This window comes from Peromyscus maniculatus, chromosome 16 (assembly GCF_049852395.1).
Source record: "Peromyscus maniculatus bairdii isolate BWxNUB_F1_BW_parent chromosome 16, HU_Pman_BW_mat_3.1, whole genome shotgun sequence".
In the NCBI taxonomy this organism is placed as follows: domain Eukaryota; kingdom Metazoa; phylum Chordata; class Mammalia; order Rodentia; family Cricetidae; genus Peromyscus; species Peromyscus maniculatus.
The window spans coordinates 58,728,929-58,873,107 of record NC_134867.1 but is presented as its reverse complement, the minus strand read 5'-3'; the positions used below and the strand labels follow the sequence as shown (position 1 = coordinate 58,873,107).

At 45.3% G+C, this 144,179-nt stretch overlaps 2 protein-coding genes, 4 long non-coding RNA genes and 1 other non-coding gene across 8 annotated transcripts; 5 read left to right on the top strand and 2 right to left on the bottom strand.

The window, feature by feature from the left end:
- Positions 1 to 10,999: 10,999 nt before the first annotated feature.
- Positions 11,000 to 19,796, top strand: Tagap (T cell activation RhoGTPase activating protein). The gene is made up of 10 exons (XM_015996751.3): positions 11,000 to 11,144; positions 11,855 to 11,936; positions 12,022 to 12,075; positions 12,349 to 12,415; positions 13,652 to 13,818; positions 14,287 to 14,448; positions 14,880 to 14,989; positions 16,335 to 16,530; positions 17,105 to 17,219; positions 17,876 to 19,796. The coding sequence occupies exons 2-10, from the start codon at positions 11,913 to 11,915 to the stop codon at positions 19,093 to 19,095; spliced, it is 2,115 nt and encodes a 704-aa protein (XP_015852237.2). The 5' UTR covers positions 11,000 to 11,144; positions 11,855 to 11,912; the 3' UTR covers positions 19,096 to 19,796.
- Positions 19,797 to 33,249: 13,453 nt separating this feature from the next.
- Positions 33,250 to 83,438, top strand: Rsph3 (radial spoke head 3). Of its 2 annotated transcripts, XM_076552869.1 has the most exons (9): positions 33,250 to 34,011; positions 46,415 to 46,502; positions 54,301 to 54,442; positions 56,917 to 57,062; positions 58,028 to 58,231; positions 59,938 to 60,100; positions 63,154 to 63,240; positions 63,578 to 63,910; positions 83,260 to 83,438. In XM_076552869.1, the coding sequence occupies exons 1-9, from the start codon at positions 33,482 to 33,484 to the stop codon at positions 83,409 to 83,411; spliced, it is 1,845 nt and encodes a 614-aa protein (XP_076408984.1). In that variant the 5' UTR covers positions 33,250 to 33,481; the 3' UTR covers positions 83,412 to 83,438. The 2 variants fall into 2 exon arrangements, with proteins under 2 accessions (XP_076408984.1, XP_006978163.2); XM_006978101.4 differs by lacking the exon at positions 83,260 to 83,438 and having other exon boundaries at positions 33,252 to 34,011; positions 63,578 to 64,017.
- On the bottom strand, positions 60,095 to 127,793 carry LOC121823259 (uncharacterized). Its single transcript, XR_013045136.1, has 6 exons — positions 127,665 to 127,793; positions 96,190 to 96,309; positions 95,070 to 95,197; positions 73,306 to 74,981; positions 62,547 to 64,722; positions 60,095 to 62,212 (listed from the first exon to the last, which is right to left on the bottom strand). It is a non-coding gene; the product is annotated as an uncharacterized LOC121823259 (long non-coding RNA).
- Positions 98,537 to 105,395, top strand: LOC143268921 (uncharacterized). The gene is made up of 2 exons (XR_013045137.1): positions 98,537 to 98,900; positions 102,083 to 105,395. It is a non-coding gene; the product is annotated as an uncharacterized LOC143268921 (long non-coding RNA).
- A 134-nt stretch (positions 127,794 to 127,927) lies between the features above and the next one.
- On the top strand, positions 127,928 to 131,321 carry LOC121823258 (uncharacterized). The gene is made up of 2 exons (XR_006064674.2): positions 127,928 to 128,774; positions 130,920 to 131,321. It is a non-coding gene; the product is annotated as an uncharacterized LOC121823258 (long non-coding RNA).
- A 4,799-nt stretch (positions 131,322 to 136,120) lies between these two features.
- On the bottom strand, positions 136,121 to 141,076 carry LOC143268920 (uncharacterized). Its single transcript, XR_013045135.1, has 2 exons — positions 140,641 to 141,076; positions 136,121 to 139,809 (listed from the first exon to the last, which is right to left on the bottom strand). It is a non-coding gene; the product is annotated as an uncharacterized LOC143268920 (long non-coding RNA).
- LOC121823314 (U6 spliceosomal RNA) lies at positions 138,785 to 138,888 on the top strand. Its single transcript, XR_006064724.2, has one exon. It is a non-coding gene; the product is annotated as a U6 spliceosomal RNA (small nuclear RNA).
- Positions 141,077 to 144,179: the final 3,103 nt, after the last annotated feature.

Genomic DNA, 144,179 nt, shown 5'->3' with positions numbered 1-144,179 from the left:
TACCCCGAATACGCTCTTCTGTGTTGCTTGTACCCGTCAACCCCTTTCCCACCCATCGACGGTTGAGTTTTATTTAACATCTCTACCATCTACTTTAAAGTTTGCTACCCTCCCCTTAATGCGCGGGAGTGGGGGCCAGCATGCCCAGAGTTCATCATCTCGAAAACCCGGAAAAATGCATAAGGGAGGGAGGTTGGAAAGATGACTGGGTAGGGAAAGGTGTCTGCGACCAAGCCTGACAACCTGAGTTGGATCCCGGGAAGCCATATGGCGGAAGGAGGGGATCACTTCCTGCAAGTTGTCCCCTGACATCTACATGTGTTCTTAGCACGTGCATGCACGTGTTAATAATAAATAAATCCACCATGTACACACGATGAGAAAGACCATCGGTGACTCAATAAGCTGTTTCAAAATAAAGCTGTGCGGCCGAGGTGAGGGAGAAATCGGTGTTTCCGACTTGTTTGCGGTGTTTTTCCGTGCTAGTTTGTTGGCCCGTGTGCAAACGGGACAATGATTTAGAGTCCGTTTTCATTGCAGGCCTCTGTAGCAGCCACCTGGAGACTCGGTCTGTGAAGACAGCGCCAAGTGTCTGTTTTGTCTGGACTCCGGAGTCATCACAGCCGGGGCTCTGCGGGTTTCACGTGGCCTTTACTCAGAGGAGTCTTTGAGAGGAAACTCCAGGATGGCCTGACAGGCATCTAAGAGCTGCTGTCGGTTCATGCAGGGGTCCCTGACTTCTCAACCCTCAGAAGGGGGGCTGGGGTCCTCACGTGTCGTCTCAGGGCTGCCTCGACGATAACAAAGTAGAAGCTGTGGGTTCCCCTGGAAGCCTGGGCTGCGGGCCTGCACGACATTGGTTCTGCTACGATCTACGAGTCATGAGACCAAGCGGCCGCAAGGGTTAGGGAAGTAGACCCTGTCTTTGATAGAAGCAGCTGCAAAGAGGGATGGCCACATCCAATCAACCACAGGATTGCAGCAGGCGGTGGCTCTAGGTTCTCATTTTATGAGCAAAAAAAAAAAAAAAAAAGGCGGGGAGGAGCAAGTTGGGGAAGTGGTGCCTCCTTGGCGGAGAGAAACTGAGACCTTAATCTCTTCCAGTAAGAAATGACCTCCTCTTCATCATTAGGTTGCCCAGTGCCCATGGTTGCAGCTGGAAAGAATCCAGGCACAAAACTGCCAAGTCAGTTTACCCAGAAATTTCCTGACTGTCAAGCCTGGCTGCCTAGTGGAGTTCTTTGTAGAGTTCGGGCGGCGGCGGCGGCGGCGGCGGCGGCGGCGGCGGCGGCGGCGGCGGCGGCGGCGGCGGAGCCCAGTGGCAGATCAATTAATTGCCTAACCTAATTAAGACCATGTTCCATCCCTGACACCACAAGAAGTACTGATGCCTGGAGCCATCTTTATAAAATCTGACCTTGTTCCTGTAAGACGTAGCAAGGGCAATGGTTTTTGTTTTGTTTTGTTTTTCCCAAAGCCTCTAAAACCCAGTAAGGAAGCCTGAGAATGAACGATGTCTAAGTTGCCTTTGCTCATTCGGCAAGAGGGAGCCGGCTAACGACTAATGTCTTATCTGCCACGCCATCGGTCATTTGTGTGTGCTCAATACCTGTGGTGAAAACCTAATGTGACATGCACAGTGTCCTTGTGGGTGATATTAAGGAAGCTTGCCTTCTGGTGTCCAGAGAATGCTGAGTGGCACTTGTGTAGAGCTGAGTGCTGAATGAGGGCTGGGTAACCACCTTGAACACAGGTGACTCAGGCTCAGAACACACGGGCACAACTTGAAGTTCATTTGGTTTCCTTAACCCAGGGCAACTGGGAGTGAGTCACCAGTAGGGGAATGCCGTATTTATTTAAGGAAGAAAAGGTGAAGTGAACAAAATCTGTTTAGGTAGATCTTGGACTCCAAGTGAGCCAAGCGGAGGATATCTCTGTTCGGTTACCTAGCAAATGTCCTGGTGATTGTTCCTAACAGAAGCTTGAAGGGTCCCCGTGGAACAAGCCCCATGTGTTTACCTGGGAAACGAGAGCTGAGCGTGACCCTGAGGAGCAGAAATAAAGTCCAAATGAACAATAAAAGCAGAAGTCTGTCTTCTGCCGGGGGAACCTGTCTCTTCGCTCATTCTCAAAACTGAGCATTTGTGAGCCGTGGACAGGACTCCTGAGACTCGAGTCCCAGGGTCAGAACGAGTTCCTCCATCTTGAGGGCCTGTGGTCTAATTTGGGAAACAAGACGTAAGTGTGAAACCAGCCATGAAAGGGGGAATAACCAAGCAAACGGACTGCTTAACTCCCCCAAACACTAGCAAAACACACCAGAGTCATCCTTCAAGGCTGGCTCTGAAGAGCTAGCTGCTCCTGCAGCCTCCCCGGACATGCACATCCCCGGGCCCACCCCAAGTCTGCCGAAACAGAAGCTGTGGAGTAAGGCCTCTGCTGGTGTTTTGTGGAGCTCCTCACCCAGGAGGTTGCCATACATACACACACACACACACACACCTCACCCACCCCCACACCCCATGAACAGCACTGCACAACAGATTTTAAAAATGGCTGCCGCCTGAGATTTTCTAAAGCCCTCACGCAGGACACAGCTTAGGGAAACGGTGTCTCCAGGGCTGGAGAGATGGCTCAGTCGGTAAAGAGTGAGGACTTGAATTTGGACCCCCTAGCATTCACATAAAAAGCTATGCAAATGGGGGGGAGAGAAAAAAGAAAACCAAAGGGAAAAAAAGGAAAAAAAATTCTTAACCTTAAAAAAAAATTCTTGACCATAAATAAATAAATAAATAAGAAACGAATGAATGGATGAATAAATAAATAAATCAAAAGCTAAGCCAAGTCGCATGCACATATACTCCAGCACTGAGGACCCCAGGGGCTTGTTGACCAGTCATTCTAGACAAATTCATACATACCAGATTCAGAGAGAGAGAGAGCATGTCTCAAAAAATAAGGTGGGGAACAACTGAAGACAGACAATGTCAATCTCTGGCCTCCATGTGCCTGCAGGAATGCGAGAGCACACACACATGTACACACGCACGCACGTATGCACACAAGCAAGCAAACACGCACAATTTTTTAAAAAGAAAAGGCATTTGCTTGCTGTAGGATATTTGTACACTGTATGAAGATGTATTGCTCTGATTGGTGTAACAGAAAGCTGAACAGCCAATAGCTAGGCAGGAGAGAACAGGCGGGACTTCCAGGCAGAGAGAGAGAAACTGGATGGAGGAGTCTAGTCCTCATGGATTTTTGCTAGCAAGTTGGATGTGCTGTACTAAAATAGGTAACTGAGCCATGTGATAGAACATAGATTAAGGAAAATCTGGGTTAATTAAGTTATAAGAGCTAGTTGGGAAAAAGCCTAAGCTAAGGCCACACTTCCGTAATTAACAATAAGTCTCCAGGTCATTATCAGTGGGCTGGTGATCCAACAAGCAAGCTTTCTACATTGCAGAATATTTGTGTACACTGTGAAGATGTGTCTTTGCCAAGGCACCTTCTGATTGGCTTAATAGGGAGCTGAATGGCCAATAGTTAGGCAGGAAGAAGTTAGGCGGGACTTCTGGGGACAGAGAGGACCCTGGGAAGAAGAAAGGCAGGGTTGCCAATCATACACAGAGAACACAAGACTAGCAGTACAAGGATGCCAGGGAGAGCCTGAAGAGGTAGGACACACAGTACAGAGTAGAGGTTACCGAGCCACAGGACAGAACATAGAGTGATAGAAACAGGTTAATTTAAATTATAAGAGCTAGGTGGGGAAAAGCCTAAGCTAAGGCCAAGCTTTCATAATTAATAAGTCTCCGGGGCTGGCAGCAGGAAAGGAAGTCCGGCTACATTTGCTCACGGTTTTCCAGTCACCATCTGAAAACCAAGGAGAGATACAAGTTTACACAGCCATGCCTAGCAGTTTCAAGAGCTTCCTGTGCCGTTTTATGGCCCAAAGGCCGGAGTCGTCATCCTCGGATTCTTGTTTCTGTGGGAAGAGGCCAGGAGTAGCGGGCCCCTGTCTGCCATTCCAGGAGGACCCTGGCAGGAGAGAGCTGAGCACTTAAGTGTGTGGGTGACTCCCACAGACAGTCTCCATGTGCCCTCACTCTGGGATTATCACGTCAGGCTTCTTGCCAGGCTGTCTGCTTGTGGGAGACACTCACCAGCCCCGACTCCCTGCACAGTAACCAGCATGGTTACACCTCTGCCACCCAGACCCAGAGTCCATCGCTCTGGGCTTCCCAAGGAAGGCCCAGATCTTAAGAAAGGAACCACACATTCAAAATAAAACACTTAAGTAGGGGGCAGGGCATGGTGGTGCCCTCTTTAATCCCAGCACTCCCGGAGGCAGAAGCAGCTGGGGCTCAGTGAATTCCTGGTCAGCCTGAACTACATAATGAGTTGCAGGACAGTTAGGACTATGTATTGAGACTCTGTCTCAAATAAATAAATAAATAAATAAATAAATAAATAAAATCAATAAATAAGCAAACCTTTAAATAGTGAGATAAAACCTCTAGGTGAGCCTTTCCCTCCCCCATCCCCGGTCTGCCCTCCCTCCCCATCCCTGCCCCAGAACAAAATAATTAAGTACTAAGAATAAAAAAACTAAAACAAAAACCTGTCAAACTAGACTACAGTAAACATCTTCAAAAGATAGGGACTAACCAAACTTGTTTCCACATTTTTCATGCAGATCTTTACAAATGCCACCTGTGAAGTTTGTAAGCAACTAACAAAAAAGTCCAGTTGTCAATTTCGCAGGTGTTTTTTTGTTTTGTTTTTCTTCAAAAAGTTACCCGATGACACTGTAAGGCTGGGTATTCAGGGTTGCTGTGGCGACCTTTCTGCCACTGTGGTTTCTTTGCTCAATTTTTCAGGTCAAAATGGGCTCAGAATTTTTTTTTAAGGGGGATTCTTTGGCTCTTCAAGGGACACGCTGTGAACCAAAGCTCTGGCAGGGGCGTGGTGGAAGTTGAGGCATCAGCCACTCAGATCCTAATCACCCCCTTGCAGGGTGTTTTATTTCTAATTCTTCATTTGGATCCCAGTAACCAAGAAAGGCAATTTGAAAGGATCATTTTGTCCTGGCCCTTCTTGGATTTCAAGCCAGCTTTCGGAATACACAGAGTTCTTCAAATATTATTTTATAGTGAGGCCATTTTATATTCTGGCATAAAGATAAATTAATTATCGCACAATCTGAGGTGAAAGTTTAAACCATGGGCGCTGGCACTTCAGAAGCGCGGGCGTCTGTGGGCGCGGGGACGATTCCGCAAGGCGCAGCGATGATGTGCTCTGCACTGTTGAAGGGACTCTGGGGTCCTGCAAACCTCGGAGAAGCTTAAGTAACCCTTGGTTGACCACAAGGGTTAAAATCTGGCTGGAGGACAGCCTTTTTCCTACCCGGGATGGGAGAGAGAGAGAGGTGAACTTCGTTTATTACGGCCCAAATCGGACTATTGAAAACCTTCATGTTGTATGCTGCCTGCTCATCAATTGTTCTAGAAGGTTCTTAGGGGACATGCAGATAAGAATTCTCCATATAAGGAAACTCTGAGAGGCCAGATAGTACAGCCTCCTGAATCTCAAGGTCTCACTTAAAGCTGAGAACCAAGACCCAGCCTGGCTACAGGACCCGTAAGAATGACCAGGCTGTGTTGCTTCCCAACGACCCAAGACCTTATTCTCGGTCCTGATTCCAAGGGCCTCCTCTGTCTCATCTATGAGGATGCCTCTGGGACAGTGGAGAGTCTGATACTAAGGAGTCCAGATAAACCCCGTAAGAGTTTCTTCCCCTGTGACAAAATATTACGGAGACCAACATCTATAATTCCTGCCACTGACACTGGTGTCTGAAACTCACATGTGACAAGCCCGCCTTGCTCACTACTTAACGGTCAAGGATCAGATCTATAACATGGCTATTCACAGACGTTAACTGTTAATGGCAAGGACAAGGCACAAAGGCTGGCCTTCATCTTGACCAGATGCCACTCCATCAGCCTTTGCTATAACATGCAGATAGCTTTCACCATGAAACAAAAGCAGTGAGGGAAGGCTACATTGGAATTGTCTTTGTGTGTGTACATGTGTGTATATGTGTGCATGTTCATTGGTGTGGACATAATGACACATGCAATGTGGAGGCCAGGGGTCAACCTGGAGGTCATTCCTCAGGTTACACCCCACCTTGCTTTTAAGACAAGTTCTGTCACTGACTTGGAACGTGACGATACGGCTAAGCCGGCTGATGCTGGACCCCAAGAATCGGGCTGCCTCCACCTTCCTGGCTCTGGGGTTATAAGCACATGCCGTCTCACCTGATTTTTCATATGGGTTTTGGGGTGTTCATGCTCACACCACAAGCACTTTAGCAACTGAGCCATCATTCCCGCCCCCCCCCCCCAGGAATTTGTAATCTTGGGAAATTCACAGCGAGCTCACAATGCTCTCATTTCTTCAAAGTCTTAGTAGGAAAACAGTGAAGTGCACTGTGGCTCCTGGATGTGAAACACTATTCTGGACGAGTGCAAGGATAAGGTGACCACCATCCCCTGCTTTCCAGAGACTGTCCAAGGGGGAAGGAAGAGCTGGGAAGAGTCCCTTTGCAGAGGGGATGGAACGTCAGGTTCTGGGCCAAGGTGGGGGTTTCCGCCAGGCAGATGCTGGGGTGAACCTCATATCAGTGTATCTGATGCAGGGGACTGGAAGACAAGTTTAGTAAACAGCAGTAGGCTGCAAGAGGAGGCGGGAGGGTTTATAGGGGAAGCCGGCTTCCCCAGTAAAATCATCCATAACCTGAACTTTCTGGAAGATGAGCCTAGCTGTCAGATTGGTGACAGATAGGCGGGGGGTGGGGGGGGGTGCTGATGTCTTGAAGGAGACTGTGAACTCTTTGGGAAAGCAGGGGATGCGTGCAGAGAGCTGTTGATGAGAGTGTGGAAAAGGAATGCAGGGACCTGAGCCCCTAGGTAAGTGGATCTCAACCTTCTTCCTAATGCCGAGTCCCTAGTGTTGAGGTGACCCCCAACCATAAAATTCTTTCCGTTGCCACTTCATAACTATAATTTTGCTACTATTATGAATCGTAATGTAAATATCTGATATTCAAGATATTTTATATGAGACCCCTGTGAAAGGGTTGTTCTAGTCCCACCCACCCACCCCAAAGGGGTCACACCCCACAGGTTGAGAAGCACAACCCGAGGTGGTCCTAAGAGGAGAAAAGGGTCTCTGCTCAGAGCAAGAAGACGAGGCAGTAAGCTGGTGCTTCCCAGGAAGGAGGGCAAACGGTTCGTGATAAATGATTCACAAGGTCTCGTGCACCACAGAGGATAGAAGTGGTCACTGAGACTGGAAGTTGGAAAGGGAACGAAAGTACTTCCCCACAACACCACACACACACACACACACACACACACACACACACACACACACACACACACCACAGCAGAACCTCCAGTCAGTCCTCACAGACTGGCCACAGTGAGGGCAGAGCCGGGTCTCGGAAGGAGAGAGAGCTGCTTGGAACCCGGAAGCAGTTGAGGAGAGTCCTGGAATCAGAAGCGTGATTACAAGCGAGGTTCTCATTGAGGTTTTCTTCTCCCACCTGACCCTGCAGAAACCATCTGGGTTCCTTCCCATCAACTGAAGACAAGATTCCGTCATACAGGAGGGCACAAGTGTGTTCTTCAAAGAAATGGGCTGGAGAAAGATGTATTAAATAACAGTAATAATTTTAAAAAACAGATGATTTCATCTTTGAAAAACGTGATAGGAGCTGGAGAGGTGGGTCAGTGGTTAAGAACCTTGGCTGCTCTTGTAGAGAACCTGGGTTCAATTTCCCCACATCTACATGGAGGGTTACAATAATCTGTGACTCAGGTTCAAGGGACCCTGGCACCCTGTCTGCAGGCACCAGGCACACACATACATGGTGTACATGCACACACGAAAGCAAAACACCCACATACATAAAACAAACAAAAAAAAAACACCTTTTTTATCTTAAAAAAATTTAAGACAGGGGTACTTCCAAATTTCACACTCTCTTTACAAATATTCCTACTGCTAAGGAAACTGCCATCCATGTTCTTGGGAGCTTTGCAGAATCAGGGGACAGGCCTGTCTCCCACAGACAGCTCTATTTCCAGCTCTACTCCCACTGCATGGCATTTGGATAGTGTCCCGTCAACGACAGAATGGTTCTCCAGTGCCACAGCAGGACCATCTGCCAGTGGTGGCTCTCTCACAGCCACACGAATGTATCTATTAATTAGAGATTGACTGTTGAGTGTCCAGGGGCACCAATGTTGATGAATGCCTTACCTCTGGGTTCCATTATCAACAACTGGGTCCTACAAAGCCAACATGTTTCTGCTTGAGAAATATGAGGCCCCATCTTAATCTTTTCTATTGCCATGGTGACTGCTATATTTTGACCCTGGTAACTCAGCACCTCCCTTAGTTACTAAAAGTTGGACACTGTTGGTCCATGGAAAGTTATAGATATACGCACACGTTTGCCAGTGGAGAGGTCTGGAGAACGGTTCAGTGGGTACTGGCCTACACAGGCGTGAATAGCTAAGTCAAGATCCCCAACACCCACGAGAAAGGCAGAATGGCAGCATGCTCCTGTAACCCTAGTGATGTGAGGGCAGAGGATGCACAGGGGTTCACTGGCTAACCAATTGGCCAACACTCTAAGAGACTCTGTCCCCCAAGTAAGATAAAATAGGGGAAGAAACCTAACTGTGGCCTCCATAATCCCACCTGAGCACACATACGTATCACACACACAAAACACATACGTGCCCACCCAAATCGATAGCTGTAGCTGTTTCTGCAGTTCAACAACCCCCTGGTGGTGTGGATTGTATTTCATCTACTTATTACTAGTGAAAGTGACAAATGGGAGTGCTGAAATTTCGGAATGGTGTCCTAAATCTGACTCTCTGCTAGATGAGTGTTCTTCATGAAGACCCCTGACTTGTCTGTAGGAATTGACAAGCTGGGTACAGACAACTTGCCTTCTTCGCTCACAAATGAACTGCTTGAAGAGTTACCCCAAGAGGAAGCATGGGCACAGTTGGAGCTCAGGGTCAGAAGGCACATATCAGCACAGTGTGCTGATAACTCTGTGCAATGAGGTGCTTGAAAGCACCCCACAGAGTATGTGGCACACACAAAGGTGTTAAGTATGACTTAGCAAAGTCACATTTTAACCTCAGAACCATGCGCAAAGTTCATGACAATGCCAAGAACAAGAGCTGGTGTCCCTGAGGACAGTGCTTACACAAACGGAACACGAATCTAAAAGGTCTTATTAATAAAAACAAACCCGGAGCCACATATTGGGGTGAACGCTGAAAGATCAGAGAAACCAAACAAGGCACATTCAACCTCACCTCACCAATTCCTCAGCTGATCTTGTTTCCTCAGACTGGAAGCCTCTGAGTCCTCATCCAAATGGATCTCAGCTGAACTGCTGCTAAAAGCTAAAAGCTTAACAAGCCTCTAGTTCCTGGTCCTCGAGCCTGATATACCTTTCTGCTTCCTACCATCACTTCCTGGGACGTGTGTCTTTCCCAAACAAGACTAGAGATCTCAAGTGCTGGGATTAAAGGTGTGTATCACCTGGCCTTGCTGTTTCCAGTGTGGCCTTGAACTCACAGAGATCGGGATGGATCTCTACCTCCCAAGTGATAGGATTAAAGGTGTGTGCTACCACTGCCCAAACCTATGTTTAATATAGTAGCTGTTCTGTTCTCTGACCCCCAGATAAGTTTATTGGGGTGAACAATATACCAACCACACACAAAGGCACTGAAGTCTTCCATCTCAAGAAGAGCTGAGCTGTGTCTCTTTGGGTGATAACGCAGATGATGGAATTAAGGTGAAAACCCTTGGAAAGTGGATTCCATTTTCACATCACCAAGAGCCTTCTACCTGGTGAGGGGAGAAGGCTTTCTCCAGAGCAGCAGTGCCCTTGACACTAGGGAACCCCAAGAGTAATCCTGGCTAGGGGTGCAGCTTGGAAACAGAGTGTGTTCTGAGGGGCAGGTGTCAATCTCCAGCACCAAAAACCTGACAACCAACTTAGACAATCGGGGAAACGCTGCAGAGCCGAACATCAAATTATCAATAAAACATTCAAAGCCAGAGTCCTGAGGTGTAATGCCACTTGACGTCCACATGGGACGTGATTTAGTCTCAAAGAAAGAAGAGGAGGCAGGTGATGTAACAGAGGATGACAGAGTGCAGGGCACTTTTACGTGCAATATAATTTACAGCATTTGCATTTCAACCATTTCTTTCTGTTAAACTTCCCAAAGACGCCACGATATTATCAGACATGTAACCCTTTACTCCGCTTTTCAAAGTCATTGATCCTAAAATGAATGCAGCTGTGTGAGTATGACTGCCTCTTACTGTACTTCCCAATGAACTTAGTGAAAGAAATCTAATTCTCGGTGGGCAGTTCCCCTAATTCTGAAGAAACTGATGTAGCTTTTGAGAGCGATCATTTTTCAAAGAGGGGAAGCCATTCCTTGGCCTCTGCTCTGGTTTTATAGCAACATCCAGCACTTAGATGTACCATCCATATCTAGTCCTGGGGGATAGGGAGGATGGTGGGTGAAAGGGATCCATCACCCAAACAGGCTAGACAAGCCAGAGAGGGGGCGAGATGACCACTTTCCAAAATAAAATGATGTTTACGCAGAGAATAACAAACTTTCTCATTCGCACATACCACCTTGACAATCATTAAAGCCTTCTCTTATGTTCACTGTGTCACGTTTTCCACCCCTAGTAGTTTGTAGAAATTTTTACTTTGAAATGGGGTGGGAACGGGGAGGTGGAAAGAACCATCGCCACCCTAAAAGGAATGAGGAAGTGAGAGCTGTGTAGAGTCTGGCTGGTTCTCTGTGTGACAGCCCATGATGTTCCTTCCGGCCCCAGCAATATTCTCAGTTTCCACCTGCCCGCCCCCGCCACTTATAACGCACAGCACATGAGGCTGAGGGCTCCAGTGTCTCGTCTGTGGGTGGACTCCTAGGGTCAGGGTATCATGCTGGGTCTCCTGTTTTCCACAGTTCATTGGAGGTAAAAGAACTCTGGCTGAAGACCCTCCCGGGGTAAGTACTGTAGATTAACAGGACAGAACATAAACTGCCTTGGAGGTTGTGGGTCTTGGATCCCTGAGATTATAAGTCACTGAAGAAAAGCTCTGCCGAGAAACGTGTGTCTGTCTTAGAAAGACTCTGAACGCAGAATGCTCGCCTGCCATGTGACAGCTGCAATTTGGGGGCCCAGGAATTCTGTAAATGTTGGATTTGGTTTCTGTATTCCTTAACTAGTATCCTAGAAATAAATTTCTTTCTAACTTGGGTTTAGATGAGAGTGCAGAGCATTTAATATACGACGTATGAGCTCTCAAAAAAAAAAAGTGCTAGTTGCTATGCTATAATCGTACTCAGATTCTCCTGATGAGAATGTAATTACGGACAACAAAGTTAGTTTCTGAGCAGCAAAGACATCTGGCTTAAGGAATTTAGGAATAACTTTCTCAGATGCTGTTCTTGATAATTTAGTAAGAAAGAGTGATTTTTATCTTATTTCACGGAAACCTAGGAATATTTATTTCATTTGGATAAAATAAATGCAAATGAAAAGTTGGATGAGATTCTCCTGCTGCTCTCAGTGGGAGGCTGGCTTTAAATTAAAACTTTTCTATCCAGTAGCTTTCAGCTCAGGGCGTTGTTATTGTTGTTGTTTTGGCAATCTGACTCTGACATTTGACTGGTTATTCTATTTTATAACTCTTTTCCTTTATGATGTATTGTAGACAGAATCAAAGCCGCACGCTAGTGAAACGCCCCCTTGGATTGTCAGCCCCAACTCCAATGAAGTTGACAAGCAGTCTGGATGTACGTGAGCCCTTCACACTTATTGTCTTGTCCACAGAACGAGAGCCGAAGAGACCTTCACTGATGTTATTTTTCTCTCTTTTAGTCAAAAACACTTAATGCCAATAACATGGAGACGTTGATTGAATGTCAGTCAGAGGTAAGAAAGTAATGTTTTTAACTTGATTTACACTGTAAGAAGAGGGAAAATGTTCTTTTTGTTGAATGTTTGGGTTGCTTATCAGTGTAAAGTGAACATCAGATTATAAATTAGACACACTGATTGAGCTCTTCTACAATAATGTTGACCTGTGAAGAATGCAGAGTCAATGCAATTGACTTAATTTTTAAGATGAATAAAAGGCTATCTGTGCATTTTGTGGAGGGAGACTGCATGTCATAGGTCACTATTTTAACTTAAATGTGTTTCCAGGGTGATATCAAGGCCCTTCCGCTGTTGACATCATGTGAGAGTGAAGACAGCATCTGCCAGCTAATTGGTGAGTTTTGAAAACATACTGCCCTCTTCCGTGAGCCTAACTAGCGATCTCGGTTTGCAAAACCACACGGCTTTTACTTTACTAGGAATTTGTTTTCTAAGTATTCTGAGAGACCGCAGAACATTAACCCTTGACTGGAACAGCAGGGGAAGACTTCTGTAGGAGGGAAGACTGTCTGCAGCCTATGGCCCCAGCTCCACAGGGGGTTTCCAACCAGGCTGGCAAATTTCGGGACTTGTAAACCCTGAGGATGGAAGCATGCACACGTTGGAGAAACACACACTGCTCTTCCCACCACTTGCTTCCTTCTTTAGTGGAGACTGCAACCACTAAGAGTTCATGGGCAATTGTTGCTGATCTCAGTAAGATCAGCGTCCACTCTTATTCTCTTTCATAACATGTTTCGTTACAGTGGGCATCAGATCTGATCACCCCTCCCAAAGTATCAGGACGAGCCCTCACTGTTCTGTCTGCCTTCCACTTTTCAGTGCAAACTATGGAAAAACATAAACCAGTTGTTTAGGAAGCACAGCCTTTAAAATTAGAAGGGGAAAAAAGAAAGATAAAGGGGGAACTTTTGAGCTCTGATACCATTGCACACAAGTTTTATGGTTATCAGAAGGGTCGGATACTTGGCAAAGCACCAAGCCCGGGAGAACCATGTAATAGCTTCTGAAACTCACAGACTGCAAAATTCCCTGGGTGATGTAGCCCCCTCTAGTGGTGGTTAAGTGCTAAAACGGAGGTGACCAGTCAGCCCTGCTCAGAACCTTTGAAAGATCTTGAGCAGGACACTTCCTGTCTTTGTAACTTTCACATTCAAAGAAATAAGTTAAAATAGTATCCATTGAGCAGAAACATTCTCTGTAGTTATTAGGAAGAATGCGTTAAAACATTAAAATGGGTGGCTTTGACCCACACAATTAAATTCTGCTTGTTTTCTGTAGCTAATAGCTGTGAGGGTAAAAACAGGAAAGGTGGAGCCTCTGAGGAACCCTGGTGTTGGTGTTTAGGGACTGGCTGCCCTGGAAACAGTGTGGTTGTTTGGGGGTTGACTTTTCTAGATCAAGGGTTATGCCCTTGACCTTCTCGAATTTTCAACAGAGTTTTGTTTTTGTTTTTTTCAACATGCTATAGATAGGATGGCGTGGCCAAGACCATCCATGTTCTAGTCTGGATCTTGCCTTATTATTAAGGTTGTTTTTTCTCTTTATCTCCTTGTTTCCTTGGCTATAGAAGTCAAGAAGAGAAAGAAAGTGCTGTCCTGGCCCTCTCTCATGAGAAAGCTCTCTCCTTCATCTGACTTCCCTGGTTCGTTGGAACCAGAGCTGAAGGTGCCACTGTTTGATCAACCCTTGTCAGTCATCTGTGGGGAAAATGACACACTCCCTAGACCCATCCAGGTAGGTGTGTGTTGACTCATAAACCTTCTTCCCTTTCTATGGGACCTGAAAGCCTTTGGGAAATCTGAACACGATGGAACTCATCATTTGAAGCCTCCCCCCTGACTTTCCGGTGCAGGGCGGGGGAAGTCATCTGCTATCCACCGACGTGCTCAGAGTGACGGTCCCTCCATCAGCCCTCTGACTTGTGGATCGAAGATGGTGGAATGTTTTTAACTTCTAAAGCTCTGCCAAGAGGGAGCAGAGGGTGTTTGTGGGAAATGTAGTGTTCCTATGAGAACATGGAGGGGGGGGGGATTTTCAGACGTGCAAAATTAGTGCTTTCACAATTTACCTCCTCTGAGAAAAAATGAGGGGCGTCTTCGGTAGCACCGGCCTCAGTAGCTTGTGAGGGAAGGCTCCCCTGTGACAAGAGCCTAGAGATAGGCTTCCATGCTTTAACCGCAGCAACGTTTTCTGCTCCCGCAGGACATCCTCACCATCCTCTGCCTTAAAGGCCCTTCGACCGAAGGGATATTCAGGAAAGCTGCCAGCGAGAAGGCCCGCAAGGAGCTGAAGGAAGAACTGAACTGTGGGTGCCCGGTGAACCTGAACCAGCTGCCGGTGCACCTGCTGGCCGTGGTCTTCAAGGTGAGTCGGCTGCATGTGTGCCGATGGCCTGTTGGGGGCGCTGACGGACTCACCAGGAAACCAGCCCCTGGCACTGCTCCCTGCCGGGCAAGGCCTGCTGATCTGGGAGTTTAGTCTTTTCTTAGTTACATTTTTTAATTACTCCTATAAGCACCTCTGTTTCAGTGGCCCCGGGGTTCAACAGAGAGGGTGGCAGGAAATTCTTTCAAAATATTACTTGATCGCCCCCAAGGCCAAGTCCGTTCATAAATCTGGTCTCCCCAGAGTCCACCTAGCTATGGACAGTGGGTCTTACTGTGCTGGTTACTGGGAGGTTCCAGAGCACAGTGTGAGTTTGGAAGAGGCTCCCTAAAGGACGTAAACACGGGGGTGGGACTGGGTGAACCGGGGTGCCCCGCACCAACAGCAAACGCACCCCTTTCTCCCTCCAGGACTTCCTCCGAGGAATCCCCCTGAAGCTCCTCTCCTGTGACCTCTTCGAGGAGTGGATGGGCGCCCTGGAGAAGCCCAGCGAGGAGGACAGAATCGAGGCCCTAAAGCAGTAAGTCCTTAGTCACTGCAGGACGCGAGACCGCCATCCTTCCTGCTTCACAAGCCTGTGCATAGCCTTGGGGATCCCTGTCTCACAGAAAGTGGGGGGTCCAGGGAGTCTTAGTGGAATTGTTCATCTGCTCCTGTCACAGAAGCCAGAAGGAGCCCTGGGTATTAAAAAAAAAAAAAAAAAAGTACTTCTACCCAAACAAGAGAAAGGACTTCTTAAAAAGCAGAAAGTAAACTTCAGTTCTCATAAATCCAAGATAGGAGAGAACCTAAATACAGTAGTTTTAAAAGGCACAGAATAAACTCAGACTGTGAACGCTTTACCACAGGCTAGACAACAGGGTTGGAGTTATCCTTGACTTCATCAACTGGTGTCCCTGGTGCCGGCCGCTCTTCTCTCATAAGCACTTTCTGCACAGCAGAGCAACTTGGAAGGGATTGTTTCGTTTCTAAAACTCCATAGTCAACTCTAAATTCTATGGTTAACAAAAACAAATTCCAATAGTTAGCAGAAACCATATTAAAAAATGAAAGTGTGACCTCTGTGTAACCAGAGTCGCAAACGTCTTCCGTTAAGCTGTCTGAACCTTTGCCACATCTTCAGAAAGTCCACCGACATGCAATAGTTGTCCCCGCAGCCAAATAGTTCCATGAAATATTTTGCAAAAGGTGGATAGCTTTGTCCACCCTCACTCCCAGAATTCTAAGATTATCACAATGAGTTTGTACTTGGGCATACAACTTTTTTATGAAAACAACACTAAGAAATTGAAAGGATCCATGTGTTGGGTTCATTCCATTTTTTGAAATACCAAAATGTAAAGACACAATCTAATCTGTTACCATGAGGACAATGTTTGCATTAAGTCCTGCCTGCCTCGAGTTATAAACATGCTTTTATAGACTGATAGATTCTACCTAAAGATTTCTTAGAATGATATGAAAATGGGTGGTCTTGCTCTAAAATTTACAGTCCAAAGAGGTGTGAGATAATCAGTCTCACAGGGCTCAAAACAGCATTCTGATGCAGTCATTTGATGGTGTGACAAAACTGTTTTCAAAATGTGAGGCGGATCGTGGCGGTTACACAGGCGTTGCTTCACAGTCAGCGGCGTGTGTATGATAAAGAGAGGCACTGTTGGAGTCCCAGTTCCTACCTACAACTTGTGGTTTCCTGGCCCCGACCCAGGTCGGCTGCTGCTGCAAGGGTCTGAATGAACGTTTCACAACATTTCTTTTGGAAACGCACCTTCCTCGTTTTAAAGGAAGTCCGGTTTGGGGAGAACCTCTTGTGAGGCCAGGTTAAGGCTGCAGGAAAGCTCTCATCTGTCAACGTCTTCTTCCAGGGTTGCAGATCGCCTCCCCAGGCCCAACCTTCTGCTGCTCAGGCACTTGGTCTCTGTGCTGCACCTGATCAGCAAGAACGCCGAGGTCAACAAGATGGACTCCAGCAACCTAGCCATCTGCATCGGGCCCAACATGCTCGCTCTGAAGAATGACCAGAGCCTGTCCTTCCAGGCCCAGAAAGACCTGAACAACAAGGTACGTCCTGCCTCTGTCGGAGAAGCTTTCTGGTCTTGAGCCCACCCTCTGTAAAAGCCAAGCATCTAAAATGCTTCTGATTTGAGTTTCTTCAAGTGACTCCGGGCCCATGGAGGAAGTCTCAACTGCAGGCTGTGTTTCTCATGGTCCCACTCCCTTACATACACATATTTGCTGCAGGGTGAAATATCTGCATCCTCTGTTGTCCTGGGAGACGGGCCAGGGGAGCAGACGTTTACAGCACTAACTCCCTGGCTGGAGAAACCACTTTGCTCTTTTCCTTCTGTGTATCACATTCTGCCTGTTCACCTAGAAATCTGGACAGCTACTTCCTTAAATAAACATTTCAGTTACTTCAAAGTAATTTTTTTTAATCCTGAAATTTTAAAAAATGCATGCCTCATAAAATAATAAAGTGTATTATTGCCACTAATTCCAATGTGCTTTTTAGGCACATAAAAGTATCTATTTCTGCCGCTTCCCCAGTAGTTGACCCCGATATGTTCTCATTCTTTTTTACTTTCTTTTTTATGAATGTACTTAAGCTGATAAACTGCTTACGTTTTCCTCACAGGTTAAGACATTGGTGGAATTCCTCATTGACAACTGCTTTGAAATATTTGGGGAGAACATGCCGACACATTCCCGCATCACTTCTGACGACTCCCTGGAACACACTGACAGTTCAGGTACGGAACGTTCTGTCACTTGCTTGTGGTTCTGGGGAGAAGCCCATGCCAGTCCTCGATGCTCCAGGAAGTGATGTAAGGCATCCCGGGTACTGGAAGCAGGATTCGCCTTCACAAGTCAGAAGTCTGTAAGGAAGTCGTTAACCATGAGGCCTTGCGATTAGATTTACCCTCAACACCTCCTCCTGCGATGTTCTTTCTCATCAGTCTGGAATTTTCTCCTTCCTATTCTAAGGCACAGTGACTCTTAATTCTACTTAGTAAACTTTAGTTATGGGGTTGGAGTAAGGAAGTTCCAGCACTACAGTGGAATGTGAGTCCATTAAAATGGAAATTGGTCCAATACAAGAGCTACCCAAAGGATCAATCCTATGAATTCAGATCAATAACCCTTAAAGAATATTGCCATTGCCATCTTCCTTTCCTCATATGTGTCTCTTTCCCTTCCTCCTCCCTCCATTTCATTTTCCCATTTTCTCGACATTTAAAGATCATATTAGACAGAAGCAAAGTTTAAATGTAATCAATTTATTATCAGATCAAGCCCCAATGCACTTCCACAAAATCACCATAGGTCTAAACAGGGCAGCCTGTAGTAAATACTGTTGCCGAAAGAGCCTAGATAAAATGTTCACATCTGCCTTAACTCTTCCCAGATGTGTCAACTCTGCAGAATGACTCAGCTTACGACAGCAATGACCCAGATGTGGAGCCCACGAGTGCCGCCACTTCTCCCAGCAGGCAGCTGGAGGGGCACGCTGGCCTGGATAACCGGGGCCCACAGGACACCTGTGAGTCAAGCTCAGAACCCATTGTTGGCATGGCAGCCAGGTTGAAAAGCTCCATTGGCCAGCAAGACAGGCGGTTCTCTGAACCCAACATGCCACCCTCACAAGAGTGCCTCATGGGCCAAATGAGAAAACAAAAGCTAACCAAGAGTGAGGATAACTTCACCGTGCCCCAGGAAGCCTCTTGTTTGGAGGGTGATGAGGCTGAAGATCCGTTTACAGAGGAGGTCTTCCCAGCAGCTGAAGGCAAGCCCAAGAGACCAGTGGATTTAAAGATAAAGAACTTGACCCAAGGTTTAGCATCATCACAGGGACTGGTACCCAAAGCATTTTCCAGAGCCTCCCCAGGTAAATCTTTGGACAGCTCACCTCTGCCTTCTCCGTCCTGTCCCAAAAGAAACTTCTTCACCAGACACCAGAGCTTCACCACAAAGACCGACAAGATCAAACCCCAGAGAGAAATTAGAAAGCATTCCATGTCGTTTTCCTTTACGTCTCACAAAAAAGTGCTGCCCGGGACCTCCAGCATGGGGTCTGAGAAATCCAAAGACTTTTCCAGAGACCAAATCAGGAAGGGTTTCAGAAAAGAAAGCCAGCTTGCTGGCAGAATCATCCAGGAAAATGAGTCAGAAATCCAAAGCCAAACAACTCTGGGCTTCAGCTTGTCTAGAACCTGGGCCCTCTCGGTTGATAACGTGTTCCAGATAGTGGATGTGAGGAATCCAGGGAGTCCACCATCGTACGAAGAGGCCATTCATTTCCAGGCACCTGGACTCACAGCCTACGGTGGCCAGACGGTTGCCAGTATGAGAGCGAGAATGCTCAAATGGAACACAGCTCTGCCTTCTCGCCTTGGAGGTGACCACAGTGAAGGGACACCTGGTGGACACAGAGTGTCACCCATGACTGAGCACTGGAAACAGAGTCAGACTGTCTGTGTCTCTGTGGAAACTCGGGGGAGCTCTGAGCTGCACCGACTGAGGACCGTGTCTGAATCCATGCAGGAGGCCAAGTTGGACTGTCTCAGGCAACAACACATGGTCTTTGAGGTTGACCAACTCCAGTGTGCTAAAGAATCCTACATTTAGGAAAGGAGACTTTGGTGTATGTGAATATATTTCTGCACAGAGAACTGTCAATTCTACAAGAAGTCATGAATAAGCTCATTCAGAATGCTGTGCAGAGCTCTCCTCTGTGAGGATGGCTTGTACAGCGACACATCAGACTGTGTGTATAGCTGGGTTTGTGCAATATGGGGGAAATGTCTAAAATGTACTATAGACAAGGTGTTAGATGAAAGCAGTGTCGTGTACATAAACCCCCGCATGCATGCATTTATGTACTCTCTATATATATATTGCTGGTTTTCGTCCCCAGGTGCATGTTTCTACTATCTTTACTTTTCTTAGTTACCTCAGATGTCTTGCCGGTGTTCACATTTTCCAAGAGCTGCGTGTAGGTAGAAATGTCGGGACCTCTCATCTAAGTCGGTTTTCCTAAGCAGGCTTCTGACAACTAACCAGCATAGTGGAAGGAGAACACTGAGAGACACCATGCACCATGTGGGAGCTGTCAGAGGCTGAGAGGAGGTCTTTCAATATCTAATGGAATGTGGGCGGAGCGGTGGAAACGCGTTGTGTCAGTATTAACTCATGCAGAGCACTTTGAGCCTCGGCAGTTCAGTGGTGTCTCGTGCAACAGGGTGGAGTAGCGTGGTGTTGCATGCATTGAGGGGTCATGTATAAAACTGCAGTGCAGTTTCACTACAATAAACTGCCCTCCTCCTTTAGAGTGTCCACTCTTGGCTGGTGTTACCCCTTTTCCTCGATCAATAAGAATCCATCAAGAACATTATCCACATCTGGTTCATTCAGCCAGCATCTGTTCACTATATTCTCATTGTTTCAGACTGTCACACACCTTAGGGAGCTTGTGTCCAGGAGATGTAGTCTCTGTTCTCTGGGGATCTGAGACACTTTTTTCTGCAAGCATTCATTCAGGGGGACAGAAAAAACTATAAGACACAAGATAATCTGAGAGGTGTAATGCTTCCTTCCCATTTGTTATGTCCAGTGCCTTTACGTCTCTCACTTTTGTGATGTTCAATTTCCTTTGTCATTAGCAATCATAAGGATAAAGAGTTATGATCTTAGAATTTTACTACTCAGTGACCAAGTTATTTATCCAAATTTTTTTTATAGTACTGGGCTCCAATCTTCCTAATTATGTTCATTTTTATGACACTGTACGCACTCCTGATTTTGGTCTAGCTAATGAGTAAAAAAGATCTGATTCTTCCTCAGAGGTGATTTACTGAGAATTTGGTTAGCCATGTTGTAAACTGGGTTGTTCAAGCAACAGGATCAAAATTAACATTTAAAATGCTGGGCGGTGGTGACACACACCTTTAATCCCAGAACTTGAGAGGCAGAGGCAGGTAGATCTCTGAGTTGGAGACCAAACTGGTCCACAAAAAAAAAAAAAAAAAAAAAGCTCTATTAAGGACTTGGAAAGATGGGTCAGCAGCCAAGAGCACTTATTGCTCTTGCAGAGGACTGGGTTCAGTTTCCAGCATCCATATAACTCCTCACAACAACCTATAATTCCAATTCCAGGAGATCTGATGCCCTCTTCTGGCCTCCAGGCATGCACATGGTGAACATGTAGACAAACATAATACATAAAATAAAATCTTTTTTAATGCTCTGTAAGCACCAATAATAAATGAATATCAAAGGGCAAGTCATCCACCTCTGACTGGTAAGAAAACAAAGGTAACCCCTTGTCAGAGTTGAAAGCTAAGGGAGGTATGACTTTAGTACCTACCACATGCCCGGCGCTAGCCTGAGTCTCAGTGTTAGGATAAAATGATCTTCCACCAGGCTCTCAGTGAGATAGATACATGGGTAGATAGATAGATAGATAGATAGATAGATAGATAGATAGATAGATAGATAGATAGATATAGATAGATAGATAGACAGATAAATGATAGAGTTTATATATATATATGTGTGTGTATATATGTTGTGTAATTTATTTGAGACAGGATTTCCCTGTGACCCAGGCAGTACCAGAAAGTGAAACCTTACTGCCTTAGCCTGCTAGGCACTGACTGGGAGTACAGGCAATGCGTTGCTGCATGGCTCTTAGTGACTTGCTCATGAGAATCAGATCCTCGCCTCCCGTGGCTAACCAGGATGACAAATCAGGAAGTTTTAAATGTAGTCCCGCTGTACTAATGACTCGACCTCCACGTGACCCTTCCTCGGGTCCTAAAAACCCTCCTCAAATATCCGTCTACATATTTACTTAAGACACAGTTTCTCTGTATAGCCTGGAACCCACTGCGTACACCAAGCTGACCTCATTGAGAGCCCTGCTTCTGCTTCCCAAGTGCTGGGATTAAAGCCACGCACCATCACGCCGGGCTAGCTGCCCATATTTTAAAAAGCAACAGTGAGACTGGAAGCCCTGCAGTTCACTCTTGGGTACCTATGGCTCCTGGAGGGAAAGCACCTGTCATTCTTGTTGATGTCTGACTAAGGAGAAGGCACAGTGACTGTTTCAGATGTCACAGCTCAGGGGACCCACTTGTTTCCATAGGGTCCGCTGGTGCTCTCCAACTGGATTTCCTAATTCCATTTCCAAGGCTGTTCATTTGTGGAGGAAGGTGGTGCTTAAACAACAGAAATGCATTGTCTGTGGTCCTGGAGACCGGAATGTGGAGACCACGGTGTTAGCAAGGTCCACTCCATGCTCCTCTTTGATGCAGATGGCCAGCCTTGTGTTTCCCCTGAGAAATTTTCTTTCCTCCTATAAAGAGGGAAGGTGACACATGATATACTGTAATTATTTCCAAAAACACAATCTGTCCCCGATCCTAGGACTTAAATAAATTGAATCTTTCCCTAGCTATGTTGGATCAGGGAAATTTATTAAATTTGGACACTTTTACTAGAGACAAACACAATTGCTTAAACTTAAACCCAATAACCACACAGCACAATGGCAGGTCGCACAGCAGTTGAATCAGCAGCTAGGTTTTACAACACTAATATACCAAGCAATGGCTAATGGCCACAGTGCTTCCCAGTGCTGGGGACGGGAATGTCCAATACTGTCTATATCAATGCACACTTAAAAAGAATAATTAGATAAATACCTGATTGTGATCTCACTGGGAGAGCTGCCAATGTATGCTTTCTTCCTGAATGGTCAACCACGCAGGAAGCCACATCAGACAGGATCTCAAATAGTTGAAGATTCTTCACTAATTGAATTATACGGTTTTAAACTCTTCATTTGCAAGAGGAGAAATATCGAGGAGGCCAAAGTGTACACGGTTTGCTGGAGATGAAAATGAGTCACTTTCTGCAATATCTTGATTGGAAACCGAGACACTGTATGTTGTCCGCTACAGAATACAGTTTAATATGGGGACCAGAGAGATGGCCCCATGGGCAAAAGCGATTGTTACACAAATGTGAGAACCTGAGTTCAGATCTACACTCACATGAAAATCTGGGTGTGGCTACCTGTGACCCTAGATCTGCAGGGAGCAGAGCCAGGGAGCAGAGCCAGGACACGGGTTGTTTCGGGTTTGTTTTCTGGGGTTTTGTTGCTCACTAGAACACAGTAAACAGATCTAAATATCATCTTTTAAATCTCAATCAGCACCAATCAAGAGAACTGAAGAAAAGGCAGATGAGAGGAAAGTGACCCTGACTTATTTTAGGCCGTGTCCGAGGAAACAGGAGGGATGACAGCTCAAACAGACCCCAACCAACAGACTGGAGCAGAGGCAAGGCGGGCGGGCGGGCAGCACATGGTGCTGACAGTCCAAACAGCGGGAAACACACAGGCATTTCATAAACGGCTGGGGAGGAAAACCATCAGAACTCTGGAACAGTATCTCAGGTGCCTGCCAGGTTGAATTCTAGAAGGGCAGAAGACCTAAGCGTGGGAAGTGAGAAAGTCAGAGTTCTAGAATAAACAAGGAAAAACTTCTTAGCCTCAGAATAGAACAGGCCTTTACAACATGATTTAAAATCTAAAGACACAAGTTAAAACTGAAAAATCAAAAATATCAGTAAAATACCATAAACCAAATAAAAACTGATGAAGGGTCTGTATCTTGTCTTAACAGAAAAAGGAAATGTCTATAATATACAGTTCCTATTAAATGATAAGGGAAATGATAGGCTAGTATCTGCTCTAGCACTGAGCCACACCTCCATCCCTTTAACTCATTCTTACCTTAAAAGTAGAATTAGGGGAAGATGATCATTCTTCCATTAATTAATAAGTACAAATCTAAAAATTTCAGTGTTCTGTGCTGCTGATGATGTGGGGAAATTTGGTCTCATTCACTTCTGTTGGAAACTGATGCCGGGATAGGACTGAGCACAAGCATGGTGTGTGTGCGTAAAACAGTAAAGACCCAGAGCCCAGGGACAGGGGCAGGCCGGGACAGGCTGCCTGAGATCACATCTGAAATCTCCCACTTGCTGTATGACCTTGGCAACACTAAGTACTCGGTGCCTGCATCCTATCTGCAGGGCCACTCTGATGCTGAATGAGATGATGCACACCCAGTACCCCACAGATCTTCAACACATGTCAGCTTTCTGTGTGAACAGAAAATTAGGAATATTTACCATAAACTTGCTATACTATTCTCATAAAGTCAACTATACAAATTCAGATTCATAGAGGAAAGTGATTTTAATTCCTCAAACAATGTAGCTTTTTGCTATTTCAAGCTGAGGAGTTCCAGAAATGTACCCTATACAACTCAGGCTCTTCATACACAACTCAGCACCGCGAAGTGTGAAAGGTGGAATTATTTAGCTCTGTTTCGACAGCAAAGAGTGCCGAGCCACACAATTACCAACTCTTCCCTTGAGTTCGCTTTCACTCTTTTCTTACAGGGTAATCTCAATACAGATGTCACATCACAGATAGCCTAGTGTGGTGGTGCACACTCTCATTCCAGCTCTGAAAAGTAGATGCAGGCAGGTCTCTGTGAGTTCAAGGCCATCTTGATCTACACAGTGTATTCCAGGCCAGCAAGGCTTGCATAGAAATACGCTGTCTCGGGGCTGGAGAGATGGCTCAGAGGTTAAGAGCACCGACTGCTCTTCCAAAGGTCCTGAGTTCAATTCCCAGCAACCACATGGTGGCTCACAACCATCTGTAATGAGATCTGGCGCCCTCTTCTGTATACATAATAAATAAATTAAAAAAAAAAAAAAAAAGAAAAGAAATACGCTGTCTCAAAAGGAAACAAAACCAAAACAAATATCAGATATAATATTGTAACAATTTAGTGTGTAAATAATTTCAAAATGATAAAATTATCCTTCGGAGAAAAACATCAAAATTCCTTTTGTAAGACTTTTTAAAATTAAATAATAATTATTAAAAGATCTGCTGTTAATGCTCTTTATGTATATGTGTGTTTGTGAATGTGTGTGTGTTTGTGTGTGTGTGTGAATGTATGCCTCCCATGGAGGTCAGACAAGCACGTCTGATCCCTTGTGAGCCTCCCAACATGGAAGTACTGGGAACTGAACTCAGCTCTTCTGGAAAAGCAGCAAGTGCTCTTAACTGCTGAACCCTCTCCAACCCCCAAAATATCAAATTTCAATTAATCTAGTTTTTAAACACCCAAAGAACTAGGCAAACTCAATGCAAAATATATAGGAAACAAAAATATTAAAAGTAATTAGTTAAGAGCCAGACGGTGGTGGTGCATGCCTGTAATCCCAACACTGGTGAGGCAGAGGCAATTGGATCACTGTGAGATCAAAGTCAGCATGGTCTACAGAGTGAGTTCCAGGACAACCAAAGCTGTTACACAGAGAAACCTTGCCTCAAGGAAAAAAAAGTAATTAATTAAAAGAAATGTTGACAGATCCATATGCTAATTCTAAAAAAAAACCAAACAAACACCATGCATTCTGTGCATTGTGGGATTCACCTAATTCTTTTTTTTTTTTTTTTTTGATTTTTTTTTTTTTTTGAGACAGGGTTTCTCTGTGTAGCTTTGTGCCTTTCCTGGAGCTCACTTGGTAGCCCAGGCTGGCCTCGAACTCACAGAGATCCGCCTGGCTCTGCCTCCCGAGTGCTGGGATTAAAGGCGTGTACCACCAATGCCCGGCTCACCTAATTCTTAATTTTAGTCTAGTTATATAATTTTAAAAACAAAATTAAACAAAAATGTTGCTGTTTTTGCAAAAGGTGTTAGGAAGTGATACATTCAAAGAGCTTGGTTCCCATTCCAAATTGATATATACCATTCAACCTTTCTCTTTTAACACATAACTCCTGTATATAACTCAAATTGATGGTCTTCTATTAGGGAAGGAGAAGGGAAATGAGGAAGCTATTTTAAAATGTTGAAATCGTTCATAAAGACCTGTCTTAAGCATTCTGAGGTGGTATTTTGACGTCAGTGTTCGAGGCGAGCCGGGACACTTGGAGAGCAAAAGATCGGTTCTCAGGACATTTACTTTTCTCCTCCTCTTCCTCCTCCTTCTCCTCCTCAATACTTGCCCTCCTTTGTTTCACCCTTCTGTGCACAGCACCGTGGTCTGATTTGAAGGAAAACAACCTGGGGTGAGACATAAGTCTACTCCTAGCTGTTGACTATGAAGACAGCATTTTAATAACTGCTTAGGCACCTGTACCTCCTTGGTCAAGACAGTAAATGATTTTATTCTTCCACTGGCTTATTATTTTTGGTCAACTTTATTGAAGTATAACCATACGACAAACCTCATCTATTCAGAATGCATGGCGTGGTTAATTTATGTCCAATAGATACTTATGAGAACGCTGCCACAATCAAATCATGGAGCACAGTGTTATCAATAAATTATTGGCGCTGCCTGCTTGGCTTAGTTTGGTTTGGTTGGACAGTTTAGCTAGCCACTGTAGAGGGTGTACTAGCATCTCATTGTGGTTCATTTGAATTTTCCATTGACTAGACAATGATGAGCACCACCTCGTGTGTTTATTGTCTATTTAGGAATTATCCAAACCTTTGCCCATTTTCCTTAAAATCTATTTTTATTACTTAAATCTATGAGTAATAAACTGCAGTAGGTACTTTAGGTATTCTGGAACTTTATGTATTCTACAAATACTTTGGTTCGTAAGGTTTTGTCCCAATACGTAGTTGATTTATTTATCATGTCACTGTGTGGGGCGGGGCTTTGGGGTTTCAAAAGCCCACACCATTCCCAGTTAGTGGACCAGATTTAAGCTCTCAGCTGCTGCTCCAGCGCCATGCCTGCTGCCCGCTGCCTGCCTGCCTGCTGCCCACTGCCCGCTGCCTGCTGTCTACTGCCCGCTGCCTGCTGCCCACTGCCCGCTACCCACTGCCTGCTGCCCACTGCCTGCTGCCCACTGCCTGCTGCCCGCTGCCAGCTGCCTGCTGCCCACTGCCCGCTACCCACTGCCTGCTGCCCACTGCCTGCTGCCTGCTGCCCACTGCCCGCTGCCTGCTGCCCACTGCCCGCTACCCACTGCCTGCTGCCCGCTGCCTGCTGCCCACTGCCTGCTGCCCGCTGCTGTGCTTCCTGCCATGCTGAGCATGGACTCTAATCCTCCAGAACTGTGAGCCCCAGATTAAGTATTTCTAAGTTGCCTCGGCCATGGTGTCTTATCACAGCAATAAAAAAGGAAACAAGGTATTCCCTGTATCTTGCTTCAGTGCCTTTGCCAGAAACTGAGGGCTGAGGATGTATTCAGTGACGAACATTTGCCTACCATGAGCAAGGCCCTAGGGTTCAATCCCCAGCATCCCATACACCAAAAGTAAACAATTGACTTTATAGATACAGCTCTCCTTAGGGACTGTATTCTCTTCCTTTGATCTCTGTAACTATCCTGCTTGTATTACTCTGTGTTAACACTGGAACTTTATAGGAATTCCTGAAACCGTCACAGCCTTTTCTTCCCCTTGACTATTCTAAGTCCTTTTATCCTTATGCATTTTCAGTTGTTTGTCAATATCTAGGAAGGTTCTCTTGTTTTGTTTGAGACAAGGCACCCTTGTAGCCCAGGCTTGTTCGAAAGTCACGATATAGCCAAGGATGATTTTGAACATCTGGTCCTCCTGTCTTTATCCCCAAAGTTCAGGGATCACAGCCCTGTGCCACCACAGTGTTATGCTGTACTGGGATCAACCCCAGGGCTGTGTGTACACTAGGAAGCACTCTGACAACTGAGCTACATTCTCAGTATACTGTCTAGAAACTCTGATTGGAGTTTCATTGAATTTATATATCAATTGGGAGAGCTGGTGCCCTAAATTGGCTGAGTCTTCCATTCCATGAAAACAATGTATCTTTCCACTCATTTAGGTCCTTTAAAAACATGGTTTTGGGAACTGAACCTAAGGCCTCATGCATGTGAGGCAGTTGATCTAATGATGGACTATACCGAATTCCTCATTTAGCCATTTCAGGACTTCTTCCAGCAGTTTTCCACGTCCAGCAAACATTGACTCACAATCTCTCTAATCTCCAAGACCGACAAGACATTTGGACAGTGTTCTCTCTTTTGTGGGTATGAACAGTCAGACATCAGTCCCCACAAACCAGACCTGAAACCATTCTAGAAATGACCTGTCTAAAAATCCAAGTAACAGAAGGAATCCCGTCAATGCAAATCAACACCTGTGACAATGCTTCGGAAGGACAGCCGGATTTAGAAACAGCAACCCAGAAGCTTGAGGGGGGTCTCTCTAGGACAAGATGCATAATTTTACAACTTACAATTCTTTTTGCTACTGGGATCTACTACAAGTTTTGTTGACCAAACAAATGATCCCTATATTTAAAGGAGTTCTTGGACCATCTTCCTCAGTACGAGTCCCTGAAGGAACAGATTTCAGCTGTATACAACATCTTGGTGTGCTGAGGCCTGTGGATGTTAACTGTTTGTCAAAGATGTAGACACCTGAGTTATAATATGAAGTTATTCTTAGGAACAATATAATTCAAGTGCCATACCATACTATGTATCGTTTCCAACCACGATGAAAATCCTATAACGTTTTGCTACGAATACTCTGATAAAAACAACTGGGATCATTGGTGAAACACCTCACAGCACAGCCCTCATTGCGCGTGCTCCTGAAGAGAAGGGGGCAATATTCTAGGCTGGATTCTGATTCTATATGCCTTCTGTAATAAGCCTGTTCTATTTTACAAGCCTGAAATGTTTTTAAAAATCACAGAACAATCCCATCAATGAAGCTTACATCTGATCAGGTATTAAGACAAAGAAACCCAAGGCCTTAAATTAAAATTTCACATTCCTCGTGCCCACACTTCCTGTGTTTTTTAAACTGTGGCACACAGTTTGGGGCTGTATCGAGGTGGCATATAGGGGAAGGAGAGTACCAGTGAATGAAATCACAGAATTACAGGCACTATCATAACCTATAAAATTTTTTTAAATGCATTCAGGTCTCAGATCCTTTGACAAAAATAACTCTCATTTTCAAGAATAGAAAGTGTCAGGGGGTTTTATGTCTTCTTATAAGAAATTTCCATCCACTGGATATAAATTTTACTTTTCATTTAAAAACACAACATGTTTTGATACTGAAAACTTCCCAAGAAGGGAGCTATTCTATACACTCTGAGTCACGGTTTTGCTCTGACTGGTGAATCTGCTCCCTCTGGCTCTTACTAGAGAGAATTTCTGAAATGGTTAGATCAAAAGGAAATGATCGGAACATCATCTCTGCTTCTCGGGTCTGGAGGAAACTGAAAAGCAGCATGTCTACAGTTCTGGGTATTACCACCAGATTCAAGGAACCACCACCATGCAGAACACAACCCGAAAGCCGGGCTCCTTCAGGCCAGGATGAGGCTCTGAGGCCCGAATGTTTACATGATTCTGGAGTTTCTCTATAGGAAAAAGAAACGCTTGCAAATACAAATTAAATCACACACATAGATGCTTATCTAGGATGAAAGCCCAAGTTATGAATTATAAACTTCAGAAAACTGACAAATGCCCAAAAATTTCCCCCTGCATAGAACACATTTTTATCCACGGCCAGATACAGTTCTCTAATGTTCCTTTTTCTGTATGGCTTAACTAAAGACTGTTTTAAGTCACTTCTTCCTAAAACAGTTTTGTTTTGTTTTTAATGTCTCCTATATAAAAGACGGTAGTTTTCTTTCAGCTTGGGACTAACTCAGGGTTCCTTCAAGCCAAAAATGTAGTGACCATCCTAAATCCATCTACCCCCCATTCCCACATCTAATCCTTTACTAAGTGTTGCTCTAATGTCATGCTGGTGCAGTGACAGGTACAATGACCAAGAGCGACTTAGGGAGCACAGGGCTTATGTCATCTTACAGGTTAGCCCATCATTGAGGGAAGTTGGGGCAGGAAACCAACCAGGAACTTGAAGCAGAAACCACGGGGGAATGCTGTTGGCTGGCTTGGTTACAGACTCACGCTTAGACAGCTTACCTTTCTCCTCTGGCTATGGAAGAGCTATCCACCCTGCTTGTGCTAAAGGGCCCATCTCTTACCGCCATCTTCCCACCAATTCCTCCCTTCCTGTCCACATCCTCCACACCCCCATTGAGTCATCCCTAGACGCATATACAAAACCAATTTTCCCATTAAGAATAGAAACTCTTCTCTTGGTCCAGTTCATCTCCGTCTCCGGGGCCATCTCTCTTCCTTCGCAGCGAGCCTGCCTAGTTACAGCTTCCTCGCCTCCCACTCCTTTCTGAACCCACTGGAACTGAGCTTCCTCGTCCATAACTGCACAGATGGACTCTTTCCCTCTCGCTGGTGTCCTCACTTGGCTTGACCAGTGGATGTTAGAAACTGTGGTCCTTCTCCCTCTCCCTCACTTTCCTCCCGACTCCCGGGTAACCAGACTTTGCATCCTTCCATCTCTTTGGCCACTCCTTCTCAGTCTGCTTTGCTAGTTTTTCCTCAGCCTCCTAACTTGTATTGGAAGAGCTCAGGGGCCTGTTCTTTCTCTACACTCCTTTGGTAATCTTACCAAGGTTTACAACTCTAAATACCATCTCTATGCCATTGTGTCAAACATCTTTCTCTCTGCCCTAGCCCAACCCCTACCCACCATCTGCTTAGTCATCCCCACCTGGATGAAGATGCACAACTCTATCTTGATGACCCGACTGAGTTTCCAGTGACCACCCCTAAACCTGCTCTGCTCCAGAGTTTCCTGTAAATGACAACTCACTCTTCCAGCCTCTCTGGTCCATAACCTGAGTGGTCTCTACCTATGACTCCCAATCAGAATAATCATTCTTTAGGAATAACTGTAAAGGTTCAAAAGAAAACAGAGTATTTTTTGTTTTAATCCAACCTCACAAAAACCATACAAGTTTTTTTAAAGGTTCTGGAGAGTTGGTGGTGGTCAGGATGCAAAGGACTGGATGGAGTCCCAGGTAGGATGGAAATACAGAAAGTAGTACACAATTTTCTGTTCTTTTCCCTCCTCTGCATTTTCTTAGTTTCTGTGCAGAGCACCTAAGTCAAGCACAAAGGCTTCAGGAGTCTTTCCAAACAGGTAGAGAAAAACTGCCGGTGAGAACAACAGACAAGACTTGAAGGGACGAGGCCCAGAGATGCGGAGAGCATAGTGAGGAGAGCCTGACGATTTGCTTGGCTTTTAATGGAGTTACCTGGTGAATTCCATGCTAGAGAGGCACCAGCAAACAAGAAACAAAAAAGCCACTCAAAGGCTAGAGAGCTCCACAGACCTTCCAAAAATCTCCCAAAACTGGAAAAAATACATATAGTTCAAGCTCATCCAAAGACAGGGACCTGCTGAACATCCTTGGCTTTCTTGAGGAAGGACAGAAAGACCTATGCTTTAGAGTAACAGCAACTAGGAAAAACACAACAAAATTCAGACGCACAATGTCTGAATCCTTCCTTTAAGGCGGTCTTCTCCTCCTCTGTCAGCTACAGTAAAATCAAAGGCTTAAGCTGGGAAAGTACTTCAGTTGCTAGAGCTCTTGCCTAGCTAGCATACTTGAGGACCTGAGTTTGATCCTCAGCATCAAAATAAGTAATTAATTTACTGCTCTGTAGAAAGATCATGTCAGCCAAGGCTTTTGGGCAAGTTTTCCTGCATATTGTGCAATTTACCCACACCCCTTAAGAGTCATCTTTGGGGTGTGGGTAAATCTCTGGATGTGTGGGGATCTCTCATCAGGTCTTCCTGCCAATGCTTTACAGCAGTCTATTCCCAATGAATAAACTGGGGTGGTGTGGTTCTTTTTAATCAAATTGTCAAATTTCTACTCAAAACTCTGCAGGGCTTTTCAGCCTGGAATAAATGTCCAAGCTTTCACACTGACTTTCGTAGGATACACAAGCTGGTTACCGACGTCATCTCTCTTCTCCTCTCCTGCTCCACCCACTCATACTCCTCAGCCTTGTCTTCGAACACGCCTGATGTGAGAACCCTGGTCTTGCTTCTTCCTTGATCTGGAATGTTCTGCTAGCCTTAAGCTTCACTGCTTCACCCCCTTTACATCTTTGCTGGAATCCCACTTTCAGGGCCTTCTCTAACCAGCCTAAAGTCCCTGTCTCCTTAGACCTAGCCTTCCACGATTCTTTTTCTGCTTAGTTCTTAAACAAATTTTACTCCCTTGCCTCATTTTTATGATTCATCTCCTAAAATATAGATTCCACAAATGCAAGAATGGTACATTTTTTGTTGCTGTTGTTGTTTTTCACTTCTGTATCTCTAGTTTCCAATGACCAGTGCTTGGCATATAGTAGTTACTCAAAACCAAACCTTCAACCAAACCATTGCATTTCAGACCATCCAAGACAATCACATAGAACACAGATATCTGGGCTTGTCAACTGAGAGAGACTCTACACAAAAGATTTTATTATCACAAATATGTAAATGCTACTTTCACCAAAAACGTAAATGAGACTGCCCTGGGAGTCATATAAAGAGAACCAGACTGAGGATACAAACTTAGAGAACTTCCAGTAGCTATCACATTATTGATAAATCCCAGCAATGCCTGGGATGGCACTATTGATTACCCACTTAGTACCCAGTCTTCCCTATGTAAGCAACCAGTCTGTTCCTCCTTCCTCCTGGAAGACCGAGTGCTGAAACCCCAGGTTATCACTCTACCTCTGAACTTAAGTGAAACGATTCCTTATTGTTTCAGCTGTTTGCTGTTTGGTTTCCTGCTCCAAAGGGGTGAAAACATTCTGATATGCTGGTCCACCATTTGTATGAAACAATGCCAACTATTCTTTAGTGTTTCTACAACTCATCTGTACAAACCCTTCTGGATTTCTACAGCTCGGACTTTTGAACCTTTGATCACAGCCACTTTTTAATTGATTAGTGTGTGAGTATATAAGGTGTATGTGTAGAGCTCAGACAACTTTCAGGAATTGGGTCGATCCTACTGTGGGTCCTGGTGCTCCAACCCGGGTCAACAAGCTTGCTTTTAGCCTCTAAGCTATGACCCATCAGAGCCATCCTAAGGGTACCTTTTTACCAGACGCTAACCGCAGCATTATATCCACTTACTTCAAATGTCACTTTCTCAAAAGTTTCCTCAAAGTTAGTCAGATCGAAAGTCTTAAGCAGTCTCTGTCTATAGCATTTACTATAACCTTTTTTAACCGTACTACTTAGACAACGGTGACCATCTACTTTAAACTGTAAATTACATTTACCAGGTACAGTTCTAAGTATTGAAGCTTCGTTAACACTTTTGATCCCTACAAATCCAAAGGGATCAATTCTATTACACCCATTTTGTGGATTAGGGGGGAAAAAAAAAAAAACAGCATGCATGGACAAAAACTACAACTTGCCCACGTGCTGCCGGGCTGGTAGCCTGCAGAAGCTCGATTAACGCCTAGACAGCGATTAGCTGCATTGAAGGTGTAACTGCAAACCCAAGCACACTTCACAAACAAGATTTTGAACATCTCTAGTTCTAAAACTAAGTCTAAAAGGCTCCGCTCGTGGGCATCCGGAGCCCGAAGGATGAAAAGCATAAGGGAACCCTGTTTCATCAACAACCTGCCCAGCCCTTGTGGCCCAAGTCGCCCTGTGGTGGGGGCCCGAAGGTCCTCTACCACGCTGGCACCGAGCGGTAAGCGCAGAAGGCAGGGACGAATCCACACCGGGGAGCGGAGGAGGAGCTGGGAAACAGGAGACGGGAGCCCGCCCCTGCCCCAGCGCGTAACAGAGCTGGGAGCCCGACCGCCTGGAGCGCGTCACGGCCGGGACAGCGGGAAGCGCTGCGGCGGCGTGGCCAGAGAAGAAACAACCGAGGGCGCCCCTGAAAGAGCAAGAGCACGTGGGCCTGCGAGAATGGCGCTGACAGCAGCCCCGCCGGGCGGCGCCCCGCAGCCGGGCCAGACGGCTCTGCCGCCGCCCCAGTGGCCGCCGCCGACACCACCATGGCGGCCCGGCCGGCCAAGAAGCGGCCAGCGCGCAGGCGCGCCCGAGGACCCGCAGGTGGGCGTGGCCAAGAGCCGGAAGTGCCCTTTCCTACGGGCCCTCCCGGAAACGCGGCGGGCCGGAACTGCCTGGAGCTCCTGCCTCCAGACGGAACCTCGCGTTGCTCGGCAACCGGTGCGTGCCCGGCGGACTCGCTCCACGCTCCCCGGAGCAAGGCTGGAGTAGCGGCTCCCTGCTGCGCAGGCCCCCTCGCGTCGCGCCCGCTTCCCCGAGAGCCGCGTCCTCGCGCGTCGCGGCATCCCTGCCCTTGGCACTATTTACACGTCTCCGGCTCCCTCGACTCCTTAAACCCCACCTGCCTCAGAGCCCGCCTCCACCGAAGGGGCGGCGGTTCGACCCCCGACATGGCGTCGGCGATGACAGACCGCAATCCTCGGGCGACCGAGGCCTCCGGCACTTACACCTACACCAGCAGGCCCCGGGCCGTGCCTTGCCAGCGCCGCCGCTACCGGGACAGCCTGTTGCAGTCGTGAGTGACCAAAGTTAATTCCTGTCCGGTCTCCGCTTTGCATCCCCATCTGCTTTCCCTTGTCTACTACGCGCAGTCAAAACCCCTGCCCCCCCAAAACAACACAACTATGTGGTTACACACAAGCACAGCTGGCCTGAGCCGTGACGTGTACACAAATGGTTATACACAGCCACCCCCAAACGCCACGGGGCGAGGGGGCATTCTCATACACGTTAATCCACAGTTCTGCCAAGTCGGTTTCATCGTGCAGACAAGGTGAAGTACAGAGCAGTGGTACACCGATCGCATGTGCCGAGTGAAAGAGCCATCCCACATGAAGCCCTTTCCACACCAGTCTGGGTGGAATTAGGTTAGCTTTCCATGCAGGACCACAAAACATATTGTTACTATAGTGAATATTTGCAGTATTCAGCCCTGTGTATGTATGCAAAAGACCACAGAGTTTATAGTGCTCTTAAGAGTTCTTCCTGTAAGCTTCAAGTTTGGGAATAGCAGGGCATAAGAGTGAGAGCTTCATGGAAGCAGGAATCTCTGCACCTTTTGTTCACTTTGGACCTTGCCCGCCACACAGGAAGCTCTCAATGTAAATTGAAGTGGTGACTGAACACTTGTAACTCTTGGCCAGGCCTGGCACAAACCTGTTATCCTAGCTCACTCAGAGGTAGAAACAGTAGGATAGCTGAATTTTTCTTATAGTTAGTTCATTTTTATGTTGAAATAATGTGTTGACTAATAGTAATGCAGAAACCGTAGTAAAACATTTTATGAATGTAGTTACTTACAACCCAGAATACATGAGACCCTTACCATAAGTATGGTTACCTTCCATGATACCTTTATAAATGAGCGTATCTTGGGGAATGCCAGTAGCCAAACTTGCTGGTAAGTGACTATGTAACTGTGTCCAAAGAGTGAATGTCTTCAGGTCAGTCTGCCTCTGTACTACAAAGTCCTTAGTCCAATCTCATTCAGAAGTTTCTGTATTGACCATAATAAATAACTTCTCCAGATAACACTTGGCTAGACTGGATAGCAATGTGTCTAAAGCAAGTCAAGATTACAAATTATCTTATTGAGGTGTATGACTGGGCTGAATCCCAGTTTTATGTTTAGGTATGAGAAGCCAATTTCATCCACACAAAAATAGGACTATCTCATTTTTTTTCTCTCAGAGTAACTTAAAATTTTAAGATTAATACAAGCCTGATAGAGTTCAAAGGCATCTCCCTTTTTGTAGCACAATAAATTGTAACACTGAAAGAAACCATTAGAATACAAGTTTTCTCATTCACAAACAAGAAGTTTTAACAGTTTGCGCATCCCTAATCTAGAAACCTGAAGCTTTTTTAAAATGTATATGTGAGTGTCTTCTGTGTGTATGTGCACAGGAGCGCAGGTGTTAGTGGAGCCCAGAAGAGGGCATCAGATCCCCTGGAGCTGGAGTTGCAGAGGGTTGTAAGCTGCCTAACATGGGTGCTGGGAACCAGACTCTGGTCCTCTGCAAGAGCAGAATGAACATTTAACCCTTGAGCCATCTCTCTTGTCCCCAAACCTAAAGCCTTTTGAGTGCCATGATGCCACAATAAAAAATTCCACATAGGACATTATGTGACTGGCCATAGTCAGAATACAGGTACACTAAAAAATACTGTATATAATTACCTCTAGGCTGTGTATGTAAGGCATATATGGAACATGTTTACATTTGAATCATATATGAGCAAATAGTCCAAACTGTGAGAGAAAAATCTAAAATACTTGTAGCCCCAAGTATTTCAAATAAGAGTATCAGTGTGTACATATTTTATATATTTGATAGTTAAGCAATCACAAATACATAAACACAGTAACATTTACCTATAGGCTTGTTCCCAAACCAAAATATGACATCCTCCTCTTACAAATCTGTTAGTAAAGAGCATAGAAACCTTCTAGTAAGTATTTTTTGTTTTGTTTTGTTTTTTTTGTTTTGTTTTGTTTTGTTTTTCGAGACAGGGTTTCTCTACGTAGCTTTGCGCCTTTCCTGGGACTCACTTGGTAGCCCAGGCTGGCCTTAAACTCACAGAGATCCGCCTGGCTCTGCCTCCCAAGTGCTGGGATTAAAGGCCACCACCGCCCGGCTAAGTATTTTTAATACAAAGAAATGAAATAATTGACTGATCAAATGAAGCTTAACATCATCATGGTAGGCAGAATGTTGTTGGTTCCCAGAACCTGTGACTGCATTGCCTTGTGTGGTCAGATGCACTTATTAGTAAATTAAACTGCAGATGTTCAAGTGGGGAGGTTATCCTGAATGTCTGGGTGGGCCGGTGTCATCTCAGTGACCATACAAGTGAAAGGAGCAGGCAGACGCCGAGGCCAGAGGAGGGCTGCTAGGCGCTCCGCTCTGGTGGCTGTGCTCAAATGCCTGACAGAAGCAGCCTAGCATAGCAAAGGTTCATTTTGGCTTCCATTTCCAGGGGATGCAGATCACAGCAGGGAAAGTGGCGTGGGGTGGCATGGCGCTTGCAGTCACGAGGCAGAGAAAGAGTGAGGGCTGGTGTCTAGCTTGCTTTCTCCTTTTTATTCAGTGTGGGGCCCTAAACAGTGGAACAGTGCCATCCACGGGGTCTTCTCACCTCAGTAAATCCATGAGTTTGTATAACCTTTTAATTCAGATTTAAAGAGACCCCTGCAATGGGAATTGTTCCCGTTATTAAACACTGCTGTGGTCCAGGTACTGCAGCCCTCACAATAGCTCCAAGAAGTAGGTGGCATTACGTTCATTTCCCAAGGTCAGGCAACTAATATGGTACAGCCCCAGTCTACACACAGATTGATTTGACAGTCTGTCCCATGATTCTTCTTCCTTCTAGACTACTGTGGGCCAGTTAGCTGTACATGGAAGCAGTTCACTTCTTAAGTCCATCTCTGTGCAGTGCTCACCATGTGTGTCAGCATGCTAGAATCCAGAGAGACATTAATGAAAACAGACTGTGGTGTTTCCCTTGAAATCTACCAAATACTGAGAAAGGCAGACACTAACCATGTCACTGTGACACCAAGAGAGAAGCAAGGCATGCTGGTGGCACAGAAGAAGGCCACCAGCCCTGTGGGGACATAGGAGGTGTAGTAGGACCTGAGGAAATAGCCAGGTGAGTTTGGAGATTAGGCCAAGGCATAGGGGAGGGAAATGTTTCAAAAAAAAGAAATCACATGTTCCAAAGGCCCATAAAAAAAAAAAATCAAGTCTCCTTGAAGAAAACAGGAAGACCCAGGAGGCGACCGACCCAAGTAGGCATGGAAAGCGGCGGGAACAGGCTGTGAAGCCAGAGGGGCTACATTCAGCTTTCCTTTTTATGCTAGTGGTGATGGAAGAGGAAGGGCAGAGGAAGAGAAGGGTGATAGCAAAGAGGGGAGCTTTAAAATTATCCTTATTGTTGGTTTTCAGCTTATAAAATAGAATACCCTTATAGAAACAACAGAAAAAAATAGGTGAATAAAGACAGTTAATCATCTCCTGCCCACTCTGCTTCTTCACTGTTAAAATCAGATTTAACCATTTTCTATTATTCTTCTTTGTATTCATATAAATGACCATATATATAGGAGAGATTTCTTTCCGAAATAAAATACACTAGTAAATACTTTGTACAGTTAGCTTTCTCCCCCTACTAAATAAACTTTAAATCTGTTTTCCTCCTATTTTCTTATTTGTACATGCACATAAATATTCATAAAAAGCATTCAAAAGAACCCATTCATGCCTAGGGCATTTGTAGGACTTATAGCTCAACCTCCCCGCCTTTCTTGCCTGTTGGCCCACTTCTGTCCTTAAGGCAAACCATGTTACAGTTCTGTATGCATTTTTCTGTATTTTTTTCAGGCTCACATATTTAAATTCGAATTCATGGCTTCTTATTTATGAATACACAACAGCTCTCTTGCTCTCTCATCTCTCTCTCATCTGTGTGTGTGTGTGTGTGTGTGTGTGTGTGTGTGTGTGTGTGTGTGTGTTAATGAACTTTACATCACTGAACAGGGACCAAGAAAACTAGCAGAGGAGGGAGAGGACTTATTTTAGCTCACACTTTCGGAGGTTTCAGCACATGGTCATTTGACCCCATGTTTCTGGAGGTGAGGCAGAGAATCATAGTGGAAAGGGTGTGGGGGAACAGATGCTCACTTCATGGCAGCCAGAAAGCAGAGGAGAAAGTAAGAGGAAAGATCCAGAGCCAAGATACACCCTTTAGTGTCATACTCCTAGTGACTTCACTTCATCCAGTGAAACCCAACTTTGTATAATTCTGCTTCTCCATAATCTGTACAAATTTTAAATCCACTAATGGTCTAAATTATTGATTAAGTCAGACAGCTCCTGACCTAATCATCTCTGAGACATTCTCACAGACGCTTAGAAGTTTGCTTTACTTCTAAGATGAACCATTACAGTTTATTTCATAGCAACAGTAACACACACAGCTCTGAACCTCTTCTGCCCTCTTAATAATTGGAGTGCTCAGCTGTCTTCTGTGGCATTATGATAATGGGTGCAACCATCACTGTTAAACTTTGCACTTTTGATAGTCAGTTTGCTTCCAGCTTTGGCTACAAAGAATGAGGTTTGACAAACAACTGTGTGTGCTAGGCCTTTACTTCTATGAGGTAGGTTCTTAGGAATGTGATTGTTAAGCTATGCATATATTTAATATAAACAAATACAATATACCTGTCCTCCAAGAATATGTAAACACATGCATTACATCCTTATCAACAGTAGGTGTCATGGAATTCATTGTTTTGATATTTCAACCTAATATTTTCTCTTATTATTTTAATTAACAGTAGGAGGCATTAACCACGTCAGTACTACTACTCTTCTAAAATGTCACTGGCCTCAGTGGATGTAGAATACACTGAGGAAGAAATGTTCTGGTCAGTCTTTAAGAGAAGTTTTTTTGGCAGTCCAGGTAAAAGATAGTGATGGCAAGTGAGCACTGGATGGGTGTAAAGAAGGCCAGGGTGTGGAGTCAGAAATTCTTGCCAGCTGTAGGGATAGGGAAGAGAGTGTGGTCATACATGACTCCCAGCATTCTCAAATAAGTCACAACTGTGGTCATTGACACCATTTAGTAAAATAGAAAACACTTGAAGTAATAAGTTGGAATGAGAGAAAGATAGTTCAGTGTTGAAACGGCCTTATAGATATCTTAGAAAGGTGTCTCTGGGCAGCCGGATATACCTGGAGTTGAGAGTATTGAACTGAAAATAAAATAAAATTGGCATGTGGGTTATAAGTGAGGCTCTGCTCATAGATTAGAAAACTGAGCCCTTAGGAAGTACTGATAAGTGTAGCATAAATTCTAATTGGTTTTAATAATAAAAACCTGGAGTCAGATATAGGGGTAAATACTGAAAGATCAGCGAGGTAAAAGAGCAACCAAAGTCACCTCTTGCCTCCATGACTCCTCCGACTGAAAAGGGGGCAAGCTCCTGTCTCTGCTCACCTAACATTCCTCTCTCTGCCCAGCAATATCGCTTTCTGTCTGTACAGACCTCCAGACCTCTGTGATCAAGTAATGGCTAGCTCCACCCTCTGATCTTCAGGCAAGTTTTATTTGTTAGAACACAGACAAAATATCATCACATTTCCCCCTTTTTGTCTAAAATAAAAAAGATTATAACTTATATAAGAAAAACTATGTACAATAAGTAAAATAACTATGTATAATATATACAGGCAATAAATATATCAAAAATGTCTAGTCCATAAACATTTGACAAATTCAGAGAAAATACTCCATTATCTATCCTAGCTTGGTGAGTCCAAAAGGTTGTATCTGATTGACTTTCTATTCTAACTTGCATCACCAAAACTATCTTTTAATGTCTCTCAACCCTATACACTTTACACCTCTTTAGTGAATTTCTTTTCTGAACCTGGTAACTAGGAAAACTATAACTATAAAGTCTTCAACTCCATCAGAGACCTGAGAAGGAAATATTACCTGGGTAAGCAGGAAGTGCAAGTGACTTCCAAAAACATGTGAGAAATGACAGAAACAGCTGGTAGTGTGGACAGTTATCCAGGGTTCCTCTGCAACATTGGGGTATCCATATCCATCTTTGGCCTATAGGCCTAGAATATCTGATAGACTTTTCTGTGAATTGATTTTTGAAGGACTGCTCCATCTTGTCTTGGCAAAGTTCAGCAGTCACTTTCTTTTCTGTCCTGCTTGTCCAATTTGGACAGCATACTGTCAGTAGTTGAGGCAAGGGCACTTTCTTGCCCAGTGGCTAACTTTTGCCACAAAGAAAGTAAACTCCATATGGAGTTTCTTTGATGCCCATCATCTTCTCTAAAGTAGATTGGTGCTGTGACATGTCTCATTGTCATAAAAAAAAAAAAAAGAAGAACCCATGTTATTAAAACATCTTAAATGCCATATTCTACAGATCTCCGAAATGTTTGAAGACTACCTGTCTACCTAAAATATATCTGTTTGACCTTGAAAACATACCTAATATGACTACAAGTTTGATTGTAATAGGCGACTAAATACTAGTTTGTAATAATAACTTTCAAGGACTAAAAATTTGCATTACATTTTAAATGAGCTATACAGGTACAATAACTTGAACAAGAATATAAATGTATGTACAGTATATTCTAACAAAAATAACCTCAAATTTATATCAATATATAAAGATCCATATCAACGTAAGAGATTTTAAAAAAAGTAGTTACTTTTTAAAAAATATATTCAATAATCTACCTTTTTATCCTATGTCTATATCCTCCTTTTTTCTTTTCAGAGTAGATTTAATAATCTACCCTTTTATCATTTCTATACCCCCCCCCTTTTTCTCCAAAAAACGAGAACCCTGAATCTAATCTCCTTTGTTCAGCTTTTTAAAACTATTACCAGTAACAACTTATAACCAACCATCCTAAACAATGACAAATGTTCATAGCCCACTGAAGGCCAAAAACCACCCTCCTCACCTCTGTGGGATGTGGGTACCGTGTCCTTAAAATTACTTCCTGCTGCCTAGGGGCGATGCCATCTTTAGGGGATCTTGAAAAGAAAAATTTGGGTTAATTGTCAAGTCCTGGGAAAGGTAGCTGTATCATTTACTGTCCAGTCGCTACATAATGGGAAGAGCAGGGCTTATTTCAAGTCCTGGCTAAAGTAGTCTATGAGGCTGGATCATCTCAGCTAGCCATCTGGAAATTGTCCTGAGCAGTTTGTAGTCCAAAGCAGATCTTTAGGTGGATGTTTGTCAGATTAGTGGCATTATAGTCCTGGTGGGAATCATCATTGTGGGGCCCCATCCTCTTTTGGTCACTGTTAGGCATGGTCATGGTTCACTGCAGAAAACGTAAACATTTTAAATGTCATATGCAGCAGATCTCAAAGAAGTTAAAGGATCAATATTTGTTATGTATATCCAGAGTACAAAAACTTAATTGCTAGTTACCTGATAAAGACTCAAACCTGAAACATCTACAGGAAGCTAAATGAAGCCTTTTTCTAGAATTAGTTAGTACTCTTATATAACCATTAATGTCATGAAAAAAAGTTTAAAATGTATGTTAATCTTATAAATTTTGAGGTAATATTTATACCTTAAGAAAGGATTTAAAGAGGCTGGAGAGATGGCACTGGCTGCTCTTCCATAGGTCCTGAGTTCAATTCCCAGCAACCACATGGTGGCTCACAACCATCTGTAATGAGATCTGGTGCCCTCTTCTGGCCTGCAGGCATACATGAAGGGAGAATGCTGTTAACATAATAAATGAACAAACAAATAAATAAATCTTTTTTAAAAAAGAAAAGAAAACCTTTAAAGAGTTAAAACCAAAGAATTATGAGAATAGTGGCAATAGAATAGTCCCTAATTTTGGTTTTTCTTCTGTCCCATATCAGGTGGCTCTTCTGACATGAGACAGAGATTTTGGGTTTTCCTTTAACAAGCATCAACTCCAAAGCCAGCTTTAATTTTCAATTGAACTGGGACTACAAAAAGACCATTTGCTTCATGTGTCTGTAGAGAACAGCAGAAACAAACATTTGGGAAGATTTGTGGAATTTTGTCCTGTTGGAGATGTGATCTACCAGTAGGCCAATTTACTCCTTTTTTTGGAACATCTTTTTTTGGATGATTTGTCCTTTTTCTACGTGTCTCATTTGTCCAGTGGTCTTCGGATTCCTTTACTGGATGCCTTCATTCTCCTGAAAGACAAAAATAAAACCCTGCCCCAACCCTAACTTCAGGGAGTTTCCCTTTTGGCAAGTTATATCTGATCAAATAAAAAGCATTTCTTAGTTTTATAGGTTAGCTTAAATTGAGTGATCACACTGTTTAATGAATTATCTCTTCTAATCAAGAGGTATCTCTTGTTCAAGTCTAATCTTTATCAATTTTGACTTATGTTTTCTCCTGAATTTTTTGTTTTATTTTCTAAAGCTGTTCTATCATCTAGAGCAGTATGGTATTTTACAATAGGCATTAGGTTCTTTAATTGCTCTGGGAAGGAGTTTTCTCCACAATGTCAGGAAATAACTGAATTTGACATGGGGGCCTGCGAGAGGCCCCTCAAGGCATTTCCCAATGGCAAAGGGTTGCCTTGTCTGTCCCTTGTTGATCTACATTCGCTAGTTCAGTGTCTGCCTTTGCCACACCTCTGCATACTCCAGAAGGGAGGAGCATTCTGTTGGAATTATTCTTAGGAAAAACATTGTTTCTAGGAATGCCCTGTTTCAGTCCCTTTTTAGGTTGACCTTGTTTACCACAGTTGAAACACTTGACATGTTGATTTTTCTTCAAACCTCTGGAAATCACCTCTCCTATCCAAGCATCATCATGGTTATGAGATTCAATATTGGCTGTATCTCGGATTCATTCTCCAAGGGTGCTGATCTTGCCTTTAATGGCCTCATTACCCTTTTGGTTGTGCATTACCATTTTCAAAAGCCAGAGATTCAATTATTATTTGTCTAGCTTCTGAATTTGGTATCATTCTATTTACTACTATAATCAATCTTTGTAAGATTTAGTGAAGGTTTCTTTTGGACCTTGTATAACTTTAGTACATGACTCAGTTTTCTTTCCTACTTCTTCAATTCTGTCCCAAGGAATTAAGGCTGCTTTGTGGCATAAAGCCAGGATGTAGTCATCATATAGAGATTGCCTTTGTACATTAGCATAATCTCCCTCTCCAAGAACTTGGACTTGGGATATTTTCATACCTCTGGCCCTTCTTAGCCTCATCTTCCCACCAGGTCCTCCACTGTAATTAGGACCGGCCTCCAAAACTGCTGTAATCAAATCTCTCCAGTCTTGAGGGATAATTCTATTACAAGTTGATCATGAGTTTAATGTCTGCTTCACAAAAAGTGAGACTATTGCTTTCTTTTTTTTTTTTTTTTTTGGTTTTTCAAGACAGGGTTTCTCTGTGTAGCTTTGCGCCTTTCCTGGAACTCGCTTTAGAGACCAGGCTGGCCTTGAACTCACAGAGATCTGCCTGGCTCTGCCTCCCAAGTGCTGGTATTAAAGGAGTGCGCCACCACCGCCCGGCTGACTATTGCTTTCTTGAATCTCCTTAAATCTAACATTTCCACAGGAGTCCATTCAGCTTTTACACAGTCTTGGGGATATCTATCATTTGGCAATTCCTGTAAGGTGACTGGTTAAGTTCAAATTGGCTGTTTGAAAACCTTCGGCTGCTCCTTTCTAACCTTATAACGGAAACACTGAGATTTGTTTATCCTTTAAATTCCTCTGTCTGGGTCTGAATATCTCTATGATCTAGTTTAATAAGTTTTTCTAAAACTTGTAACTTAGCACTCAAATTAACCAACTTTTTTAGTGATAAAACAAAAATAAAACCAATAATGTTTATAATTGACATTACATAAATCCCATTAATTATCCTCTCATTTAGTTGTTCAAGTTTCAAACCATCCAGCATGTTATCATACAGAGACCTAACTTCCTCCATTGTAATAGTGTTTCCCTTTTTTTTTTTTTTTTTTTTTTGGTTTTTCGAGACAGGGTTTCTCTGTGTAGCTTTGCGCCTTTCCTGGAGCTCACTTGGTAGCACAGGCTGGCCTCGAACTCATAGAGATCCGCCTGGCTCTGCCTCCCGAGTGCTGGGATTAAAGGCATGCGCCACCACCGCCCGGCCTTGTTTCCCATTTTTTAATGTGGGAAAAAACTCCTTTAACTAATTTCAACCTTTAAGAATTCCCAATTGTCTTACCAAATCTGCCCACGATGACGATTCAGATGATGGTGAAATGTGAGGCTGACTGCTGCTGCTTAGAACAGTAGAAGCCAGAGAGGGTGTCCAGGCAGCTACCTAACGTGACAACAGCCCGAGGAGGGGGTCCAGTGAAAACCCACAATCCACTGGGAGAGGGACCCCACTGTCTGAAAAACGCACACGGGGGGTTATGGGTAAGAAACACGTGTGGCAGGAAATGCCTAAAAGCAGAGCTGGCTGGTGGTGAGGGGCTAACTGCAGCCGTATATTGAGTCCTCGTGCCTGTGGAGTTTGTTGCAGAGAGGTTGCAACAACAACAAAAAAATCCCAAACTTGCTCACAGCTTAGCAAAAAGAGAAGAAACCTAGCTGGCAAGGGTATGACTCGGGAGGGAGCCCCTGCGTGTGCTGGTGGCTGTAAAGACACAGGCAAGCAACTTTTTCATGAATTCATGCACCAATTAATATTCTAATTGATATTAATAATAAAAACCCAGAGTCAGATATCAGGGTAAATGCTGAAAGATCACAGAAGTAAAGGAGCAACCAATCTCACCTCTTACCTCCACGACTCTTCAGACCCAAAAGAGAGTGAGCTTCTGTCTCCACCCACCTTATATTCCTCTCTCCACCCAGCCATGTCACTTCCTGTCTGTACAAACCTCCAGACCTCTATGGTTAACTAATGGCTAGCTCCACCTCTGATCTCGAGGCAAGCTTTATTTGTTAGAGCACAAACAAAATACCACCACAGATAAGTAGCCGGGAAACAACTCTGAAAGTAGCACACAAGGCTAGAAAAGAGAGCGCTCCCACACAGGAGTTGGTTGTAGTGATATATTGTGTACCCCAGTAAAGCTTGCCTGGGGATCAGAGGACAGAGTCAGCCACTAGATTAAAAACAGAGATCAGGCACATGCCTTTAATCCTAGCATTCCGGAGGCAGCGATCCATCCGGATCTCTGTGAATTCAAGGCCACACTGGAAACAGAGCCAGGAGTGGTGGCACACACCTTTAATCCCAGCACTAGGAAGGAGGGAAGATGGCAGGTCACAGAAAGGTATATAAGGTGTGAGTAAACAGGAAGTCTCTCTCTCTTGAGGCTGAGGATTTCGTAGAGGTAAGAACGTGGCTGGCTTGTACTGTTTCTCTGATCTTCCAGCTTTCACCCCAATATCTGGCTCTGGTTTTTTAAATTAATAAGATCATTTAGCAATTGGTGTTAGAGCTGGCACAACCTGAGACCAAGTAACATGGACAGAAACCATGCCTGTGTGTTCAGGAGAGGCTTCAGTCTGTGTCAGCGGCTCCGCCCACTCGCCCACTTCTGAGAGCCTGTCATGGATGTAGGCTGAGGGTGGGCCTCACTGCTATAAACAGAAATGCACTGAAGGACCCCACAAGGGTCACCTTTATGTTTGAACTCTTCACTGTCATTATAATTCCTGACATTCAAAATTTGTTAACATTTTGACAGTTCCTTTAGGTTTAAAGAACAATGTGAAGTTTGACTTTCCTTTAAAACTTGATTCTTTTATTAAATGTACGTTTTCAATCCCTGAATAGGGCTTTTTTTAGTCTCTTAGGACAGACTCTGATTCATGGGCCCTGTTCATATTTGCTGAACAATCTTAAGTGTTTATGCCTGAGCCCAGAGCTGTGTTTTACTAAGAGGGGAATCTGGGCAGATTCCTTTCCATTTTTCTTCTGTTCAGTAGGATTAATAGTTCCCAACATGAAATTATAATAAATAAAAATTTTTAGTAATAAATAAAATTTTTAAGGTCCAGCCATATAGTAACTATTAAATGATAGCTATCTGTCTCCTTATTTTATGGACTATACTGCACTTTCTTTTATACAATTTCAGATAATTTTATTTTATATGTATGAGTGTTTATGTGTATGTGTGTATATGTGTGTATTACCAGAGACAAAGGGTCCCATGAAACTGGAATTATAGATGATTGTCAGATACCATATGGGTGCTGGGAACCAAACCCAGGTTCTCTGGAAAAGCCAGTGCTCTTAACTGCCAAGCTATCTCTCCAGCCCTTGTAAAACATTTTTAATATAAATTCTATTGAAATAGGTTCACTTAATGGATTCAAATACTATACTATTCACTTAGGATTTTCTGTTTTTCAGACCTGACGAACCTTTGAATTATGGGAACATAATGTATGACAGAAGGGTCATCCGAGGCAACACCTATGCCCTGCCCACAGGCCAGGTGGTAAGCAGTCTGCGTAGTTGTCCTGGTTTAATTCTGTTGCTGGCGCAAACACCACAACCAAAAGTGTTGGAGAAGGAAAGGTTTACATGGCTTACACTTCCAGGTCACAACCCATCATTGGGGGAAGTCAGGCAGGAGCTCAGGCTTCCACAGCCTAGGGATGGTGCCTCCCACAGTGGGCTGGGCCCTTCACATCAATGTGTAGTCAAAAAACGTTCTTGCGAAGACAAGACTGCAGGCCAGTTGAGTCTGGGTAGATCCTCAGTTTAGCTTTTCTCTTCCCAGGTGACTCTGGGTTTGTGTCAAGTTGACAATAAGAACTAACCAGGATAGTTGTCTGACACAGCTTTCACGTTATCTGTGGTGAAGAATCAGTTGTCTGGCACCTAAAACACTTAGAAAATGAAATAAAAAATGACTTGAAGAGTGAATTTTTTAAATACATAGACGCTGGAGGTGTGGGCCATGATAGAGTAGTTTTCTAGCATGTGCGAGGCCCTCAGTTCAGTCCCCAACATTGCCCCCAAAGTATGTATGTATTATGTGCATATATAAGTGTGTATATATGTATGTATATGTATGTGTGTATGTATGTGTATATGTGTGTATGTATGTATATAAGTGTGCATGTGTGTATATGCATATGTGTGTGTATGTGTGTATGTATACATGTATATATATATTCATATGTATATGTATGTATGTATGTATAAGTGTATGTATGTGTGTGTGTGTATTTGCATATGTATGTGGGTCCAGTGGAACTTACAGGAGCTAGAAGAGAAAGGAGTTATTGTTTGGTAGGCCCAGAGTTTGAATTACAGAAGAGTAAGCAGTTCCGAGGGTGAGTAGTGGTGATGTAGTTTGAGTTACAGAAGAGTGAGTAGTGGTGACGGTCACAGCGGTGTGGCTGTGCTCAGTACCATAGAGTTGTATACTTCAGGACAGTGGATGTGGTGGGCAGCCCATTGTTTCTGCCCCGTCCGCTGCTCTCTTTGCAGTACGAAATAAACCTGTTTCCTTTGGTCTGCTCTAAACAGTGAAGCCTTTCACCCACCAATATATTCCCCACCATAAAAAAAAGTCGTAACTTTTACATTTTATGTATTTTCTACAATTATAAATAATTACTAAAGTAAGTCCTAATTTTTAATTCAACAGGATCCTAGTGGACCCTCTGAAAGTTTCTAAACGTTGACTGGATTTTTGTACTCAATTGTTGCAGATCAGTTTAAGCAGTTCACAGACACCACTGGTGTGGAGCCGTGCTCTGGCTGACATCTGGCACATCTAGTTTTGTTTAGATTGTCTTATCCTCTACTGCTGATATTATTTCACTGAAAAGTCTGAATTGTGTATCTTTTCTTTACCTAATCAAAAATAGTTACTGAATAGCTAGGATACAGAGATGGGCGAGACATGCCATAGTAGTTAGTGGTGACTTCTTGGCATAGACGTCACATACAGTAACTCTGTAAGCCCTGCAAATGAGCATCTGTGGAGTGTTACAGTCTAAGCAATAGATCCCACGCCTGGGTCTGCATCAGTATCACCTGGAAAACTGATTAAAAAGATGGGTCTGAGCCTTGCCCCTTGCCCCAGTCTCCTGCATCAGGACCTCTAGGGCTTGGACACCAGACTATGCTGTTTCCCCAGAGACAGAGACTTACTATCAGGACTGCATTTTTCAAGAAGCTTCTCTAGACACTTTTGGTATAGCCAGTGCCAGAAGATCCACACATGGGATCCACACATAGTGCATCACTTCTTTAGCAGTACAACAAGCACAATATACCTGAACGAAAGTAGAAAAGAAAATGATCCTCTTTTTAAAACTTCTGTAGTCAAATAATCAGCACCTTACTATAAAAACCTGCCTAACCCTTCCTGTTCCTCCTTGTTAGGACTAAAATCCCCTAAGACACATTCTCAGAAACCTAAAAGACTGGAGGATGGAAGGCAACAGCCTGGTCAGAGACTCTGAGACTCAGTTGAGAAGCAGCACAGCCATGTATTCCCAGGTTTCCTTTCCTCCTCTCCTACATCATCCTTGGGATGCTGGAGAAGCCCATACCTCCTGCAGGCACAACCCCAAGGGGAAAGGACAGCCTTACAGACCCATACCTCAGCCAGACACTAAAGGAAAAGCTGCCGGTCCTCCTCACATCGCCAGTGAGGCTGGGCTGAGTAGGGAGCACTCTCACCCCACATACAGAGCAAGAGAGCAAATCTGTATGCTGTTCCCCATGTTGAGGCACTGTCCACAAAAGTGGAGCAGGAAACGGACTTTCCACCCTCACACAGCCACAAGGAGGTAGGTAAGTAGGAGACGACACAGGTTGGTGCCCTACTTTTTCTGAATGCTGGTAACAAAACCAATGTGGAGCTAAGTTAACTCTATCTAATAGTAACAAGGAGAAACAATATGGTAACAGTCGGTGCTGCAGCCCCCCTCCAGCCCCCCCAAGCACCAGAGTCAGCAAACCTACACCCCGGTACTGTTAAGGCAGGCGGTGTCCGTAGAGCCTAGCAGGGAGTTAACAACTCAACCATGCACCTACTGCAAAGAGAATGGCCTCCTCCTGAGAAGATGAAGTCGACCTAAAGTCGCACAGCGTAGGGCTCCACGTCTCTAACAGTCGAAAGTTACTCATCATAAAAACAGGACAGTCTCTTATGAGACAAAGCAAGATGACAATACATGATGACTCAGGTGTAGGAATTATAAAGGAGTCAAATTTATTTTAACCAGAAGTAAAAAGTTATGAATTCTTTATGCAAACAAATAAGCAACTCAGCAGAGAAATAGAGACTATAAAAATGAACCAAATGGAAACATAGAACTGAAAACTAAAATAACCAGAATAAAAACTCACTGATAGTCGGTAGTGCATTGGAGACAACACCAGAAGGAATCAGTGAACTCAGAAGAAAATAAAGCACACAGAGAAGAAACTGAACAAATAGCGCTTGGAAATTCTACAGACTTAGTGATCAGGACACTGTGAGGAAACCCCAAGGGGAAGTCAGATCCACGCCAAGCCACGTCAGATCTAACTTGCGAAAACTAAAGTCTTGAAAGGAGCTGGAGAGAAAGGGCATGTTAAGTGAAAAAGTCTGGTGTTATGCTAGCAGGTTTCCCATGGGGAGCTTTGATTGGCTGAGGTCAAGCCCAGGAGCTTGTGCTGTGATCAGAGGTATCACTCTGCATTCAGAGTGAACATCTGAATCCCACATAAAGGAAGCAGCAGGAAGGCAGGGTGCTTGGCCACCTAGGTGGAGTTGTGTCTTAGTTGACCAGTGGTCACTGGAAGGAGCCATTTAGGTGGGGTATAGTTGAAAACATCTAAGAATAACTGACCCTGAAAGTTAGACATATTTTAAAACTGGATGCCAGAGGGGGAGTGCATCTCACCAATAGAGTACTTGGCTAACATGCATGAGGCCCTGGGTTTGATTCCTAGCTCTGAAAAACAAAAATAGATACCAAGTCAATATGATATTATAAGTACTTACTATGCACATAGAAATTCAAGAAGAAGAAAAAAAGCTTAGCCAGGCAGCGGTGGCGCACACCTTTGATCCCAGCACTCGGGAGGCAGAGCCAGGTGGATCTCTGTGAGTTCAAGGCCAGCCTGGTCTACAGAGTGAGATCCAGGGCAGGAACCAAAACTACACAGAGAAACCCTGTCTCTGAAAACCAAAATATATATTTCTTTATATATATGTATATATGGAAAACAACTCACCTACAGAGGCAGATACATCAGAAAAACATCAAAACTTCTCATCAGCAACCCTAAAGGCCTAAAAGCATGGAGGATATAGTTTAAGCCCTGAATGAAAAGAAAATAAGATCGCTGTCTCCAGGAAATCTATCACTTGAGTGATGATGAAATGAGGCCATCTGAGGACAAGCCAGCACTTAAGAAGATATGTAGAATACTGTACTCAGTGGAAGAAGGAAGTCTCAATCACCAGCGCACAGGAAAAAGTAAATCTCATATCAGATAGATTAACAAAGGAGAGCTAGGAAGGAATCCATCTTGTCCAACACAGTAAACAAGAAAACTCCTAATAGTAATTGATAAAAACCTAAAACCAACTAACAAAACAGCCAATAAAGTCACAAGAATTAGTAAATATCCCTCATTAATCTTATATGTAAATGGACTGAACTAAAGCACTGGCGGATTAGATTGGGAAGAAAAATAGTAAGTTCCAACTATCTGTTACTTCCAAGAGACAGCTCACTGGTCCTAGACCATGAACCAAAGGCTGGAAGTCAATGTAGATGGAAGCCAAACAGAAGTTGGCAGAGGTAGCTTTTCTGGCATGTGATAAAGTCCTTCACAGTCAGTCAGAAGAGATGAAGAAGGCCACTGCACGTTAGTAAAGGGAACAATCCACCAAGATATAACAGTTGTAAATAATGTACACCAAATGTTTCATAAAACGAACACTAGGGAGCATAGAAGGCCTGCTGCAGTGATGGTGGGTGACCTCAATGCCCCACCCTCTCCTTTAGACAGATCATCCAAACTAGAAGTCAGCAGACTTCAGGGTTAACCTGTACCATGAATCAAATGGACTGAATGTCTACAGAATATCCCATCCAACAAAGGAATGCACACACCCTCAGCAGCCCCTAGAACTCTCTCTAAAATAAACCACATTCTAGGTCACAAAGAAAGCCTTAAGAGCCGGGTGGTGGTGGTGCACACCTATAATCCCAGCACTCGGGAGGCAGAGGCAGGCAAATCTCTGTGAGTTTGAGGCCAGCCTGGACTACAGAGCGAGATCCAGGACAGCCAGGGCCACACAAACCCTGTCTTGGAAAAAAAAAAAAGGTAAGGACCAAATGGAGTTACTGCCAATTATATCAAGCATTGAAGAAAGAACTAACAGATTAGGTTTTTAACAGAAATAGAAAAACAAATCTCACATTCCTGTGGAATTACCACAAACCCCAAATGCCAAAGCAAGCCTACATACCAAGAGCAGGGCACTGGGGAAGGCTGAGCAGAAGGATCATGAGGTTGAGGCTAGCCTGAGCTACGTAGGGAGGCCTTGTCAGTGGATCATGGATTTCAATGTGAAAAACGAAGCTTATAGGAGATGACCTCTATAACCTTGGGAAGAGTGAAGAGCTTGTAAGACCCCGAGGGTAGCAGGCACAGAAACCAAGGTGGACTGATGAAAAGCCGTAGAAGGCAGTGGAAGGGCAAGCTGCGGAACAGCACAGATCAGACTTCAGCAGGCAGGCCACACTCTGCTCGGCCTCACGTCTGACCACGATCTTTTACTGAAAAGATACAGTCCTCAAAGCTTGAAAGCTAAACAAAGTGCACACCAACCACAGGTCAAAAGCTAAGAGCGGATCTTTGAGCAGCAAGAAGATACCGAGGGCGAGCCCATCCCACGATGTTCAGCTCTAGCTTTGGGGAGAGAAGTTTCAGCTGTGCTGATATACCTACCACTGCACTCCCATTTAGAAACTGGCAATAGGGCGTCAAGGGCACATAGCAAAGGGAAAGGTAGACTCAGAGCTACAATTGCATCTATGTGTGTCCGATAGAAGTGTTAGCTTACCTTTACATGTAAGCCTGCATTGAGCACTCATAGGAACACTTGTAGTGTACAGGAACGGAAAGCATAGTCTAAATGGTTTTTCCCCGTGAGGTAAATGCGGAAAACAAACTGGCTTGTCCACCAGCCAACTTGTGAAGGCAGTGAAGGCAGAATTGGGGGTGGGGATACTGGAGAGCTTGGCTCCCAGTGCCAATGTTGGGTGGCTCATAATACTTGTAACTCCAGCCCCAGGGGATCCAGTACCCTCATCTCAGCACTTAGACTCACACATGCACATTCCCACACACATATGCACATAATTAAAAGTAAATAACTTTAATAAGGGGCAAGCAGGTGGGTTATTGGGACATGGTACAACCTAGATGTCTCTCAGGGAAGTGCTTAGTAAAAGCAAGTCTCTTTCAAGGAGTTATATGCTGTAGAATTCCTTATGTGTAACATCTTTTAAAACATTTTTCATAGCTAATAGGATTTCAAGTGTTCCCAACTCAAAGAAATGGCACAGATGCCTGATGTTATAATCTGATCACTATGCATTGTATGTATGTGTTGTAATATCATGTAAATGTCACAATGTGACCCGTAAATAAACACAGTTGCTTTATGTTGATTAAAAATAAAACCATGGGGGCCAGGAGATGTTTGGTCATGTGTGTGCCTTACAAGCATGAGAACCTGAGTTTGAACTCCAGGCCCCCCCCTGAAAATGCTGGGCATAGTGGTGCACACTTGAATCCCAGCACTGGGGAGGGGAGACAGGAGGGCCCCTGAGGCCTGCTGGCCATCAGTCTAGCCTAACTGGTGACTCCAGGCCAGGGAGAAACCTGGTCACAAGGTGGTAGATGGTGTTTCTGAAGATGACACCGGGTTGTACTCCTGCCTCCATACATGTGCTGGGGCACACACACTGCATCCCACACTCACTCACATGTGCTGGGGCACACACACTACATCCCACACTCACAGACATGTGCTGTGTACACACACTACATCCCACACTCACAGACATGTGCTGTGGTGCACACACTGCATCCCACACTCACTGACATGTGCTGAGGCACACACACTACATCCCACACTCACAGACATGTGCTGTGTACACATACTACATCCCACACTCACAGACATGTGCTGTGGCACACACACTACATCCCACACTCACAGACATGTGCTGTGGTGCACACACTGCATCCCACACTCACAGACATGTGCTGTGGCACACACTACATTCCACACTCACAGACATGTGCTGTGGCACACACACTGCATCCCACACTCACAGACATGTGTTGGGGCACACACACTACATCCCACACTCACATGTGCTGTGCACACACACTACATCCCACACTCACTCACATGTGCTGTGACACACACACTGCATCCCACACTCACTCACATGTGCTGTGGTATACACACTACATCCCACACTCACAGACATGTGCTGTGCACACACACTACATCCCACACTCACAGACATGTGCTGTGGCACACACTACATTCCACACTCACAGACATGTGCTGTGGCACACACACTGCATCCCACACTCACATGTGCTGTGCACACACACTACATCCCACACTCACTGTCATGTGCTGTGGCACACACTACATCCCACACTCACAGACATGAACATGGTCATATACTAGACACTAGATTTTAAATTTATTTAAATTTCAAATTTTAAATATTGAAATATTTCATACAAAATACTTTCCAATTTTTCTTTTCATAATTGTTTTGACTTAAAACAGGCAGTGTTTTCAGCCTTCTGATCAACTTATTTTGTGTACTAGAAGAAGCTTTCTTTGGACTCAGGCTGTTTTCTCTTTGAACTGATAAAAACTTTAAGGGAAATATATGCAATTGAATTCAGATTTTTTAAAAAATCCTAGTGGTTTTCAGTTAACTAGACACTAAAGTTTACTGTGACAAACTGAGTCCATTCTACCAGGCACCCGAGGAACTGGCGTAAACATGCTGATTGAGGGAAAATGGGTCATTAGCTAGGACGCTACACCCACGTGTCCCATGTGGATTTGTTGTTAGCTTGGCGTGGCCTGACCACACTCCAGCACCATGGCCGCGCCCCACCATTGGTCTTAGGAGGTGCTGGTGCTAGCCAGGAAGGCGTGGTCACTGCCAGCGGCTGCCTGCTGTGAGAGCTGATGCCTGATGTTTCTGAGCCTTGTCTGTCCCTCCCAGCCCGGTCAGCCTGATCCTCTAGAGCTTCAGCGACAGCAGCAGGCCAGGAGGAGGGCTCTTGCCAGAAAACGAGCCCAAGAGCAGCTCCGACCACGAACGCCTGAGCCCGTGGAGGGCAGAAAGCACGTGGACGTGCAGACGGGTACGTGGCCATGCCGAGGCATCATGTCCGCCCGCTGGGACTTAGGTTTTCTGTCCTTCATGTTACTTAGGGATCGTCTGTGCCTGTCGGTCCCTCCCTAGCTACATGGTAGGAAGTCTGTTCAGTAAACAGACACACGGAGAGCATGCTATTATAATGTTGGGAGTGCTGGAAGTAGGGATTTGCTGTGATAAAAGAGTTTCCTGACTCCATTCTCTCCTCGCCTTTTCCCCGTATTATATGACTGTCTTAGTGAAGGTTGCTACTGCTACCGTGAAACACCATGATCAAAAGCAAGTCAGGAGGAAAGGGTTTATTTGACCTACACTTCCACCGTAAGCAGTCTGTCACTGAAGGAACTCAGGACAGGAACTCAAACAGGGCAGGGGCCTGGAGGCAGGAGCTGATGCATTGGCCACAGGGGGGTGCTGCTCACTGGCTTACGCCTCATGGCTTGCTCAGCCTGTTTTTGTATAGAACCCAGGACTACCATCCCAGGGACGGCACCACCCACAATGGGCTGGGCCCGCCCCTATCAATCACTAATTAAGAAAATGTCCTACAGGCTTGCCCACAGCAGATCTTAAGGAGGCATTTTGTCAGTTAAGGGTCCCTCCTCTCAGATGCCTGTGTCGAGTTGACACAATTAACCAGCACAATTTCAAACTAGGATTATTACTCACAACCCAACACAAGTCACTTAATTTCATCAAGACTGCCAGGAGAGCATTGCAGCTCTGGACATTTGACTTGTCTGTCAGAAAGAGTGAACCACTAGCATTTAGTCACCAGCCTTTCACACTGGCCTCTCTCGCCTTTGCACTCCATGACTTGGCACACAGATGCCCCTAAAGCAGCTTCCAAGGTTTGCTGCTTCTCTCTCTAGTCAGCTGTGCAGGCTTTCATTATGGGGAGCTAGGAGGCCCTGACTGAATGTGTAAACAGCAGAGGAAGTCCTGAGTGAATGTGTAAATAGAGGAAGCCCTCAGGGAATGTGTAAACAGCAGAGGAAGCCTTGAGTGAATGTGTAAACAGCAGATGAAGTTGAGTCAATGTGTATTGTTGACATGGGCACAACCGTGTCAAGGACTAATGCTTCAGACCCACAGGAAATTGGCAAAGCCTTCTACTGGTCTGAGTGTGAATGTTGACAGTGTGCAAGGATGAGTGTTTACAGGTGACTGACCAGTGTGTGCAAAAACTAGCAGCTGCAGCTTTCTCCTCCCAACCTGTGACTTACAACCTGTGACTGCTTGCCTACAGACGCCTTCTACAGAGACGAGCGACCCACTTCCCACCCCCACCCATAAATGTTGGGAGGTTCTGGGCTGCTGTGATAGCAGCTGCCACTCTATCAGGGTGGGCACGGCCCACCGGACCCCAGCTTTTCTGTACATGTGTCTGTGTGTCTGTCCTTTCTTCGTTCCCTCGATGCCCCTAGTCAAGTTTCCAGGACCAAGCCATGCTGGGCAAGGCATTTCTTGTTGACAGTCTTGGTAAGCTGACAGTACTTGGTGTTTTCTATAGACTGATGTGACTTGAGACCTCCTATCCAGTGAAGACCATGAGCAGATTCATCACGAAATATCTGAAGAAAAAGCAAAAAGAATAAAGTACACTATTTCCCCCTGCCCTTGAACCAAGCCTGGAATGAGTCAATGTCAAAGTGATTCAGACAACTAAGGCTTAGTCTTGGTCCTAGGTGTGTCAAAAAGCTATAAACGTGGGCAACACAAAACTGTAAACTCAAAACAGGAGAGGTTTTACTAATTTTTTTTTGTACCTTGATTGTGCAGATCTCAAGCATTAACTTTGTAGATGCCACATGATATCATAACCACAGAAGACTGACCACAGAGCTTTATACCAAATGAAATATTAAATGATACAGCCCCTACTTTTTATTTACTGTGGCCTCTGGCCCTTTACCTGTGACTCTCATGTTAAAAAGAGTCTGTGTGACAAGTAACTTTGATCCTTTTTGCACATGAGACACTGAGGGCGGAGAGCTGTGTCTTGGCTGGATCCTGTGTTCAGCATCCGACACTAGTGTTCAAGTTCTTCATGTGCTGCCACATTGCCCCGCCTCATCACGTTATTCATGTGACATCTATTTGTGTCTGTTTCTAAACTATGCATAGAGGGAGCACCAAAGAGCAAGTTGGTTTGGTGCATGATCCTTAAAATTCCCAGGCCTTTAGCCCACTTATTATAGCAAATCCTGTATTTGCTAGAGATGCAACCTCTGACTGTGGGCCTCTGACTCACTGTGGGCCTCTGACTCACTGTGGGCCCTAGGTAGGCCTTAAATCGAGCTCCCCACCTCAGCCTCCTAAGTGCTGGGGTTGCAGGTGTGTGTCACCATGCCTGGTAACTTAATTCTATTTGTGGTGAGCTGACATTTCAAATATGTGTGTATGCCTAAAATAAACCATCATTAATTGTAAGCCCACTGTACATAATGCTCTTCCTAGAATTATACCTTGAAGAAATTGCTGACCGTATAGTGGAAGTCGACATGGAATGCCAGACAGATGCATTTCTGGACAGACCACCGACTCCACTCTTCATTCCTGCCAAAACTGGCAAAGATGTGGCCACTCAAATACTAGAAGGAGAGGTACGGTACATCCCTCTGGCTTCTTCTTCCTTCAAAGATGGCATACAGTTAGGCTCAGATCAAGCTTCACAGATGCAAGAGCCATTTCTCAATCAAATTCACTTTTTGGATTTCTTTTGAGAAAAAGAAATTACCTATAATCACTATTACCTATAGTGGTTTTATCCTGTAGTGCCAAGAAATGGTTTTAAGTACACAATTTTTATTGTTCCTACTTGCAGATTAAAAAAAATAAAATCATTACAAACATTTTTACACATTCCATTTTGCTTACATACTTACTTATGTATGTACCTAAGATTTGTACCAAATAAGGAAGACTACTACCCTTTACATAAGAGAGTCCACTCTTGTTGACTCCACAAATCACTGTGGAGTATCTACCTTTTATGAAGATGCTATATGTTTAAAAATTCTGGATGACCTTCTCATCTACATGTGGAGTGTGTGAGTAGGTCAGTTTATGGACTAAGAGGTAGTGACGACATGAACAATGATGTAGAGAAGTGAGAATAAAGGAACTTGAAAACTGTCATTAAGACTGGGAGACAAAGTTCTCGTGTTCAGGCACTGCATAGACAGTTTTGACTGTTAGACAAGAGTCACTGCAGAGGGGGACTATTCTTCTTGGTCCTTAGTCAATAAATGTTTAGAAAAAAAAAACTATGAAAGTCAAGGACATTTCCTTTTAGTTTCAGAATTCTACCTTAAACTCAGTGAGAATTGGAGTTCATGTTGATGAACATAGACTTCTTTCATTATTTTGACTTAGTAGATGTTTGCCTGTAATCAGGATGCTCTTCTGTGTGCCTGTGGGGTTGTTCTGAGAGTGAACACACACACAGGGTGGTAGTGCAGAGCCTGGCACAGACGACAAAAGGCCACCTCCTCTTGTCACTCACCTTCACTCTCTCGGTACACATTGGGCCCAAGGTTCAAATCCTGTTTGCTCCCTTGTGTTTCAGCTCTTTGACTTTGACCTCGAAGTCAAGCCAATGTTACAAGTTCTGGTGGGGAAGACGATTGAGCAGGCCCTTCTGGAAGTGATGGAAGAGGAGGAGCTGGCCAACCTGCGGGCCAGTCAGTATGCATATGAGGAGATCCGGAACATTGAGCTGGCTGAAGTGCAGCGGCTGGAAGAGCAGGAGAGACGACACCGAGAAGAAAAGGTGGAGCTGTCTGTCTGTCTGTCCGTCTGTCTGTCTTGCTCTTTTCCTTCCTCTCTTATTTCTTCAGGAATGAACCCAGGGCCTTCCACCCTTTATGTGTGATATCCAAAGCTGTTCTTGAGTCTTTTGGCTGCTTAATACATCACATTCAAGCTTACATATATCATGTATATTGTGATATCATGAAGCTAGTGACCCTTTGAAATACATGTCAAAAAGACCTACAGTGTTTATTGCTCTGGTGTCTCCTGTAGATAAATCATAAATCTCTCGTAGTTGACTTACATTTTGTAAATTCCACCTTCTGTTAATGTATCTAAGTCAACTTCCAAAAGCTCCCGATGAGATTTAGGTTCCTATATTACATGTGTCCAAACTGGATGGTGCTCTTAAATACCAAGAGTTTGGAAGGAGCACTAGAGGAAGAAATGCCTTGATTTGCCATCATCCGGCAGCAGAAAGATGAAAGGAAAGAAAGAGGGAGAGGTGCTGGGGAGTAGTGGGCGTAGTCAGCCGGGAATGCCAAGTCTCTTTCTTGGTGCTCAGGCTCTGGTTTCCAAAGTATGTTTTGTGACTCTTCAATAAGAAAGGCTTTATAACTCATTGTAATAAAGTGTATCAACCTACATCTAGACACAGCTCTATTTAGTCATACTTAAGGGTCTTTGTGGTATTGGCAATGGCTGTCACTCTTTCTTATCCACTGAATAAACAAGAAGTAGTGCCAGAATACTTCAATCAATGAGAATGGGCTCCCAAAGGGTCCAGATCACTGTGAAGAAAAGTACATTTTTGGAAAATTCTACTCAATACTTAATCAACTATATTTTATATTTTCTTCCAAAATTACTAATCTTTTACGTGAACATAGGACTCATAGTGAGAAAGCTTCCTGTGCAGACCTTGGCTTGCATATATAAAATAGACACTGACTGTAGAAACTATATTAAAATAATAAAAAATTTACCAGAAAATATATGTCATGGGAAAAACTCTAGAATATAAGTAGTCATCTATATTTGTATGTGTTTTTACACCTTGAAAATAGATGATTTGAAAAATATATTAATGCCCCCACTTCTGTATAAGCACATAGAAAATCATTCATTAGCTTTATAGATGTTATGTGACCTACCACATACCTATGAGACAACCACACAAAACAAGCTTTCATGATCTTCAAAGCCATTTCAGCTTTGTCAATTCAAAGAGATACTAAACACAAGTCAGACCACTGGCCTGTGTTGTCTGATGGAAGATACCTAAGGATAAAATTTCATGTTAGTACTACTTCATGATGTTACTAATAAAAATGCATGTCATTTTCTATCATAGTTGTTTTAGACAAAGTCTTCCTGTGTAACCCAGGATAGCATTTAACTCGCCATTCTCCTGCCTCCGTCTCCCAAGTACAGGGATTAAAGGTGTATGCCACTGCATCCAGCTGCCATTTTCTTTTTAATGGCATGCATACAGTTAAGCATAGAAATTTTGAAACTGGGTCAGGAGATGAGTTTTACCTTAGGTCTCTTGGTAAACTCAATGCCCACTAATTGCTCATCACGGTGAGTCCTTGACAGACACCTTGCTGACCACTTTTTTTCTGCAGCTGTAGACTCCTCCACATACTTAGCCTCACTGGCTCCAGCGCTTGAGAGGACAGACTATTCAGATGTCCTCCTGCAATGACATCTTTCTCTTGGCAGGAACGCCGTAAGAAGCAGCAGTGGGAAATTGTACATAAGCACAATGAGACGGCACAGAAGATCTCGGCTCGTGCGTTTGCACAGCGGTACCTGGCTGACCTTCTCCCGTCTGTCTTTGACAGTCTCAGGAACAGTGGCTACTTTTATGATCCAGTTGAAAGAGGTTTGTGGAGACTTTTGTTAGGTTCATTATTACACTGAGAATATTCTCACTGTTTCAAATGTATTTCATGTGTACAAGCACTGCCCAAACTTTTTTTTTTTTTTTTTTTTTTTTTGTAGTCCAGGCCAGCCTCAAACTCATGATCCTCCTACCTCCTCCTTTTCCTCCTCCTCCTCAGGGGTGCTGGAAATACAGGTATGTGCCACCATGCATTGCCTCACGACCATTTTTATTTTAAATTACAATGTTTATATTTCTGAAACAAGTCAGTTATAGTTGTTTACATATTGTTCATTTATTATGATGAAAATTTACTGTTATGAAACTTATTGTATCACACCCTCTAAGTATGTACCATCATTAGGTAGATATCAAAAGAAAATTTTAAATATTTAAAGTAGTGTATTATAAAGGTGTTGATTTAGGATAGCAGCATCTCTTTATTGAGAAGCAGGATTATATATTAGAAAGAACAATGGACTTGATGTCAGAAACATGAGTTTAGGTCCCAGTTTCATTAGCTTTATGACCTCCAGTTTCCTGTTTGAAATGATGCATTTTTTTAGGAATTAAATCATAAAGTACATGAAATTTTATATACACAGATTCGTTCTATAAGTTCTGTTTCTCTAGAGAACCTTGACTACCACATATTTTGGCACTACATGTGGTTGTAGCACAACAAAAGTATAAGGATGCATTTTTCTAAAAGTATCTGGAACATTCCTGGCAGCTGTGGCACACGCCTTTAATCCCAGCACTCAGGAGGCAGAGGCAGGTGGATCTCTGAGTTCAAGGCCAACCTGGGCTACAGAGCAAGTTCCAGGACAGCTAGAGCTACACAGGGAAACCCTGTCTTGAAAAAAGAAGAAAGAGGAGGAGGAGGGAGAGGGAGAGAAGGAAGAGAAGGGAGTAGGAAGGAGGAAGAAAAAAGTATCTGGAACAGATGTTTCTGGTTGCCAACACATACAGTTACTAAAGCCTCTCTTAGAAGTGTGGAGAGCAGCAGAAACCTGTGGTGTGAACTATTTAAGAAACTTATCGAGACAAATTATTTGACTGACCTATTGTGAGAAGCAAGGAATTTAGTGACACTGTATGTGAAACTTTGATAATTTGTGGGGAAATAAGAAAAATGATTGCTAGTTGCTTGCTCCTAGCATCTCTGGGTAAACTGGCAAAACAATGAGTTCCATGATAAAATTAACCAGCTGCTAGCATCTCAGGTGGTGAGGGACAACAGTGAACTCAGTGATATAATTGGCTGGCTGAAGATGCGTATAGAAGTCTAGAGGTTTCCAAGTATGTGCAGAAGAGAATCTTTCTCCAGCAGCCATGGAGCTCAAGTTGCAGAAAATCAAATTGAAGCCCTCATTAGAACACTGGCCAGATTCAACAAAAATTCGAGTGCCAGCTTCAGGGTGACAGTGGCTGAAACCCGGGCATTAATTGGTAAAGAACGACATCCTGTACCTTGGGATGGAGATGTGTGGGAGAACCCCACTGAGGCTGAGAACTGAATCTCCCCCAAGGAAGTCTCTGCACCCTTACCAGAAGATGTAGCCTCACTCCTGGTACCAAAATCTGTATTAGTCAGGGTTCTCTAGAGAAACAGAACTGATAGATAGACTGAATATATGTATATAAAAATGGAATTTGTCAGAGTGGCTTATCCAATAAGTAATTTGGTCCCATGAGGCTGGATGTCTCAGCTAGTCTTCAGTATACAGTGGAATCCTGAAGAAGGCTCTAATACCAGGGATGAAATGAACTTGCCAGTGAGCGTGAGGGCAAGCAGACAAAAAGCCAAAGCTTCCTCCTTCCATGCCCTTTGTATAGGTTGCCACCAGGAAGTGTGACTCAGGTTTTAGGTGGGTCTTTCACCTCAAATAATTCAATCAAGGAAAGAGCCCTCACAGATGTTCCCAGCTGCTTCTGCTTTAGTTAACTCCAGATGTGATCCAGTTGACAACTGAGACTAGCCGGCTCCGGTATATTTAGGTCTCAGGTTGACGTGGAACTACAGCTCCATTGTTCTGCTCCCATCCTGCCTTTCGTTCTAGGTAGTGTGTCATTCATCCGTCACGGTGACAAGACACCCGGGGTGATCACCTTAAAGGGGTGAAAGATTGATTTCATCCAGGGTTCAGGAATTTCAATACAGATCCATACATAGACATTTGACTCCATTGTTTCTGGGCCTTTGTGGGAATCAAAGCTGTTACAGTAAAGAAAAGGGACATGGTCCTAACATGCCCTTCAAGAGCACACACTTCCCGAAGATGTACTTCCTCAACCAGGCCCCACCTCCCAACATACCATCACCTGGGAACCATGAACTTTGGGGAAATAGTTAAGATTCAAACCGTAAGAGTTGACCTCACAGAGAAAAGTAATAGTTGTTTTGTCTGTTATATAGTTTAAACCTTGAAAATAAAAATCTTACCTGAGATATGTTATGTATAATAGCAAGTACTGTATTCTCTCACTCTCTATTATCATCCTATTAAATAGATGCCCTAAAAACCACCTTGAAACTTTGAGTGTAGATTTAATGGGCAGTCTTGTTGAAGTCTCACATAGTGGATGACCCACTGAAGTTGGAGCGGGTGTCTGCTAACAGACGCGCCTAGTCTTCACCTCATCCACAGCGCTTTCTAGATGCCCTTTCTCAGATACCCTCTCAGCTGGTCCATTTCCATTGGCTCTGGCCTCAAGGGAATTCTCTTTCCCAACAATGCTCATGCCCAGGCTTGCGTCCCACTTGAGTAGGGTTTTCCCAGATCAGCATCTTCTCTGCCCATCTCAGATTGTGCCTATGGGTACAGCTGTATTTTGACTCTGTAGAAACCTCATGATTTGCTAACACCACTTCTGCAGTAGAGGGAAGCTGAGCAGAGCATGTATAGAGAATACAGCCAAAGTTACGCTGTGTGAGGAGTCTGTTTAATGTTTTACGTTGAGAAGACAGTGCTGCTGAGCAGCATTACATTGGGGAAGCACATACTGTCTAGTGATCTGCAGAAATGGCTTAATGAAATTCTTTATTGCAGATATTGAGGTAGGATTCCTTCCATGGCTGATGAATGAAGTTGAAAAAACCATGGAACACAGCATGGTGGGAAGAACCATGCTTGACAGTAAGTTATTTGATATAAAAGCTGTTTCTAAACTTGTTGGTGAGGAAGGAACATTTGTGGTGGTGCTGGTTCTTACACTTGGCTTATCAGTTGTCTTAACAAGGGTACAGGCTCCACCTCTGTTGTCCTGGGTTTCCAATCACTTCCTCATGTAAACCTTCTGTTGTCGCTTTGTACTTGCTATCCAAAGAAGCAAAGGACGTAACCTGTCCAATGCATTGAGGAGAGTTGTTGTGATAAATTTATAAAGGTTAATGGGAAGTGGCAAAGGCCTAAGCGAGGCTTTCTAGTCGTTTCTAAGGAAAGTATGGAAACTCATGACCTCTGAACTTTTCAGTGTTGATCCGTGAAGTGGTGGAAAGAAGGCTAAACAATTACGAGCGTAAGGAAGGCATGCAGCCCCCTGCGAGGTCGGATGATGTGTTCGGTGGTGCCGACTCGGCGACAGATCCCTCGGTGAGTTTAGAGTTACAGGAGCCAACCATGTCCCAGGTCCAGAAGCCATTTTCAGAGAGAGGCTCCACACAGAGAACACCATCCCAAGAGAAGAAGCCCGTGGAAGAGGTGGAGCCTTCTTGGCAGACTGACCAAGAGGAATTGAAGGAGTCTGTAGGAGAGGAGCGGTCACAATCAGAAGAGTTCTGGGAGGCAAGAAGCAGCTCGGCAGCTGGTCAGTAATTTATAGTCAGGTACTGGTGCGTGACCCCAGACGTTAGAAATTATGTGATATTTATCCATCAAATCAATTATGATACAAAATAAAACTGATAAAAAAGACACTTCATCATTTATTTAACAGACTATTCAAAGACCATATGTCATACTAATAAGAGTCTTGTCTAATTACTAGTTCCCCGTCACTGTCATTTGTAACTAGGAAGTGTATCTTTTCTCAGTCGTTCTGATTTCGTGATTAACTCCTTTTTGGCAAGTCTCTTATCTTCTGGCAGATAATAGTGCTTTAAGTGTGTCTTCTCTCTCGGAGACTACCCCACTCACTTTGTAAAGAATACCTGTGTGCTCCTGAAGGCTGACAAAGACTGAGCTCTTGTTTGTGTAAAACTACGCACCAGCTCTCCACCTGGAGTATTTAAGGAAGGCTTACTGGCTGCTCTCGACTGGTTACATTCCTGCTTCTGTCTTTTTCCGCATTTCATCCATCGGAAATGTTTAGGCAACACCAGTAAAAGCCAACGCCATCTCTCTCCCTCCACGCACACGCCTCCATTGTCAGCCGGCTCAAAGTGCCCAGGCCTTTCATGGTTATTTAGGTCTATTCATGGTCCAACATTTAGAAAGTATAGGCTTTGACTTTGTAGCTAATAAATGCTGTTTACATAGTTTGTCCTCTACCAAACAGTATGTCTTCTTTCCATACTAGTTTACATAAATTGCTTGTCTCTTTAAAATGTGGCAGGGTGTTGGGTCCTGTAGACTGCTGCGGTGTACACCGGTGTACACTCAGCTCGTTCTCACCATTTCCTGCAGTAGTGAAAAGCACAGATGACTTCATCAGTCTTAACTACTACTGGCAGTGACTGAAGTCTTGTGAGTCATCAGGCAGGCAGGCGTTTGGTCTAGCCTTAGAATGCTGGAGGAGATAGGCTCTGCAGTCATTTGCAATGGTCTGACTTACATAGCCACTGTAATTTCTGAAGACCAGGACAAGAATGTGTATGTGATTATAAATATAAATGAGTGTACCCAGTTCCCTGTGTATTAGATCACAACACTGTCTAAACCTCACGGAAACTTCCTGAGTCATGTGATCCTGTTTCTCTTCCATCTTCCTGTAGTTTACTCAGCCACAGACACAATGGAGTGCCTGCTGTGTTAGGTCTCAAGCAGGAGTACAGACCACAGAGGCCAACAGTCCTGAGTAAGATGCGCTCCCTTTCTCACAGTCTGTAATGGAGCCGACTCGAGTACAAGATAAAAGATCCCCGACAGTTAGGAAGGTAGAGTGATTGGCCACAGGCGACAGTGTAGTGAGTTACAGGACTGCCGCCAGACCCCTGGCCAGGACTCTAGCCTGATGTGCTTCCTCCTCTGCCCTGGGGAGGCACTGACTACAAATTTGAGGTACTGTGCTGCAGAACTCTAAACATTCACGTCACCCGTTATCCACTGCTGGGCTACTTCAGCCACATTAAACAGTCATTGTCATCCTAAAATTTGTGACATGCTGATATTAACAAAAAGACCAAAAAACCTGATTAGGGTTGCTGCTAGTTATTAAATTATTTTAATTAAATTTAATAAATTTAATTGTAAAAAATAAAATTTTATTTTAAATGAAATAATTTAAAATTATTACTGAATTTGAAGCTGACTACTTTCTGCAACTGTTACTATCCTTTATAAAATCTAGTCCATTCAACATTTTACAACAATTTGTTCTTTGACAATTTCCTACTTGTATGCAGTTCATTAGAATTACTTATACCCCCCACTCTCTTTTATCTCACCCCCCTCCCCCGCAGGCCCTCTCCTCCTCCCTACAAAACCCTTTCCCAAATCTGTGTCTGTTTTGTGACCCACTGAGTTTAACTAGGGTCATCTGTGTGTCCGTGGGTTTAGAAGTGTCCACTGGAGCCTGCTGGGCTCACCAGTGAGTACAGCGGAACCAAAGACTCCCCTCTCCCAGATCTCTCAGTAGCCAGTGGTCGGGGACCCATGACTCCCTCCCTCTTCACGACTGCTGACAGGGCCTGTCTCGTGCAGCCTCAGGACAGATCAGCGTATCTGCTATGAGTTCAGGAGTGCGACAACTGTGTTGTAGTCAGAAGATGGCGTTTCACAGCCCTTGTCTGTCTTCCGGCTCCCACAGTCTGTGTGCTCCCCTTCTAGAGGGGCTCTTCAGGGGGGTATGAAATATCTTGTTTAGGGCTGACCTCTCAACCATCAGTTATTCTCAGCACCTTGGACAGCCATGGATTCTTTATTCCCTGCAAAGACAGACTTCTCTGGCAAGGCTTAGAATACCCTTTGTCTTGTCTGTGGATATGAACAAAGGTATTGAGAAGGCAGCTTGAGCTGTTCAACAGTTGCTGCTAGGGTCTATGACCACCCCAGCCATGTGCTCTGACCACTTTACAGATGTTTTGCTAGACATACAATGTATGCTGTGTAATTCCATGATTTATTGAAATACATGTGAATCCAAAGACCCTGCATTGAGACAGGCTTAGCCTTGTCCCCAGCCTACTCCATCTTAGAGAGAGAAATAAGTGAGAGTTCAAGGTATTGCACCTGAGAGAAAAAGAAACCAGTTATATCATCTGGAGACAAGACTTAAGTGAAAAGTTTGCGTTTTCATCAAGTTTATGAAGAGTTACTTCAGGCACGTTCAGGGTCCTGTAAAAATGTGTGTCTGGAAGACATGCCACAACCATAAGCAGCTGCACAAATGGGGAGTGTAGACACCTTCATCTCCATTATCTACCAGCATTTGCTGTGCTCCCACCATGAATCTGTCCTCCTCCTCTTCAGCTAGCACTGGGATGACAGAGTGTAAGTGACGCGTGTGTGCTCAGCATACAGAGATCGCAATCTCGGCAGTAATCCCCACAGCACTAAACAGAGCAAAGCTAGAATGCCATTTTCTTACTTAATCACTAGGTTTGAGTCATGTGAGGGGGACTAACATGGCCTGGGAGTCCCTCCATGAACATGCAGGGTGCAAACTGACTCAAGCCAGACCCTCTGGGCTGGACTCTGCACCTGCAAGGAGCTAAGCCTCACCTCTGAGGAAGGACTTTTCCTTCCTCAAAGCTTTCCTTTGTAAAATTGGGAAAAGAACTTGTTTACTGGTCTTTCAGTAAAAATTTTAAATTATATAGAAGGAAAAACATTTGAAGCATATGATTCCTTTTAAAGTCACAATGAGGGGTCACAATTGGGAAAGGGCTACCTTTTGCACTCTATCAAAATGTTAATGGCACCTATTTCTTCTACCCCAGCCAAGTTTCATTTTCTTAGGTTGGCAGGACCATCAAACACATCAGCCAATCGTATCTAATCCTGATGCCAAATGTTCTGCCTACCGTAGAAAGCTGACATGGTCTCCCTCTCTCTTTTGTTCAGATTAGTTTATAGCTAGGTAGCCTAAGTAGCCATTTTCCTCACTGGCTCTGTCATGAAGGCACTCTGCAGAGGCCTAAGCTTGGGCTTCATTTCCCCACTGATGGAACCAACAACTGACACTGTTCTTCCTCAACGGGACTGTCCAGATCTAACCAGAGTCTGGCAATTTTAACTCATTTTTGAAAGGAGAGTTCAAGTTTTTGTCAGTATATTGATCGTGGTTTTTAGAAAACAAACTTTGGAGTATATTCATATTTACCAGTAGGGGTCAGTAAAGCTCCATGTCAAAGTTAACTTGAGCTCCACTTCATATGTAATTTAACGGCCATAAGGAAGCTTGATACACAGATAAAGTTTCATCATGTACCTGTGCCACATTATTCAGCCGTAGAGAGAAATGGAATCATCGCAGAGGTAGGAAAGGGCTGCAGCTGGCTGTTACCATGTTAAGCAAAATCAGACAGACTCAGACAGGTGCCAGATGTTTTCTCTTACATGTGGACTTCAGCCTTCAATCTGTGTGTGTTCATCTGTGTACGTCTGTGTTTGTGTGGCTGTGTGTGTGGAGTAGAAAAGGAATTGAGAGGCAGGGAAGTGATTCTAGGGGAGGTGAGGGAGTGAGGAAAGAGTTGTGAGGGGTGAAAGCAGAAGAGGCGAACAGTGTTGGGGGAGAAGGGGACAGGAAGAAGGGACGAGGGAGGAGAGTGTGGCCGAGGATGGGTAAGAACAGTGTATAATGGCATACATGTGGAAATGCCATAATGAGCCTCATCGTTCTGTACGCTGGGGAAAGTCTTTCAAAAGGCACTGCAGTCCTTGGAGACCCAGCCCCGCATCGAGTAGTTACCTTGTTCTAATGCTGTCTGCCAGCTTTGTTGGGGTGCCAGACCCTTAAAATGATCATTTTAGGTTAGGCTTCTGCTGTACTCATGAACTTCAGTCTTTATCCCAATTCTGGATCCTTAAGAGATGGCCATTCTAATCAGTTACCCTTTTTATTACCACATCTGTGGAGACATGCCATGGGCACCCTGTGAGGTCAGGACAGCTTGCCAGAGTCAGTTCTCTCCTTTCCTCATGACTTGGTGGCCAGCACCTTCACATACTAAGTGACCTCAGAGCCCTGGGCTTTCTTTATTTGCTCTAACAATGAGGGAGTTTTTGCTTCGTGGGCTAGGAAACCACTCTCATATTCAGTTGTCTCCCTGCCCAGGCAGTGGTAAATGCTTCGTCAATTACTTGCTCTTGACATTGATCATTAGGAGTCTTTGTACACCAAGTGAAAAGCTATCCAGAGCCCAGGTAAAGGGAACTATTGTCCAGCCCGACACTCTTGAGTTCAAACTCTGGGACCCACACAGTAGGAGAGAGGGGACTCCTGCAAGTTGTCATCTGGCCTCCACGTAGGTTCTGTGACATGAACTTGTACACACATACATGCGCATGTACGCTAAATATAAAAATGTTTAAAGCCTCCCATTTCTAACGTTGGTTGTGATCATATCAGCACAGTTACACACCCCAGTACGTTTCTCTTTCTTCCTAAGTGTTCTCTCGGTGAACTACCACCGTCCTGGTTTTTCCTCATATGGCATAGATTTCCAACCTCCCGCCCTCTACTCTAACTACTGCCATGGAGCTTCTGTTTTCTCAGGTTCCTCTCGTGGGTCTTTGTCCATATGCTGTTGTAGCTGTAACCTAACTCACTAAGGAGTGCTATAAGACTCTTCTCCCCCAGGATTTAGATAGACATCTAAATGAACACCCTCTATTTCCAATATAGGCAAACACAGCTTCTACAACAGTGGTTCTCAACCTGTGGGTCAAGACCCCCTTTGAGAGATTGAACCAACCTTTCAGAGAGCTCTCCTAAGACCATTGGAAAGCACAGATGTTTATATTACAATTCATAACAGAAGCAAAATTACAATTATGAGGTGGCAAAGAAAATGATCTTATGGTTGGGATCATTACAACATGTATTAGGAAGGTTGACAACCACTGTTCTAGAACACAGGGAGAAGGTCAAAGTAATTCTGAGTAAGTACAGCACCACAGATTCCACACACACACACACACACAGAGTGCCTTGAACCCCCATGGCCTACTCTACATATTACTAACCGTTTGACTCTTGGTAAATAACTCCACAGCAAGTTAAAGGTGACATATAAGGTCACCTTCTCGCTATGAGCATAATGGAGCTAATAAGTCACAAGAGAAAAGGCACAGAAAGATGTCTCCTAATGTATAACAGTCTAAGCTAAAGCAAAACATTCTGCAGTTCATCCTAAACATCCATTATATTAAGGGACAGAAGAGGATGAGCATGTATAGAAGGGAACACACTGGCACCAGCACCTCAGTGGTAGAACAAGGACTTCTCACAGTCTGCTCCTCCACAAAAGCGATGGAGGCAGGCAGGCAGGCAGGCAGGCAGGCAGCAATTACCCAAATCAGCACGTTTCAGAGTCTGGACTTCAGTCAAAGACTCGCAGCAGTGAGTGCCACCTGCTTGTTGTTGGAGACAGCGTCTCCCAGAACAGCAAACTTGTGGCATTTGCCCTGTCTCAGGCTTGTTTCGGCCCCGCGGCCATGGAGACCAGCAGACTCGGGCCATACCAGCTGACATAACAAGTACCCTAGCAGCCACTGAAGGGAGCAGAAAGAGGCTTAGTGTCCCTCCAAGCCACATTCCAAACACACTTGTCACTGTTTGACTTCACGTCAGCTCCCTGGAAAGGCCCAGTTTTAGGGCCTGACTCTATTTGATTTGACTCCGAGTTTGCTCATTAACAAAGTCCTAACCCCAGGGCATTGTGAGTAACTAGTTTATACCAGCAGGGAGCGTAATGTGACATTTACCTAGGATGGAGCCCGTGGCAGGAGCGGTGAGAGCAGGATCAGGAGCAGGTGGATGGGATGGCCATGGGGAGCTTTGAACAGTTGACATATTCCCGGGAACTGTATGTAGTTGACCATGTGCAGCCCAGGGAAGACTTGAGATGGCACGGATCACTCACCTCTGACTGACCTTGAGGGTCACACAGGTAGGAAATGGAGGCATACCCCTCCCCATCTAGAGCCTCTCAGCAAAGGATGGCAGACTTAATGATCCACTTCAGTCTGTAGGGGTCAGCCAGATAGCTTGGTGGGGAAAGCCACTTGCAAGGAGCATAATGACCTGAGTTCAATTCCCCAAGGCCCATGTAGGAGAGGGAGAGTATTGACTCCTGAACGTTGTCTTCTGACCTTTAGGCACAGTGGCATACACACACACACACACACACACACACACACACACACACACACACACACCACAGAAGATTGTTTTCTTTTTTTTTCTTTTTTTTTTTTTTTTTGGTTTTTTTCGAGACAGGGTTTCTCTGTGTAGCTTTGCGCCTTTCCTGGAACTCACTTGGTAGCCCAGGCTGGCCTCGAACTCACAGAGATCCGCCTGGCTCTGCCTCCCGAGTGCTGGGATTAAAGGCGTGCGCCACCACCGCCCGGCTAAAGATTGTTTTCTTAAAGAAGCATTTTTAATATGTATTCTACTTGCTGACCCACTAACTTTACTAAACAGAGACCAGGGGTCCCAGACATCAGAGAGGAGACTTTGATAGCACTTGTACAGGAGGGTTATTATAAAGAGTAATATAAAAACTGCAACAAAACTCAAAAGTAGCAGTGCGACAAGAGTCTGTCTTCCAAAATACTACGTTAGACTTACTCAAAATGCCCCATACTTACCAAAAAAAATTACAAAACAATCAAAACCAGAACATATATCCATGCGAAAGAACAAAGGGCGGTCTGCAGCAGCTGTGTGAGGAAGTCCAGATTTTCAGCTTACCAGAAAAAAATATTTGAATCATCTACATGTTCAAAGAGTTGAAAGAAACAAACATGTCCAGAGGACTAAAGTGTGAGATGCGGTCTCATCAAATAGCAAAATCAGTGAAAAGTCAGAACCAGTGGGGCTGGCGAGACGGCTCCGAGGTTAAGAGTACTCGCTGCTCTTCAGAGGACTCCAGTTCCACATCGTGGCTCACAATAGTCTGCAACACCAGTCCCAGGGGATCTGACGCCGCCTTCTGGCCTCTTCAGACACCAGGCACACACGTGGCACACAGACACACATACAAGCAAAACACCCATGCACACGAAGTAAAAATGGAATCTTAAAAACAATAAATAGGAGTCGGAACCAAGAAGAATCAAGTGGGAATTCTGATGCTCAAAAGTCCAGTTACTGAAATGAAAACTTCTTTCCAGGACTTCCATAGCAGGTTTGATCTATGGAAGAAGGAATCCCTGAAACTGAAGTTAAGCCAAATAAAATAAATCCACTCTGAGGAACAGGAAGAAAGATGAGTGAAGGAAAATGAAAAGAGCTTCAGAGACCTGTGCTGAGCCGTCAGGAATACCAGGATGTGCACAGAGCCCCGGAGACCTGTGCAAAGCCATCAGGCATACCAGGATGTGCACAGAGCCCCGGAGACCTGTGCAGAGCCGTCAGGAATACCAGGATGTGCACAGAGCCCCGGAGACCTGTGCAGAGCCGTCAGGAATACCAGGATGTGCACAGAGCCCCGGAGACCTGTGCAGAGCCGTCAGGAATACCAGGATGTGCACAGAGCCCCGGAGACCTGTGCAGAGTCGTCAGGAATACCAGGATGTGCACAGAGAATACCAGATGGAAAGACAAGAGTCCAGAAGAGGATCTGAAGACACATGGCTAAAAACTTACACATGGTGGAAAATACTGGGTTTCCATATCCCAGAGGCTCTGTGAGCTCTCCATAGATAAAGACATCTACTTGGGGATGTGCCATAGACTTCCAAGAGACCAAGGAAATCTGGAGGGTAACAAGACAAGCATGACTCATGTGCATGGGCTCCTCCAATTATCAACTGACTTTACAGCGTACAGACATCATGGGGGTCACAGACATCATGGGGGTCAGAAGGTGGTGGAGATGTAGGTGTATTCAGAGAGAGAAAGAGTGCTAGTCAAGAGTTCTGTCTAAAGGACAGTGGAACTGCACTTCAAAATGAACGAATAATAAGGCATTGCCAGACAGTAAAAAACTAATCAGTCCCAACAGACCTCATGGACACACTGTACACATGTACCCAAAAGAACTGTGACTAGTAGGTCTATCCTACGAGAAATATTAAATACTGAACAAAAATATATTAACTCAGATGCACACAAATAAAAGGTATCAATAAAAGCCATATGTATGCATATAAAAGACTAACTTTTCTTTGTAACTTTTTTCTCTTGCCACTTAGAGAACTGCATCATAAAGCAGTCATTATAAAATTACCAGCTGGCTCCTAATGTATCAAGATGTAATTTTCAGATTAGCAGTAAAGGTAAGGAAACAGGATGGTACTAGAGGGAAATGTCCATGTGCTATTAAAATTAAGCCTGTATTAATCGGAAGTAGATTACATCCAACTAAAAAGGGAACTGGAACCCCCAGAGCGGCCACTAAGAAAATAACCTTGAAAGAGAATAGTAAAAAGGAACAAAAGTCTTATATTGTGTAGCTGAAGACATGTATTTAGTGCAAAGGGGGCAATCATGGAGGGAAGGAGCACAAGATCCAGAAGACCTGTGAGAAAGGCAGCAGAATGGCCGAGGAAGTTTCATAAGCAATTGCATGAAATGGTTTAAAGACCCAGCTCTCAGAAGGCAACAGCTAGCAGAGTATAAAATAAAATGGTCCAACCATACTGTCTGCAAGAGACACAATTTGACACACACACAGGGAATCTCTGTTTAAGGTGCATGCCTAGGGAAGACCTGTGATTCAAGGCCACAGAGAAGTTGAAAGGAAAAGTATGGAAGACAACAACACACACTGAAGCTGAGCCGGAGCTGGAGGGTCTCTACTGACAGACCATCAGCAGTTAGCCTCCATCGCTGTGACAGACACCTGCAGCGCTTTCCACAGAGCATGTGCTTACTTGGGGTCACAGTTGGAGAGGTCTTCATCTGCAGTCATTTGACTCCATTGTTTGGACCTGAAGTGAGACATGGTGACCAGTAGGTACCACAGGCTGCTCACCTCATGGCAGCCAGAACAGCCTTAGAGAAGAAGAGGAGGGATCTTAGAATACACCCCTCCAAAGCATGCTCTTCCATGATGTACTTCTTCCAATGAGGGGCCCCTCCAAAAGTTCCCAGCACCTCCATAAAGGGCTCTCCCAGCTGGAGAGCAGGTCTTCCACATGGGCCTGTGGAGAACCTATATAGGCAGCCGCAGCACCAACTTTAAAAGAATAACCAGAAATAAACCATCTTAGAATGCTAATTTTTCCATGAGGAAAGCACAACGCTTAAAATGTATTTGCACCTACAAGTGTGTGAGAATTAATCTCTCAAATACAAGAACGAGAACTGTCAAACACCTTTCTTTTTGTCATTGAGGTTTTTTTAATCTTTTGCTATCTTCAGATGTTTATTTTTAAATCAAACTCCTACTTTGGACAATGGATAGTATGACTTAGCAGAAGATCAAGAAGTGAACTCCTTTATAGACTAGTAACCTTAGGTATCATAGATCGCTCCCTCAACCACAGAACACGGGCAGCATTCTCCAGGGTCATGTTTGGCCAACATGTTTATTTTTTTTTAAATGCTCAGCATCACTAGTCAGCAGGGAAATGCAGTTCCAAACCACAGTAGGATAGCACTTTGCTCCAGTAAGGTGGCCATTACCAAAAGACAAAGATGAGGGCTGGCAAAGGAGAGGAAGGGAAGCCCGTGCACGCTGTGGCTGAGCAGATCAACTATGACAGACATTATAGGAAGAGTATGGTGGATCCTTAGAGCAAACACAACTACCCATTGACTGGCCAGCCATCTGATCCGCTGTTCGCTCCGAGGAAGCGAGGGGAGTCGGAGAATGCCATCTGCACTCCCACTACAGCACGGCACACAGTAGACAAGATGCCAGACCAGCCTCAGGCCGCCGAGGGAGGGAGGGAGGGGTCTTTTTAATGGATGTGTGTATAATGCCATGGTGGTTGGCCACATAAAGAATGAAACCCTGTCATTGGTAGCAACATGGACAGTACTGGAGACACCATGTTACATGAAAGCAGGCACAGAAAAAAACCTACACGTCCTCAGGATCTGGAAGCTGAGGTTTTGATCTTGTAAATGTAGAGACCCCTGCAGTGGGTACTGAAGGGTGGGAAGGATAAAGCGGCAGAAAAGAGAAAATGTGGCGCTGGGTACCAAACTACAGTTGGAGGAATATTAGTGCTCCAAGCATAGCACAGTTGGGAGATTATAGATTATAGCAGCTTATTAGACATTTGTAAATAAAAGGAGTGTGTGTACAAAGAATAAAATATTTTAAAAAATAAGTGAAAAGAAGTTAAAGGCTTTCAACACAAATATGATGTTTGAGGATATAGAAATACTAATTATTAATTTGATCATTACAGATCATGTGCATATATCAAGTTATCACACCACTTCTCATAAATATGTAATTTAATATGTCAATAAAAATAAACTTACCTGTCATAGGTAGAAAAAGAACATGTTCTAAAGAAAAAAACTACATCCTATGCCAAGATGTGCCAGCTCCTGGGACGGGCAATGGCGGCTTTTAAACAGCTCTTAGGAATGTCTTGGATGAAGGAAAACAAAAATGAAAAAGAATAAGAAATCTCAGCATTAAATAAACAAACAATTGGTATTCTAGAACTGAAAAGCCATTCCAGCCTCCCATTTGTCCACTAAACAAACTCGGCCCAAGGGCCGCCCCTCTGTGAGGCCTTCCTGGGGCTCCAGCATCCGGCAGCCCACGCATTGCTCATGGAAGGAGGGGAACTCAGGAAGAGAAAGTAGGTGCCAGGACAGTCTCCTCACTGTTCACAGTCGGTGCTGATGGTGACAGAGCAGAGCTGGCCTTTTTGATTCCAGAGAGGGGCATTGGTCCTGCACCCTTCAATGGACATGGCCTACTGCATAGAAGTACCGTGCCTTCTTTGGCACAGTCAGTTCTTGGGACAACAAGCCTTATTGCTATAGCTGTATAACATGGGTGGGTCAGTGGCTTCCAGTGAATTCTGCCAGGGTCTACATCACTGTCTTAGCCCTTGGCTACAGCCAGCATCTGTGGCGCAGAGGCTAGATCCTAACGATCACGTGCCACCAGGCCAACCGTGTCTCTGGAAGGCCGGCCTGCAGGAGATGAGTACTGGATAAGTTGACTCTGACCTCATCATTCACCCCGAATCCAAAGTGTCCCCCATTCCTAGATGCCCCATCATCTAGGCCATTCATAAATGTTCTACAACAGCATCACAGGGCAGACCATGGGCCACATGGCTTGTCACATCAGTCGACTGTCACCTGTGGGTCCAGCTCCACGACTTGCAGCTGTCCAGGCCTTTATCACATGTCCCGTTTCATATTTTGTTTCCTATTAATGGTTGTCCACATGGCCGCTTAGTGTACTTTATTCCCTCACAGCTCAGAGAGCTAACCTCCTAGGTATGCTACTTTCTGAACCACACAGAACCCAGTCCTCATAAGGGTTCCCAACAAGACTTGATATTCTGTGTCATGGTCTTAAAACTCTTAATCTTTAAATAAGAGCTCTATGTTTTCATTTGGCACTGAGCTCCTCAAATGGTGTAGTCAGGCCTGTCCAGGATGTTGTAGGGCAGCATCCAGCCTTCTTCCTTCTTCCTGGATTTTTCTTCGCTGTCACTGATATTGACCCTATCCAACACAGCAGGGCAGACACACCCATGACTGGCCCTGAGTCCAAAGTGGCCTTGTCATTTAGAACCACCATGGCCAGTCCAATCCACTCGACATCAGTGACTTAGAAAGTCTTCCGAGCCATTGGTTAAGCCCAGCTGAGAATGGTATCATTACGGTCAACTCAGACAGGACTAAGAATGAAACCACTTGTAGAATGGAGGGGTCTTCTATATTCCACCAGAATATTCTGCCATTACAAAAGAGGTTGCTTGGTCACACTGGGCCCAAGGGATGACCGTGTAGAATCATAAGAAACAATAGCCATTCTCTACTTAGTGGACACTGTCCTGTGCCCACTGAAGCTGAATACAGCTGGCATCTCAGAGACCCTGAGAATGGGCCGCCACAGAGCACTCTTGGATGGCATCTTGACAGGATGAGTGTGGCCTGCTCAGTTTCAGGGCCTGCAGTGCCCTCCCAAGCAGGGAGGCAGCTCCACTATGTTCCACAGTTATCAGCATTTATCCGCCAGTTTTTACCAGTTTCACTGACCTGTGAGGCCCTTGAGGACCAAGATACCCTTTGTTTGCATTCTCAGTATCCACCTAACAGGGATCTACAGGATTTGTTGAATGAATAAATGAGAGGGGATTAGCCAATCAGTGTCGCCCTTAGTGCGGTCAGACTTGGATCCTACCAAGCTCCATCATTTGTTTTCTGTGCTGTTCTAGCCCCTTGACTGCAGATAACATGGCCTTCTGGCTTACTTCATTTCCCAAGCCCCATTCTTAGCTTGCAGATGACGGCTGCTCAAAGGACCATTCTGTTCACTTTTTCGTTCCATAGCACTTACAATTCTTAGAATTCTGTTATGTCAGCCTGGTTTTCAAGTCTTTCCCCTGACTCTGATTCCCCCCGAATCTGTTCTCCACTTGTTTTTGAGACAAGTCACTAACACATTGTTTCAGGGGCTGGGGATGTGGCTCAGTCAGCAGAGTGCTTGCCTAGCAGACCATAGGTCCTGGGTTTCATTCCCCAGACTCGATAAAGTGGAGACAATGGATGATCAGAAGTTCAAGGTCATCCTCTTCGATTTAGTGAGTTTCAAGGCTAGCCCTGGGCTACATGAGACCTTGCCTCAGCACTAAAACTATTACTACTAACAATTTATTTTAGAGATTACTCACATCTTAAAATTCTTCAAGGATAATTTTCCGTTAAGTCCTGCCTCCCTTTTCAGTCCCCTGGCTGGAGTGAACCAAGTTGCTCAGTGCTATGAAGGTGTTTGCATACCGCTCCTGGGTTCCCCAGCCTGTGATAGTCATGTCTCCGGGTGTTTAGATGGGACTCCTTCCCACGGGAAGCAGGGTTCCAGAGGCCAAGCATCATGTGGCTGTGTGCCTTGTTGGTCTGTCCTACCAGAAGGTACTGGCTTCGCGAGGCAGCAGGAGAGGAGAAGAGCAGTGTGCGGCCTGTGTAGAAGGTGCTGTATGTTGTACCGTGTCCAGGCAGGAGAGGCTTCGAGGGCAGTGCTCAGGAGTCAGACCTGCTCTCCCACAGCTGGAGTTCGCTGCCCTTGAACAGGTTTATTGCAAAGCTTCAAGTTATGCCCAACAATAAATAATGCATTTATATACTAGGTAAGAAGTGACTAGCCACACTCAGGGTATCCCACAGCAGGACCTCTCAGCTGCTCCACCCCGCAAGGCTACCTCCTGTTTCCCATGGTCCCTGCTGGCTTTGGCCATCTCATGGGCACTGTGGCAGAGCTGGCAGAGCACCGAGTGGCCAGCAGTGGTAGCCAAAGGGTCTAGGTTCCCAATCACTAGTGTCAGCCGAGTTCTATCAGTGTATGGCTTCAAAAGAACCTCAGCCCCCTCCACCAGGACAGTGGCAACTGGCAAACAAGCCTCACCCTGTCCTGCCTTCTCAGAGGGGGCAGTACAAGGCAGGAGCTTCCAAATGTTCTCTTTGAGAGGAAGCGGCAAGGCTGTACACCCATCGCCTCACCTAGAGGCCCTTGATGGCAGATTCTCCCTGCCTCTGGCCCACTAGCTTCTGAGAGATCAGAAACAACAGGCATCTACAGCAAGGTGGGAAGAGAAAGCAGACACGCATCCTGCCTGCTGCTAGCTGATGGAGAAGCAGGGAGTTTCCAGCCAGATTGGGGGAGGGGATGTATGCATGTATGCATGTATGCATGTATGCATATATGTATGTATGTATGTAGTATGTGTTTTACCATTATTTTTAAATACCCAGAAGGGTTGTAGACTCTGTCCAGCACTTCATCTAAGAGGAAAGAGGAAGCAGCTCTGCAGGCCCCTTAACTGCTGCCAGCCCCCTTCTCGAGTCCAGCCTGTCCGATGATATGGTTGTACTATACAGCGCCAAGTGTACTGTTGGCCAGTGATGGAAGAGAGTTCTTACTGACATCTGTTGTTTTGTTCTGTGTTTCACAATCTTTTATCTTCTCTAAACGTTAACATGAAAGGAGGACAAACAGACACAGACAGCGCCACCAGGCTGCCACCTTACCAAGCCAATTTTAACACTTGGCACCAGACAGGTCCTTTAGTTTTATAACAGAAGCCATTGTAACCCATGGGAGAAACAAAGTGTGGCTTCTCATCCTTTACACTGACGCCTTCAGGAAGGTTCCATAGATGTTTAGACACTCCCCTGTGTGACGGGAACTCAGAGCATTTTGTACAATGCTGAATTGAGTTCATTTATGATATCTGTGAGATTTTATTACTTGTCTTTGTAGAACTACATCTGGTTACACTGTTTTTGAAGCTTGAATGGAACATTCATTTACACTGTTTTTGAAAATTGAATGGAACATTCATAGCCTGAGGTTTCATAGACAGAAATGAAGGTAACTGAGGATCTACAAGAACAAATGATACTTTAAGATTTAAGATCTGACAGCTGAGCACATGAGAATTACATTAAAAGCATTTATGAGCCCAGAGATGCAGGACAGGCAACCACCATGCTGCGATTGGTAGTTACATCATAAGAATCCAACACCGGCGTGCAAACATGGCATCCACCAGTGTCACAGCGCTGGCCTACATTATCCAGACAATGAAGTCATAAAACACCATGAAGTCCTAAAACATCTGCACAAGGCCTAGGAATGTGGCAATATTATCTTTGATGGGTTGTGCAGACCATTCCAGTACATCATGCATGGTTAGAAAATGCTAATTTTTATCATAAGAACTGCTGCCTCAGTAGACCCTCTAGGCCTAAGCAATTTACAGATTGTTTGGTTAGTCAGCCACACCCATAAATGAATCCATTTGATGGGCTGCATTTGTCAAATGACTAAGTGGAGAAATCTTCTTTCAAAAGATTGTCTACTTCATAAAGACTAATTTAAAATGTGTGTGTACTAAAATTATTTTTACTTCACTCCTCATCCTGAGTTGTAGAAAAAATTATTTTGTTCCGTCTTGTGTAGACTGACATTTTCTGGAGACAACTGGGGTAGATCTTGAGCAGGAAATGGCATCATGTTTATATTTTGTAAAGATAACTATAGCAAATCTGTAGAAGTCTGGAAGAAGAACGGAGATGAGAAGGTTGACTGGTCCTATTCAAGTTGCTGAGACAAGGGAACGAGACTTGGCTAGGGTGGTGCCAGGGCCAGGGACACAGCTGGGGGGGGGGGGGAGATGTCCGTCTGTGAGACAGGGCCGGGGGTGGGGAGGGAGGGCTAAGTGCTGGTCAAGAATCTGACTCCAAATCCAGTCTGATTTTGCATTCCTGGAGTCGAGATTTGACAGTGTGGCATCTGCCTTATCAGGCTTCCTGGTTGTTGAGACAGATGCCAGTCAAATGGCCTTGCAGTTTCAGAGGTGAAAAGCAAACACTGGTTATTTTCTGCTTTAAAGATTTTTTTTCTCAAAAATCTCTGTGCCAGAACTAAGGTGCATCATTTGCAGAGGCTGTGGGCTGTCTTTGGTGCCTAAGTGTGGTTTTGTGTTTGCCTCAAGCTGGGTACTGCCCCTCTGGTTGCAGAGATGACAGCAGTGATGGAAGTGGACCTGAGCTCCACCCTCAGTGATTTGTATCCCCTAGACTCTGACACTCGAGGACAGCCATTGGAAAGGTCCCTATTGTGAGTAGAGACAGAAAATTAAAGAATGGGGCACTCATGGCAGCGACAGCAGCAACTAGCTTTCGGGGAGGGAAGACAGCAGCTGCCATCTTGGAACCTGAAGGGTTTGCATTGTGGGGAAACACGTTATGGATAAGGAAGGAAACTGCTCAGTGACAGGTGTTTGGGCAGAGGCACTGGACTGGTCCAGGGACATTGAACCACGAAGGAGAGAAGTGGAAATGAAACCTCGGGGGTTGGAGGAGTGAAGACATCCACAGGGCACAGCTGTAGAACAGTCCAAGGACATGAAGTGGGAAGAGGAGCTGAACAAACAGATGACCTGGTCAGAAGAGCAGGAGGAGCCGGGACCAAGGAGCCGGCAGACTGCAGGACACTGCGCTTAAGGAATCACTCGGGCGGGGAGCCTCTAGGCAATGTTTTATGATAAACCAAGCACATAAGAAATCAGATTTTATAAAGGAGATATATTTATATAAATAGATTTATGTTTATAAATCACATCTCATGAGACATGAGATATAAGATTTATAAATTAAATATAAGATTTATAAGTATAAATCATGAGACATATATAGGCTTCATAGAAGAAATCATGTACATCATGTGTCACATTTTGAGGTCCAGAATTGTGTTCTGTCACAATGTAAGAGGAAGGTTATGGTCTCCGTGAATCCATGTCACTTTCAGCAAGAAGTCCTTAGTGACTGTGTGTGGCCTGTTTAGCACATGCCCTGTTTAATCTGTCACTGGGACAGAGCTGTCATTATGCTCTTATGCCACACGAGTCCCCCAGAGAAGAAACGGCTGTGACTGGTACCGTGAAAAGTGTCCCCAAGCTACTCCATAATCCTTGGACTCTGTGACCATGAGCGCTTATGGCAGAGGAGACTTTGCAAAGAGATGTTGTTACAGCTTTCAGATAGAAAGGGGACCCCAGATGATCCAGACAGACAGACCAGTCATGGTTCTTTCCTTGTTTCTATGTCAGGATATCTAAAGAAGCAGTTTAAGGAGGGAAGGGGTTAATCTGGGTGACAGTTTCAGGGATACATCCCATTATAGTGGGAAAGCATGGGGCAGGAGAGGAAGCCCATGGTCACACTGCATCAGAAGGCAGTGGGCCACCAGCAGTAACAGTCAAGCATTTGTGTGTGCAAAGTGCCTAGGATAGTGTGAGCCAAAGTGTAGGAGGCCTTGCCAGGTGTGGGCAGAAAGAGCCTGCTTAGTCCTCACTGCAGCCTTCCGAGTGCCGGCGGCACATGGTGAGTGCTATAACGGAGCACTGTGAGGACAGGGGGTCTCCCATCATCACCCTCTCTACACAGGAGAAGCTGAGGTTATCACTGGCCCAAGCTCAGAGGACTAACAACTCAGAGGCACAGCCAGAGTGCCCACCTCCAGCTGGCTCCAGCCCTTCCCTACTGAGCTGGGCAGTAGTGGTCAACTCCACAATAACCATCTATGTGAATTAGGGAAACAGGAAATTATCTAGAGAAATTGTACTAATGTTAGTTTTGAGAGACTTGCTAATGCTTACAAGCAGCATATGCACTGTATTTCCAGACTTCTCACGATGCCGCTTTATGAACCATATGCAGACTGAACAGAATGTCAGGTGGACCTTGTTTGAAATTTACAACTGACTGTGTTCACAGGGCTGAATTATCTCCATGCTAGTGAAGAAATGGAACAGGAGCTTACAAACTTAGACTTGTCACCATGTCAAGAGACATTGTCTAGAAGTGTGACTCTTGATGGTGTGAATCCCAGCACTCGGAAGGCAGAGGCAAGCATCTCTGTGAGTTAGAGGCCAGCCTGGTCTACATAGTGAGTTCCAAGACTGCCAGAGCTATATAGTTAGACCCTGTCTTAAGGAAAGAAAAGAAAAAGAAATACGGCTTTTATTTGTTTGTATAGCATTTGTAAATAAAGTGTCCCTGGTTCTAATGAATATTTATCATTGCAAGCATGTGGATGTTCATATGTATAGGGGTGCACATGTGTGGGGTACGTATACAGGTTTGTATGTGCCTATGGAGACCGGAAGTTGACACTGTCAGTCTCCCTTGATTAATCTCCACTTCGTTCACTGAGGCAGGGTTTCTCTCTGAACCCAGAGACAGCAGCTACTCTAGCTCATCAGCTTACCCTGGGGTCCTGGGTCTCTGCCTCCTCAGCACTGCCATTACAGGCAAATTGAAATACTCACTTGCTTTTCTGTGAGAGCCAGAGAGCCAGACTAAGTCCTCACATTGGCACAAGGGGCCCTGGATCCACTGAGCTATCCCCGCCCTCATTGCACACCTCCTTAAGTCTCAGCTATCTATTTTTAATTAATAAAGGCAACAAGATTTACCTGAAATGGCTCACCCACTCACCTACTTCTGATCACTATATAAATAAGGTAGGTAGGCAGACAGGCAGATAGGCAGGCAGGCTGGCAGGCAGACAGAGAGACCAACTTTATTTCCTCTAAGGAAAAAACTCAAAATTTGCAAATTATCTAAAGGACTCATCAATATATAAAATTTTTATTTCTAACACTTTTTCACTTGTTGTGTGTACCTGCTGTAATTATTCCCAGCAAAGCCACAATGCATAGAATGTTAGTATGAACTATCTTAAGGTATAAAATAATTTTAGAAGATCCATTCATTACCTCGTCAGAATTGCTTCATTATTAGTCATCCATTATACGTCATTACCTTTTGGTTTCCAGATTTTCAAGAAGGGACTTGTTACATAACCTCAGTCCACCTAGACCTCATGAGGCTCATGCCTCAGTCTCCCAGCCCCTGGGCTTACAGGCATACGTCACCACAGCAGGTTTAGTCTACTGTGCTAACTAACGTTCATTTCATCTTTGGACAAAGAAGGATTGTGTGTTCCTTTCTGCGGGAGTGTATCCCCGGGTCTCCTTTCACTAAACTCCTGGCTGGACGCCAGTTTCTGAGAAGTGGGACTCATGGGAAATCACATGACCTGCCTACTGTTTTAGCTTTCTTCAACAAATGGCCGTCCTTCATTAATTCATATGTTGTATATCTGTGTCTTACAGGGGTCCGTCTTTTTCCAAGACCAAGCTTCACACTTGTCACCAGGAAGACTTTAACAGCAGTCTTAGAAACCATTGGCTCATTTTTAATGGGGGAAGGGAGAAATGAAAATGTGAGGGTTTTTTTCTTTTGTGGTTTTATTTACCTATTGTAGACTATTCATTAAAAATCTTTTTTAAAACATCATTGTTTTCAATTGCTTTAAAAAAGCCATAAAGCACCATCTACTCTTTTCAAAATGAAGAAACATCTACACAAAAACCTAGCCTGTGAAGGGTGCCGATCTCCCACTGTGTGCCGGAGGAAGCTGCACTCTAGAGAGGAGGGTGTGTCAGCATCCTGCGGAGAGCACAGCTCAAGTGTGTGCTTCGCCACTGAGTTAGTCGACAGATACTTGTGTAGTGTGCGCTGTGTGGGGGACCCGTGGTGGTGACCTAGAACACAGCAGTGAGCAAACAGCTGAGGTTGCCGCCCCGCCTACAGCTCCTGAACATTTGTTAACAGTCCTGCTCCCCTCCCTAGGCAAACTCCTTAAGCCTCATTGTGGCTGAGGTGAGGTACTCGGAAAGGAGCTCTTGTTGGTTGGTTGACTCGGGTGCTGAAGATAACATACCCAAGGCCACCCCAAAAGTACCTTATTTATTTTTATGTGTGTATCTGTGCAGGGTATGGAAGAGAGTGAGGTCCTGACAGGGATGCAGGGAGATGACTGCAGTGTGAGGTCCTGACAGGGATGCAGGGAGGTGACTGAGGAGGCTGGAGAGAGGTCCTGACAAGGATGCTGGGAGGTGACTGAGGAGGCTGGAGTGAGGTCCTGACAAGGATGCTGGGAGGTGACTGAGGAGGCTGGAGTGAGGTCCTGACAGGGATGCTGGGAGGTGACTGCAGAGCAAGGTCCTGACAGGGGTGGAGGGAGGTGACTGCAGAGCAAGGTCCTGACAGGGATGCAGGGAGGTGACTGCAGAGCAAGGTCCTGACAGGGATGCAGGGAGGTGACTGCGGGGGCTGGAGCGAGGCCCTGGGAAGGGTGGAGGGAGACCCTGACAGTGGTGGCAGAGAGGACATGAGGAGGCTGGAGTGAGAACTCAGGAACCAGAGCAGAACATTTGTGAGGCAAGTTGAGGCAACATGCTTCATGGATCTCCCACCAGGGGAGAGAATGAACTTTTGAGCCCAAGGGTGATGGGAATCATGAGCAGTCACTAACTCAACTGGGGATGAAGAACTTGGGAGGGATGACTGCACTGGGCATGGGCACAGAAGAAGTTCTGCTCCTAGTGAACACAAGCATAACCTGAAGGTAAGCAGAGCTGGGTACATGGCCAGACCCAGCCCAAGAGAGAACCCCAGTGGTTCAGGCAGGGCATCAGTAAGGCAGAGGTAGGAAAGAGCACTTCCGGGTGGGCAGAACAGAGATGCAACTAGATGCCACAGGTGGGCCCTGTCGTAAGGCTGCAGAAGAACATGTATTGTGATCCAGGAATGAAGCACTTAGGGGTGGGATGCATAAGCATGCATTAGGTGCAGTCACACTGTCCGGGAAGAGGTTGCAGAGTCTCCAGGAAGTGAGAGACAACAGCAGCTGACTGCAGATTCTAAGTGTGACACTGAACGACTTAGCCGGGCTCCTTTGTACTCAGGCTTGCTACAGCGATCGCAAGTTCTGTCTAGAGAGAGAGAATGGTCTAAACCAGCTTGGCCTAATGCATCTGTGTACCTGAAGCCTCAGATACTCGGGAAGGTGAGTCAGGAGGATCACTTGAGCCCAGAAAGTCAAGGCCAGGCCTGGACAACAGAGAAAGAGCCCATCTCAGATAAAGAAGTAAATGAATAACAGTATTCTGGGTATTCTCGGAGGAGCCAGGGTCAGAAAGGTGAGGGTGTGAAAAGAAGCCACTCTCGGGACAGACACCATGCATAAGGGAAACACTGTTTTGTTTCAAGTACAGATTGGGCAAGGGGAGCCAGAGACTCCAACCTCTGCCTGCAGCTGGGCTTCATGGTCCCTTCCCACTTTTCACCCACTTTTAGGGGATCCCTGTTGCCCAGGAAGACAGAGAAACCCCTGGAACCTAGAGAACTGCTCAGCCCCGGTAACAATCCGCTTACTCCACTGAGCTGACCTACCAGCTGCCTGCACCCCTGACCTGTGCCTCTGAGTGGCTTAGCTACCCAGGAGTCCTTCCCTCCTATCCTTCCTCAAGTCCTAAACAAAGGCTCCAGCCAGAACCAGGGCCTCCTCCCTCAGACTTGGCGGTTCCCTGAGTAGTGGGCCTTTGACCTCACTGTGTATCCTCAGTCACACCAAAGGAGATGCGCTCTGTGGCCAAGGCGGGGAGCAAGGAAGGAAAATCTGGCCCCGTAAAGTGGGTGTCTACAGGTTGAGATGGGGCACTCAAGGCAGGGGGCCGGGCATTCAAAGCCAGAAGGACAGGTGATTTGAGAGTTGGCTAAATAAAAGGAGAGCCAAATTTCATGCGCATGCGCATGAGAGCACTCCAGGACTCCTCCATCCTCCCAACCACGGTGCCCCCTGCCATGACCGCCAGCAGGGCACACAAGTAACTCAAGGATGCACAGGAAGCTGTCCTTCTGAAGAGAGACAGAAAGAAATGCCCTGGCAAACCCAAGTGACACTAAGAACGTTCTGCTGAAGAAAAGACCCATGGTTGTCAACAGGCCCTGCCCTTTTCAAGGTAATGCCCTGAAACGGCAGGGCTTCCTTCCAGTAAATTCCCTTTTCATTCAAAACCATTACAGATTTAGTTTCTGGAACTTGAAACCACACCATCTTAGCAAATCACAAGTGGATTACCCCAAAGCTAGAATGGACGTGGGAGGGGAAGAAGTGCACTGAATGAAGACGGCTACTGAGGAGAGTGACGTCATGCTTGATGCTTACAGGCAATTAATGATCCCTGCTCCCTCCCACCAGCACCTTCCCAGGCAGGAACAGTTGAGGGACCCCCTTTGGAGGGACCCCCTTTGACTGTTCCAGCCTAGCTCAAATGGACTCTCCCAGGCTGGCTGTGCTCTCACGGCCTGTGTACTAACACAATCTGACCCTGTGTTCAGAGGAACTGATTCTTAGTGATGACTCTAGTCTGGAGATGGAGCTCAGCTGGTAGAGCGCATGCCTAGAAGGAATGAGGCCCTGGGCTCAATCCCCAGCGGGGCGTAAACCAAACAAGGGGGTGCGTGCATTCCCAGCACTTGGGAGGTAGAGTCTGGGGGACTGGAGTTCCAGCTCATCCTCAGCTATGGTAATAATACTCTGGCTTCTGCAGTCATGTACACAGACACGGGAGGATTTATCCTTCGGTGTGTTGTACAGATGCTGTGGGCCTTTCCCCATTTCGGGCAAAGGGTAGATGACCTCCCACTATTGAAATGCTTGCTCGTAATTACTGGCTAAAATGTGTGAATTAGAACATTCCATCCAAAATATATTGATTTTAACTGGGCATAGTGGAATGCATTTTTAATTTCAGTATTACAAAGGTTGTTGAGGCAGGAGCTATCTCCATGAGTTCAAGGCTAACCTGGACAACATAGTAAAAGTCTGTTTAAAACAAAGTGTTGATTTTTAGTATCCTGGGTTTTCACAAATTATGGCCCAATGATTATCCCTTCCTAGTTCTCCACACCTGCTAAATCAAGTTGAATCCATCTATTCAGTCATAAGAAGGTGGCTGGGGAGCTGGTGAGCTAGTGAGGTGGCTCAGCGGTGAAGGGCATTGGCAGCTCTTCCAGAGGTCCTGAGTTCAATTCCTGGCAGCTACATGGAGGCTCACAGCCATCTGTAACGGGATCTGAGGCCCTGCAGATCTATATGCAGATAGAGCACCATATACTACACATAAAATAAATAAAGAAAAATAAAAGAATGCAAGCGTTTAAAAAAAAAGAAAAGGTGTGCTGAAGAGATGGCCAATGGTTAAGAGCACTTGCTGCTCTTCCAGAGGACCTGGTTCAGTTCCCAGAACTCAAGTTAGGACACATCATTAAAACTTTTAAATGTTCAAGTGGATGCCATTTTAATTTTAAATTTTAATTTAGCATATAGTACTAGGTTCCCTGGTGGGATTTACAGCATACTTTCCTTCTGCTGACCTTTCTGCTTTTTCTTCCTCAACCTCCTGCCACCCCTTGTTCTCTCCTACCCCTCACCTCCTCGTGTTCATTTCATGTCACATGTGCTTTATGACCAGCCTCTGGTTAGATGACCTGCACACACTCACATACACACATACACACACACACACATACACACACTCACATACATACACACTCACATACATATACACATACACACATACATACACACATGCATACACACACTCACATACATATACACATACACACATACATACACACATGCATACACACACATACATACACACTCACATACATATACACATACACACACTCACATACATACACACGTATACATGCATACATACACACATACACACATACATACACACATGCATACACACACTCACATACATACACACATACACACATACATACACACATGCATACACACACTCATACATACACACTCACATACATATACACACACATGCATGCACACACACATACACACACATGTATACACACATACATACACACGCACATACACACACACATACACACACACATACACACATACTCACATGCACACACATATATACACACACACTTACATACACACTCACATGTATACACACATACATACACTCATACATACTCACATGCATACACACACATATATACACACCCACTCACATACACACACACTCACATGCATACACACACTCACATACACTCATGTACTCACACATACACTCACACACTCTTAAAGCTAAAATATGTATTTGAGAGAGTACATGTAACTTGTCTTTTTTAATCTGGGTTGCCTCACTTAAAATAATTTTCCATCCACTTACTTATAAATTTCATAAATTCATTTTTCGTTATGGCAAATAAACTCACATTGTATAGATCGTATAGATCACAATTTAATTATCCATTCATCCATTGGTGAACATCTAGGCTGGTTCCATTTTTTTATTTACCATGACCAAAGAAGTGATAAACATGAATGAGTGAGCATCCCTAGGGATACCGAGGACACAGAGCCTTTAGGTGTGTTCCCACGAGTGGAATAGCTGGACCACGTGGTTGTTCTACTTCTCATTTCTGGAGAAGCCTCTTTACTCATTACAAAATACCTGAGAACATGAGAGAGGAAGGGTTGATTCTGCCTCACAATCTGAAGGTAGAGTTCATCACAGCAAGGAAATTGTGGCTACATCTGCAGTCAGAAAGATGAATATTGGTGCTCAGCTCACCTTCTGGGACTAAGACAAGTGTGTCCCCCACATTCAGAGTGGGTCTCCCCACCTCAGTTCAGCGTCTCTGCAGATGCTCTCACAGACATGTCCAGATGTTTACCTCCCAGGTTATCCTAACTCCCGTGAGGCTGACAATAAAGATTAGCCATCACACCATACTATAATTTTCAGCTAGCCTCTTCTACTCAGAAAAGTTATTTTGAGTTTCACTCATAGTTTCCCATGCACAATAACTCATTCCGTTTGGTGGAAGCTCCACCTCAGCCCCTGGCACCCTGGCATCCATAGACCCAAAGAGTCTGGGATGTTCTGGTGGAAGCTCCACCTCAGCCGCTGGCACCCTGGCATCCATAGACCCAAAGAGTCTGGGATGTTCTGGTGGAAGCTCCACCTCAGCCGCTGGCACCCTGGCATCCATAGACCCAAAGAGTCTGGGATGTTCTGGTGGAAGCTCCACCTCAGCCCCTGGCACCCTGGCATCCATAGACCCAAAGAGTCTGGGATGTTCTGGTGGAAGCCCCACCTCTCTGCCCAGACCCTGCCCCTCAGAAAGTCCTGCCAAACATGGCTCCTCCCCCAGAGATCCTCAAGACCACGCCCACAGGGAATTTAAACTGCATCCCAGAAAACAGACACGTGGTTCTTTTGGTCTCTCCTCCCTGTCTCCTCTCTGGGGGACTGGAAAATCACCAGGTATGGAATTCCTCTCAGATGCCTGCCCTGAGGAGGTTTCTCCCGGAGTCCTGGGGAGGACGCTAGGAGCAGCGGGGTCACTAATCTGGGGACATCAAATGAATCTCCTCACATGCACTCTTAGGTCCATCCACTTTATTCCTCTGAGACAAAATTCTGTCTACACAGCTTCAGTTCTGTCCTTCTCCTCCTGTCCCCTCACAGTTCTAAGTCCTGTTCACCCCGTTCTCATCTTCATCTTCGTTCCTGTCTCCATCCTCGTTCTTTCCTCTCCTCCCTCTGTGACCTGTGTCCATACACCTACCCTCAGCCATACTCTAACCCTACCCCTTTCTGGTCTCGCAGGGTAAGTCTGGTTGGTAGCTAGGAAACCTGCCTCATAGCTCGATGCACCTGGTATGTAAAAACCCTTCTGTTCTAAAAAAAGTTGCTCAAGGGTACCACTTGGGCTGTGAGAGAAAGGGGGGTCTGAGCTTAATTTGCACAAGAAGCAAGGCTATGTACCTAACATCCATCTGGCCTAGGTGGTGTCTCCATATGGATTTTACCCAGCAGGTGGAGCTTATTCTGTCGGCCATTTGTCCTTGGATGCGTTTGTCCAGAGCTGGCCCTGGCTTTGCGTGCTTGCCAAAGGAGATAACTGTAGATGGTAAACATCTGAATTCTAATGCTAAAAAGAAGCAGAAAGCCTGGAAGCAGGAAGCCTTGCCTGTGTGACTGTATACAAATACTTTATATTAGGATAATCAATCCATACTGTTTAGAAGTTCTCAGGAAAAGAATCAATTGGGAAAGCTGCCATAGTGCACAAGAAAATCATTGCAGGAACTGGCATACATATATAAGCTAATATCACCAAGACTCCATGAGGCTTGGCTTTTTCCTCTGGAAGAGCCCTGCTTCTTCCAGGCATTAGCCTTTGCTATTGTCAGCTGAATTCCTGCTTCATATTTCTGTGGCCTGCAGCAACCCAGAACTACTTTACCCATTAAACCGGAGCTTTGTCTATTTCAATCTGATTTGGTCTGATTTGGATTGCTGCATCGGTGGCGAGGCTTATTGGAGTGCAAAAACTTTTTAGGAACCTAGTACTCAGTATGACAGTAGGAAGAGAGAGGAATCTATGGAAAAGGACTAAGTCACGAGGGCCCACCACTCATGAATGAGATCTGTGCCTTTATAAAAAAGGCTTCAGCAAGCTCCCTGTCCCCTTCTGTCATGTTAGGGAGAAGCAATAAGTTGTCACTTGTGGGGCAAAGAGCAATCCCTTACCAGCTAGCCAAACAGCAAATCATCTTGGATTCCTCAGCCTTGAGCAATATGAGGGATGCATAGCCTGTCCCTATAAACTATTCAGTTCAGTCTAAGGTGTGCTGCTATAGCTGCCTGAACAGACTAAGACCATTTGGTCTTATGACCCAGGCCTTACTAGATATATGAGCTTCTTATTCCTATTAACGAGTTAGTCAAACAGGAATGATGACTCATTTTCTCTCACATCTGAACTGTGGGATGGTATCAAGTGTGGCATGACACTGTGCTTCACACCAGAACATTGGTAGGAGGCTCCCACACCAGGAAGAAGTTCCCAGGAGGAAACAAACCATCCTGTGGGTCACCAAGCCTCACCCAGCTGTGGTGTGAATTCCTGTGAACTATTATTTCTTTTAAAATATCATAGTTTCTAAAGGGAAAAGCAAATGGTAACTGATAGGTGACAGGTAGATAGGTAGGTAGGTAGGCAGGCAGACAGATAGACAGACAGACAATGTCTTAGGGTTTCCATGAGCAAAACAACTTGGGAAAGAAAGGGCTTATTTCACTCACAGTTCCATGTAACAATTCATCAGCAAAAGCAGTGAGGGCAGGAACTCAAGCAGGGCAGGAACCTGGAGGCAGCAGCTGATGCAGAGGCCATGGAGGGGCGCTGCTTACTGGCTTGTTCTCATAACTTGCTCAGCCCACTTTCTTATAGAACCCAGGACCACTAGCCCAGGGATGGCACTACCCACAGTGGCTGGGCCCTCTACTCTCAAACACTAATTAAGAAAATGCTCTACAGGCTTACCCACAGCCCAATCTTATAGTAGCATTTTTTCAATTGAGGTTCCCTTCTTTGAGATAACTCTAGCTTGTCTGTCAAGTTGACATATGACTAGCCAGCACAGATAGGTAGGTAGGTAGGTAGGTAGGTAGGTAGTTAGATAGATAGTTAGATAGATAGATAGATAGATAGATAGATAGATAGATAGATAGATAGATAGATAGATAGATAGATAGATAGATAGATAGAGTGAGCTGGGCATTGTGTTCATGACTCTAACCCAGTCCTTGGGTGGTATAGACAGAGGATCAGGAATTCAAGGTCATCTTAGACTACACAGCAACTTTGAGAACCATATGAACTATAAGAGGTCCTGCTTCGGGGCTGGAGAGATGGCTGGAGAGGTGGCTCAGAGGTTAAGAGCACCGACTGCTCTTCCAGAGGTCCTAAGTTCAATTCCCAGCAACCACATGGTGGCTCACAACCATCTGTAATGAGATCTGGCGCCCTCTTCTGGCCTGCAGGGATACATGCAGACAGAACACTGTATACATAATAAATAAATAAATCTTAAAAAAAAAAAAAGAGGTCCTGCTTCAAATAAAAGATACATACATACATACATATACATATATATATTACACAAACATCTCTTCTCTTGGTGTCCTTGAAGAACTGGTTCCAATACCCTATGCAAACATTAAAACCCATCACATTCAGATCCTTAAATAACATAGTGTAGTGTTTTCATATGATCTACTTACATGCTGCTTGCTGTATATGCTAAATCAATTGCAGACAACTATAAAGCCAAACCATTTCCAAATGGTAAATCAACAGTTGTACACCATCATTTAGGGAATGATGAAAAAAACAAAATCTGTGTATGTTCAGTGCAGATGCAAGTCTTTTTTTAATAATTTTTTATTTTTATTTTATGTACATTGGTATTTTGACTGCATATATGTCTGTATGAGGATATCAGATCCCATGGAACTGGAGTTACAGACAGTTGTGAGCTGCCAGGTGAGTACTGGGAATTGAACCTGGGTCCCCTAGAAGAGCAGCCAGTGCTCTTAACTGCTGAGCCATCTCTCCAGCCCCTAGGTGCAAGTCTTAAAAAATATTTTCTGGCCAGATGGTGGTGGCACACGCTTTTAATTCCAGCACTCAGGAGGCAGAGCCAGGAGGATCTCTGTGAGTTCAAGGCCAGCCTAGTCTACAGAGATCCAGGACAGACTCCAAAACTACACAGAGAAACCATGTCTCAAAATAAACCAAAAACAAAAACATATATTTTCTGCCTGGCAGTGGTGGTGCACACCTTTAGTCCCAGCACTCAGGAGGCAGAGGCAGGCAGATCTCTGAATTCAAGGCCAGCCTGGTCTACAGAGAGAGTTCCAGGACAGCCAGGACTGTTACACAGAGAAACCCCCTCTTGGAAAAAACCCTTTTTTTCTATTCTTGCCTGGTGGAATCTGCCAATAGAGAAGCCACACCAAGAGAAGGCCGAGTCTATGTGGATGTGTGCATGGGGTGGGGCAATGGGGAGATCTTGCTTTATGAGATCTTATCAACAAACTGCTGACAAAGTTCACATGAAATGCCCTTGGCAATTCTGCATGATTGTCCTGCCATAACCACTCAGCCCACATAACTAGCCCAGGGTCAGGCTCCATAGTGCAGTCCACAGGGCAATGGTAATTTGACACCCCTTCCGGTGGTCTTCCATAATAAAAGAGTCATCACAAACTATTTCTGTTTCTAGGACTGACCCATGTGCTAGTAGTCACAGTCAGCCACACCCACACAGTCCTCAAGCAAAGGCTTTTGGCAAATTCCCCATTTACTTCAAGGCCTGATCTAAGACGGACTTTCTTAGCAAGGCTCCAATGGGCAAAGCCACAGAAGTTCTCTGTTCTCTAGACAATAGAAATGGAGATGGGGGAGAAAGAAGGGACAGGAGGAGGAGGAGGAGCAGGGGAAGAGAAGGAAGGAAAGAAGAGACAAGAGGAGAACTGGAGGGAGAGTGGGAAATATTTCCAACTGTTCTCTCCCCTGCTTGTGTCTAAATTAAATCCAAGAGTTTCATTGAAGCCCAGTGTGGTGCTGCACACCTTTAATCCCAGCACCCGGAAGGCAGAGGCAGTTGGACTTCTGTGAGTTCCAGGCCAGCCTGGTCTACTACAGTTCCAGGGCAGGCAGACTACATAATAGAGAGACCCTGTAGAAGAATGAGAAAGAGGAGGAGGAAGAGGAGGAGGAGAGGAGGAGGAAGAGGAGGAGGAAGAGAAGGAAGAAGAGGAGGAAGAGGAGGAGGAGAGGAGAAAGAGGAAGAGGAGGAGGAAGAGGAAGAAGAAGAAAGGTTCCCTTCCTGATCTGGTATTCTGCTACCTTACAGGAAGAGTGGACTCTGCAAGGATGTTCCCTCTAAAGGTGACACTTGTTCAATTTTCTACCTTTAATCCAAGTAAAGAACGTGCCATCAAATGTGTGTGGTGCTTCATGAGCTGCCCGCCGTCTGGAGATGTTGGGTTCCTCTGTGTGTCCTGTAGCCTTATGGAGTGTCTACTGCCAAGGAGGACTCAACAAACAGTGAGCTGCTCAGTGAGTGATTGAAGATGCTCTTGGATAGATGAATGGATGGATGGGTGGGTGGGTGAATGGATGGATGGATGGATAGGTGGATGGATGGATAAATGGATGGATGGATGGATGGATGGATGGATGGATGGATGGATGGATAAATGGATGGATGGATGGATGGATGGATGGATGGATGGATGGATGGATGGATGGATGGATGGATGGGTGGATAGGTGGATGGATGGATAGATGGATGGATGGATGGATGGATGGATGGATGGATGGATGGATGGATGGATGGATGGATGGATGGATAGGTGGGTGGGTGGGTGAATGGATGGATGGATGGGTGGGTGGATGGATGGATGGGTGGATAGGTGGGTGGGTGGGTGAATGGATTGCTTCTGGAGTTAAGATCAAGAACAAATCAGAAACACAGTGTGCACTAATTGAGATCCAGGAGTAAAAGACTGCTGGACACAAATGGAAGACCTGGGGAGAGTCTGGCTGAGGGACTGTAGTGCAGCTCCCATGTGACAGCTACAATGGGTTTGTCCTGGCAGGGCCCCTCTAAAACTCCTGACTTCTTTTTTTCTTTCATTTCCTTTTTCCATTTTCCTGTGTGTTTGTACACATGGGTGAGTTTAAATAGAAGAATTAGGGTAGGAGCAAGAGGTGTGCATAGTTAAGCCTTCTCGGAGACATGGTACCTCACGTGGTTGTCTCAGTTCCAGCTCAAGAAGGTGATTAGATAAAAAACTGTTAACCAGTCCGGCGTCTTGGCACATGCCTGCAGTTCCAGCACTCGGGAGGTAGAACAGGAGGAGCAGGAGTCAAAGGCCTCAAGTACAGAGTGAGTTCAAGGTCAGCCTGGGCTACATGAAACTGCTTCCAAAAAATGATCTACTAGCCATTGCCAAGAGCAGCAGAGACCAACCTGGTTCCTGCAAGGTGATGTGCTCTTGAGTGTACTGTTCTCACCGTAAATCACCCTTCTGCCTGCCTGAGAGGCCTTGCTGCCCTGGGCCCCAGGGTGACTGCAGGTTTAGAGAGATGACTGCTCTTGGTGCCTTGAAGGAAGACGAGATCCTCAGTTAAGGAGACAGACCCTTCTTTGTGACTAGCATACCTGTGCAGAGTCAAGCAGGAGTCTGACCCAGAGCAAAGGAGACACACATAAAATGAAGGCAGTGAGGCCAAGCTTGCATCCTGGGACTCAGCGCTCTTTATCCAAAGCAGCTTCCAAGTACCTGGTACCTAGACAGAGAGCATGGTCTGTTGTGAGTAACCCCTGAATTATCCATGTGCTGATATACATGAATATCAGTGTCTTAGGCTTACTACTGCTGTGACGAAACACAATGACCAAAGCAGCTTGGGGAGGAGAGGGCCTGTTTTGTTTATTCTTCCATATCACTGTTCCTCATGGAAGGAAGTCAGGGCAGGAACTCAAACAAGGTAAGAACCTGGAGGCAGGACCTGATGCAGAGGCCATGGAGGGGCGCTGCTTACTGGCTTGCTCAGCCTGCTTTCTTATAGGACACAGGACCACCAGCCCAGGGATGGCCCCACCCACAGTGGTCTGGTCCCTCCCCCATCCATCACTAATTAAGAAAATGCCCTACAGGCTTGCTTACAGCCTGATCTTAGGGAGGCGTTTTCTCAATTGAGGCCCCCTCCTCTCAGATGACTTTAGCTTGTGTCAAGCTGACATAAAACTAGCCAGGACACCAAGGTCTAGCACAGTGCTGGGCCCACAATAAACACCCAGGGTGTAGCATGGATCAGTGAGCACATTCAGAGCAGCAAAACCACTTCAGGGATGTCAAGAGTGATCGCTGTCTGACCGGCCCTGCATCTTTTGTAGTGCAGAATTGCTGTGTGTCTGAAAACAGGGCTTTGTGTGAACACCACATCAAGGACTGTGCCACTGTCTACACAGAAGGTAGCCAGACAGTAGGAGCTGTCACCCAGGCTGTGTCAAGAGGGCTCTGCCACCACAGCCATTGCTCCTGGTCCAGTTTGGTGTGTGTATACAGGTCAGAGGAAAATGTACCTGAGTCAATTCTTTTCCTCTACCACGTAGGTCCCAGGGACTGAACTCAGGTCACAGGCTCGGTGGCAAGTGTCTGAGCCATCTCATCAGCCCGTAACTGTGGTGGATCTTCTTAGCAAAAGCTAACGCATGGCTATCGACATAAACACTCAAGACACAGCTCTCACCTCAGAGGAAACAAGAGATGGCTTACTCTAGAGCCAATTATGAGTGACTGCCACCCAGGAAAGCAGACTCCAGTTCCTCCAAACACCATGCTCCACCGTGGTAACAGCTTCATGAAGGGCTGTTGGTCTCACTGTAGTCCTAGAAGCTCTGGGACAATTTTATTAGAGTTTGAAAGTCTCCACAGCAGCAACAGCTAGGGAAGCATGGAGGAGAGGGAGGGCGTGGAGGCCGTGCTGTGTAAGCTGCTGTGGCGGACAGATGCACGGTGGAGAAGCAGCTGTGCAGTGAGGAGGAAGGCTGGAGAGAAGAGTAGGCAGGCTCCAGGTGTATGAAAATGAAAGCTATGCCTTTCTGAGTTCGGACCTACCCCAGCCTCAAGACTGCTCGGCTTGTAGGTTGTACTGGAGGATGGGAGTTCCTGGAACAGCAGGTCCAGTATCTCATTAAAGAAGAATTCCTCCACCCATCTCTCTATCAGGCCTTAAGGTGAACCTGCCTTTCTGGGGTGGTCCTGCCTTCCTGAAGTGTGGTCCTCAGCCAAGTCATTGGCCCCATCCAACTGGAATGTTAGGACTCCATTTGGACAGAGATTCTGTTCTTCGAACAGGCCCTTATTGCTACTCTAATTTAATCACCCCCCTAAAGAGGTAACCCCAAAATCATTTAGGGATCAGATTAGGAATCAGAACCCTCACACACTTTTGGTATTTCTAGCCTCTGGCAAAGAAAAGGCTGCCAAGAGGCCCGAGGATATGTCTGATTTTGAACTGAGGAATAAACTAGTTCATTTTCTTTGCGGTCTTTTACCCTAGACTGCCTTCTCTGCTTCTGCCTCCATTCTCATCATCCCCATTCGGAAGAGGTAACTGCCATTATGGGACTGGGGAATGACTGACCTAGCTCCTTCCTGCTGAATGGGGGCATAAGGTGTAGCAGCTGGGGTAACCCTGCACTGGGTCTACCTAAAAGTCCCCCAAGTACATCACTAGTTCCCTTTGTCTAACAGCTAGAGTCATCAGACAGGAAGGAGCCTCAGTTGAAGAAATGCTTCCATGAGATTCAACTGTAAGGCTTTTTCTCAATTAGTGATAAATGGGGAAGGGCCCAGCCCATGGTGGGTGGTTGGTACCATTCCTGGGCTGGTGGTCCTGGGTTCTATAAGAAAGCAGGCTGAGCAAGCCAGGGAAAGCAAGCCAGTAAGCAGCACCCCTCCATGGCCTCTGCATCAGGTCCTAACAGGATCTGACACCAACACCTCTGAAGAGGAGCTTAGAGGGCATGCACCAGCCTTAGCTAATAACTAACCATCTCATATCGGAAAAACCTCTCCTTCTGTGGAATTTTCCATCAGACTGGCTAGCAATATCTGATACCAGTGAGCTATAATGAAGTTGAAAAATCAAGACTGAGAGTGTAAGAAAGGAAGGCTAAGTGGAAGGGGCAGAGGGCGCACAGTGTAACACAATATTAACATCCTGATGCCACAGACACTAAAAGGCATCAGTCAATACCTTTGATGCCCAAAATTCATGAAAAGCAGGGTGTTCTCAGCCTTGATTGAAGCACTCCATGAGAGAAGAATAGCACTGACCACTAGGAGGAACTGCCCTCAAACTCACTTCCAAGAAACCTTTCCAAGGCCTTGCATGTAAACAGCTGTTATCATTCAAAGCCCATTCACCCAGCCCTCTGGAAATGAGGCTCCTCAGGAGAAATGTGCCTCCATTCCGCGAAAATAATGCGGTGTTCCGCGAACAGAATGCGGTGTTCTGGACCTCCTTATTTTCATATAAACAGCCCTTATTGAGAATGGTGTGCTTAGCACACGCTACTGACACAGACCACAGTGGATCTGTTTCCATCCTAGAAGGTTCCAACAGCGCAGAGGAGGTTCAGAACAAAAAGCCCCTAACAGAGGCTGGAGGGATGGCTCGGTGATTAAGAGCACTGGCTGCTCTTGCAGAGGACCTGGGTTTGGTTCCCACCGCCCACACGGCAGCTCATAAACCACCTGTAATTCCAGTTTCAGGGGGATTCTGAAGCCCCTTTCTAGAGTCTGCAGGAACTGCATACTCATGGAACATACATGCAAGCAAACACTAATACACACAAAACAAAATAAAATAAAAAGCCCTCATAATAAAATGTCCTCTGCTTCCAAGTTCTAAATGCGGGCAATGAAAAGGGTGCTATGAAAACATCATTAAATTCTATTTTAAGGACCTGGAGTCAAGGGAGGAGGACGTGTTAAACTAAATGAGAACAATAAAACCCCAGTAGGTTGGACAGCAGAAGCTGGCAAAGTATTTGTACAAAGAAACCTGACTGTACCGTTTCCTAAATCCTGCCTCAGTGGGAGAAAGCAGCATGGTGTCCGCAAGCCTAGAATGCACACCAGTGGCCAAGGGGCAAAGCAACCTCTGCATGGTGACTTTGACTCTGTCTTCAGAATCCCCAGGCCTGCAGACCACGCCCACCTTGAGATACTAAGCCCACACGTGTACTGACAAATGGAGATACCCAGAACATTTTCTGCCTCTCTCTCCTGCTGTGGGGTGTTCTGTATGCTGTGAATGTGTTGCTCTGATTGGCTGATAAATAAAACGCTGATTGGCCAGTATCCAGGCAAGAAGTAGAGGTGGAATAAGCAGACAAGGAGAATTCTGGGAAGGAAAAACAGAACTGAGGAGGAGATGCCAGTCAGCCATCCAGGGAGCAGCATGTACTGGCACACAGGTAAAACCACGGAACACATGGCAACATATAGATGAACAGAAATGGGCTGAGTTTAAATGTATTAGTCAGTGATAGGCCTGAGCTAATGGCCGAGCAGTTTTAATTAATATAAGCTTCTGAATGATTATTTTATAAGTGGCTGCAGGGTCCGTGGGGCTGGGCAAGACAGGAAAACCTTTCGCTACACTCCCCCTACCCCCTGCCCCCCCCCCGCCCCCACACCCTTCTACTCTCCTTCTATATTTATTAAATATGATTTAGTCCAAGCTGTGTTTTAGGTATGGATTAGTGAGCCTTTTGTCGCTGTAATAAAACATCAAGACTTGATGGAGGGAAGGGTTTTTTTAGCTTACAGGTCACAGTCGTCACCCAGGAAGTAGGGCAGGAGCTCAAAGCAGGAAGCTGGAGGCAGGAACTTAAACAGAATCACAGAGGAACACTGTTGACTGGCTTGCTCCCCATAGCTTCTTTAGGCTGCTTTCTTATAGAACCCAGGGCCACCTACTCAGGGAGTAGCACCACCCACAGTGGTCTGGAACATCTCACTTTTATTATTATTAATCAATTATTAATCAAGAGAATGCCCCATATACACACCCACAGGTCAATCTGATGGAGGCAGTTCCTCAAATGAGGGTCCCTCTTCCCAGGTGACGCTAGTTCCTATCAAATTAACTGAAACCAACCAGCACAGGGGTTTCCTCTAGATATACCCTTCTGGACTCAAAGCAGGTACTCCTGGGCCTGTGTAATTCAGAGACCTTGAGGAAGGGCCTACAGCACCTGCTTATAACCTAAGTGGCCCTTGGTTTTGTTGGTTTGTGTTTCCGAGATAGAGTTTCTCTGTGTAGCTTTGGAGCCTGTCCTAGAACTCACTTGGTAGCCCAGGCTGGCCTCGAACTCACAGAGATCCACCTGCCTCTCTGCCTCCCAAGTGCTGGGATTAAAGGCATGCACCACCACCGCCTGGCTCTGAGTGGCCCTTATAAAGGTGAGTTATACCATCTTTTCCTGACTGGGCCACTGCCAAGGTCAGAGCCAGGCAGTCTAGGGTTTCAGATATAAGGTAGGGCTGGTGACTCTATGGGACCCACAGCTGATGGATCTGAATGTAAAATAGAAAAGGAAAGGAAAGGACATGACTGTCCTAGGTAAGGTGAAAAAGAAAGTTTATTGTAGACAAAAGGGAAAGTATAGGTAGAGGCAGAGACATCTGGGAGAGTCCAGAATGGACATGACCAGGCTGAGCTGGGCCATGGGGGGAGACAAGAGAGAGGGAGCCAGGTGCAGCAGCCAGGAGGCCAAAGGTACAAAAGGGGCAGGTAACCAAAATGGCTGGACTACATAGGGAAGAGCCTCCGGGGGAAGGGCAGCCCAGCCACTGGGCTGGAGAGTTCAGGGTAGAGGGCTGGGCACGTTAGCCATGCTCTGTACCAGGTAGGGACTGGGTTAAGCTGAGAGAACCTGAAGGCCAGGTCCACTTTGATATATGAAATAGGCTGCTCAGCCATTTGTCCCTGGTTTGAAAGATTGAAAGTTAACACTATCTGAGACAGTGCAGCACACAGCACATATTCTCACACACACACACACACACACACACACACACACACACACACACACACACACAATAACAGTAATTTTTTTTAATCCGACAATTCCCAAAGGCCCATGGGTAAGTGGAGCTGGCGAATGCTGCTCTACAGAACGTGTGTTCCCAGGTCCTCGTTGCTGCCTACTGGACACCAGAGACACTTCACGAATCTCCATTACCGACCAAGTCCTATAGAGGTGAACTTGGCAGCCCCTGATGTAAGCCTCAAGGGTTTGACTGCCTTCTGGGATTGTGAAAAGGAATGACTATCTTTCCCCTTATGGTAAACCTACGTGTTTCAGTACTGTCTCTTGTCACTCACCCGTGTGCTCGGGATGCCAGATGATGCACACTGGCAACCACCACCTTCCGGGGCAGGCTGCAACTGGTCTGTCCATGTACAAAACAATGAATGATCTTCAGAGTTCTCGGGACTTTGGAGGTTGCTTTAGGACTTGTGCAACGTTGGGAAGGACACTGGTCTCAAGTCCGACTACAAGGGACAGCGGAGAATTATACCTAGGTCCATCATCCAGCCTGGCCGCACTGGTCCAGCAGAACTCTAGCTGCCAGCATTCACTCAGAATGATTGATTATCAAGCGGCAGCTGATTCCGGCTAAGCTGACCTAACAAGATTCTTGCTAAAACTAGGCTCTTGGGGAGATGTCCAAAGATGGGGCACCTAGTTGGAGGAGCCTGGCTAGTGTTTGGCCACATCCCTGTCACACACCTCCCTCTGAAGGACCACAGCAGCAAACCCAATCTTTCTCTCATAGTTCTTCTGGCTGAGATGGGAAGGGGAGAGGGTGATAAGGGAAGGGAGGGGGAGGGGGAGGGGGCACCCTGAAAGTCAGGGCAGATCCCAGAGCAGCAGGGCAGGTACACAAAAGGCTGTGCTGAATGAGCAGAGAGATGTTTCCTCTGTTGGCTCACGCCAACAATAGGAAGCTGGGGTTCCCCGAAGGCCACAGTGCTTCAGCCCATCGATTCTCTACTAAGGTGGGGAACTCACAGCTCAGCTGGCTGGAAGCATGGCAGCTCCAGAGTCCAATACCAGAAATACCAGGCTACATAGCTTTGTGATTTGACCACAATAATAATAAAAAAAAAAAAAAAAAACCTACAAGAATGCCTAAAATAAAAAGGCTGGTGGGTAACTTCCTAAAGCGAATCCCATTCCCTTCATCAGAATGGCACAGCCCTGGAAGACACTGGAGAGGGACTTCCCACCGTGTATCTTTCAGAGAAGACTCAAACAGAAGCAGGCTCCCAGGCCACCAGATACACACAGAGCCAACAACTTTCCCCAGAGAGAATGGATAGGGCAGAAAGCAGCATCATTTCTCTTGGTAGTCATCCTGGACTCTACACTCAGTTAACACAAGCAGGATTCCTCCTCACCAGCTCTGCAGCACATACAGCTCTCTGGGGCTGTGGGGGCTCAGAACACAGGAGGGACTAGATGGGCAGCCAGCAGAATGAGAAGTGATTGATGGTAACACAAGCCAGCATGCATCAAGCATGTCCTCTGTGAAATGCTCCATGTGAATCATTTTGTAAATATTGATCTGTCTAATCTTCCCCCAGTGGAGCAGGTTCTGGGGTTCGAGCATTTCCCTCACTCCGGGCCTCCCTGACACGACCGGGATTTGAACCTGTCTCTGTGAATGCCAGAACACAAGGAAAGAGTAACAGAGAAAGAGAATCAGAAGCCAGCGGGAGAACAGGAAAAACCCAAGTGACTGTAGACCCCAGGATCGGTCCAGGAGAAGCAGTGCTGAGCTGTCTCTAGGACAGAGACGGAGCCTCAGAGGGGCTGAGAAGATGGCAGCAAAGGTGACATCCCGCTGCAGCCCGATGGCCCACGTTAAACTGTGTGACCGTGAGAAATGGAGGTCAGTGGAGAGAGAGGAGGAGGGACACCTCCACCAGGAAGCCAGGCTGCACCACAGGAGCCCAGCGAAGCAAACGCTTTGATGTGGAATTTTACTGTAGGGCCAAAGAGTAAGAGGAAAGGCACCCAGAGCCCAGACTGGGAGTCCCCTTCCCACAGATGTGGCAGACACTGCCTGGCATGAGCCATGCTCCCCAAATCTGCTCTTCTCCAGCGCCCCTCCCTGCAGCATCATTAGGACAAAGGCCACACTGTTGGTGCTCTTGATGTCCCCTACTGCTGCCAACACGCTGGAGCACATTTGCAAGTATAATCTGGCCAGCCATGCGCAGCAACTCTCTACAGGACAAAGCATGTCCTGTGACCATCACTCTGGGTTTCCTGGGCCCCCACGAACTGCAGTCACGACGCTCTGCATTGCTCCCGAGGCTTCCCAATGCTGCCGACAACACACACTGGGATAGAGACACCGCAGGGAGACGGCGGCTTTCGGTCACGCTCCAGCCCCCAGGTCTTTGACCTCCACCCCGTCAACGTGCTATTCTGATGAAACCTGCACATGCAAAGATCAACTCCTGTCGCCCTTCCAGGGCCCCAGCATGAGGGAGGCTCTCCTCTCCCAGACTCCTAACTTCTAAGACCACAACTTTAGGAGCAGCATGATGAGACCTTGGTACCCAAACAGCTCAGGAAGAGAAGAAATGAAGGAACGACCCTTTTCTTTCCTCCCTCCTTCATTTTTACCAACAGAACAGTGGCCAGATTTCCCTGAGATGACCTGAAGTACAAGAAAGGCCAGGGACTAAATTCAAGATAACGATAGATTACTAGAGAACACCCTCAGCTCCTCCACCCCACCTCTTACCCTAGCCTTAGCACAATCACCTCCTCCAGGAAGTCCACAGGGCTGGAAAGAGAATGAAAGAAGAAAGCCCCAACTTGAGTGGCAAACTGAGGCCTGGTTAATCAGATCTTTGAATATGACCCCCAAATTATCCTTGCTCCATTAAAGAAAACCGCTGTCTGGTATTTCACAAAATGAAAATGAATAGCAACTGTACATTCAAATATAGTTTACACTGAACTAAAGTGACTGAACATTTAAGAGTGAAAACAATAAAATTGACTTCCCTGTTCTGGGTTTTTTTCTCCTCCAGCATTGGGAGGAAGCTGCCAGCACTAAATTGAGCTAGAGAAAGTGTGAAATGCAAGGGGGGGCAGGCCTTTAATCTCCCCCCCCCCCATGAGAACTACTCAGCAAAGGAGAGAACATGAAAGGAGGAGGAGGAGGAGGAAAGAGAAGAAAACAGGGAGAAGGAGTCTCAGGCTCTGACCCAGGTCACCACTACCTGGCCTGGTTGCTCCCTGTCTCTCAGGGGCACCATTTCCCCACCTGCAAAGCCCCTTCCTCTTGCAAACCGACCTCAGGAAGGTCAGGAGGTGCATGGGTGGCACACTGGCCAGGTCCCCAGGGTTCTGGCTGCTATGTCTTTTTAGATGTTAATTCTATGGTCTACTGAAAGGCTTTGAAAAGAGCCGCTTGAGTAATGAAAGAATCCAGTGGGGTTTAAAGTCCTGGCAAGCTGCTGCCGCTCAGTCCCCGGAAGGGACAAAAGCACGCTGCAGAACGGGTTTGGCCTGGCACTGAAACCACTGGGAGGAGAAAAGGTTTGCAGCGGAGGCAGGTGTCACTTCCAGAGGGAACTTAGCAAGGGGCCAGTTTCCCAGTCTAGGCCCAGGTCTCCTGACCGCATCTCATTCCCCCAGACAGCAGAAGGAACTGCCAGGAGAGAAGGCAACATTTCAGTATTTAAGATTCCTGTTCGAGCAACAGAAGTTTTCTAGGATTGCACTAAATACATCAAGTTCTGCTGTAGAACTGTTTAGCCAAGCTCGTCCACGTTGGAGTCTAATCATGGAATGTCCTTTTCATCTGTGAGATTACAAGTATTTGCTGGTCAAGGATCAAGGAAAACAGGATGAGTCCCACAGGATCTCTGTTCACACAGTGAATGGCCGAGATTGGAGGGCACACCAAGAGGGATCCTCTCAGGGGCTCAGCCCAGGCTCAGATGCGTCAGCCATGGAGGAGCTGTTGGCAGCCCCAGGCACCCCAGCCACCCCAACCCCCTAGCCAAGCCCCTCAAAGGCACAAGGGGTTCAAATGACTTCTCCCCACCCTCTCTGCTGCATCCCTTTAATACAGTTCCTCATGCCGTGGTGACCCCCAACCATAATACTATTTTGTTGCTACTTCATAACTGTAATTTTGCTACTGCTATGAATCGTGATGTAAATGTCTGATGCATGACCTCCCAGGGAGCCGTGACACACTGGATGAGAACCACTGGGGCGGAAGGGTTCACTTAGGAGAGCACAGCAGGAGCCAGACGCCCTTCAGGTGTTCCTGCCTCCTGCAACAACGTTCCTAGAACTACTGCTTTGAGGAGAGGGGTCCCTGCCCCGCCTGACCAGTTTCTCCTTCCTATTCTCATCATTATCCTAGCTTAAGGCCAGAGATCAGAGTCCCCTAACATGACACTTCTGGCCTTCAGCCAGAAATGGCCAAGGGCATTTTCAGCCTATGGCTGAGGACATGAACCAAGGCCATCTCTGAACTGGTTGTTCCATTTCAATCTTCTGCCCTTATTCCTTTTTGAAGACGTCACCCTAACTGCCATTAGAGAATTAGGACAATGATCTTTCTGGCTTCTTCAAGCTGAGTGGAGCGGTCGGATGTGGCAGGTAAGTGTCCCAATCTGTGTTTGCCAGCCTAGCTCTGGCTCATTCCTTCCCCCGCCGATTGTCACTCTTCAATCGACAGACAGCTCATCCACCTTCCCAACGACCAGCAGTCCATCTGCTTCTTACTTCCCGATGGGTTACGGCGCATAAATTACTTAGATTTAAACCACTCCTGTCGCTTTTAGTTATATGCTCTGCTTCGATTCGCTCTTGGTTGACTTTAAAATTTACCACCTTTAGAAGCCACATAGTTAAGCAAAATACTATCCGACCATAGTAAGTGTTGCCATGTAAATCCTCTGACACGCCACTCCTGATCAGAATGTCTTCTGGACTGCCTCTCTGCCAACCCCCACCCAGGTCTGTGCAGTGGGCCACGTGTGACTTTCATGTCAAAGGGCCAAAAATTCCACCTTCCAAGTTGGGTGGGTAAGGAGGTGGGAAGGTTATCTGGGAGGAGTTGGGGGAGGAGGAAAAAAATAATCAAAATGTATTGTATGAAAAAAAAAAGTTAATAAAAAATTCCACCCACTAATCATGCTAGTGCCACCATTTTCTGACCATGTGTCCTGTGATGAGCTATGGAGTTTCACTATGCATGTGAAGACCACCCATCACTTCACTTTTCCTTACCTCCAATCACCTTGCCCCACCCTTTAGGCTCATAAGTAGCCCTGAACCCTATCCTTGGAGAAGAACATTTGAGACCGGCTGTCCTATCTCCTCAGGCTTGACTCATTCATAAATAAATTGGATTTGGTACTAGAGGTGGCTCCGCTATGGTGTTCTGTCATAGCACCCCAACTCAACTAAGACCACGACGCAATTAGTGGTATGCACAGACATAAATCACTATTAAGAACAGTGTTGTTTCTGGACTTCATCATGTGACTCCTGTTGAGTCTCAATAAAATGGTGAAGACATCTCACTTCTACACAAGCCTCCCACCACCACACTGAACACTGAAACAGACGTTTACTGGGGGCTGTCTGGCAGTCTGGAGGGATGGGAAAGTGGCCCATACACAGTGAACTCCAGGGAGTCCCCGACTTCTTCCACACTCCTCCTTCAGCTTAGCCCAGGGCCATGTCAACTCCTCTGCCCTCACAAGTCCAGTGAAGACTTCCCCATGGCCATCAGCAATGTCCATCCCTGAGGTTTACCTTGGTCTCTGATTACCCTAGTCATATGGGTAAATTCCATCTTAAATTATCCTGGGCAGTGAGAATAGCAGAGAGGATGACAGTGCTTAGCGAGGGAGGGAGGGAGGGAGGGAGGGAGGGAGGGAGGGAGGGAGGGAGGGAGGGAAGGGGAGGGAGGGAGGAGATACATAGGTGTACATTAGAAAACCATGGGATATGGATGGTTTTTTGTTTTCTAATTTTTAAAATTCTAACCATGCATTGCTCTTTCAATAAAAAGGGTGGCATTTTGTGTTTTATGGCACTGAAACCACATGCTATAGCAGGAGGCGTAAGCAGTACCCACCAGCTCTCAACACATCCTGTTTGATTTTGATCTTGGGTCACCCTGCCCTGGTCTTGGGTGATTTACATGGTTTCAGCTTTCATATTTGTCCAGGTGGGCGGAATAGTTCAAGCTCTGGTACCCACACCAGCAGAGGATGTGGGCTCTGCAGCACTGTACGCAGCTGGGCAAAGCAACGGTGACACCCGGGCTGCTGGCGAACTGCCTCTGCATACTCCTCATACTGCGTTTGGAAGCCCTTAGAGAGGGATGAAGAGGCCCTGCTTCAAGGTCGAGTGATGGCAGCATGGCCAAAGACCCATTTGATGCAATAAAATGACTCCACACAAGCTTCGCCAACTTTGTCCCTCTAGGAACCACTGCAGCCTTGACTTAATTCATGTCCCACCCTAGTTACTGCTCCTGCTTCCCTGTGTGCTGTGGATGTCTTTCTGTATGTGTTGCTCTGATTGGTTAATAAATAGTCATTTGACCTATGGCAAGGCAGCTTAGAGGCAGACGGGAAATCCAAACAGATAGACGGGAAGAGAAGGGAGAGGCAAGGCAGACGCTGCAAGCCACGACCAGGAGAAGCAAGATGTAAAGATACCGGTAAGCCACGAGCCACGTGGCAAAGTATAGATTTTTTCCAGCTACACCTGTCTCTGCTTGAGATGGCCCAGAGTTGTTGCTATAATTTTAAGTCACATGAACATTGATTGACTCCCATTCTGTACTCAGCTTGATACCCAACATTGCCATGACCAAGTGCTACCAAAGAGATTTATTTTTGAGATGGGTCTCTTCAGTAGTCCTGGCTGGTCTAGAATTCCATAATATAGCTCAGACTAGCCTTGAACTCGTGACAGTTCTCTTCCTTCATCCTTAAAAATGCTAGGATCACAGATGTGAGTGGTACCTTGTGCCTTATGCCAAAGAGAAAATTGGATGTGGCTTAGGAGATTCCAAGAGGTTTCCCTGAGATGCCAGGTGACAAAGTCATGGGAAGATGCAAGCCATTGGAACAGGCAAGACAACGGTTTGCCTAAGGCTCAGAGGCAAGCAGAAAAATTTACAAGGAACCTCCTCTCAGAAGCTTGAGTAGATGCTTAAGATACACTTTTGAGAGAATAGACAGGAACTGAGACTTCTGGGGTATGATAGCAGACTGGAAGCCACCTCTGTGTGAGCCAATAGAAGAAAAGCATCCTGATAAGTAAAAATAGGCTCCATCCCAAAGAAAGAGAAAAAGCCTCAGAAATTCAGAGTCAGCAGACAGCTGGAACAACATGCAGAGACAGGGCAGGGCATCAACAGAAGAAAGCCAGAAGGAGTCTGATCCTGAAGCACCCGGAGGGAGACCAAGGGGAAGCCTCCCCCAAAAGGTGAGCCAGACAGGCCTGGTGAACAGACACTTGCAGTCCCACCGATAAGCCTCCAATCCAGCTGTGGTTTTTGACGAGACAATGGCTTCAAGTGAGATAGATGGTCAGCAGTGGAGGGCTGGGGCCAGACACTTCCTCTTTTTGTCTAAATATTTATGTAATGCGCATGTGTGTTTGTCTTCATGAGTTTGTGTACATCACATGTGGGCAGGAGCCTGAGGAGGCCAGACAAGGTGTTTGATGCCCTGGAACCGGAGTTACAGGAAGTTGTGAGCCACTATGTAGGTGCTGAGAACTGAACCTGAGTCCTCTGCAAAAGCAGTAAGAGATCTTAAATGCCGAGTCACTTCACCAGGCCCACGGGTTCCTGAGAGAAAACGTATTGTTCAAAACTGAGCTATCCTGCAGGCTTGGGAGTAAGCCAATCCCAAGTATTGACACTGTGCCGGGATAAGAGACGGCCTTAGGAGGAAGCTGTGGAGAGTAGGGGGGTGTTGTGTGACGCTCCCAAGACTGCCAATAAAGTTTGTATTGAATCAGAAGGTGGAGCTAACTATTAACTGATCAAAATTAACCATAGAGGTTTTGGAGGGCTGAAGACAGATAGAGAAACAGGAAGTAGTAGGGAGGGGCTTAGAGAGAATCTCTGTCCTTTTAGATGGAGGAACAGAATAGGAAGTTGTTGGTCACTTTTCCCCCACTTCTCTGATCATAATATCTGACTCCCAATTTTTTATTGTTACAGAATAATTAGATAAACAGATCAGGAGGGCCTGATGCTGACAAACAGAACAGTATGTACAGCAGGAGACTTCACCTCGGCACTGAAGTAGATAAGGGAAGATGGCTTCCCTCTTGTCTGGGATCAAACCTCAACACTTGAGAATACCTATGCAGTCTGACTGCTCTAAGGCTGAGTTCAGTGAATGTGTATGTCCTCTATTATTCACTGCTGCATAGCCTGAGACCTCTGAGGCCCCAAAGACCATTCATAGCCACATCACTCTAGCAGGCTGATCAACACTATCTAGAAGGATTTGACAGTACAAAAACAGTCACCGGAACAGACCTCAGTGCTGTGGTTACTTCCAACACTCCCAGTGCACTGGGAGACACCCCCAATGCTGGATGGAACATTAGCTATCTCAAGAGGTTACAACGAGGGAGTCTGGAGAGGGGAAGAGCCTGCCCAGCCCACAGATTTGCAAACTGAGGTGTGGTTAGCAGTGACCTCTGTTCTGCAAAGAAGGGAAGCTACTAAAGTGAAGACAGCTCTGGCAGGCACTAGACACTTGTCTACTACAGGCTCTATAGCAGTGAAAACTCATAGGAACAAGGGTCCACAAGTTCGAATGTCCCTCCTGCCCGCTTACAGGTGGAAATCCCGTTTTCAAAGGTTCAGAAAGAATCCTCCCCAATATTTCATCTTTTTTTCCTTTTGCCCTTTAACTTTCTTTTTATATTTTAACTATACTTTCAGTGATAATTTTACTTTATCATAGTTTTTTTTTTAACTTCGATTTCTTATTCCCCCTCATACATTTACCTAATTTGGTTTATAACTTTTTTCAATGTTTGTTAGGCAATCTGTTTTTCCTCTCATGTCATAAACACTAATGGTCACAGAAGGTCCTCTAGGTCCTGACACAATCATAGTGAAGACTTCAGGATCTCACTTTCACCTTTAGATGGATCATCCAAACTAAAACTCAATGAAGAAATGGGAGAATCATTAAGTCATTGAAAGAAACAGACAGGATACTTTAAATTTTTCTAGAATCATATCAAAATCAAAGCACTAAAACCAGAACGTGTGAGATATGGCTAAGGAATTCTAAGAGGAAAATTTGTAATTATGAGAACTTACATTAGTATATCAGAGAGATCTAAAATAACCTAATAATGTAACTCAAAATCTCAGGAAAGAAACAAAACAAAAACAGGAACAAGCCAAATTGGAAAGATGTTAAGTAGCAAGAAAATTTAAAAGACCAAGGCAGAAATTAATGAAATGGAAACTAATAGAACAATACATAGAATATAAAAAAGATGGTTCTTTGGGGCAAAAAAAAAAAAAAAGCAGAGATTGGCAAATCCCTTGCCAATCAAACCAAAAGAGAAAGTAGGTCAGAATTAATAAAATTAGCAATGAAAAGGGGATGTTATAATTCATTCATTCCAATGAAATCCAGAGGATTATTGAGACTACTTTGAAAAGTTAAGTTCCAAAACTACTAAAAACTCTAAAGAAATTGATAAATACCTAGAAACATATGACCTACTAAAATTAAACCCAAAATTACAAACAGCTTAAGCAGATCCATAATAAACAAGACTGAAGTAGTAATAAGAGTCTCTCAATAAAGAAAAGCTTAGGACAAATGGAGTCACTGGTGAATTGTATCAAACCTTTAAAAAGGAACAAAAAATAATGTTCCTTGAGCTGGTCCATAAAACAGAGGGAAGGAACTCTACCAAATGCATTCTACAAATCCAGCATCACTCTGACATTAAAACCAAGCAAGAACTGTGATGGCGGTAGATAGATAGATAGATAGATAGATAGATAGATAGATAGATAGATAGATAGATAGATAGACAGATAATGTCTAACCTGTAAGCCCCACTTGCCTAAGGACAGATAACCTCCTGGTATCCCGAGGCTGTTGTTCATGTAAGATAACAAGTCATGTGTTTTCACTTCTGTAAACAAGATTGATAGTCCTAACTGGACAGGATATGCTTGACCACATGTAGAGAGGAGGTACAAAGGCAGGAAGTACATCAGAATGTATGCTTTCCCGTGGTTGGATGAAGGGGAGTGTTAATCCTAAAGATGGGAAGAGAAAGACCACTGACCCAAATCATCATGGCCAAATTAATTAAAGTAAGTCGTTAATTAAAGCAAGGGTTTTTTTTGTTTTTTGTTTTTGTTTTTGTTTTTGTGTTTTAGTGTACATGGGCTGCCTCCTGCTAAGGTAGAGTTTGAGAGGTCAGCACTGCATGTGAGAAGACAAGGTTTTTACAGCTTAGGGGTATAGGGTTTCCAAATAGGGAATTTGGTGGGCAAAATAGGTGGGGTTGCAAGAGCAGAACATCGTAACAAGTTAATCCTAAGGACCTCCTGAAACAAAGACAGGATTGCAAGCTGAGCACAACAAGGCAGTCACAACAAGGTAGTCATAGGGGTCATCTAACCTTCGAAACAAAGGTAGGGTTGCAAGATGATTGTAAACAACTTTGGACACAAAGACGTGGTTGCCATTCCTGGAACAGTCAGTAGAGAACCATATGCAGTTGAGATTACAGGTGGGACACACCCCAATCCTTGAGAAACAGATTTAATCATAAACAGGAATGAACCTAGTTTGTCTTTAGTGTAAGTTGATTTTTAAACCTAAGATGGAGGCAGGCTGGTTCTTCATGGGAAGAATGTAGCCTTGTGGGTTTCACCTTTATAAGCCCCTGTCTAATATAATTCGGGGCCACATTCTGGGAATCCCAGGCATGGACCTGGCCAAAGTCCATCATCCTGGCCAGTATTTAATAACTTGCTCAAACATTGCGGTAGTGTTCTTATTCTCACCTGGCAGGATATACAGAACACAGCAAAGAAACTGTACATCAATTCTGTTGTTGTTTTTGCTCTTTCAGGGTCCCACCACCCAGCTTCTAAATAAATCACACACGGAGGCTTATTTTTAATTCTGAATGCCTAGCCTTAGCTTGGCTTGTTTCTTGGCAGCTTTTCTTAACTTTAATTATCCCGTCTACCTTTTGTCTTGGGGCTTTTCCCTTCTCTTACTTCTGTAAATCTTACTCTTACTCTGTGGCTGGCTGTGTAGCTGGGTGGCTGGCCCCTGAAATCTTCCTCCTTCTTTGGCTACTTCTTTTTTCCTCCCAGATTTCTCCTCCTATTTATTCTCTCTGCCTGCCAGCCCCACCTATTTCTCTCTCCTGTCTCACTATTGGCCGTTCAGCTCTTTATTAGACCATCGGGTGTTTTAGACAAACACAGTAATACAGCTTCACAGAGCTAAACAAACACAACAAAACAAAAGTAACACGCATTAAGATAATATTCTACAACAAATATCCCTGATGAATATTAGTGCAAAAAAATCTCAAGAAAATTCTTGCAAGCTGAGTTCAAAACATATTAGGGAGCATTGCCACACAGCATTGCCAAGGTTGGTTTGGGACAGAGATACTGGAAGATCTTGGAATGAGGGAACTAGACTCTACGCAGGAGAAAAAACACCTTGGTGGGGGCGGGGGTGGCAGCTTTAGAGACAGTCCCTGTGAAATCAGAACCGCTGGATTGTGGTGTTTAACTAGACGTGAGTGGTCCACAGCAAGGGAAGAATCAAAGAGAGTGAGACTGTAGACCCGAGAAATCCGATCCACCTTCCTACCCTTTCACATCTGTTCATCAACCAGATACTGTGTTGAGCACTTATTGTGTGGCAGGCCGTGTGCAAAAGAGCTGGAGGGAGGAAGCAGGCATGGTGGCACACACCTTTAATCTCAGCATTCAAGAGGAGTGGGCAAGAAGACTAGGCGTTCAGACTACAAAAACCACCTCCCAACCAAGAGAGAGGAGAGAAGAGGTGGGGGAGAGGGAGGGAGAGAGAGGGGGGCGGGGGGGGGGGGGGAGAGAGAGAGAGAGAGAGTGCTAGAGCTAGAGCTAGAGCTAAAACAAACCGTATCTGCCTGGTGACTGAATGTCTAAAGCGCTCTAGAGAGCGCAGACACAGGCCCACTCTGAACACACCAAGTGGCGTGGCATAAAGGCAGGTCTCTAATCCCCCTTGATGAGTATTACCATCCACACCCATACCCCTGCCTTCACCAGTGCCCTCTGGCAAGGCTCCAGAGAGATGAAAGACTGGAAATATACAAGGAGCCCGGATCAATGAGGAGAGGCCTCTAGGTAGAAGGAGCTGGAGAAGCCTGTGCCTCCCTCCCTCCCTCCCTGGAGCTGTGGTGGAGGATCCAGACCGGCCAGGCACCACTAGTGTGATAACATCTCCATCTCCACTTCTCACCTCCTCCACCCGCTGTGCTGCAGGTGTTGCTGGGAATCCCAGCTGTGGGAGCTGGGAAGGAGGATTCAGTGACCACTCCTTATTCTGCAGATTATGAGACTCCCTTGGCACTGCTGCTTGTCTTCATACCTCCCCACCTGCTCTGCCCACAACCTACGCTGGGTCATTAGAAAGCTAACTGATAAACACAGAACAGTGTGCTAATGAAGGCAGAGGCTGCTGCTGAAACTGATCATGAATTCATGAGTTTTTTCCTCCTGGGTCATTTACAGTTCATAACAGAAACTTTTTACAGTCCTTGATGACAACAAAAATAATGGACCCACACAACAGAAAACCAGGGAAGAATGATGCCCCCAGGTGGAGAGCTTAGGCATGGAAGAGCTGCCTGTACTAGGAGTGAATGCTTCTCAACTTTCCCCTCCCAATCCAGGCGATATTCTCTTGACCTCTAAATCCAGCTGACCCTGGGCTCAAATCCTTTGCTAGAGACCAGACACACACACAAGCTGAAAGAGGCATGTGAGGGGTCACAGAGAAGAATGCAAAAGGACACCAGAGACTAGAAGGTGACAGTGACCCTCTATCTTCCTAATACTGGGGTTTGAATGACTTTCTAAGCAACTTGAGGAAAGCAACTTGTAGTATCTGTGTGCATCAGAGGTCAACATCCGTTGATCAGGGTCAAAAGACCTGGCTTCTGTTTTACAGAACTGGAAGCAGTAGGTCCTAGCCCGCAAGGAAGGAAGGAAGGTATCATGTGTTCCTGGTCAATGTGTTCAGCACAGGTCCTGCCAAAGGAACAGAGGGAGGGAGCCAGTTCACACTCAGCCTACTGCGTCCTGAGAGAGCCCTGACTAGTCAACAACAGCTCAGAAAAAAGAGCACTGACTTTTATGATCTGACCAAAGGAGTGGATATTGACAAAGGACGCGAAAGTACACAGAGTTTCGGGCCTCTCGCCTCCCTGGAGTGTACCAAAGACTGATTTAACGTCTCAGGAAACAATAAAGGCCCATGTGAGACCATGCTAACCAACACACAGGCACACATACATGGGGGTGGTGGGGGCAGCCTTCTCATCCTTCCAAATCCTTAGCAGGCTGACCCCTCTCAGCATCTCTACTTAGCACTGTACCAGAGTCCCCACACAGGCATTAAGGCAAGGAACAAAATAAAGGGATTCAGAGCCAGCTGCTCCCTAGGTGGTGGCTCACTGTGTTGACCCAAGACAACTGCAACACTTACAGAACTCTAACTACCCAACACAAAATATATTTTCCCTTCTGTAAAGGAAACTTACGTCAGTGAAGGAAATTTTCTCTGGTAAACATGTGTACCAGGAAGAAGGCTTCTTCCCAAACAGCTCATATCCATACAGTCTCTTTCTGCTTACTAGGCAACTTTAATACACCATCCATTTCCTCCCCCGAACTTTCTAGGTCAAGTCTGTTCCTCTCTATAGGGCAGGATCATGTATAAGCCTCAGTGTCTGGTCACTCCCTTGAGGGCCACAGTTTTGTAGGACTCCCCACAATGTATAACCATGTAATTTAAATAATGCTTTTCCTGTTAATCTGTCTCCTGTCAAGTCAATTCTTTCATCAGCCACAGAACCTGTAAGGATAGAGAGGAAGTACGCTTTCATGTTCCACAAAAGAAAAGGATAATGCTTGGGATGAAGGATGCGAAATATAGTTAGAGAGGACATGATTACAGAAATAGAAAATAGACCACAATCAGGATTAATAAATAAATGTGGGGCTGGAGAGATGGCCCAGTTGTTAAGAGCTCTTGCTGCTCTCCCATAAGACCTGGGTTCTGTTCCTAGTACCCACATAGTGGCTCACAATCATTGAGAACTCCAGTTCCAGAGGACCAGTGCTTTCTTCTGACCTTGAGCACCAAGCAAACAGGTAGTGGACATACACTCATATACATAAAATAAATAAATCTAGAGAGTGTTTGGTTTCTCTTTGTAGCCTTGGCTGTTCTGGAACTTGCTCTGTAGACCAGACTGGCCTTAAACTCAGAGATCCACCTGCCTCTGCCTCCCGAGTACTGGAATTAAAGGCATGTGCCACCACCAATTGGCAATTTAAAAAAATAAAAATAAATGCATTAAATCCACAAGCTATACAATAACAAAAACTTAAAATGAAAAGTATAATTACCATTCATAATAGGATCAAAACCATAAATATCTGGAAATAAACCTAGAGAAGAATTGTACCCAATCTCTCTGCTGAGAAGTGCAGAACGTTTCTCAGAGGGATTGGAAGCCTAACTGAGTGAAACCACCTAACAGGACCACTCTGTGGGTAGAAAGCATAGTTTTTTAGGGGATCAAATTGCCAGGTTGCCTCAGAGGGCAGAGATCAGTAACTGGAGGGAAAAGCAGTATCGGAACAGCCTGAGGGCTAGCGTGGAACCTCTGAACTGGGGAAGGCGGTTTGGATGGATCAGGAACTAAATGCCCTTTGCCAGAGGTAGCTGACTATTAGGGATGGGTAAGGAAATTAAGAGCCTTCCTGACAAATGGAAACCACTTCACAAGATCTATGAGGGTCTTTGAAATAAAAGGGTTTGTTGACCTGTTCCTTCCAGATGCTAGCCCAGAGAAGGGTCAGTTCCTGGACAAACTTCTGAAAACTACCAGCAGTCAGACTAAGCAGCAATTGGGGAAACATCTACCAACCTTGAACTGAGAGCATTATTGCAACAAAATTTTGGAAAAGGGAGGCATAAACTCTTGGCCACAATATAAGGGCAGCATGCTGTGAGGAAGGAAAGCTTCGAGACGATATGTGATCACTACTTCTGCACTGGCTGGGGTCAACAGAATGTAAAGTTTATACATCAACTTAGTCCAGTGACCTTGACTAGGGTATCCCTTAAGTCAAGATTTCAACAGTGCTTTCTTTGGCTTTTGGCTGCAGCTGCTGACTTGCCATCCTCCAGCCTTTGTGACTGAACTGGGAATGTCTCAGATTTTGTCCTTTATTAAACAGTGATAGGATAGTAGTGCAAGTGAGGCTTCGGGATGTTAAGCTATACAAGCTATTCCTAGAATAACCATTAAAAATACATACAAAGGGGGCTGGAAAGATGGCTCAGTGGTTAAGAGCACTGGCTGCTCTTCCAGAGGACCCGGGTTCAAATCCCAGCATCCACATGGCAGCTCACAACTGTTTGTAGCCCCAAGACCTGACACCCTCACACAGACATGCAGGCAAAACCACTAATGGAAGTAAAAGAAAAAGAAAAAAAAATTAAAAAAAAAGAAATAGCTTAAAAATACATACAAAGAAATAAATGGGAAAATTAAGATGAATACTACAAAATTATCACATGATCAATAATAAGGCAAGAAAAGGGAAATTGAGAAACAAAGAACGAAGGGGATAAATGTAAAAGAAACAATAGACTAGATAGCACCTAACTCCAAACATACCAATACCAAATGTACACGGCACAGACAGGGATCATAGTTCCTCTTTAGAGGGCCAGACTGAGGCTACTTTGGGTTTTGTTAGCACATGGTCTCAATTGCAATTATGTTCGCCTCTGCTTTTGTAGCTGAAAGCCACCAAAACAACACATAAGCAAGCAAACGTGCCTGTCTTTTCTAGACTTATTTACTTTTACTTTATGGATTTATGTATTTTGACTGCAGTATTTAAGTGTACCATGCATATGAAGTTCCCCTGGATCAAGAACAGGCTGTCAGATCCCCTGGAACTGGAGTTACAAACAATTGTTACCGCCATGTGGATGCTGGGAATCAAACCCAGGTCCTCTGGAAGAACAGCAAGTGCTCTTAAACCCTGTGCCATCTCTCCAGCTCCAGCATGACTATCTTTTGATAAAACTGTATTTATAAGATGGGCAACTGCCAGCCGGGCGGTGGTGGCGCACGCCTTTAATCCCAGTACTCGGGAGGCAGAGCCAGGTGGATCTCTGTGAGTTCGAGGCCAGCCTGGTCTACAGAGCAAGATCCAGGGCAGGCACCAAAACTACACAGAGAAACCCTGTCTCGAAAAAACAAAACAAAACAAAAACAAACAAACAAAAAAACAACCCCCCCCAAAAGATAACCAGGCATAGTTTGATAACCCTTGATATAAACTTACCAAAGCAAATAAAAATACTTAATGACAAATTATACACTATCTACAAAACAACTACTCACAAGCACATACACATAACCCACCTTAAATATTAAATAGACAGTTTAAAAATAAAAGGATAGAAAGATACATCATACAAACAGCAACAAAGAAAAGTTCCAATAACTACAAATAATTGTGTATAAAATGTCCCTCACAGACCCCAGATTTTGTTAAATTTATTTTATTTTATTTTTTTTTTTTTGTTTTTGTTTTTTGGTTTTTCGAGACAGGGTTTCTCTGTGTAGCTTTGCGCCTTTTCCTGGAACTCACTTGGTAGCCCAGGCTGGCCTCGAACTCACAGAGATCCGCCTGGCTCTGCCTCCCGAGTGCTGGGATTAAAGGCGTGCGCCACCACCGCCCGGCAAATTTATTTTATTTTTAAGTGGGTGTATGTGTGTATCTACATGTAGACATGTGCATATGAGTGCAGTTCTCCTGGAGGCCAGAGATATCAGACCCCCTGAAGCAAGAGTTGCAGGTGGTTGTGAGCCACCCTACATGGATGCTGGGAACAGAATCCAGGTCTTTTACAAGAGCAGTACCTTGAGACTCAGTACACTGGCACTCAAATTCTGAATGCTTGGTCCCTAGCTGGTCATAGAAACCAGAGGGTGGGACCTCGCTGCACAAAACAGGTCAGTAAGGGCATGTTTTAGAATTTACACCTGGTCCCTAGTCCCGCCTGTCTACTCTGAGATGAGGAGTCTCTGCGACATCCCCCTGCCTCACCACAAGCCCAGAACCAATGGAGTGGAAGACTGAAAACCGTGACCCCCAAACAAACAAGTCCCTGTAGATGGTTCTCTCAGGTGTGCAGTCATGGCTGTGGAAGCTGACTAACACTGTGTTCACATCCAAGCAGATTCTGGACAAGAAAGATTCCCCGGGCTAAAAAGCAGCATTCCTATTGAAAGCTGTTCTTCTCAAGAAACTAGACATCAAAATACTGAACAGTCCAATTAAAAAGTGGGCTGAAGAGCTAACAGAGAATTCTCAAAAGAAGAATCACAAATGGCTGAAAGACATTTAAAGGATGCTCAACATCCTTAATCATCAGAGAAATGCAAATCAAAAATGACTCTGAGATACCACCTTAACCTGTCAGAATGGCTACGATCAAAAACACCAATGACAGTCAATGTTGGAGAGGATGTGGAGCAAAGGGAACACTCCTCCACTGTTGGTGGGAATGCAAACTTGTACAACCACTGTGGAAATCAGTAGGGCGGTTTCTCAGAAAATTGGGAATCAATCTACCTCAAGACCCAGCCATACCACTCTTGGGCATATACCCAAGGAATGCTCAGTCATACCACAAAGATACATGCTCAACTATGTTCATAGCAGCACTATTCGTAATATCCAGAACCTGAACAACCTAGATGCCTGTCAACTGAAGAATGGATTAAGAAAATGTGGTACATATACACAATGGAGTACTACTCAGCAGAGAAAAACAATGACACATGAAATTTGCAGGCAAATGGATGGAACTAGAAAAAAATCATCCTGAGTGAGGTAACCCAAACCCAGAAGGACAAACATGGTTTGTACTCACTCATAAGTGGATACTAGATATAAAGCAAAGGACAGACTGCAACCCACAGAACCAGGGAGGCTATATAGCAAGGGGGACCCTAGGATGACTGTGGCTTAGAATAAGTTTTGAGTTTACTCAATTACTGGGCAAGCCTCAATGAAACATTTCACAATTAAGATAAGAATTTATACTATATTAAGCTGATAATAGAAAAAAAATTTTAAAGTGAAAAAAAAGAAAGAAAGAAAGCTGTTCTCCGAAGTCCCTCTCATTTCCCAGTGTCTTGTGACTCATGGTGGCCATGACTTCCTTGGAACTTGAGTATCTTTTTAAGGATGTTTACACAGTCCACACCATGGGAAACAGACATGGGCTTCTCTCCAGCAAAGAGTAGGTTTGTTTTCAATTCAGCTACGGAGTCCTTTGGCCCGTCATAGAAGTCTGCATGGGACCCTTGTCTCAGGAGTCCTCTCCTACAAAGAACCACTGGTTGGAGGTGTCACCCTGTCCCCTCTGGACAGGGCTCAAGGAACTGGTGCAAATGCCGACACCATAGCTGATTTCTGTGCTGATGGAATCCTGACATTTCCAGACCCCATTGACTGTGCGATGATCAACGGAAGGTCCACACAGGAAGAACCCCACACCTTCACCATTCACACAAGTGAAAAGGCATCACTACGCTGAGTGCCCGAACACACATGTGCCTAAGAGCATTACAGTGTCTGAGAACAGAGAGGAGAGTGGAGAGTTCAGCATCCCTCTCTGAATGTCAGTAAAGACACTGACCTCAAAACTGCCAGTCACCTATCTGACATTTGTATAGTTCTTTCTTCCAGGGAACATTACCTAGGACAGACCATTGAAAAGAAGCCACGCCACACTTCAAAAGAACCGATGTCTAGGAAATATGATAAGAGAGAGGTAACTGGAAAATCTGCAAACTTAAAGTCTAAACTGTCACGAGACCCATCTTAGAGGACCCCTGTGTGGGTTTATTTCCACAAACCACGCAAGGGCTGCAGGCACAGGCAAGGAGTCACACTGAGAAAGAGGGTTCCCTGTGGCACAGGCCTGCCTGCTAAGGCAGACTGCTTTGCCAGAGGCTTGTCCCGTGTGAAGGAATGACAGCTAGCCAATCCCCCCAGCTTTCCCTTTTCAGTCCAAAACAAAACAAGCTTAGAAATTCAAAGGAGAAAGGAGGTAGGATGGAAGGGGGGGGGGGATGTCACATCTTTGAAAGTTGTATCTACCTCTGGATCCAGCCTAATTCTCTCTGGGTTTTTTTTTCCCCTTAAAATTATTTTTTTACGTGCGCGCATGCGCGCGTGCGAGAGAGAGAGAGAGAGAGAGAGAGAGAGAGAGAGAGAGAGAGAGAGAGAGAGAGAGAGAGAGAGAGAGATGTAGAGGTCAGAGAACGACTTGCAGCAGTCAGTTCTCTCTTCCCACCATGTGGGTTCTGGGGCTCAAACCCAAGTCACCATATTTAGTGGCAAGTGTCTTTCTTCACTGAACAATCCAGTGGGCTCCACTTTCTGTTTTCTGATCCACTGTTATGGGAACAGCCGCTACCACCACATACTCCCACGTCCACAGACTGAGCCACTGCACCACGCCATCCCTGCTACAGTGGACTAGAACCCTCTGAAGCAGTGAGTCAAGAGAAACCTTTCTTCCCTAAGCTGTCCTGTCGTCATGACACAAATACAAATCAGATAAGGCGTAAGACAAGAAAGAACCTCATATATCAATAACTCTCACGCAAATGCACACACTGAATACAATAATATAAAGAATTACACATTAAGTGGGATTTATCCCAGAGTAATATTTGAAAACCAGTAAGTATCTGAACAAAGACTCTATCAATTGGTTCAAAAGAAACATTTGACAAGGTTTAACATATGATCCTTAGTGGGAACTAGCAAGGAACCAAACGCAATAAACACACCACTCATCAGTGTGTTGGAAGCTTGGTCCTCTGTGTTCCTATTTTGACAAGTGGGATCTTTATTGAAGTGGGAAGTCCTTAGATGAACTGAGGCCAAAGCCTCCAAAGGGATTTTGGGTAAGATGACCTCTTGCTCTGACGTGATGTTAATCAGGTCATCATCATCTCAGGCCAAACCAATAGGGCCTCTTGGTCATAAATGTTCAGTCTCCAAAAGGGAGTTTAAAAAAAAACAAAAAACAAAAAAAAAAAAACCTTTCCTTTATAAAGTTAGCCTACCTCAAGTATTTCCTTATAGTAATAAAAACAGACTAGTAAAAAATCAGACTAATACACACAGTTACAAAGGCCTGTAACTAACAAACTAAATGTGAAGACTGGAGGTTTTACTCTCCATAAGACCAGGAACAAGGAGAGACATCTAAGTCACCCCTCCTAGTCAACATCACAATGTTCTATCATGAAATAAGGCACTAAAAGTTAATATACGTTATAGAGATTGGAAAGAAGGAAATAAAACTTATCCCCATTCACAAACATTGTAATTGTTCATATGGAAAGTTCCTGGATTCCAAAAATCCTTCCAGAATTAACAAATCAGTCAATCAAGTTTGGAATATATAAAGTCAACACTCTAAACAAACCACATTCTTTAAAATAGCCAATAACACCCTTAGGAACTAAAATTAAGAAAAAAGACAATATTGTTTTAAAAGAGCATGAATCTAACGAAGCAGCTATTGGAACAATAGGAGGAATACTTCTAGATGTTGAGTGAAGAAATAAAAGGCAACCTAAATAAACACACAGGTCCATTATACTCACAGATTGGCAGACTCAGTGTAGTTAGGGCATCAATTCCTGAACTAAGAGTGTAGGTCTGTGGTAGTATGACTTAGACCAGTGGTTCTCAACCTGTGGATTGTGACTCCCATAGATTGAACAACCCTTTTCCAGGGTCACCTAAGATCACTGGAAAATGCAGATAACATTATGATTCATAACAGTACCAAAATAACAGTTATGAAGCAGCAATGAAAATAATTTTATGGTTGGGGATCATCACAACATGAGGGACTGTATTAAAGAGTTGCAGCATTAGGAAGGTTGTATTGCTATAATTAATGAGGCAATTCCACGTAGTTTATCTGGTAACTAAAAGAGGTTTATTTCAGGGGTAACTTACAACCAATAAGGGATTGGTTACAGTATCCGGGAGAGATGAGGTACAGTCCAGCGTAGTTCTCTGGGGAACTCTGACTTGGTCTGCAAATCCAGCCCCCAGGGCCATGAGGAGCTGAGAGAGCAAACACATACGCATCTCGGGTCTTAAGGGTCCCTCCTTTATTTATTTATTTTTTTGTTTTTGCTTTTGTTTTTTGAGACAGGGTTCCTCTGTGTAGCTTTGTGCCTGTCCTGGATCTCGCTCTGTAGCCCAGGCTGGCCTTGAACTCACAAAGATCCGCCTGCCTCTGCCTCCTGAGTGCTGGGATTAAAGGTGTGCGCCACCACCACCCGGCCAAAGGGGTCCCTTTTGGCCACACCCCAGGGGCAGGTCATAGGCAGGTGTGGCAGTTTCTTGCTGCCACACTAGGGGCAGTGTTCAGGGTCAAAGCTGGAACTGCTACCCACTACAAGGTTGAGAACCCCTGGCTTAGAGGAAAGATGTCCTGGGTTCAATCTCTAGGACACACCCACCAAGGAAAAGGATGCCAGTTCCCATATAATTGATCCACAAAAATTTTTTTAAAGATAAGCTTCCATTTTCTATGGATAGTCAAAGGAAGTAGAATATAGAAATAACTGAGAAACGACAAAATTGGAGTACTCTAGGAATCACTTGAAAGTCACGGTCTTGAGACAATGTGGTACTGGAAAGTGAACAGATATACAGGTTAATGAAAAAATCCCCAAAGGTAAATCCCCACAAAACGGGGCCAGTGGACTTTTCATAAAGACAGGAAGCCAATTCAACGGAAGGATGATTTTCATTAACTAAGTATGACTTGTATCCCAAATACCCAAAGAACTCTCAAAATTCAGCAGAAAATCAAACCAGTGAATTCATTTGGTTTCTGTTGCTGTGATAAAACCAAAACCAATCTGAGCAAGGACAGTGCTTATTTTATCTTGCACTTTGCAGTCCATCATGAAGGGAGTCAGGGTAGGAACTCAAGGCAGGAATCTGGAACTGAAGCAGAGACCACAGAGGAACATTGCTTACTGGCTTGCTCTCCAGGCTCACATTCAGTTTGCTTTTTCATACCTCCCAGGACCACCTGCCCAGGATGGCACACTCTCAGTGGGCTGGGCCCTTCCACACCTATCGGTAATCAAGAAAACGCACCCACAGACTTGCCTACAGGCCAATCTGATGGAGGCACTGTTCTCAACTGTGGTTCCCTCTTCCCAGACGACCCAATCTGTGTTAAGTTGACGGATGGACGGAAGGAAGGAAGGAAGGAAGGAAGGAAGGAAGGAAGGAAGGAAGGAAGGAAGGAAGGAAGGAAAGAAGGAAAGAAGGAAAGAAGGAAAGAAGGAAAGAAGGAAAGAGAAAAAGAAAGAAAAAAAACTTAACCAGCACAGCCAGTTCTTTGGCAGGGTTGGGGACATAGGGATGGGGTTGCTATACTAGTGACAGAACCTGGAGCTTGGCTTGCACTTTATTACTGGACTATCCCCAAAGCTCTTGATCTGACCTTCAAAAATAATGTAAAAATAACACTGGGCAGACCCTTCACAAGTGAGAATGAACACCTGATGAATAGGCATGTGACATAGCACTAAACACCACTCGCCTTTAAGAAAATGTTCCTCCAAGTTATGAGATTCCAGGCTGGAGAGATGGCTCAGCCATTAAGAACACTGGCTGCTTGCCGGGCGTTGGTGGCGCACGCCTTTAATCCCAGCACTCGGGAGGCAGAGCCAGGCGGATCTCTGTGAGTTCGAGGCCAGCCTGGGCTACCAAGTGAGCTCCAGGAAAGGCGCAAAGCTACACAGAGAAACCCTGTCTCGAAAAACAAAACAAAACAAAACAAAACAAAAAAAAAAAAAAAAAAAAAAAAAAGAACACTGGCTGCTCTTCTAGAGGTCCTGAGCCCAATTCCCAGCAACCACATGGTGGCTCACAACCATCTGTAATGAGATCCGGCGCCCTCTTCTGGCATACAGTGTACATGCAGGCAGAGCACATACAATAAATAAATAAATCTTTTAAAAAATGATTAAAAGTCATGAGATTTCAGTATCTGCCATTAACATCGTCACAAATAGTGGGGACACAGAGTGTGTTGCAGCTCTGCTGGGGGGTAGGATCCCCAATGCAACTGTTACAGTTCTGAAGAGAAAGGTATCCTTGCAGTGGAGCCAAGGAATACCACAAAGTCACACCACACAACAAACCTCACACAAGAGATTCATTGGGAGGGAAAAGAACTGAGGGAGGTGGCTGCCTCTGCTCGGGAGAGAAGCAGCAGAGAACAAGAAGACAGGGATTATATCAGGTTTCTTTGGGGGTAGGGTGGAACTTTCCAGGGTGGAGATTTCCAGGATGGGGATTGGTGGAATTTCAAGTCCTGAGCGTGGGGTGAGCCCAGGGATTGGTGGGATTTCATGTTCAGGGACTGGTGAGTTTTCAAATCCCAAACTTGGGCTTTTCACTCTGTAGGGTGGAACCTGGCCACCTGCATCTGGAGAGACTTAGTGGCTGGGTGTCCTCAGGGGTGGGTCCTGCATAGAGTCCCGGGAATTCTCACATCTGGCTGACAAGAACACACAATGGCCCTCAGGGAAACACTTGGAGGATTTCTGTAGAGTTACATATCCTCTCCTAGGGATTAAAAGAGATGAAAGTTGCATGTGGTGGAGTTTGCCTGTAGTCCCAGTACTGAGGAGGCTGAGGCAGGAGGATGACTATGAGTTTGAGATCAGTAAATTCAAGGCCAGTCTGGGCTAAATAATAAGATCCTTTCTCAAAAATAAGAAAATGAAGCAAGCAAAAGCATCCCTTTAAATGAGAACTACGTCTGGCAACTCTCCTAATTATCCTAAGTGAGACTGTAATTGTGACGCATCCCTGCAACTCCAAGCACTCAGGAGGCTGAAGCAGGAGGGTTTTGAGTTCAATGCCAGCATAGGCTAAATGTCAAGAGACTGGCAGAGAAGGGGGGGACGGGTAAACAACGCAAATTTCCTTCTAAAAGTGAGTAAAGTTATAATCATACTATGGAATATTACTGAGCAACGAAAAGGGAAGGACTACTGAAACATGGAACAGTTTAAACAGACCTCACAGGTACGAAAGAAGCCAGATTCAAAGCACCCACTGTCTGATACTTTCTAAAGTGATTTTCCGGGGAAAGGCAAAACCAAAGCAACAAGGAACACATTGGTCATTGTCAGGGGTTACAGGCGGGCATGACAAGTCTACAAGGCGGTGGCTCTCAGGAGTTTGGGGAGTGAAGCACTGTTGTGTGTTCTGATCGGGTAACGGCCACACTGTTTAGTGCATATGTGAAATTACATAGAACGGTGCGTTTCTTTTTGTTTTGAGACACGAGTTCTCTGTGTGGCCCTGGTTGTTTTGGATCTCACTCTGTAGCCCAGGCTGGCCTCGAACTCACAGAGATCCGCCTGCCTCTGCCTCCTGAGTGCTGGGACTAAAGCTGTGCACCACCACCTGACTCTGCATTTCTTTTCCTTTTTTTTCTTTTTATTTCTTTTTGTTTTGTTTTTCGAGACAGGGTTTCTCTGTGTAACTTTGCACCTTTCCTGGAACTCACTTGGTAGCCCAGGCTGGTCTTGAACTCACAGAGATCTGCCTGGCTCTGCCTCCCCTCCTGAATGCTGGGATTAAAGGTGTGTGCCATCACTGACTGGCAACTCTGTATTTCTTAAAGGCAGGGATTATACAGTTTTAGGAACAAAGTTATCATGAAGTGGATAGGCATGGGTTGAGAATGGTTCCGAGGGTGAAGTGCTTACCCAGCAAGCATGAGAATCCCGCGGATCCCCAGGATCCATGTAAAATGTGGGCACGGTGATGCATAAAGACTGGGATGCAAATCTCCAGCACCACAGAAAAAGCCAACCTAAAACCCTGGCACTATGAGGACTTGAGACAAGGGGGTCATTAGGGCTCCTGCATGCCAGCCCAGCTCCAGACACTTATCTCAAGGGAATATGGAGGGAGTAACAGCCCTGAGACAAGACAACAGCCTCCTCTGGCCTCCAGGCACACACACACATATATACACACACACACACACCACACACACACACACACCACACACACACACACACCACACACACCATACACTGTATCACACATACATACACCACACACACACTACACCACACACACACACACACACACACACACACCACATATACACATACACTGTATCACACACATACATACACCACACACACACACACTACACCACACACACACACACACACACACACACCACATATACACATACACTGTATCACACATACATACACCATACATACCACACACTCCCAGTAAGTTTTTAAATTTGTATATTTTCACCAAGACTACATGAAAGTTCACAGTAACTTTATTCTTAACAGCCCCAAACTGAACATAATCTAAAATCCACCAATGGGGGCTGGAGAGATGGCTCAGAGGTTAAGAGCACTGACTGCTCTTCCAGAGGTCCTGAGTTCAATTCCCAGCACCCACATGGTGGCTCACAACCATCTGTAATGAGATCTGGTGCCCTCTTCTGTATAAATAATAAATAAATAAATATTAAAAAAAATAAAATAAAATAAAATAAAATCCACCAATGGTAAAATGAATTAACTGCAGTATATTCACATAATGGATCTCGTCAGCAATAAACAATCTATAAACTAGTGGTATATTCAAACATGGTTGGATGTTAACAGTACATTGAGTAACAGAACGCAAACAGAATAAAGCACACGGCTTGATTACAATTATATGAAGTTTAAGAATGGACAAATAGCAAGTGAATCGCGGTTGTGTGTGGATGATGGTACTGGCCGCAAAGGGCCAAAGGGGAACCCGGAATGTTTTAAGGGTCCAGACCTTGGCCTAGGGGTCAATTCCTTTTCTACTCCTATGCAGACCTTTCCACAGCTGTCTTCTTAAGATCTGTGCGGCTTATTGTGTATTTTAAGGAATGAATAAAGAGGGAGTAAAACAGAAAGAGAATGAAGAGAGGGTAAGGCTCAAGGGAAGGGCTCAAGCAATGCCCTGCATCATTCTATTGAGCTGATGTCATCCAACATTTCCGGAAAATTATACTTGCTCATAGTTTCAAATATGTTAGAATTTCACGCTGTCAATGTTATACTCTTCCATTGCTCCTTAGATGTGTGAGTGGGCTTTGCTGCAGGTACATTCATGCACCACGGTGCCCGCGGAGATCAGGAGGCATAGGGGACCTCCCCTCCCACCCCCACCCCCATGAGCCCCGGAACTGGAGGTAGGAATGGCTGTGAGCCAAGCGGGTGCTGGGAACCGCTGGGCCATTTCTCCAGCCCAACACCCGATTCCTACGTATGTTAAAGCCTCCCTTATAAAGACACGCTCCGATGTTCTGGAGATGACAGGGAGGCCGGGAGGGTGGAGGGTGGGCAGCGGCGGAGTGAGCAGGGTCTGAGAGGCGGTTGCCCGCATGACGTCACGGGCTGGATGAGGATGCTGAAGCCCAGGCGTGTGCGGTGTGCAGGGCGCCAGGGCCGAGGTCCCCCCCCCCCCCCCCGCCACCCTCTGGAGCTCAGGCCTCCGGGAGGGACCTGGAGCCCCGTGCGGGACCGCTCCAGGGTGGAGAGGGGCGCGTCCCCACCGGAAGTGCGGCTGGCACCCAGGCCAAACGGCGGCCCGGATGACGCAAGGCTGCGGCGGAGGAGAAGGGAGGCGGGCAGAGTCCCGCCGAACCCGAGCCCGGCTGTGTCGTGCTTGTTACTCACTCACAAACCCCAAACCGCGCCAGGGTTTGGGAACCGCTCCCAGGTCCACGTCAGGCGGAAGCAGGTGTGCAGTGGGCGGGGCGGAGCGGAACGGGGCGGGGCGGCGGGGCCCTCACCTGCGCGCGCACCCCAGCCCGGTGCTGCCGCGGCCCGGCCCGGCGCGCGCGCGCGCGCTCCGGTCAGTATTTATACGGCGCTATTTTGGTCGTGTGCTCTGATTGGCCCAGCCGGGCGCGGCGACACGCCCCCCCGCCCCGCCCCTCGCGCCTAGAGGTGGAGGCCAGCCTCGCCGGACGTGAGCTTCCGGCCGCCGGGTCGGGTTGGCCGTGCCGCACCGCTGTACCTTTCTGGAATGTGGGGCGGCCTCCAGCTACCGAGAGCGGTCTCTTTGGTGAACGTGTTGCCCTGAGAAAAAAAAAAATCTGTGCGCTCCCGGGGCCTGGCCCGAGCCAGACTCGCCCTTCTGGGAGCGAGCTGCCAGATGGCAGGGACGGGAGACAAAGCTTACCCAGACGTGAACCCAGGGCTGCCTTAAAAGCGTCTGCCTGCGGTTTTCTTCTGCCATCCTAACTTGGCCCTTGGCTAAGGCAGGCGTCTAGTCTCCCCCTGGCCTCAACATCAGGCAGCTGCGAGCCTTTCCACGTCCCTGGCCTGACGTGGCGCCTCCCTTAGACATCACCAAGTGCTCCCATTTCCACCCCATTCTCACGTAGTGCTCAGAGCCACCAGGGCCTTCCTGGTGCCGTTCTGATTCAGGCCTGTCCATCACTAGGCAGTATTACTTCTCACGAGTATCGAGGCATGTGAATATCTTTCCAGGACAGACAGGTTTCAAACGCTGATGAGTTACGGACAAAGCGAAGCACCCGTGTGATTGACCAAATATCCTTAGGATACTTTTAAAAGCTGGCAAGATGGTTCAAAGGCTAAACGTACTTGATGCCCAACCAACCATGAGGACCTAGATGAACCCCCAAACTCCACGTTTCTGTTACCTGTGTCTGTATCCCAGAGCTCTGAAGACAAGACAGAAGAACCCTGGAAAGCTCCAGAATCAACGATCCTGGCATAGGCACCTTAGAACAATGAAGAAACCCTGTCTCAAACAAGGTGGGAGAGAAGACCTAACCAGGAGGTTATACTCTGATCTCCACGTGTGCACCTCCATTCACATAAATGCACACAAGTATTTTTTGTTTTTTGTTTTTTTTGTTTTTTTTTTAAGATTAAAGAGGCTATTTGAGTAGCCTCCACTATATTAGATGGGAACTTCGCTTTAAAGACATTGTGTTAAGAAGTTTTTCTTCCTCAGAATAAGGACTTCCGCACTGGGAAATAGATCAGGTTAGGTCCTAGGGGATCTCCTGAACACAGAACCTTGAAGATCATTGCATTAGAATGCAGGGGGGGAAATGCTGAAGAACAATTCAGGATTTAGAACTGATGAGTATACAACATCTCTAAAAATTACAATTCTTGGGGCTAGAGAGATGGCTCAGAGATTAAGAGCACTTGCTGTTCTTCCAGAGGACCTGGGCTGGATTCACAGCACCCACACGGTGCCACACTACCATCTATAACTCCAGTTCTAGGGGCTCTTATGTCCTCTTCTGGCTCCCAAGGGCATTGCACACATATGGTACGTAGACATACATGCTGGCAAAACATCCATCCACATAAAATAAAACAAAAACACCCTTCTTTATGTACTTCAAAAGTGCCAAGAATTATGAATGTTTAATGGCCATTTCACTTCAGTCATAATATAGATATTATTGTGTCCCTTTCCCAGTTATAAATTTCATGTTGATATGGTGCTGTGCCAAGGCCTTCTGACTCGACATACCTTCAACTGCTAAGATGTGATTTTCTTTCCTGGTTGTTGTTGTTTAGTTGTTTGGTTGCTTTTGTTTTTTGTTTTTTGTTTTTGTTTTTGAGACAGGGTCTCACTACTAAGTAGTTCTGGCTGTCCTGGAACTCAGTATGTCGATAGGCTGATCTTGAACTCACAGAGCTCCACCTGCCTCTGCCTCCCAGGTACTGGATTCAAAGGCGTGTGCCACCACACCTGGATGTTGTCTTACTTTTTATGTCATTGCTTGGATTACAAATATCGAGTTGCGGGCTAGAGAGTTGGCTCAGCTGGTAAGAGTACTTACTGCTCTTGGAGCTGAATAAGATTTAGGTGGCAGCACCCACAATGGGCAGCCCACATTAGTCTCAATGTAACTTCAGGTCCAAGGGCTACAGTTGCCCTTGCCTTTATCTGGCCTCTTTGGATACCTGCATGCAATGGCCCACATACATGAGCATAAAATAAAAACACTTTTAATCTTTTAAAAAACAAAACAGGTATCTAGTTTGCTATATGAGTTTAAAGTTTGATCTGTGTTTTAAAGACATTGCACCTCTTGAAATATTCTTTTCAAATATGTATTTCATTTTATGAGTATTTTGCTTGCATGTGTGTATTTGTACCACACGCATGCCTGATACCCTCAGAGGCCAGAAGAGAGCATCAGATCCCCTGGAAATGGAGCTACAGATTGTTGTGAGCTGCTGTCGAAGTGCTGGGAACTGAACCCGGGTCCTCTGAAATGGGAGTAGGTGCTCTTAACCACTGAGCCATCATCTCTGCAGCCCATTCTCTCTGTTCAATAAGTAAATAAAAGCATCTTTAGTTCTGTTTGTTTGCTTGCTTGCTTTTTTGTGAGACAGAGTTTCTCTGTGTAGCCATGGCTGTCCTGGAACTCACTCTGTAGATCAGGCTGGCCTCAAACGCAGAGATCCTCCTGCCTCTGCCTCCCGAGTGCTGTGATTCAAGGCACGTGTCACCACCACCTGGCCATCCTAATTTCTTAGAGTAGCCGGTGTCTGGATTTGGTAAAGTAAATCCAGACCCAAACTACAAGGTCACCTTCAGTGACCACCTATTTTCTACTTAGTGACAAATTATTCCCTGGCCTTTATGACAGTGGCTTCAGTCACTATAGAGGTTGCAGACCTCCCTATACTCTGTTCAGCACAGCACTGTGGAGATCAGAGGTTGAAGCCACGGGGTCTTCCTTTTCTCCTGACATTGCTTTCCTCTGCTCTCTTATTTACCTGGAAACTGTGTCCAAGGCAGGTACAGTAGGCGTCGAGATCCAGAAGACATCTGTCCTGCTGCTGATATAAGAGAGGGAAATTAACTGACAGACCATATTAAATCTTCAGACAGAGTTTTAAAAAGATCTTGATCTTCTGTGTTCGCAGCTTTGGAGACGGAGTTGTTTGCAGAGTGACCTCAGATCTGCTCAGGATTAGGAACTAGGAAGCAAACGGGTCACGAGAATGACTTTTAAATACTCGTCTGTGCTTTCCTGCTGCAGCCCGACAGAGGCTCCGGGTTACGGCTTCCACAGAGAAAGCGAAGGTGGGAGCTGCCTGGAGCAAGGCCTATGTTGAACCCCAGCCTCCTTTCTGTCTGATTTTGTGTGGCTTTCCAAACCTCTGAATTTCCATTTCCTGATCTGTAACTTATTTTACTGAAAAGATTGACTGAGACCTTTGACGCTCCCAAGTTAGGGAGTGACATGAGTCGGCACTCAAAACTGTGAGCCCTCCTTCCTGCCCCTTCCCCTGGATGATGGAGAAGAAAACACCTCCGAGTCGTGATGACTGTATCTTTCTTGACTGCTCCTTTGACAGAGATGCGGTCCTTGATGGCGCTGATTTCAAAGTCAGGCAGCAATTTGCAGTAAGGCCAGGTTACCATCATCCGTAAATTCAAATGTCCTCACTGGAACTTCAACACATATCAGCCTAACTTCCAAACAGCAGCTTTAGACGTAACCGTCTGCCGTTCATTTGACAGGTGGTTTTGGAAAGTCTATCAGGCATGAGACATTCAGTATTTTAAACGTTGTATCACAGTTGTCTACCGCTGCGAAGAGATACCAGGACCACAGCAACTCTTATAAAAGAAAGCATTGAATTAGGGATGGCTTACAGTTTCAGAGGTTCAGTCCATTATCATCATGGTGGGAAGCATGTTGGCACGCAGGCAGACATGGTGCTGGAGAAGGAGCTGAGAGTCCTACATCTGGATCCACAGGTAGCAGGAAATGATAGTGACACTGGGCCTGGCGTGGACTTTTGAAACCTGAAAGCCCACCTCCTGTAACACACTTCCTCCAACAAGGCCACACCTCCTAATCCTTCTCAAGTAGTGCCACTCCCTGATGACTAATCATTCAAATCTATGGGGGCCTATGGGGGCCATTTTTATTCAAACTACCACAACAGTTATTCTTTTATCTGTGCCTGTTTATGTGTGGGGGCTATGATGTGTGTTTAGAGATCTCTAAGAACAACTTTTGGGAATCAGTACTCTTCTTCCACCATGTGGACCGCAGAGATAGAACTCAGATGGGGGAGCAAGTGCCTTCACCTGCTGAGCTGTCTCACACACCACATTTGTCATTCTTTTGTTTGTTTGTTTTTTCAAGACAGGGTTTCTCTGTGTAGTTTTGGTGCCTGTCCTGGATCTCACTCTGTAGACCAGGCTGACCTTGAACTCACAGAGATCCGCCTGGCTCTGCCTCTCGAGTGCTGGGATTAAAGGTGTGTGCCACCACCATTTGTCATTCTTTTGTAGACCTTTATGAAAACATTTTAACCAGAAGGCCTGGTTGACAAGCAGTCATCAGGAAAATAAAGGCCACCTTTATGGTAATACTGTGTTTTCTTTCTTTTCTGTGGTTCCAACCTTATAACGCTTCATGAATATGACTCAGCCAGGCAAGAGTAAGAACATACAAAAGAAATAAAAAATTTACTAAGAACAAAACACAAAATAACAGAACAGGAAGCAGATTTTAACAAAAAGTAAAGATGTTCTGTTTAGTATAAATATAAATACACACATACACACTTTAGAGGATGTTTTTCCCCCTTCAAAGCTATTGAAGTTTCTTGTCAATTGATTCTGCATAAGAGATATAAAAGATTATTTCCAACGCTGCTAATCAAAGGGAAACTTAAGTCTTTCAAGTACCAAATTGTAAAGCATGCATTGTATTGTAGCTAGAGTTTTCCTGCCTTGCCCACAGTCAGGACAAATCTTTGTCACCTGCCAGTCCCACAGCCGCTCAGACCCAACCAAATAAACACAGAGACTTATATTGCTTACAAACTGTATGGCCGTGGCAGGCTTCTTGCTAACTGTTCTTATAGCTTAAATTAATCAATTTCCATAAATCTACACCTTGCCACATGGCTCATGGCTTACCAGCATCTTCACATGCTGCTTGTCATGGCTGCGGCTGGCAGTGTCTCCCTCTGTCTTCCTGTCCTTTCTTTTCTCCTCTCTGTTAGTCCCGCCTATACTTTCTGCCTAGCCACTGGCCAATCAGTGTTTTATTTATTGACCAATCAGAGCAATTTGACATACAGCCCATCCCACAGCAGTGTATATGTGTGGGCATGACGAACACCGAGTGGTAGTGAAGTTACTAGCAAACTTTATGAACTTGAGATCAAACTTGTGGTGATTTGAAAGAAAAAGGCCCCCAAAGGGAGTGGCACTATTAGGAGGTGTGGCCTTGTTGGAGTAGGTGTGGTCTTGGAGGAAGTGTGTCACTGTGGAGGCGGGCTTTGAGGTCTCATATGCTCAAGCCACGCCCAGAGCGAAAGACCACTTCCTGTTGCCTGTCTATCATGATGTAGGACTCTCAGCTCCAGCACCATGTCTTGGCTGCACGCCACCTTGTTGCACTATGATGATAATGGACTAGACCTGTGAAAATGTAAGCCACCCCAATTAAATGTTGTTTTTTTTATAAGAGTTACCGTAGTCATAGTGTCTCTTCACAGCAACAGAAACCCTAAAACAAAGCCAACCCTTAGTTACTCCCTATTTATACTCCTTTCAGACTGTGCCTTGTCTTAAGTGACTCCATTTCATAAGAGCAGTTGGCTCTGTTGTGAGTACAGATGCAGAGGCAGAATGACTCTGCATCTTGCTTATGTAAATTAATAGTCACTGTCTGTCCAGGGCAAACCATGAGGCACAAACTGATAAGATATTTACACAAATAAAAAGAGCACCAACTATGCATTTACCAGATTAAATCAAGAACACATGGGTATATCAAAACGGTATCAGGAAAAAAAAAAACCTGGCCAGTGAGTTTATTGAGCAAATCATGCCAGTTAGCATGCAACCCCCTCAGCTGGACCTTATAAAAGGAAGCAGAGCTAATACTGGTTACGTTAGCACCCACAAGCTATCATCAGACCATATGGTGCACAGGCCATTGGATCAACAAGGGACAAACTTCCTGATTGTGGGGCTTCAGCTGAGCTGACCTCCTCCCCTGCCTGACTTAAGACTACTTGAATTGTGGTTGGTGTAGATCCAGTAAGCCTGGAGCCAGCTCTGTTATTGGGTCAACTAACCAACTGTAGTGACCCTCAGCTCTCAATTTTTGTCTTCAGGAAGCCCTTTGAACCCTACAACAATGTTTTGTTTTTACAGTCCCACTTTGTGGCTCTGGCTAGTCTAGAACTCACTATGTAGACCAGGTTAGCCTTGAATTTATACGCTTCTTCTACCTGATTAAAGATGTGTGCCACTATGCCTGCCCACCCCCAAACAGCTTTAATTAACCATTTTTAGCCATTTTGTGACCTATATACCATTGTGTGGAATATGTGTGATCTCAGAGTGAATATTAGTAATTAGGATTAGAATAAAAGAATACATTTTTGCCAATGGCCGTAAATACTAAGTGAAATCAGGAATACTTGGTGAGTTGAAAGTTAACAAAATTGATGTACCTTTTGAATTTTTTGTTGTTCTAGCATTGTGGAAAGACAAACATGCTCATTTATATTTCTGACATTACTCAGTCAGGGCATGTGGTAATGTATTATGTCCCCAATATATTGTGCACCCTAATGAAGTTTATCTGAGGTTCAGAGGATCAGAGGAAAAAGCCAGTCACTATATTAAACATAGAGGCTAGGCAGTGGTAACACGCGCCTTTAATCTTATCACTCGGGAGGCAGAGATCTGTCTGGATCTCTGTGAGTTCAAAGCCACACTAGGAACAGAGCCAGGCATGGTGGTACATACCTTTAATCCCAGCACTAACCATAAAGGTCTGGAGGTCTAGACAGACAGACAGACAGGAAGTAACAGAGCTGAGCAGGAAGAGGAAGTGATGTAGCTGGGTGGAGAGAAATGGTGGTGGTGGAAATGAGATGGCAGAACAGAAAGGCATGTAGCCGTGGGTATACAGGAAGTAGGTCTCTTTGAAAGCTGAGGTGTCAGTGAGGTGAGGTTGCCTGTGGCTTGTCCTATTTCTCCGATCTCTCAGTTTTTCACCGAATATCTGGCTCTGGGTTTTATTAATAAGGATGTTTAGCAATTTAGCCGGGCGGTGGTGGCGCACGCCTTTAATCCCAGCACTCGGGAGGCAGAGGCAGGTGGATCTTTGTGAGTTCGAGGCCAGCCTGGGCTACCAAGTGAGTTCCAGGAAAGGCGCAAAGCTACACAGAGAAACCCTGTCTCGAAAAACCAAAAAAAAAAAAAAAAAAAAAAAAAAGAATGTTTAGCAATTTGTCTTACAAGGGCACACGCCAGTATCCATCAGTGACAGTTAATCTTGTCAACTTGACTGGATCTGGGCTTAACTAAGGGACACACACCTGGGAAGGTCTGGGGGGTCTGGGAGGGTGTCTACAGGGAGGATTAAAGGTGGCCAGAATAAAGAGGTCGGAGGGGAGCAGGGCTTTGCCTTGTCCATCTTTGCTCCCTGCTGGCCAGTGCATCTTTTCTGTTGCTGCGTCCTTCACTGCCATAGGAGCCCAGTTTCTTAGGCTTTACAATGTGGGCTAAAGATCAGGGACTTTAGTGCCAGATTGTGACGGAGGCATCCGTAGACTGAGCGGCTACTAGAGTCTCATCCTCTCTGACATATAGATCAATCTAATAAACAAATATTCCTAAAAAGTATAATATAATCCAATCTAATAAACCCCCCTCCATGCAGTACATATATACTCGTTCTACAAATTCTATCCTTCTAGAGAACCCTGACTAATACAATATCTAAATATGTTTTAAGTGACCCGAACAGAAACATACAAAATACTAAGTGGTTTGAATGTAAGTGGAATAATTGTTTCCTGACTTAACCATGTGATTTACACAACATATATTTAACACCTACATGCTCATTTGGGCCATTTGATGTCATCAGATGAACAGACAATTCACCAGAAAGAAACGAGACATGCTCACACCTTTGAGACTACATTGACATAACTTCGGGTTTTAGCAGTCTTGCACAAAATTTGTATTTTAGTGATGAGAAATTAGCATCCACTACATAATAACTGACAAATTAGTAGCTACAAAAAATAGTGACGCAAACAGAGCATGAAATAAAAGATGCCCGATGCCAGCATGTCTGAATGGAATAGTCTTGATTTTCCTTCTAACTCGTGTCCTTGTGGGCGGTGATTTGGGGTGTGGTTGATTCAGGTTATTTCGTTCTTGTCATTGTTCCAACCAAACACTGCTGTTGAAAACCTGCCCTTCCTCTAACGCTTCCCTGTTGCCCCAAAGAAACATCTTTTGTTGACAAAACGGAGAAGTCAAATAGTGGTGAAAACTTGCTTGATTTTCTCCTAAGGAAAAGGACATAGCTCTCACATTAAAGCTCAATCGACGTTAATTTTTTTTTCAAATTTCATGTGTTTGTGTATGTGTGTACAACTTTCCGGAGTCACTGCTCTGTTTCTACCGTGAGGGTCCCTGGGGTTGAATTCAGGTTGTCAGGCTTGATAACAATGCCCTTGCCTGTTGGGTCATCTTGTCAACCTCCAATCTACATTTTAAGTAGACTCCTTAGAAGCATTCATCCATCCTATAAAGAATTCTTGATCTTTTTCTACATCCCAGGTACATACAAACAGTTGTGCCTTGTGGCTCATGCTATAGAAGGGAAAGGACTACAGTCTACGGGGGAAGAGAGACAATAAACAAAACACACACGGGAAGAATTCAAGTCTATGTACAAAGTTAAAGGATGGAGGAGGCAATGGAGATGATCGGCAACACCATGCACAAGGTCTTAGATCCCGGAGTGTCTGTGATGAAGCAATCAAATAAAAATCGCTTCAGGCCTATACTAAAAGGCATTTTACCTCATCCTGAAGGCAATGTGTTATCAGAAAGGCCACTTCCTGGAGACAGCTGACTGGCTTTCATGGTGGAGGACCGGATGTGGTATGCAGGTCTCCAGGGCAGTACTATTGTCCCTAATACCTTCCCTATGGTATTTCTGTTTCTTTGGTTTTCCATAAAGTACTTTGCTCTCTACCTTAGGACTAGAACTCATGGTAACTCTGTGGGACTTGAGGGCACTCATTTGGTGAGAAATCATTGTTCCTGAAGAGAAGAGCAAGCAAATGCACCAGCAGCACCAGGGATAATTATCACATTAAATACATTCAGCTCCAATACATGACATGCAGACTTGGTTCTGTCTAAGAACTGCAAGTTGGGAAAGATGAGGCTCTCTGTCGCCACCTCCCCAAGAGCTTCACTGAAGGCTCTAGCTGTGGAGGTGATATTGCAGAATACCACAGTCACTGAGGGAGCACACTAACACTATTGGTTATACAAAGACAGGGTTCCTTTTGAAAAGATACATCTATGCCATATCTACATTCTCTAAGAACAACTTTCTGTGAAGAATATATGATACATAATCCATCAGAATGAAATTCAGAAGTGCTCTCAAACACCCACTATGCCTGACCTGGGGAAACCCAATGGCTCCGTTAAAGGAGGGAGTCTTTGTTTGTTTTTGTTTCTTGAGACACAGTTTCTCTGTGTAGCCCTGTCTGTCGAACTCACTTTGTAGACCAGGTTGGCCTCGAACTTACAGAGATCGGTCTGCCTTTGCCTCTCGAGTGCTGTGATTAAAGGTGTGCGGCACCACCGCCAGGCAAAGGGAGGAGTCTTAATGAGGAATTGCCCAGATCAGATTAGCCTGTAGATGTGCCTAGAGGGAATTATCTTAATTGTTCATTGATAGGGAGGGCCCAGCCCATAGTGGGCAGCATCATTCCCTGGGCAAGTAGTCCTAGGTTGTAAAAGCTAGCTAGCTAAACATGAAATGTATCAGCAAGCAGTATTTCCCCCACGTTTCAGCTTCAAGTTCTGCCCTGACTTCCCTTAATGATGGACTGTGACCTGGAGTGGTAAGGTGAAATAAAGCCTTTCCTCCTCTAAGTTGCTTTTGGTCATGGTGTTTTTAATCACAACAATTTAGATGAAACTAAAACAATCAGTAAAAGTACAAGATAAACTTAGAATATCCTGTAGAGCTAGAACATCAGGGAGCTCCCAAAGTGTGATGAAGATAAATCAGGAGGACCCAGAAGCCAACTTGAAAAATGTGCTTTCATGAGCCAAATCTGGAATGGTCCAAACAGTAAAATACATCATGGCAGCTGGAGAGATGGTTCAGTGGGCAAGAACAGTTGATACTCTTGCAGAGGACCCAGGTTCTGTTCCCAGCACCCACTTGTCTACCCACAACCATCTGTAATGCTACTTCCGGGGGTTCTAATGCCATCTTCTAGCCTCCACAGGCACTGTATAAAACATATATACAGGCAAACACTCATGACATAAAGTGGAAATAAATAAATATTTATATATGTAGCAACAAAAAATTAGAAATCCATCAATAAACTTGAAATCTATGATTTCATAGTAAGAAGACAGACAGATGATAGATAGATAGATAGATAGATAGATAGATAGATAGATAGATAGATAGATAGAAGCTCAACCTTATAATAGCATGCCAATCATTAGATTAGATTAATTAATTAGGATTAGAAAAATTTAAAAAAAAAAAGAATCAAGCCTGGCAGTGGTGGTTCACGCCTGTAATCCCAGCACTTGGGAGGCAGAGGCAGGCAGATCTTTGTGAGTTCAAGACCAGCCTGGTCTACAGAGCGAGATCCAGGAAAGGCACAAAGCTACACAGAGAAACCCTGTCTCAAAAAAACCAAAAAAAGAAGAAAAAAGAAAAGAAAGAAATCACCATTTAGTGCTCACTTTGGCAGTACATATACTAAAATTGGAACAAAAAGAGAAAATTAGCATCGTCCATGTGAAACTGACATGCAAATTCATGAAGCATTCCTTATTTTTAAAAAAAGAAAATCACCATTAGTAGCCTTCATGGTAATAACTAATGCAAGAGACATCAGCAGATCCTACATCTAGTGACAAATTTGATGAGAAATGGGCTATTTGCATGGTCTCAAGTCCTTATTTAAAAATAAAAAGCAGCCGGACGGTGTTGGTGCACACCTTTAATCCCAGCACTCAGGAGGCAGAGCCGGGCGGATCTCTGTGAGTTCGAGGCCAGCCTGGTCTACAGAGCGAGATTCAGGACAGGCACCAAAACTACACAGAGAAACCCTGTCTCAAAAACAACAACAACAACAAACAAACAAACAAAAAAAAAACCCAAACAAATAAAAAGAAAATAAGTAGGTTCCTGGTGAAAAATAAGTTGACATAAAAACAGAGCCGAGTAATCACAGCTGACATTATTGTCAAGCTCCCAGGTACACACAGCCAAATTTGGGGAGCACAGCCCAGCCCCCCAAAAATAGCACAGAAATCATAGAAGAAATGAAACTATAAAAATCATAAGCAGTTCCTGAAAAACACACGGTTTACCAAGAATCAGAAGGAAGGTTCCAGAAGCTGTAGGCCAAGGGCCAAGGCTGTGGCACACACCATTGCCATGCAGACCCTGGTACATCCCTAGGAAGTCAAAATCGACAGTGCCTCCTCGGCCACAGGCTCAATGAACTTGTTCACGCTGCCCACGCCAAACTGCAGAAGCACATCATATCCCCAGTGCATGGGTGCCTACATCACTAGTGTCTCCAGCTCTGCTGGCCAGTGCCAAGGCCAAGAACCCTGGTCTCTATGAAGACTCTGGGACAGAGGTCTTCACCAATCCATGTGAGGACAGAAAGACCATTGTCTTCCTGGGCTGTGTCTACACAGAGTTGATACCCTTCAGCGCTCTTTGTATAAATAAATCTGAACCAGGACCTGTCAAGAAAAAGACATCGCATTACTAACAGGACAGATGGAATCATATTCCAGCTGAGAAGCTGCAATCACAACATGAACCGTTTCTGTGAAATTTCTCCCCAAACACTTACTTACAATGGGGAGACATCGAACAGGCCCAACCCGAGAAAGGTCTACGAAATCACTATTCTATAATCCTCAAAGATGTCCTGAGAAACAAGAGGAGACTGGGGGATGTGGCAAGCTGAATTCTGTGCAATGTCAGGGGTCTGATGGCTGTGTTAACCAGTTAGACCCATTGGTTTTGGGGGTCACGTTTCACAGGCAGAGAACACTCAAGTCAAGAATAAAACCCCGGAGAAGAGCTGTGGACTTCACACTGGAGTCTGTAGTCACGTGGGAGCGTGTATCAAGATGAGGGAGCAGTGTTTCTCTTATCTGTACACTGGGAAGCATCACCTATGACCCCCAATAGATGACACACTTGGGTGTGTGTGTGTGTGTGTGTGTGTGTGTGTGTGTGTGTGTGTGTGTGTGTGTGCCGCTGAGCTAAGCGTTACATAACCTCCCTCCAGAGAGTCCCAGGTCTCTTCCTCTGATCTTTCCTGATCACACTCCCTTTCAGGTCCCTCCCAGGTTTACTGCTGGAGCCTCCCTGGCTCACAAAGGCCACTGTCCTGTTAGTTTCTTGATGCTCACAGGACACGGTTCTGGTTCCTGAGTGGTACAGAGAGACACTCCTCGGCCAGCCCCATGGTACCTTTTCTCTTCACTTCACTTTTACCTCCACCCCACTCCGGCCAAGCCAGGCCATGCCGCTCCCTCAGGCCTTCCTTCCTCTTCTCTCACCTCTCTCTCTTCCATGATGTCCTTTCCTCTTGCCTCTCGCAGGAGAGAAAAGCTCAAGTCACCTTCTTGCTGTGGTCCTCCTCACTTCTCACAGACACCCTGTCCCCTTAGGCGTCCTCTGGGAGCACAGAACCCGGCCATCCCGACTCTCACTTTCAACACCCTTAATTTCTGTAACGTGACCCCTAGCAATCATTTCACAGGGATCAGAAGGCGGTCAGAGGCAGGGCTCACATCCTGCTCGGGCCTGCAAACCCAGCACACGGGGCTATGTCTGCTGTGGCTGACCCCCCATTGTTTCCATTGGTTAACTTAACGGAGTTGATAATAGCAACAAGTATTCTATTTACTGTTTATTTGCCAGTCCTCTGTCGGGTCATTTGCCAAATGCACCCGGTTGACTCAAAGTCACGGTTTGAGGAGAAGCCTAGGGAGTCCCTTCCTTCCAGGGAGATGACATCTTTTATGACGCCAACATCTTTTTATGGCACGCGGTCTTGAGAGAGGCGAGATGAGGAAGTCCGCAGGTGGGAGGGCCGTCTAGCGACAGTAAACTTTGTTCACTGAAGTACCGTGAGAGTGTACAGGGAGTTCTCTCTTAGGTGGGGCTCCCCGGGAGGGCGAGGCAGGCGTGGGGCTCTCTAGGAAGGCACTGGGCCAGGGACAACCTCTCGTAGGGAGTAGGGCTCTGTGTTCAGCAGGAAAGAGTAAAGGTTGCTCATGTTTCTCCGCCTCTCGCCTGGGAAATATCAGTATCTGGCCAGTTCCTAAAAGATCTGATAAAGAACCGGAGCAGGAGGCAGAGAGACAGCCCAGTGTGGTTAAAGCGCCTGCTGCTCAAACACGGGGACCCGCGGACCGTCCCCCAGAGCCCATGGAAAAAGACAGACATGAGGGTGCGCATGCCCATAACCCCAGCGCTGGGGAGGTAGAGGCAGGAAGAAGCTGGGGCTCACTGGCCCACCAGCCTAACCAAATCAACGCGCCCCAGGTTCCACCAACTCTATCTCAAAAAAACAGGGTGGACTACGGTCTCAACCCTACAGAAAGAACTACAGGCAACCAAGGAATGCTAAGATCGGAGAAATAGTCTTTCCCGGAAAGAGCACAACAAATGATTACCCAATACCAGGTGGTCAGCTCTGAAAACATACATGTAAATAGCATTATACAGACTGAGCAGGTTGCATTTACACACACACACACACACACACACACACACACACACACACACACACAAATGCGCACACGCAAAGTGAAAAAAGAGGCCATATATTTGAGAGACAGCAAGAAGGGATATATTGGAAGATTTGAACAGTAGAAAGGGAAAGGGGAAATTGTGTATTATAATATAATATTATAATCTTTAAAAATAAAATAATTACAGTCAAGAGTAGTGGTGTACACATTTAATCCCAGCATTCAGGAGGCAGAGGTAGGTGGATCTCTGTTAGTTTTGAGGGCAGCCTGGTAAACATAATGAGTTCCAGAACAACCAGGACTATGTAGAGAGACCCTGTCTCAAAAACCCAATAATAATAATAATAATAATAATAATAATAATAATATAATTAAAATGTAAAAAAATTTAAAGTTGATAAAATATAATTTATACTTTTGTTTTAAAGTCCATCAAAAATTTAAAACCTATTAAGCATTATAATATGTATTTGTTTTCCAGGATCAAAATAAATGTCATCAATATTTTAAAAAAGGCGGATGTTTCCTAAGGCAGGACATCCAAGGTTGACCTCTAACCCCCACATGCACACATACAACAAACACAATTAAAGAATAAAAGAAAGGGAGCTTTGTACACTACCATCCACCTAACAGACTCCAGTTTCATGTACAAATACATTTTTTTAAAAAAAGGAAGAAAAACCATGAAGCATTGCCAATTGACCGAAAGATCGTTTGCTCTGCCCTGCTAGGCAAGAAGGAAAATGTACGGATAAGAACCTGCCAGGGAGCAGGGGAAATAAATCACCTCTGTTTAGATTCCTGCCATGCCATTTCCAGCAGCTGCTCCTCCCCAGCAGGGCCCAGCTGGTGCCTGATACCTTCTGGGCTGGTTATCTGTCAAAGGGAATGTTTGGAAATCGCGTCTGTCCACCCTCTGTTGCCAGGCCCTCAAACCCCTGTTCACGAAGCTCTTGCTCTCTTGCAGAGGGCTGAGCTGGGAAAAGAGTGGAAAGCCTAACACTAAGGAGTCACTGTCCTGCCTTTAATCCCAGCACTCGGGAGGCAGAGCAGGTGGAATTCTTTTGAGTTTGGACCTGGTCTGCGAAGCGAGTTCCAGGACAGCCAGAGGTGTTACAGAGAAGCCCTGTCTGGAAAAACCAAGAGTCACTGTCCTGAGCTGGGCCCATGCTCTGCTTACAGCTTTCCTGATGTGTTTTGAGATGCAGACAGCCTACTATCCTGGCTAGAATGGCAGAGCAATCTAGATTGTTTCAGCAACATTTCATTGTTGTTGGTTGGATGGTTTGCTTCATTTTTATTTTATTTTATTTTATTTTTTATTTTTTTAAGGTAGGGTCTCCTTGAGCTCAGGCTGGCCTCAAACTCAGTAAGTAGGATAGCCATGAACTCCTGATCCTCCTGCTTCTTCTCCAGGGCTGGAATTACAGGCGTGTGCTGCCACGCTCAGCTTAGAGGGTTTGGAAATAACTTTCCACCTCACATGCTCATCTCAAGTTCCCTGTTCCTCAGTGAGTTCTGCCCAACACAGAGGCAGCTGGGGGTTTCCCTTGGCCTCGGGGGACAAAGCTGCCATATCCTTCCATCCCAGAGTCATGGCTGCCCTGCACCCCAAGAACCACAGACAGGGAGACAGCTGGTGCCTGAACGGGATGTCATCGGTTATGGAGTAGGATGACCCGGAGCTCAGAAGCCAACAGGAGACAACGGCACTCCCCCACTTCTAATAACAAGATGACGACAGTCTTCAACAAGGATGCTTTTTATTGCTTATGTCCTCTGCCATGAGCGAGCACATTGTTAGGTCACCTGGTTCAGTCCTCGCCCCAAGCCTTGGAGACTGGGGATTGTTACCATCCTGTGTTCAGAGAGACTGAACGTGAGTGAGCCTGCCTAGTCTCCCAGCTACGACATGGCAAACTCAGTCACCAAGGCTTGTTTGGCCTTCTCTTCTCCCCTTCCAAAGGGTCTTAAGTCTTTTCATCCTTGGCTTTGTTTTTTGTTTTGTTTTGTTTTTTTGTTTTCGTTTTTGTTTTCCAGAGCTAAGGACTGAACCCAGGGCCTTGTGCTTGCTAGGCAAGCTCTCTACCACTGAGCTAAATCCCCAGCCCCTCATCTTTGGCTTTGGCTAGACAGTGGCCGGGCATGGTGAGGACTCATCGTCACATATAGGGTGATCTGGGGTATCTTTACCACCTTCTCCATGAAAGTCTTACAACAGGGTACAATACAACCCCTCCTCCAGGAAGTCTTCCCAGCTGCCTGAGTATGAGCACAAGCATTCACTCACCAAACCTTCCCATGTCCTCTCTGTGCCCTTGGGTATTCAAAACATA

Coding starts and splice junctions, on each gene's coding strand:
- Tagap (XM_015996751.3), top strand. CDS start 11,913: ATGAAGTTGACAAGCAGTCTGGAT. Junction 11,937..12,021: donor AGTTGACAAGCAGTCTGGAT/GTACGTGAGCCC, acceptor TCTCTCTTTTAG/TCAAAAACACTTAATGCCAA. Junction 16,531..17,104: donor AGAAAGACCTGAACAACAAG/GTACGTCCTGCC, acceptor TTTTCCTCACAG/GTTAAGACATTGGTGGAATT.
- Rsph3 (XM_076552869.1), top strand. CDS start 33,482: ATGGCGGCCCGGCCGGCCAAGAAGCGGCCAGCGCGCAGGCGCGCCCGA. Junction 57,063..58,027: donor CTCAAATACTAGAAGGAGAG/GTACGGTACATC, acceptor CTTGTGTTTCAG/CTCTTTGACTTTGACCTCGA. Junction 58,232..59,937: donor GACGACACCGAGAAGAAAAG/GTGGAGCTGTCT, acceptor TTCTCTTGGCAG/GAACGCCGTAAGAAGCAGCA.